Genomic DNA, 144,179 nt, shown 5'->3' with positions numbered 1-144,179 from the left:
TAATGTACCCTTGGGTTGTTTCCACCTTTTGGCTACTGTGAATAACGCTGATGGATGTACAATTTGTAATAATGACAGATGTACAAATAAATATTCAACTTTTTGCTTCCACTTCTTTCTAGAAATGAAATTCCTAGATCATATCATAGTTTATGTTTATTCTTTGATGAATAACTATACAGATTTCCACAGCAGCTGTACTATTTTACATTCCCACCAACGATTCAAAAGCATTCCAATTTCTCTACATCTTTGCCAACACTTGTCATTTTGTGGTTTGTTTTTAATAGCCATCCTAATTGGTATGAATTGCTTAATCTTATATTTGTTTTGAACAAGAGGAAGAATGCTGTGCCAGAGCTAGATTAAGGGGTGGTCTTCGAGGGAAACTAAAACATTGGGGGAATAAATTAAAAAGATGACACCACATAACCTAATTTCTTCATGCCCCTACTTAATGTAAAACAGACCAGTTGTAAATTGGCTAGCATCTTGAGTTAAGAGCAGGGGAAGTGGCACTAAATTTCTCTGCTGAAATTGGGCAAGACATAGGCTACACATAAAGCTACAACACCAACTTTAGGACTCTCAATACTCAGTGTGACATTGGTTGAAGTCAATAGCTGCAGTTAATTAAAATTATGAAACCAAATAATATATTATATAAAACTATTTACTGGAAATTTATTGTAATTTATTGTATACACTAAATTTTAAAACTTTCACTACCCTTTGGTGGAAGTTTTCTGGTTTTCACACACACACACAAACTGCACAGATCCAGAGCTACAGAAATATAGAAAAAAATTACATACATGAAAGCCAGAGAAAATAAGTTTTAGACATGAATGGGATTTGAAAATGACTTTATAACTGAGACCACAGAAGACATTATGTCAGAGTTCAGAAAGATGGCACACTTAAACTGGTAGAGCTTAATAGATGGGGTGTCTACAAAGTTGTGAGCAGGGTCCAGCAGAGCCAACAAGGGGATGGTGCCTTTCAGTGAGCCCTCAGCATTCCTAGACCTACAAGGGCAATGGAAGAGAGTAGTTTCCAGGGAGAGATGAAGCCGATCCAGCAGCAATCCAGCAGGGAGGGACCTAGGAAAATATACACCCCAAATCTTTCCTCTTGGCCTCCCATCACCAGCTGATATTTCCAATTGTCTGAATCTATTGGGAAGCCAGAGGACAAAGGAGCCCATGAATGCAGGCCAACAGCCTCGTGGAGCAAAGAGCAAGGTGAAGAGTGGTGTGTGGAAATGGAAGAGGAAATGTAGCATATCCAGCAGAGTAGCCTTTATCTTCAGAAACTGTGTGATTAACACCATCCAGTTATGAGTAACTGAAATACTGAGAAGAAATACTACTCAAGGGGCGCCTGGGTGGCTCAGTCAGTTAAGCGTCCGACTTCAGCCCGCGTCGGGCTCTGGGCTGATGGCTCAGAGCCTGGAGCCTGCTTCCGATTCTGTCTCCCTCTCTCTCTGCCCCTCCCCCATTCATGCTCTCTCTCTGTCTCAAAAATAAATAAAACGTTAACAAAAAAAAAAAAAAGAAATACTACTCAAAATATATATCTTAAAATATACATTTAAGGGACATATTTACATAAAGTGACTATATGTGAAATATGTTTTATATTCACTGACCTAATGAATCTTACATTTTAAACATAAAGAGATACATAACTTTAATTAAAATCAATTTTTCCTTCCTTCAGTAAACCAATGCAAAGCCAACCAATACTAAAAAAAGATATCATTTAGAAGGAGTGCCAATTATAATTCGGCCTCTAGTTCACATCTGCCAAAATCTAGTTCTGATTGGGACCTAAAATACCTGGATGGCCTTCCCAGTGTGCATTGTTTTGACACCTTTGATGGGGTGAGGTGAATATTTCTCTTTTTTTTAATTTCTTTTTTTACATTTATTTATTTTTGAGAGACAGCGAGAGACAGAGTACAAGTCGGGGAGGGACAGAGATAGAAGGAGACACAGAATCCAAAGCAGGCTCCAGGCTCTGAGCTGTCAGCACAGAGCCCAATGCGGGGCTCGAACTCATGAACTGTGAGATCATGACCTGAGCTGAAGTCGGACGCTTAACCGACTGAGCCACCCAGGCGCCCCTTGAATATTTCTTATAAATGTTTGTGATCAGTAATTCCATTTTGATTGATAGGCCACAAAGATTTTTAAATTATTAATAATTATTAAATTATTTAGTATATTTTCATCTTAGACAAATTTTCATCTCTAGGCATTTGATTAGGGTCTTTTTTTATATCCTGTATGTTCTACTTAACATTTTAAACACATGGAATATAAATACTTAAGTGCTTAATGTGTTTGTTGGCTACTTCTAACATCTGTGTCAAGTCTGGTTTGGTTTTATATTGATTATTCACCTCAAACTGTGTTATATATTAAAAAATGTATGTCACTACTTCTCTGCATGCTGATAATTTTTAGTTGGATGCCAGCAATTGTGAATTTTACCTTGGTGGGTGTTGAACATTCTTATATTCCTATAAGTATTCCTGAGTTTTTTCTGGGATGTGACTCATTTACTTGGAAACAGTTCTACCCATTCAGACCTTGCTTTTCCTCTTCATTAAGGAAGACCAGAACAGCTTTCAATTTAGCTCCAGTTTTGTCCCCTAGTGAGGAAACTGCTATCTCATCTTGATCAGTGCCACTGTTATCTCATCTTGATCAGAGGTGGAAGTCCTTGCTACTGTTAAACACTCATTTAAAGCAGTTTTATTTTTGGTTTAAAAGTTTGTCAAAAAAATAATTATCAGGGTGACTGGGTGGCTCAACTGGTTAAGCATCTGACTCTTGATTTTGGCTCAGGTCATGATCTCAGTTTGTGACATTGAGCCCCGTGTCAGGCTCTGTGCTGACAACATGGAGCCTGCTTGGGATTCTGTCTCCCTTTCTCTCTCCACCCCTCTCCAATGCACTCTCACTCTCTCTCAAAATAAATAAATTAATTTAAAAAAATTATTTAAAAAAACTATCAACAGTCTTTCAAGTTTCATATATTCAAAATATAATACAATTAATTTTCCCACTTATATTTAAAAATACAGAAAACAAGTACCAGTAACCATTATTATTTAATTTCATTTTTATATAAATATCAAATGTGACTTGATAAGTACAAGAAAATTATGCTTACCCATTCCCAATATTTTTAAATGTTCATTAAATTGTATTTCTAAACCCAGTGGAAAAAATAAGGGCGATGTGTCAGAATTTTGAAACTGGTGTCTCTGGGTCCTGGGAACCCAGTGGAAATAATAAGGGCGATGTGTCAGAATTCTGAAACTGGTGTCTCCGGGTCCTGGTGTTTTGAGCACAACCTTCACCATAGCAATGCCACTTTCATTTATCTCACAGGTAAGATACTATTGGTTTTGGATGCCTGCTTCCACCACAAGTAAAAATTAGAACTCTCATAGTCTCTTTCAAGACTGTTAGAGTTGCTTGCTACAACTGTAAGCAAAGAACAGCTTCAAAACAATGTCAGTTCACCAGCAATTGAAACATCCCATGTATCTTCTCTTCCCTAAGATTCCAGTGTGTTCTTGGACTTAGAAAATTCATATGTGTTCTGTCCCTGGTAAATGCCAGATGTGTTTAATGATAATATGATATTCAAGAATAAAAGATGTTTATGCAAACACTGGTTCTTACTGATACTTAACTACCTGTTCTTTGCAGTAAACATAGGATGTGCTGTATGGATATCAGAACTGCGTCTATAACCAAAATGCTACAAGAGTTTCCTCCTCACTGGAACAAACCAGGCACTCTGGACACATGACATATGTTCTGCTTCCACACTCCATCTGTCCCCCCTACTCCCAGAGCCTCTCCAAGGACTTCCCAGTCTCCAGAGATCTGAGCTGGCACATCCCCTCTCCCTGCTGAATGGGCTCATGCCTCTGTTTGTCCCCTTCCTATCCTCCTCTTCCCTCCCTTCAATACTATTGTCAAATAAAGGATTTTCAAAACCCTAGCCCAATACCTCACTCACCAACCTCTCCACAGTGTATTACCCACTACTGGAGTCAATTACTGTCCATGAGCAGTTAATCCCTCCAGAAGGTTTCAGTTTTCCATGATATGTGCAGATTTTCCCTTCAGAAAGGAGCTCACCCGAATTCCACCCCACATTGGAAATAAATTCAGAAGAATGCAAGGGAGACCAGAACTCCAGGGTTGGGGAAGCACTGCTTTTTGCAACCCAGTTCATCAAAACAGGTCTCTTAAGGACAGAAGTCAGTCAGTGCTCAGTGATATCTGCTGCACTATGCTTTTTTTCAAATAACACAGAGAACATTTTTTTAACTAATTTCTTGTATCTGAACTCTCTGGCTTTTATATTACCTGGCATTTCCAGGCTCTAGTGACTTTAGTCAATAAATTATTAGTCTCTGTAGAGTATCATATATCCATTCTATTTTTTTACAGTAGGGCATTTTTTTGCAGTCATCAGAATTAATATTCTTCTTCCCTAATCTAGTCATGATAACAATTCCAATTTTAAATCGATCCTATCTGGCTTCTATTTGCCATGTTCACTGTTAACGTCTCATTAAACTTTTCACAAAAGATGCAAGAGCCTCCCATGTGTCTTGGTTTTCACGGACATTTATGGCATGGCACACACCTCACCCCAGCTGGACTCGCCTCCCAGTTGATAAATGGTTCATGAGTGGAGCCAAGATGGTTTCCAGTCAGCCTGGCCTCAGAGTTTCCACGCCCACATCCTACCTCTGTAGTAGATACGCTGCCCTTGCTGTTTCTGCATATGCAATTGGTATCTGCTAACTAAACTGAAAGGAGATACAAAAGTTTCTGTCATAAAGTAATATGCAGAATTAGACAATATGCAGAAATTTATCAAAGCAATAGGTAGAAATGTGTAACATGTATAACATGCTGGTTTTTTAGGATGCTAGAAAATAATGCTTTAATAAGGAAGGGTAGTGGGTAACTTCGAGAATATTTCTATTTTTTTAATGTTTTATTTATTTATTTTGAGAAAGAGAGAGAGAGAGAGAGAGAGAGAGAGAGAGAGAGAGAGTTTGAGTAGGAAAGGGGCAGAGAGAGTGGGAGAGAGATAGAATCCCAAGCAGGCTCTGCACTGCCAGCACAGAGCCTGACATGGGGCTGGATGCCATGGACTGTGAGATCACGACCTGAGCCAAGATCAAGATTTGGATGCTTAACTAACTGAGCCACCCAGGTGCTCTGAGAATATTTCTATTATGATGATGTATAAACTCAAGACACTTTCTGGAAAAAATATGAAAAGGTACCTTAATGAATATTGAGCTTTTTACTATGTGCTTTTCTGAAACTGTGATTCATCTATAAAGCATTATTCTGTGAATATAAATTTTTATCCTCAGCATATATGAAGACTCTTCAAATGTACCCAACTCTGCTCAAATTGTTTAAATGTAGTTTTTTAATATGCAAGTAGCTCTGCCTAAATGATTTCTATGTGATAAATGTTTCAGATCTCAAAAAGCCATTAGTAAAAATAACTTGTTGACATTGTGATTGATACTAACAGTCTCTTCCATAAATAATTAAATTATATTATTAAAGCTAAAACCACATATCTGATTGTTATGGGTTATATTGGTAAAACTGCCCATAGTGCCTAGAATACAATAGGTGGCCTGTAACTTCAGCACAGCCCCTCCAGACCACAGACAGATAGTGTGACCACAGAGTGGCTGGGGGCCATGTGGACACTCTCCGACCTCCACAGTTGATATTTGGCTCTGATTCTGATCCATCCCCTTAGCTCCTCCATTCCCACAGCAGCTCTTTCTCTGTCACCAGCCACTGGTATTACCAGGATGCCCTTCTTAAGTCTACAGTATATTGGAGTCAATGCATGTTTCTGATACAAATAGGCTTTAAGAAAGAGTAACATAATTAATTCAGATTATCTAGGGCAGTGATGGCCCTTTGGGGCCACTCTTTTCCCATTTCATATTATTTTAGCTCAGCACAGAGGAACCCCACTCCACAGCCCTGTAGGACCAAGGGAGTTCTCCCTCCATCCCTCTCATCCACTCCCTCACTGCAGGCTGGCCTGCCCCTCCCCTTTCCTTACCTGCCTCATGTCTTCCCAAAGAAATCACACTATTCGTTGTGCCCCAGACCTGAATTGTAACATCATCAATGAAGAATTTCCAACAGAAACATTCATTTGCCATCATATAAAATGGTGTGACCATTTCTGGATGTTTTCCCACAGTGCTGACTGCCATCTTGGGTTTCTAGTCTTTATTCAAGGGCGCCTTCTAACAGAGTAATAGGTGAGTAGATCAGGAAGACCTTTGAGAACACATTAGGACACAATCAGCCCTTCACAAAAAAAAAAAGACTCAGGACCTCTTTGCTTGACTGAAAAATAATTATGGATTTTTAAAAATTCTCCTAAGTTTCAGAATCCTCATTATATGGATGCATATTTCACAAATTCTCTTGGTTGGAAAGTTTTTGGTTATAAAAATAAGTACCCAGGATATTTTAAATCATCTTTTTAATGATATATTAACTTTTTCCCCCACACCAAAATGAGGTAGGAATCTACTCTTCCTGAAAATTAAAATGTAAAAGAATGATATTGTCATATTAATAAAAATCCCATTGATACGCCCTCAGACATTCCCACAGCATTTTTTGGTATCCAGGTCCAATTTAGATGTATTTGTGCAATGTGACCTGAGACAAGATTGAACTGGCACCAGACATTTATGAATGGTTTAAAGTCTCAAAGTTTATTCCTAAGACTTTCTGTTCAAAAAAATACAAGCATCCACTAATCCCACCTGTTGGGCAGAGCTGACACACCTCTGCTCTGGTAGGAAACTTTCTTCATTTCTGTGAAATTTCATAAATGGGAAGTTTTAAGTCTAGGAGATTCCTTAATAAAGAGAAAGTATTCTATATTGCCTACTGCCATCATCAAATCTGAGCTCATCAGAGAAATCCAATCATCAGTATTCTATGGACTAACCTGACTTTTAAAACCTCAATATGAATAGAAACAGAGTTTCAGACTGAATGTCCTTTCACATTTGGTCTTTTTTGAAAAGTAACCACTGACACCACCACCTTGTTTCTGAATTTACTCCCAAACAGAGCCCCAAATGAAGTTAGGAGTCACAGAAACAGTTGAAGGATTTTCAGCTATCTTTTGTTTCACAGATGTGTAAACTGAGGTTCAGGGAAACAAGGCTCTGGTGCCAGTCACCCAGGACGTGGGTTGTGGGACTCTCAGCCCAGGCCTCCTACAGTGGTGAGGTCCTTTTCCAATCATGTAAGAGTAACAGGGAGAGTTGAGAGATTCAAAGTGCTTTTTCTAGCTTGTTACCCAAAACTTTGATTAATCTAAATAATAGTACTAAAGTCTGGTACACAAAGGCTTTCACTTCAGTTATTTTAGAAATCAAAATAAATGGTAGGAGTATTAAAAGGAAGATCCAGACTAAGAGGTATTTTTCAGCTCTGTTATAAAGGCAAGATCTGAGCATTTGAGATTCTAGATTCCCAGTCAATCTACTTTCTTCTGCGTGGCATTAGGAAATAACATTTCCCAATGACATTTCATCTGACGATTACAAGCCCTCCTCTCCCAGGTTTCTCAACTACAAATTATAGTATAAATCCTCTGTGGTATAAGAGAGCTGAACTAAAGACTACTCCATTAAACCTGTTCCCATTAATTTCTGGTCTGCCTCAACTCCATGTGTGAGTAACAACAAAAAGAAAGTCCAGGAGGTTGAAAGAGAGATACAGCTAAACAGTCACATTATTTGGCTTTCCTTTATTGTCATGGTTTATGGAAAATGTAGCTGTCTTAAATCTTCTATGTGCCTCTTTTTACAACTAAAGTGTTCCTTCACTTAATAGTCCACTTTCCTATGCTGCCTGGTTCTTTATTCTTTGTCTCCTTTTACGACAACATACCCCAGAGGAGAATGGTCAAGAATGTCCTAGAGGAAAATGGTCAAGAATTCCCTAGAGTTGAAGTGAGATCAGCCACAAGCCATTCTGAATCCTCCATCACAGGCTCAAGAAAGAGAAGAGAAACTACCCGAAAAGATGGAAGGAGGAGGGAGTGTAAGAAGCTCTTATGTATATTTGGTGTGATGGGTCCAATGGGTGGCACCTTCTGACTTTCTCAAGGCAGATGACAGAGTCTAAGTGGTGCCCATCTAGTAGGCTGAGCAAAGCATCAAGGCAGTAGCTGTACTGTAAGCTTTCTGAAGCAGTAGCTGTGCTAAGACAAGCTTGTAGCAGTCTCATGGCTCCTAATGGTCCGATGATTTGGCAGTTAGGGTCCAAATTCTAGCCAGTGGCTGGGCAAAGAAGACACTTCCAGTCCAGGAGTGAGAACCAACCAGATATAAGGCAGAATCAGACTTGGGCCTGGGCCTTAGAAAATCCCAGGGACACCATTCAGATTATATTCTATGCATCTGAGCTCACACCAGCCACACTCAACCTGATGAAGAATAAAAGACCAAGAAGCTGGACAAGAAGAGAAGCCCATGACATGGTCTGATTTCTGTTTGAAAATATCACTCTGTTTAGAGTATAAAGAATGTAGCTATTAGGAATCTTTGTAAGAGACCCAAAGATAGCTTAGAGAGCATTGGTTAGTTCATGTTGCTGAAAAGTTCAGAAGAAGAAAGGGCTTTAGGCATGGATTTTTCTCCATTTCTCTGAGATTCTGATAGCTCTGCTTCCTACTGTGGTAGCTTCATCCTTGGGCTGGCTGTGCAAGCTGGCCACCAGTCTGCATGCTATCTCATGCTATCTCCTCCACATCTGGGAGGAAAGAACAGGATGCCTTCATCAACTATTTGACAAATGCCCTAAGTTTTATACTAATTGGACCATTTTGAACCAGTCTTTTGGCCAGATAGATGTCAGGGGCTGATTGGATTTGTCCTAGATGGTCCAAACATGAAAAGAGGTGGCTAGATTATTTTTTTTGAATGTTTATTTATTTTTGAGAGAGAGAGACAGCAAGCAGGGGAGGGGCAGAGAGAGAGGGACACAGAGGATCTGAAGTGGGGTCTGTGCTGACAGTAGAGATCCCAACGTGGGGGCTTGAACTCATAAGCTCTGAGATCATAACCTGAGCTGAAGTCTGACACTGAACCCACTGAGCCACCCAGATGCCTGGAAGTGAATAGATTCTGAAGATAGAGTCAAGAGGACTTATAGCTAGATTAGGATGGGGGGGGGGTCGTGCAGTAAATGTTTAAGTATGAAAAACAGGTTAGAAGGCACTGAGTGTCTCCAACTTCTGCTCCTAGTTTGTATCCAGGCAAAGATGATCAGAAGAGTTGGATCCTGAATGAATTCATTACAGTTGCATGTGCCAGGCTTTGTGTTAGGACTTACATATATTGCCTCATTAATTCAAAGATAAGTATTATCCCCATTCTCAAAATGAAGAAATCCAGGTTATGTGGGCTGGAGATTTGGAGTGAAGGAGACTACAATTTTTGAAAGGCCACTATGTGGCCTTCACACCTGCTTCACACCTTCTGTGTTACATAATGGTCATAACAATGCTAAGATTGTCACATGAATAAGAAAAATGAGACTCTGAAGTGTTCAGTACTGTGGACATGGTCATATACCAAATTAGGGGAAGAGTCAGGACTCTAGGCCTGGTTTTTGTTGTCTGGATTCCTAGTCTTTCCACCACACCATGATGTCTTTCTGGGCAGGGATGCCCACCACAGACTCAGGTGGGAAAATGCTAAGCTGAGCTTTGACAGATGGAGAGAGAGAGAGGAAGAAGGTGCCTCTCAGAAGCCATCAGCACAATCTTCTTTCCTGACTTTAAAGAAAGGTCCCAAGACTTTATTGAGAGATCTTCCCATTCCCACAAATATACTATCATCCTTCATTACCCCACCACTCTGTTCTGCTCACCCCGACTCTCCACAGCAGTCTCTGCTTGAATATGGACACCCTTGATAACCATAATCTCCATGCCTGCACATGGTCATGTACGTATGGGAGGGGGGAATGTAAAAGTATTAATAATATATGTTGTAGCTTTTCCATATACATTCCTTCTCCCAATGGATCTTTCAGCAATTCTGAGAGATAAACAGAGTGATCTTTTTATTCTTTCTCTGCTTATGAATAAACTAATCAGAGAGGTGAAGGGACTGATCCAATACTATTTGGTGCCAAAAATGATACATATTTTCTAAATGCAGGTAAATGTATGCTACTAGGGAGACTTCCATGCAAACAAAGAAATTGGGTTATTTTTATTTTTTCCATCCTCTAACAACAGCGGAATGGGTTAGGTAGTTGTTTCATGAGCAATATTATAGAGAAGGATGAGCATATAAGTGGCATTATAATTATCATAAAAACCCTCTAAAGATCCCCAGCTTTCCCATCTGCAGATGACACTGGAGAAGGCAGCACTTGGAGGTGGATGGCTCTGAATGCTAATGTAGTTATTGTTTTCTCCCGTGTACATCCCAGGACCCACTGCCCTGTGTGGAGGTGCTGGGGAGGCTGTGTGAGCCACACACTCCCGCTGTCTTTCAAGGGCAGATTTAAGGTCATGTTATTCTCCACAGGGCTGGCACTGCTCTCTTCTCACCCTGCAGGGCCCCACACTGTCATCTGTCAAGAGCATCCTCCAAATTTCAATGCAGATGAAATTCACCCAGACCATGTGTGACAGCAATTTGAAAATAGAAATATGCATGGAACAAATTTGAGTTCATTCGGGGAAAAGGCACTTATGGAGCACCTACCATCTTCTACACAAGATGCTGAAAGATGATTGATTTAAGGCCACAGATAATGATGCACTTAAAATAAAATTTAATATCCCCAAAAGACAGTATGTGTATATGTGTGTGCGTGCGTGCGTGTGTGTATATATATATTTATGTGTGTGTGTGTGTGTGTGTATTTCAAAATGTGTTAAATGGAAAAATTTCCATCAGTGTGCTTCCCTTATTTACACTATTAGAAAATAATGTCTCCAAAGCAGGATCCATCTTTGCTATATTCTCTTTATCTTTTCTTGGCACCCAGTGCAGTAAAACCAAATAAATGCTATTCACTGATTCAATACAAGTCAGTCTGTTCAAATGAAAGGAGAATTGATTTGGATGGATGCCTATGCCTCTCTATTTCCTGCCTTCTTCCCCCCACCCCCCAAAAAAATGTAGTGACCAAGAGTGACCAAAAGATGATATCATGCAGGAAAACTGAATGAAATTTAAAATACTTCTTTATCCCCATATTTGACTATTTATTCACACAAATCATAATTAGCACGTGGTGACGTGCCATTTTATTCCAAATGTGCTCACAGTATAATGTTTTCTGCAAAGTGCTTTATATGTACAACTTGTAAAAAATTTCTTTTCAAATCTATTGTGCTTCAGAAATTACTTACTGGGAATTTTACCTGATATTTTTGAAAAGAATAAATTATCAACAAATTATAAATGATTACTTCTCCAGTGAAATAACTGAGTTTTTTTTTTCCTTGACTATATGGGTAGGAGACCTGTCCTGTATGTTAGATGAAATCTCTTCACATTGTGACTGGCATTTATGCCTAAAAGCCCAGTTCTCTAAAATATCCTCTAATAAAATGGACCTTAGCCACATGTTCTTAATTCACTTTACAACATTTTAAAAACTTAACAGTAGACAAATCCAGAATATAGAACATTCTCTAAGACTCTTAAAAAGTCAATGATGTAAAACATGAACAAAAGAAGACAGTGGACTGTTCTAGATTAAAAGAGGTAAAAGGGACACAGACAAATGCAATTCATGAAGTATTATTAGATACAAGACTTGGGGGGGGGGGAGGCCATACAATAAGACATTTTGGAAACAATTGGGAAATGTAAGTGTATTTTCCACAATAGGGTATTATTATTAATTTTCTTAGGTGGAAAAACATGTGTGTTCATTATATTAGACTTTCAACTTTTTTATAGATTTTAAAAACTTCAAAATAAAAAAAAAAATGAAGAGAGAGAGATTCCAGGAGGGAGTATATGTGAAAAAGGAGGTGCTCCACCCAGTGTCTGGGTCTCTACCAGGAGCACCGGAACAGGGTTTACCCAGGTATTAAATGTCCATATACTGCAAACAGGAAAAGTGTTGATGTCAAGCTTTGCTACCGCTTACCTTTCATTATTGGCAACACCACTGAATATTTCACAGGCCAAAAATGTTCATTCATTCATTTACCCACTCAACAAGCATGTACTATATATCCCCATGTTGCCTGCTCGAGATACAAGAATGAACAAGGAGCCAGTGTCTGACTGTGGGCTGCTCGGAAAGATCTGTGTGTTGAGTGACCATAGAATTTACCCACAGTTGGGGCGCCTGGGTGGGCCAGTCGGTTAAGCGTCCGACTTCGGCTCAGGTCATGATCTCATAGTTCGTGAGTTCAAGCCCTGCGTCAGGCTCTGTGCTGACAGCTCAGAGCCTGGATCCTGCTTCAGATTCTGTGTCTCTCTCTCTCTCTCTGCCACTCCCCAACTCGTGCTTGCCCCTGTCTCTCAAGGGTGAATAAACATTAAAAAAAAATTTTTTTTTGAAGAATTTACTCAGTGAATTCTGTAAATTCTATAATTTTTTTTAAAAAACTTTGTTACATTTACTATCTGAATGCTTTGAAAATGAAATAAACAGAACAGCTATTTGGAGTATATACTCATGTGTTTCATCATTTGCTTCGGTACCTCTGTCTTAATATGTCACTAGTATTTCCCTGAAGAATGTATTTTTTATTTATTTTTTTTAAGTTTCTGTATTTTTTGAGAGAGAGAGAGAGAGAGCAAGCAGGGGAGGTACACAGAAAGAGGGACAGAGGAGCTGAAGCAGGCTCCTTAGTGACAGGAGGGTGCCCAATGTGGGGCTCGAACTCATGAACTACGAGATCATGACCTGAGCTGAGGTTGGATACTTCACCAACTGAGCCACCCATGCACCCCAAGAATGTATTTTTATTTATTTATTTTCACTGTTTATTTGTTTTTGAGAAACAGAGAGAGAGAGACAGAACGTGAGTGGGGGAAGGGCAGAGAGAGAGGGAGACAGAATCTGAAGTAGGCTCCAGGCTCTGAGCTGTCAGCACAGAACCTGATGTGGGGTTCAAACTCAAGAACCACAAGATCATGACCTGAGCCAAAGTCGTATGCTTGACTGACTGAGCCACCCAGGTGCCCCTCTTTTACTTATTTTTATTTTTTCAATGTTTATTTAAGAATGTATTTTTAATATGATATTATTCTTAGCTTATTCATCAATTGTAATCTTTAGAATTTTACTTTGGTTGTTAACACATTTGAAATTGTTGACACCTGAAACTGACACATGTTTATAATTTTCTCTAATAAAATACTCTCTCCATAAGTCCTGAGGTATACCTGGTAAATTCAGAGCTAATCATAGAGAATATTCCCAATTCCTATTTTTCTGCTCAAAATACACAAATAGTTTACTCCAAATATTGTAACAGGTACTGATTTTGCCTCCATTCAGAGTACATCCCAGGGTTCCTGGATGGCTCAGTTGGTTAAGCATCTAACTCTTGATATCACTTCAGGTCATGATCTCATGGTTCATGAGTTCAAGCCCTACATCAGGCTCCGCACTGACAGCATAGAGCCTGCTTGTGATTCTCTCTCTCCCTCTCTCTGCCCCTCCCCCTCTTGCATGTACGCTCTCTCTCTCAAGATAATAAACATATTTTTAAAAAGAGTACATTTCATTGATAATTTCTGCAAGAGAAAAAACTTGTCAAAAAAGTTTCTATTTATTATTCTTTTGAATATTTTGCCAAATATACAAACATTGCAAAATCTAAGCTTTCTCAGTATCTTTCAGTTCCATTTGATGATATAAATTTATCCAATTAAAAATAGGCATTCCATCCATATATTCTTTCCTTAAGTCAAAATATTAAAAGCTGAACTATAAATTTCAAAATTTTGCACCTGTACATACTATTTGAGTTCTCTATAGTTTCTTCAGTTCCTCTGTGGTTTAGTAGAATTGAATTTCAATGCCTTCCATGTTATAGATTTTTTAAATGAACTTTCTCTTTTAGAATAATTTTAGATTTATAGAAAATTGCAAAAGTAGTGAAGTAGCTCCTATATACCCTTCACCCAATTTCCCCTATCACTAACATCTTGCATAACTATAGTGTATATTTTGTCATAACTAAGAAATTACATCGGCCCGTTACTGTCTTAGTTTGGACTGCTGTTAACATGTGAACACAGACTGGGTACCTTAACATCAAACATTAATTTCTCATAGTTCTGGAGGCTACAAGTCTGATTTCAGGGTGCCAGTATAATTGGGTTCTGGTGAGAACTCACTTCCCTTTGTATCCTCACATGGCAGAAAGAGCTGGCTAGTCTTCTGGCCTCTTCTAATAAGGACACTAATCCCATTCATAAGGGCTCTGCTCTCATAACCTGATTACTACCCAAAGTCTCACCTCCAAATGCCATCATGTTGTAGTTAGGGTTTCAACATATGGACTTTGGGGAAACAAACATTTATTCCATAACAACATGAAATAAACTCCATCTTTTATTCAGATTTCATTAGTTTTTCCCTAATGCCCTTTCTCTGTCCAGGATCTCATCTAGATTACTACATTACATTTAATCGTTATATCTCCTTAGTTGTTGCTGGTCTATAAGTGTCTCAGTCTATCTTTGGTTTTGATGACCTTGACCATTTTGAGTAGTCACAAGATATTTCATAAAACGTTCCTCAGTTTGGGTTCACTGATGTTTTTCTTATGATTACACTGGGATTATGGGTTTTAGGGAAGAATATCAAAGACAATGTCTTTTTCAACACATATATCAGAGGGCATGTGATATCAACATGACTTATCACTACTGGTGTTAATACTGATCACTTGCTTAAGGTGGTGTTTACCAGATTTCTCTGCTATAAAGTTACTAATTTTTTTTTCCTTTCCATATATTATTCTTTGGATATGAGTCACTAGATGCAGTCCACAGTCAAGGAGGACAGAATTGGGGGCACATGTCTGGCTCAGTCAGTAGATTACGCAGCTCTTGATCTCAAGATTGTGAGTTGAAGCCCCATGTTAGGCATAGAGATTACTTAAAAAAAAAAAAAAGAGGATGGAATCAAGCTCTATTTCCTAGGAAGGAGCCTGGTATTTACATACATTATTTGGAATTCCTCTGTAAGAAATATTTTGTCTCTTTTTCTCCATTTGTTTATGCTCAAAAAAAAAATAGGTGTGCATATAAAATCAGCTATAAATCTGTATCATCAAACTACTTGTGAATATAGTATCCAAAAAGTCAGCTTTAGAACCATTTATTGAGCTGCAGTTATTCAAAAGAAAGCCTGCATCCAGTTCACAGATTTTTGCTTCTAAATAAGATTCTCCAAAAAATCAGTATATAGACAAATATATAGAAAATATACACTTTTAGTGTAAATAAGACTTTTAAGAAGCATGACTATAAAAGCAAAAAGATAGGTCATTAGCTTGAGGGGATCAAAGCAAAGTTTTAAGTTGTGGTTTAAAAACAGGAAATGAGGGGTGCCTGGGTGGCTCAGTAGGTTAAACAGCTGATTCTTGATTTTGGCTCAGGTCATGATCTCACGATTTATGAGTGTGAGCCCTGAGTCAGGCTCTACGCTGACAGTGTGGAACCTGCTTGGTATTCTGTCTCTCCCTCTCTGTCTGCCCCTCCCCCACTCACATTCTCTCTCTTTTTTTTTCTCTCTCTCTCTCAAAATAAATAAGTAAACTTAAAAAAATAAAAATATGAAATGGGAAACAACATTTAAATTTTGATTAGAAACAGTAAATAGAGGGATGCCTGAGTAGCTCAGTCAGCTAAGTGTCCAACTCTTGATTTTGGCTCAGGTCATGATCTCACAGTCATGATCAAGCCCCAAATCAGGCTCTGCACTGACAGCATGAAGCCTGCTTGAGATTCTCTCTCTCCCTTTCAATCTGCCCCTCCCTCACATGCACACACTCTCTCTCTTTTTCTCTTTTTTTTAATCAACATTAAAGAAAAAAAGGATCTTAATCCAGTCCCCATGAAAATAGAAGAACTTGAGGCCCAGGGCATGTGGAAGGATGAGGCATAGGGAAGGGAAAGGAAGAAATTCCATTATGATAGGAAGTAAAAAAGGTCAGCAGCAAGTAGTTATATTGACTGGAGCAGGAAGTTGAAGGAGTTACTTCCTGATCTTTTTTATTTTCTCTGTAAATCAGGAGATAGTTTTAGGGAAAAGTTTAAAAAGCTACCAAGGAGAATAGGAGAGCCAACTAAGGGTGTGAAAAAAGACCACCAGGCAGTGTGAGAGCCCAAGTGAAGAGAAAAGCCATTGTTCTGTGTAATGGACATAATCAGTGTATTCTGCTTATCTCAGGAAGCTCTCAACCTGTAAACATGGAGGATGTAGAGAACTGGGTTGATCCAGGCATGGGGTTCCTCCAGGTAGGTCCTATATTAGTTAAAAGTTAAGCTGGGGTACCTGGATGGCTCAGTCGGTTAAGCCTCCGAATTCAGCTCAGGTCATGATCTCGTGGTCTGTGAGTTCAAGCCCCATGTCGAGCTCTGTGCTGACCGCTCAGAGCCTGGAGCCTGTTTCGGATTCTGTGTCTCCCTCTCTCTCTGACCCTCCCCCATTCATGCTCTGTCTCTCTCTGTCTCAAAAATAAATAAATGTTAAAAAAAAAATTTTTTTAAAGTTAAGCAGCTATGACAAAAAGACCTCAACTCACAGTGGCTTAAATAAAATAGAAGTTTATTTCTCTCTCACTTCATAGTCACAAGATGAAAAGTCCAAGTTGACCAGAAGACTTGGATCCAGGAATTTATTCATGGACCTGATTTTCTACATCACACCCCCATCTGTGTAGTCAAAGTTGGTTAGCTGGTTCATCTGTGTTCTACCTCATGGGGAAGAGAGAAGGGGAAGTCTAGAGCAAGGTATTTTCTTTTTCTTTTTTCTTTTTTTTAATTTTTTTTTAACATTTATTCATTATTGAGAGACAGAGAGAGAGACAGATCGTGAGCATTGGAGGGGCAGAAAGAGGAGGAGACACAGAATCTGAAGCAGGCTCCAGGCCCTGAGCTGTCAGCACAGAGCCTGAAGCAGGGCTGGAACTCACAAACTGTGAGATCATGACCTAAGCTGAAGTCAGATGCTTAACTGACTGAGCCACCCAAGCGCCCCAAGGTATTTTCTTTTTAAAAGAGAGGTAGAATTGAAGAAATCACTTGCAATCATGTTCATTGGTGACAACTTAGTCCTATAGTCACCCCAAGCTAAGGATGCTGGAAAATATAGAAAGGATAGGAATTGGCATGGGGGTGGTGGTGTGGATCTGCAACCTTCAGGGGTATCAAAAAGGACAATGGCTAATGGAGGGAAGGGTTGCTTGCTGGACCCTGGTGCCTGGATTGGATCAAGGAGTAATGAGAAGAACTCAAGAGACTGTGATCTGGATAGAACACAGCCTTTGTAGTAACAGTGAAACGGAGACAGTAGGTGTTTGTGATCAGAGAGTAGTTTCACATTTCAGAGGTGGAGAAGTTCAGGGTTATAACTTGTTCTGGGATATGGCCCAGAAAGTGTGTGACTAATGTGGCATGGAGGTAAGATGACCCTAGGACACTGCAGAAATGTTCATTTTTCACCTTTCCAGGGGGGTCACCTAACTATGGGCCTATCCTAATAATGTCATAAACTAGAGTAAGAAACTTATTAAGATGTTCACTACAGCCTTGTTTTCAATTAGCAAAGTTTACCCTAACCCATTAGATTGACTGGACACCTCTTAGAGGTCCTAAACTTTGAATGGATAAAACAGAAGTTAGGGGTAGCACATTGGTGCGTACCCTGACCTATTAGGTTGGCACTTAGTTGGCACTGCCACCACGTGCCCAGTTGTGAGAACTACACCTGGTGTTAGAATCATCCGTGAGGTATTTGTCTTTCCAAGACCCAGCGTTCAAGTTGTGGAGGTCCACCAACTCTCTAGGGAAATTCTTGTGTGACAGCTTTCCAGTGAAATGAGAAATATGTCAACCCATCAAGTGAGAATTGCATTAAAGGGGTAGCCTGATACAGGATCTATTCCAGCACGTTTACAATTTTCTGTTTGACAATTTGGGAAAAGGCTATTTTCAGAAAACTTGTACACGTGCGAAAAAACTCTAAAATATTGAAAAACAGAAAAAGTAACAATGCTGATACCGTCTTTTAGACAGAGCTGCATCTTCAGATGCTCGCAGATTTCTCAGTGCGGATGGGCACTGCAAGATGGCAGACGACATGGGTATTCACAAGTGTCATGGACACAGCCTGCTCGTCCACCTTTCACCTTCTCCTGTAGAATGAAGCTATTTGTACTCAACACATAAGGACACTGTGTACCTTTGAAGTGGCCATTTGGAAGACAAAGATGAAGCAAGTCAGAACTGAGAAGCACACAGTAAACCAGTGGACCCTCTCCAATCTCTCCTTGATTTAACTGTGGCTTTTGGAAGAACTAGGGCACAAGTGGAGACAGGAAGCTAAATAACTACCTTCATTTATTCAACAGATTCAACAATTAATTATTGAGGACAAGTAAGTGTTTGCTGAGTTCTGAATGATGGAGATAATCAACAAAAGAGGACCAAGTCCCCGTCCTCGCAGAGTTTATATTCCAGTGGGCTGAGCTAGGTATTATTACCCCTGTGTCACAGATAAAGAAGCTGAGGCTCAGAAATACTGTAGAGCAAGTAACTGACATAATGAGGTTTTAGGCACATGTCTGTTCTACAATAAAACCTGTGCTTGTATCGCTATGCTACAAGCAAATACCTCTGATCCATTTGTAAATCCCACAAATTCTACCATAATGGTCCTTACAGAGGCTTTCTGATACACACAGTATCCTTGATGCCTAAAATATCTCTTTAAACCTTATGAGAGTCAGACTTACCTAAGGGTCTCCACATTCCTCTGTGACTGTCTTTTTATTATACTATTCATAGCATTATATTGAAACTCATCTATGTATGTGTCTGTCCCCTCACTGGATTATGAGCTCTTAAGTGCAGGAACTATGTCATATTTATCTTTATGCCCAACAATAAGCTCAGGCACTGGCAAGAGCGGGAACCAGTGGTAGAGAATTTACAAAGACTAGCATCTTTGAAGTGCCCATTGACTAGTACCCTCTGCCCCCCTCACCCCCATTACTAACCCTGACAGATTTCTTTTATTAATTCTTGTTGACCTGAACTTGTTTGATTTAGTCTGCAAAAAAGAGGGAGTGTAGTTGTTAAAGGAAATAGAGCCAGACTAAGAAGCTCAACCTTGCAGGTAGATATATTTTGTTATTTCCATAAGTACAATACCTCCAAATAGACTTAAAGACAAACCCCTCAACTACCACTTGATAAAGTATGCTCTTATATTTAATCTATATTAATAATAAGTTATATTTAACATTTGCTTACCTTGTAGAGTGGGTAAGGCAAGTTTATTCTATTTTATCCATGATGAAGTTGAAACTCAGAAACACTAAATGACTTTCCACACAGCATAAAATTTATAAAATGAGTCCTTAGACTTGATCCCAATTCATACTTAGACTCATACCCAGATCTGTCTTCCTTACCACGTTGTCCCTCTAATTTTTTAAAAATTATATTTAGTAAGACTGGTATGAAATGTTCCTCTAAATTTTAATGTCAATTCTGCTATAAACATGTTTTGTAATCCGGAATTTGTCAAATACCTCATGTCTCTTTTACTGTTTGGTGTAGTTATTTTGCTCGGTACACAAGGATACCTTATATCTTTGAAACAAAGAGAGATGAAATTTGCCAGAATTGAGAAACAAATAGTAAGCCAGTGAATTCTCCTCAATTTCCGCTTTGGATTTCTGTGACTCTTTACTAAAACTGGGATAAGTTAAATCACTTTCTGAGTATCTGTGTTAGTAAAATGAAGAGTATTTATAAATTATTAAAACAATTTGAAAATATAAATGCAATAAATATAAAATGGTGAGCTTTTAAACATTTCATAATTTCTCCTAAAAATGAACTCAGTATAGATTACAGCAATGGAATTAAGAATTGGATCTTTCTAGGACACCTGGGTAGTTCAGTCGGTTAAGCATCTGACTTTGGCTCAGGTCATGATTTCACAGTTCATGAGTTTGAGCCTTGCATCAGACTCTGTACTTTCAGCTCAGAGCCTAGAGCCTGCTTTGGATTCTGTGTCTTCCTCTCTCTCTGCCCCTCCCCTACTCGCAATCTGTCTCTCTTTCAAAAATAAATAAACATTAAAAAAATTTTTAAAGAATTGGATCTTTTTAAGAATAAAATCATTAACCAAAGACTGCAGAGGTTATCACTCAATGGAGCACATGCAAAATAATCACTCCAATTTTCTACCCAAAGCTGGATGAAGTAGGGTTGCTCCTGCTGGGAATGGACTTACTAAGGTAGATCCCTTTGCCAAAGATCCTTTTGTATATCTGGACTCCTAACTTTTCCAATGAGCACGTGTCTGCTAGTAGATTTATATATAACCAGTTGTAAATCTGCACGTTTATAACTCATAAGCAGTAACATACAACCAAACGGCCATCTTGCATACATTTGTACTGTGGGATGACAAGATTTTTCTACCTGCTTCTCTGCTCATTTTCCAAAACCAAACTCAAACCACCACTGCTGAGCCACTTTGCAGAGCCCTCCCACACAGTTAGTCATACTTCTTCTGTGCTCTCAGAGAATGTGTGTGTGAGTGTTTGTGTGTGTGCATTTGTGTGTATGTGTGTTCATGAAGCTCATGTGATGGGGTTATGAAATGGTAAAACCTTAGAATTTTAAGCTACCGCCCCCAAGGAATATACTAATGATGCTCTACAGGAAGTACCATGGTATCCACATTTCTTCTCTGTTTCTAGTTTACATACACCTAATCTTGAAGGCTAACACTACCATCCCTTCCCCACAGGATAAGTAGGACACGTAGGTAGCTGTCCCAGACACTCACCACACTGCCATTAGACACTATTAATGATCACACTAGAACAAAGGCATTGACTGGAATTGTCCCAAGCAAACTGAAATATATAGGAAGTTGAGTAGTAAGTAGTATGTACTTCTTAGAGCATTTTGGAAGTCAATTATCCCCATAAACTCTGGACTCGAAGTGAAACTTGAACAAATGAATTAGCTGAGACTGAAAATGAGGTCCTGGCATTTCTATCTCAGGCCAGGAAGGCTGGAGACCTGGCAGAGGGTTATTGAACCTGATGCAACAGGAGAAATATCAACTGGATTAGACCAGGGTCAGTTTGCTTTAAACTTGCTGGTCAGAGTTTTTCACAATTTCTTGAGGATAGAGTTGTATATTAACATCTACCCCCCTCTTTCTATATTGTATGTGGTTTATCTTGTACAGCTATGTTTAGGGTAACTCATTAGTAGACAGTATGTGGTTATCATTCCAAAGATTAAAGGCAGTGATTCACAGTGAGTCTTTGTGGTTGTCCTTTTGAAACTCAAATTAAAGCACCTCTTATGTTTTTTCAAATGACAAAAGTGTGGCTGAGTATTCTCTACCTCACTAACCAGTCAAAATTCTGATCCCTAAAATGAGCAAACTCATTACAGTAGACCTCTTTCAAGAATACCGAATTCACACGTTTTACTTCTGTGTGGAAATGCATATCATACCTCCATCTCACGCTGTTCTGTAATTATTGTTTATTTTTCAATAAGATTACAAATATCTACCTTCATTGGCAGGGATGATATCTTATTCATCTCCGTACCCCCAGTGCCTAGAATAATTACTGGTGTGTAGTAGATGGGTTGGTTTGATGGGTTGGCTTGTTAGGTGAATTGCTGTTTGGCTGCTTGGTTGATTTTCTAGTTAGTTGCTTGGCTGGTTGGTTGATTTCCAACTAGTTGGTTAGCTGGTCAGTTGGCTAATTAGCTAATTAGTTGGTTGGTTGACTCGTTGGCTGGTCAGCTACATAGCAGATGAGTGGGTTGGTTGTGTGGGTGAATGGCAGGTTAGTTGATGTGTAGCTACCTAACTGGTTGTTTGATCAATTTTTGCAATTTTCTATTCAAAAGTTTATATTGACACAACTTTATTATGCCACAAAATCCCAAGAAAAGCAAATTAAGGTTAAGTCACTAATTATAATCCCCTTAAGCAGCAAATTATAATCACTTCAAGATGTGAAATCCCCATTTTATCATTAGCCTATCCCTAAGAGTATTTCCCAGGAATTTCCAGCTGCACACAAGATATGATTGAGAGATTATTGAACAGAATATGGTCAAGTTCATCACTTGTCTTTCTACCCTTATAGACTAAGTTCTTCAAGTCTCTGATCATTTTATCATTGGATATGGGTGTCTTTAAGCATGCCCTTAAAAAGTACCACTTAAATGTTTAAAGAAGAATAATGAAGCTTTACTAACACACGTCAGTTTATATAACACCTTACTATAGACCAACCAGCCATGGGCAAATATAGTAAAGAAAGAAGTTCACCTTAGAGAAGGAAAAGGCATAAAAGGTCAACTGACTTTTTACTTTGTTTTAAAACATTCTAGGTCATAGTGATTTATGGTTTCTAAAATAGCATACTTGAAAATCTATGACCATTCTTCAAAAAGTTGGAATAAAATAAAGTATAAATCATTGCATGTACCTCATTGCCAATGGTAAGTTTTGAACATAAGCACTCGTGAGTGTTTGAAATGAATACTTATGCCAAAGCCTCTTAAAAAATACAAACAGATATTGACAATGGCACATAGTTACTGAAATAAATACAAAGGGAGTTGTTACTTACATGTTTCCTGAAACCCTGTGTTTTCTTTGGTGCTTGGCATTGTGGCTAGGCTTGAAAAAGAGCTCTCCTATACATGCTCCACAAGTCTCAAAAATGAGAAGAAACAGGGATTAACCAGTATTTCAGGTAACTCATTCTCATTTTTGACTCAAACATAGCTTTAATAGTAACTTTAATAGTAAATATTAGATATATGGTTTGGGGGGAAAAACACAAATGGAAGTAATTAAAATTGATCAGTTTAACTCATTGGTCATTTATTTAAAAACAAATGTTCTTATACTGATTATAAAATCATTCTGAAATATGGCTGGCAACAGCAGTGGAAAATAGCTTTTAATCATTTAGAAATTTGGAGCCATACAAGTCATTGATGTGAAATTCAGCAGCCATGACAAGGTAAATGGGAACTTACTAATAAGCAAAATTTTAGAGACTCTAATTGATTGGTAAGGCTTGAAGATCATTAACAATTGTTCTAAGAGTTCATTTCAGGTTTCTTAATAGCAAGTTTAGGATTTATATAGATTACCCTTAATAATTTAAAAAATTTTTGAAGTGTATATTCTAAAGGATATTTTTATGATACAAAGGTACAGAAATGAAATGAGTTTGGGGAGTGATCATTACTGCAGTCCTTCTCAGAGTCTTTAATATGTCAATGTGCATTATGACTCTTAAAAAGGGAGTGAGGAGTTATATAGCACACATTGTGTCCCAAGCCCTTCTGACCACTACATCAGTTACCTATTGCCGCAGTAATTCTGGATGGCAAACCATCCCAAATTCAGTAGGTTAAAACAATCATTTACTCTCACAGATCTACAGTTTGGCCAAAACAGCTCTGCTTCAAGCTACACATCTGTGGATCTGGGTGCTCCACACTTCTCTCACCCACCTCGGCCTAGCGGGTTAGCCAGAACATGTTCTCGGGCCATATCTCTTAAGTTCCAGTCTGAAAACTGTTACACTGTCTCTAATCCAAAATCAACTGGACAAAGCAGGTAACATGGCCAGGCCAAAAGTAAACGGGTGATGAAATCTGTTCTCTCCATGATGAGGCATTAAGATGAAGTGGATCCAGAGAGGGGTAAAAGACCTGGGACCAATAACTCAATCTATCACAACCATAAAACCCTTTATTTATAGATCATGTAATGGCATTAGTTTTGTACGGAACACACTTCCAGAAACATCGCCATATGTCATTGGTGTTTATGCAATGGTCATGTTAGTAGGCACAAAATTACATAAAATGGTAACATCCGGAGGTGCAGCAGTCTGGGAGTTTTAAAACATCAGAATCTACACGAGCATCCACTACTAGATTCTTAGCAAAGGAAGAGTCTTCCTGTCAATGGGACTTTAAGATCCTTCTTACTGTCATAGCTCACTAAGAATTCAACCTCTAGGGGTGCCTGGGTGGCTCAATCAGTTGAGCATCCGACTTTGGGTCATGATCTCATGGTTCGTGAGTTTGAGTCTTGCATAGGGTTTGCTGCTGTCAGCACAGAGCCCACTTCATATCCTCTGTCCCCCTCTCTCTCTCTGCCCCTCCCCTGCTCATGCTCTATCTTTCTCTCAAAAATGAATAAACATTAAAAAAAAAAAAAAAAGAGGATTCAACCTCTGGAGTGAATGCGAGCACAGTGAGTTCAGTTTGGGAAGACAGCACTTCTCCCTAGCCTCAGCCAGAATACCATTAAGTTTCTTGGAGGGAGGCAGATCCTTCTCTGGGAGTGAATGATGAGAACTCAGCTCTCAGAGCCTGTGCTTTGTGACCCAGTATATGATCTATCTTGGAGAATGTTCCATGTGCACTCGAGAAGAAAGTAGATTCTGTTGCTTTGGGATGCAGAGTTCTAAATATATCTGTCAAGTCCATCTGATCCAATGTATCATTCAGGGCCCTTGTTTCTTTATTGACTGTGTGTCTAGATGATCTATCCATTTCTGTAAGTGGGGTGTTAAAGTCCCCTGCAATGACCACATTCTTATCAATAAGGTTGCTTATGTTTATGAGTAATTGTTTTATATATCTGGGGGCTCGGGTATTTGGCGCATAGACATTTATAATAGTTAGCTCTTCCTGGTGGATAGACCCTGTGATTATTATATAATGCCCTTCTTCATCTCTTGTTACAGCCTTTAATTTAAAGTCTAGTTTGTCTGATATAAGTATGGCTACTCCAGCTTTCTTTTGGCTTCCAGGAGCATGATAAATAGTTCTCCATCCCCTCACTCTCAATCTAAAGGTGTCCTCAGATCTAAAATGAGTCTCTTGTAGACAGCAAATAGATGGGTCTTGTTTTTTTATCCATTCTGATACCCTATGTCTTTTGGTTGGCGCATTTAATCCATTTACATTCAGTGTTATTATAGAAAGATATGGGTTTAGAGTCATTGTGATGTCTGTATGTTTTATGTTTGTAGTGATGTCTCTGGTACTTTGTCTCACAGGATCCCCCTTAGGATCTCTTGTAGGGCTGGTTTCGTGGTGACAAATTCCTTCAGTTTTTGTTTGTTTGGGAAGACCTTTATCTCTCCTTCTATTCTAAATGACAGACTTGCTGGATAAAGGATTCTCGGCTGCATATTTTTTTCTGTTTAGCACACTGTAGATATCGTGCCAAGCCTTTCTGGCCTGCCAAGTTTCAAAGGAGAGATCAGTCACGAGTCTTATAGGTCTCCCTTTATATGTGAGGGCACGTTTATCCCTTGCTGCTTTCAGAATTTTCTCTTTATCCTTGTATTTTGCCAGTTTCACTATGATATGTCGTGCCGAAGATCGATTCAAGTTACGTCTGAAGGGAGTTCTCTGTGCCTCTTGGATTTCAATGCCTTTTTCCTTCCCCAGTTCAGGGAAGTTCTCAGCTATAATTTGTTCAAGTACCCCTTCAGCAACTTTCCCTCTCTCTTCCTCCTCTGGGATACCAATTATGCGTATATTATTTTTTTTAGTGTATCACTTAGTTCTCTAATTTTCCCCTCATACTCCTGGATTTTTTTATCTCTCTTTCTTTCAGCTTCCTCTTTCTCCATAACTTTATCTTCTAGTTCACCTATTCTCTCCTCTGCCTCTTCAAGCCGAGCCATCGTGGTTTCCATTTTGTTTTGCATTTCGTTTAAAGCGTTTTTCAACTCCTCGTGACTGTTCCTTAGTCCCTCGATCTTTATGGCAAGAGATTCTCTGCTGTCCTGTATACTGTTTTCAAGCCCAGCGATTAATTTTATGACTATTATTCTAAATTCACTTTCTGTTATATTATTTAAATCCTTTTTGATCAGTTCATTAGCTGTTGTTATTTCCTGGAGATTCTTCTGAGGGGAATTCTTCCGTTTGGTCATTTTGGAGAGTCCCTGGCATGGTGAGGACCTGCAGGGCACTTCCCCTGTGCTGTGGTGTATAACTGGAGTTAGTGGGCGGGGCCGCAGTCCGACCCGATGTCTGCCCCCAGCCCACTGCTGGGGCCACAGTCAGACTGGTGTGTGCCTTCTCTTCCCCTCTCCTAGGGGCAGGATTCACTGTGGGGTGGCGTGTCCCGTCTGGGCTACTTGCACACTGCCAGGCTTGTGTTGCTGGGGATCTGGCGTATTAGCTGGGGTGGGTAGGCAAGGTGCACGGGGGGTGGAGGGGCAGGCTTAGCCCGCTTCTCCTTAGGTGATCCACTCCAGGAGGAGCCCTGTGGCAGCGGGAGGGAGTCAGATCCGCTGCCGGAGGTTTGGCTCCGCAGAAGCACAGAGTTGGGTGTTTGCGCGGAGCGAGCAAGTTCCCTGGCAGGAACTGGTTCCCTTTGGGATTTTGGCTGGGGGATGGGCGGGGGAGATGGCGCTGGCGCCTTTGTTCCCCGCCAAGCTGAGCTCTGCCGTCTGGGGGCTCAGCAGCTCTCCCTCCCTTTGTCCTCCAGCCTTCCCGCTTTCCGAGCAGAGCTGTTAACTTATGACCTCCCAGACGCTAAGTCGCGCTTGCTGTCGGAACACAGTGTGTCCGGCCCCTCCGCTTTTGCCAGCCAGACTCGGGGGCTCTGCTTGGCCGGCGAGCCGCCCCTCCGCCCCGGCTCCCTCCCGCCAGTCCGTGGAGCGCGCACCGCCTCGCCGCCCTTCCTACCCTCTTCCGTGGGCCTCTCGTCTGCGCTTGACTCCTGAGACTCCCTTCTGCTAATCCTCTGGCGGTTTTCTGGGTTCTTTAGGCAGGTGTAGGTGGAATCTAAGTGATCGGCCGGACGCGCTGTGAGCCCCGCGTCCTCCTACGCCGCCATCTTCCGGAACCCTTCAGAGCCTGTGCTTTGAATAAGTGTAGAGCCAAAGACCAAGCTGACAGCAAGTGGATTATAGAGAGAAGTGACATCCCAGTCCCGGCCAGGGTCCTCAGAAGAAAGCCATGGCAGGTCGGTACAGAGACATCCCTGAACATTCCCTTAATGAGGAAGAATAGACACCAGGATGCACTGCATGCCCTTGCCACATCTGTGCACGTATGTGGACCACAACAGACCTCGTTCACATCAGCGGTATGGTCAGTCATCTCATTAATTCCTTTTGCTTTTATAAGATCAGAATCAATGAACCCTACCAAAAATTCTTGAACGAGATGAAAGTTTATCTGATAAGCACAGTCAGAAATCTGTGTCCAGTGTGAGACAAAACCAGGACAGCACAAGCTTCCCCCCACACACCAGGAACATGGAAGTAGCTTGTCCAGTTTCCAGCTGAGAGAAAAGGGCACAGATGTTTCAGAGATTGGGCTTTAACTCTGAATTCTAGCTCCCCTGGTGCTCCCTAAAGCAGGTGACATCTTCGAAAGAACTCACGATTTACGGTAAGAACTGGATGGGATTCTGTTCCTGGATTATGCCTCCACCCCACTGCCTGTCGTTTATCCCCACTCTGACCTCAGCTTTGTATCATTGAAATTGGATTAAAATCATCCTATACATCTTCCAAAGTTGTTATAAGCATGTGATGACACTTTTTAAAGTATATATAAAAGTGCCACCACAATAGGAGAGGAGGCAACATATCCTCCCTCGATGTCTATGAAAACTGTCAAACACAGACAAGGATGCAATTCGATCTCATCTGGTGACATTTTCCTGAATAGTGATCTCTAGCACAGGCCTTTCCACTACCTATGCCTAGGTGACACACAATGCAACATGCTGGGGTTAGGAACACAAAAACTGGTTTCTTCGCTTTTACAATACGGCAACAACAAAAAGATTTATTCAGCCCTCCTGTAGCGTATACACAAGTAGATAGGATTTGACTGTTGTCATCATTCTCAGTCACTGGAACAAAGGATTGAAGTGGCAAAACTTATTACTGCAGAGAGCCCTGCCTTCTTTAAATGGATGCTTCCAAGGTAAGAACGGCAAGACAAGCTCCCCCTTGAGTTTACTTGGAAAAGACTCAAAGCCTGGTCTGGGATAATAATGTTGCACAGGGAAAAAAGCTTCAAGAATTTAATGTGGAGAACACATAAGGTGTATGAACTCAGTAGACTGTGTTGTTATATTAACAGAGAAATAGTAAAGGCTTTGAGACAAGGGCATTGCAGTGGAAGTTTCCATAACAGGTAAGAATCAGACTAAGAGACAGGTGGGGTGGGATTTTTTTCCCTCTTCCCTCAAAGGTGCTGTGATAAAATCTCAGGTATCACATTTGCTAATAATCACACACCCTTCTAGGATCTTGGCTGCGAAGTCTCCCGCTCTGCACTCTCTTTAAGTTCTCTTTAAATTTCATTTCCCATACTCATCCTCTCGGCTTTTCTGCAAAAGATTTTAGAGCACATACTCATTTAGAGGCAGTATCTTTTTGCATAAATACTAAGGCAACTTCCAGTTCTAAACTTTATGATCAATGACTCCATACTTGCTTTTAAAAATGCTGGTCTGTTGGGGCGCCTGGGTGGCGCAGTCGGTTAAGCGTCCGACTTCAGCCAGGTCACGATCTCGCGGTCCGTGAGTTCCAGCCCCGCGTCAGGCTCTGTCTGGGCTGATGGCTCGGAGCCTGGAGCCTGTTTCCGATTCTGCGTCTCCCTCTCTCTCTGCCCCTCCCCCGTTCATGCTCTGTCTCTCTCTGTCCCAAAAATAAATAAAAAAAAAAACGTTGAAAAAAAATTTAAAAATGCTGGTCTGTTGAATTTTTTAATCTTTCAAGGTTTCTTAATTTTTCTAATATGTAAATACATGACATTCACCATGGCACACTCACCACTCAGGTTATAGAAGGAAGGGGGATTCAGAAAGGTGCTGTAATCACTATTAATTATCATTGGGACTATTTATTCAACACTTACTACCTGCCAGGCATGGTTTAAGTACTTTGCATATGCCATCCCAGCATGCCTAGGAGGGAGGTACTTACAACCCTCATTCTACCCAAGGCGCAACTGAGGATTGACGACATTAACAAATCTGCCCAAGGTCATATGCCTAATAGTAAATGATAAGGCTGGGACAGAATCAGGGCTCTCTCTTCATGACCCTGTGTGACTCTCTTGGGGAAGAAGTGATCCAGGTCCAGCTGTATAAATGTCACCTTATTTGCTAAGTAGCAACTGGTCAGATTTGATCAATAGGAAAGCATGATGTTCCTGGTTACTATCAAGCAGCTTTGTTGGGTTGGGTTTACAGTTTGGGGGATACCAGAGAGATTTAATCAGGCTAAGCGAAAGTTCCTGAAAAGAAACTAGCTCCTTGGTGATATTGTAGGTTTCTTCTCCCTCCTTCCCTCTGAATCTTTGGGACATCAATAAACATTTGTTGAAATACAAAGTCAGAATTCTATTCTTTCAGTCCTTAGCTGAAAACACCTACAAATGTTCACAGGAACCTATGTGATTACCAGTCACTAGAAACAACAACAGCTCGGTGAAGAGCAGAGGCGTTTTAACATTGTATTCGTTAGGGCCTCCCAAGCTCCTATAAGCTCTCAAGGCACACCAAAGGTGCTCAGTAAAGGTGCTGATTGAATAAAATAGCATTAAGTGGTAAAGTAAACCCCCGTTTGGGGCTGCAGCTGTTTTTCTCCTGACACGCCCTTTGGCAGTAGAGGTGGGTTTGGCTCCAGACCTGTCTTAGACCGCGCTCCCTCCCACTCCTCCCCACCTTCCCCCAGCTGGACCGCTGGCTGCTGGCGGCTTTGCATCAAGGACTTGTCTGCGAGGTCTCCAGTCCCGCACAGAAGGGCGCTCGGGCCGCTTGACGCCTTGTCACTCCATGGGGAGGACAGTGAGCACTCAGGTGACGTTTCAGCTGGCCGGAGCTCGAAGGCACAGGTGCCGAAAGTGGGAGCGCCCAGGGTGCATCCTTCTGCGTTGGGGGTGGGGGGTGGGGGGCGGTCCCTGCCGGCTCCACCCACCCGCTGCTCCTCCCAAGGGGAGGGTTCAACTACAGGTGTCGGATCTCTGTGAGCATCTTCTCTCCGCGGAAGGTACAGAGTGTGCTTCTACGGAGGCATCTGCGGGACAGAGGGGGCGGGCGGCGCCTAGTTTCATACTCGGTAAAGAAAATGGAAACAAAAATGGGAAAAGAAATGCAGTATGGCTTTCAGGGAAGCGTCAGACTCAGCTCAGAGGGATGGAGCGCAAGGAACTCGTGCACCTGCCTTTCCGGTAGTAAAAAGGATGGAATAGAGTGGCGACGGTGAGGAATTGATCACTGGGTTGTTTTCCTAACCAGGAGTTCAGGCATGCCTTTTCTGAACTAGAAAAGCCAAGTACAATTCCACACCCTTGGTAGATCTCCCTCTCTGCCTCTGTGTCCATGTTCACTCGCCCCTTTGGGCAGCCTTCTGTGAAGTCCCCGCCCCACTTGGTTAACTTTATATTACTCATTGGTCACATGAGGCATGCAGGGTCATCTGAACTCCTCTGATGGCCTCCGAGTTATCAGGGAACTGGGGTGAGAGGGAAGGAGGTAGCGTGGACTTTTGCACATCAGCCTGGGGCTTCTTAGAGCCGTTGAGAAATTCTTTCTGAAAGTTCTTTCTTTAGCAATTGAGAGAGCTATGTGCTTTCTTATGCTTCTTAATACGGTTTTGCCCCAAAGTCTGGTATCTTCATGTGTAGTGGAATCTTATTAAATGCCCCTGAAACTACTAGTAAAGAATCTGACATAAACATGAAATTGTTTTCACTTGAGGTATGCACAGAACTTTCACTGAATTTAGCTCAGCATAGATTTGGGGGTGGGGTGTTTTCTACCTAAATATGTTTGTTAGTATAATATAGTGGGTAGAGATGTGGGGAGGGGGGCGCTGACTGGCTGGTTATGACTGGGTTGGGTTGGTAACCCATTATTTGTATTTCATTTGGATCATGACATCTGTTTAAATGTCACAATTGAAACGGCCTTTTGCAGAGCAGACATGCCCTCATCTATTGTCTCATGCCATGACAAGATAATTACAAAGGCAATATTGTTTGACTCTTAGCCTGGCACTGGTTGTTAAACTGCCCAGAGCAATCTCATTCCAAGAAAAGAGTTTTTCTAGCCTAGGGAATAAAGTACCATCGACACACAGGCCACCTAATGTTTCTGGAATGTTAATGTAGGTTGTTAAACAAAGATCAAGTTGGGAAGGTAAACCACCAGGCAGTTTAAAGAGAAGCCAGGAATAGTCCTGTGGGTCCAAGAGGCTATGACAGAACCGATTTCATTTTTAGTATCAGCTCAGCTTTTCCCAAACACCAGAAATGGATTTGGGGAGAAGGTCTACTGCAGTATAGTGCTGAGTGCAGGCTCAATCAAGAAGTGAGCCTATAGCACTTAACACAAGTGATGAGCTAAATGCATAAGGTGCAGCAATCGTCCTTTCAGACACCCCAAACTCCCCAGCCTACTATGTTAGTCATAGGGTAGGATACAAGGCTTTCCCTAGACAGGACTTTTGGAAGCACATTAGATCTCATGGATGGGGCAGAGGCCCTAGGTGCCTTGGGAAGGACGGCATCCACGGCACCCACTCCACAAAGGACAGAAGATGGAAAATGGTCCTGTGCCCTGAAGACACCCTACCTTTCACCATGACAGCCTCTCCAGCACTGTAACACTCCCTTCTGCAGCCCACAGGGAAGGAACCAGAGGCTGTCACTTATCTTCTGTCTCATACGTACTCACCCCCAAAACTCTGCACACTTATTTTTAACATTCTGATCCTCAGAAGTGAAATGATATACATATAGGTGGGGAAAACTGAGGAAAGCTGGAGATGGTGAAAGATCACGATGGGGCAGGGTGGGAAGCCTTCTTAGTACTTCAGGGGAGGAAAAAAGAAAAGAACTTTTGTCAAGAGCCAACTTTGTGTTAAACAATGTCTGGATGCTTCACTTCATTAAATCTTCACAAGAACTGTGTAAGATAGAGAGTATCCCTGTTTCACCAATGGGGAAACCATCATTGGGAAAAAAGAGGTTTGGAGAGGGTGGTGACTAGTGAGAGTTACACAGGTAGGAAGTGATAGGACTAGACTGGGCCCTAATCTGCCCGATTCCTCCAGAAAGGTGAGCATGCGAGGGCTGGTGAGAAAAACCCAAGTGGCTCTGTTCTCCTGGCCTATCCATCTCCCAGCTTTCTCCAAGAGGAAGAGTTATGCCCCAGGGACATGTATGGACACAGGGTCTCTCACAGAGGTAGTGGACCCCAGAAGCTGCTCTACTCACCTCCCTTCCCCCGTCCTTTATCTCCATCACTGTGCTCATTCCTCTTGCCCCAAACTGTCAAATGCATTGGCACATACCCTCTCTCTCCCTGTTGTACCACGTTCTCACCCCGTGAGAGGTTTCTTCTTTCTGTCCCACACCAAAATATGGGGATGTCATAAAGATCCCTATAATAAAGCAGGAGATGTACATTTAAGGGCCCAAACTAGGCACAGCTTCAAGATCTGCAGAATCCAGGGCCTGGCATTTCCAAGCAGCTGGATCCCTGGATGGGGATGGGAAGGGGGAGGGAATGATGAGTGGGAATGCTGAATTGGGGGTCAGAATTGGGGGACCCTTCACCTTAGGAAAGGGCAGTAGGAAAAGCAAAAGGAGACAGAGAAGAAGGGAGAGAATGATTCTTATCCAGGGAAAATTGTATGATTGTAGAGAAGCTTTTAGAAACTAGATTTGACTGTGTAAAATTAGTTAGTGCTGACAAAAAATTCACGCTGGCAAAATGACAGTCATTTTAAAATTTCCTGGGGCGCCTGGGTGGCTCAGTCGGTTAAGCGTCCAACTTCAGCTCAGGTCACGATCTCACGTTCCATGAGTTCGAGCCCCGCGTTGGGCTCTGGGCTGATGGCTCAGAGCCTGGAGCCTGCTTCTGGTTCTGTGTCTCCCTCTCTCTCTGCCCCTCCCCCGTTCATGCTCTGTCTCTCTCTGTCCCAAAAATAAATGAAAAAAAAAAAATTTAAAATTTCTTATGACTTACAGCTAATTACCATGCAGCACAGTAACAATTGTGTATTGCGTTAAGTACACATCAAAGTAACTTTGGTACATTTTATTTAATTAAAATAATAAAATTCTTAACTCTCTCTATACTCAAGTATTTTTTATGTTTTCATTTAAATTCCAGTTAGTTAACACACAGTGTAATATTAGTGAAGGGTGTAGAGTACAGTGATTCAACAATTGTGTATATTACTCAGTGCTCATCAAGACAAGTGTGCTCTTCATCCCCATCATGTATCTCCCCCATCCCCCACCAACCTCCCCTCTGGGAAGCATCAGTTTGTTTTCCGGAGTTCAGAGTCTGTTCCTTGGTTCACCCTCTCTTTCCCCCCCACCCTTTGCTCATTTGTTTTGTTTCTTAAATTCCACATGAGCAAAACCATATGGTATTTGTCTTTCTCTGACTGACTTATTTCACTTAGCATAATATGCTGTAGTTCCATCCATATCATGGCAAATGGCAAGATTTCATTCTTTGTTATGGCTGAGCAATATTCTATTGTATACATATACACCACTTCTTCCTTATTCATTCATCTATTGATGGGCAGTTGGACTGTTTGCATAATTTAGCTATTGTAGATAATGCTTCTATAAACATCGGGCTACTTTTATCCCTTTGAATTAGTATTTTTGTATTCCTTGGGTATATAGCTAGAAGTGTGACTGCTGGATGGTAGGGTAGTTCTATTTTTAACTTTTGAGGAAACTCCATACTGTTGTCCAGAGTGGCTATGCCAGTCTGCATTCCTAGTAACGGAGGGAGAGTTCACCAATATCTGTTGTCTATTGCGTTTTTGATTTTAGGCATTCTGACAGGTATAAGGTCATATCTCATTGTAGCTTTCATTTGCATTTCCCTGGTGATGAGTGATGTTGAGCATTTTTTATGTGTCTGCCAGCCATCTGTATATCTTACTTGGAAAAACATCTATTCACCTCTTCTGCCCACTTTTTAATTGGATTATTCATTTTTTGAGTGTTGAGTTTTATAAGTTCTTTATATATTTTGGATATTAACCCTTTATCAGATATGTCATTTGCAAATATCATCTCCCATTCATAGGTTGCTTTTTAGTATTATTGATTCTTTATTTTTTATTTTGATGAAGTCCCAATAGTTTATTTTTGCTTTTGTTTCTCTTGCCTCAGAAGACATATCTAGAAAGAAGTTTCTATGGCCAATGTCAAAGAAGTTACTGCCTGTGTGCTCTTCTAGGATTTTTATGGCTTCATGTATCACACTTAGGTCTTTAATCTATTTTGAATTTATTTTTGTGTATGGTGTAATCAAGTGGCCCGGTTTCATTATTTTGCATGTTGCTGTCCAGTTTTCCCAACACCATTTGTTGAAGAGACTGTCTTTTCCCACTGGATATTCCTTCCTGTTTTGTCAAAGGTTAATTGACCATGTAGTTGTGGGTTCATTTCTGGGCTTTCTATTTGGTTCCTTTGATCTGTGTCCATCTTTGTGCCAGTACCATACTGTTTTGATTGTTACAGCTTTGTAATATAACTTGAAGTCTGGTATTGTGATGTTTCCAACTTTGCTTTTCTATTTCAAGTTTGCTTTGGCTATTCAGGGTTTTTTGTGGTTCTAGACAAATTTTAGGATTATTTGTTCTAGTTCTGTGAAAAATGCTGGTGATCTATATATTCAAGTCTAAGAGAATTGCTCACGAATGCAAATATTTGGCATGATCATCCATTACAATAAATTTACACATACGATAGTGTGTTTATTTTGTGACTCTAACATTCTGAGAGACCTAGATGGAAATCATGCTTCCTAAGAAGTTTTATCCTTAGGGATTTATATAAAGCATGTAAAACACTGGCAAAGCTTTTGCCACACTGAACTCTAGTCACATACATTTAGCAGCTCATTGCCACAATTTTAAAGCATGTAATGTGAGTACTATTGGGTTGCAAAGCCATCAAATACAGGAAGTCTCATCAACTAGTTCCCACTTTGTCCTAAATGTACCTGATGTCCCAAGCCTTCTAAAAAAGTTGAGCTACTCATTTTACAATCCTCTGATCACTCAAGTTCATTAAGATGGTAGTTTGGGGTTTTTTAAGCCTATGAACTTGCAAATAAACTGGCATAAAAATGCCTTTTAATCTTAAAATTTTTTTAAATAAATTCATGTACTGAAGCTCTTTTTAAAGTCCAGGTGAATATTTTCCTCCAACAAAATTATTCATAAATTTAAAAGAAAGGCTGCACTCTTTGGTGGAGATTATTTCATAGAACACATATGAAAACATCTTTTCAAATAGAAAATGGCATAAAATTATTTACTACTAAAGTATTTAATTGTATAAATTTTACCTAAAATATTTTATATTTTCAAAATCTAGAAGGGAATTTATAGTTTGTTCTTTATATAGAGCTTCTATATGAGATATGTGTAATTTTCTCAAAGTGTTTCTTGATTCTTTTCAAGCAGCAATGATCATGATAAGCTATTAACCCAATGTCCCAGAGGCTCTTGGGAGCAGTTTGGGCTCCTAACAAGAAGGGAACATTTCAGGGGAAGTGTGTCTATTGTTCACCATCTTTTCAGTAGAGGTCAAAGACCAGCCACCCAGCTTTGGAAGCCGACAGAAATAGGATTAATTTTTGGCCCTACCACTCATTATCAGGGTGAACTGAGTAATGTCCTTGTCCTCTTAGTGTCAGTAGTCCCATTTGCAAAATGAAGGTAATAGTAGTATCTACCATGAATGTGACTATAAGAATTAAGTGAGATAATATAGTAAGGAGCTAAGTACAATATATGGCACATTATACATATTCTATACATTTGCTTATTATTATAATTGGCACTTTACTTCTCTGTGTTCGTTTTCATGAAAATCTAGGCAGTAATTTTAAATTTGGGGTGTATTTCTGTACATACGATATTGGACCCTCTTCAGCCATTGGAAATGCTTGTTTTTAACATGTACCTTATATTTACTTTTTCTCACTGGAGTCACAGGTGTGTTTGTAAATATGACTACACATGCGTGTATTTGTAAATATCCATTTAGATCATGCAGACACTAAGCTTGGTCTCTTCAGTGACTCATAAATACCTTGATAATTTCACATTAGGGGTGCCTAGGTGGCCCAGTTGGTTGAGTATCCAACTCTTGATTTCGGCTCAGGTCGTGATCTCACCATTCATCAGTTTGAGCCCCATGTCAGCTTTTGTGCTGACAGCACAGAGCCTGCTTGGGATTCTCTGTCTCCCTCTCTCTCTTCCCCTCCCCCACATGCTCTCTCTCTCTTTCTCTCTCTCTCTCTCTCTCTCTCTCTCTCTCTTTCTCTCTCTCTGTCTCCCTCCCTCCCTCCCAAGATAAATAAACATTAACAAAAAGAATTTCACATTAGTCATGGGTAAATATTTATTATGGCCATTCTTGGAGACAAATCAGTATGTCATTCATTATATAAAAAAATTATACAATTATAGACCTAATAATAGGAACTTGTGCCCCAATCAGCTGTTGCAAGCAAAAAAAAACCCCAAAAAAACATGAAGTTGTATGTCTTCACCCAGCCCATCCTGATCCTCACTGGTACTTGAGAGTCAAAAATGAGAGGCAGACAGGTCAAAGGGAAAAGGGAAAGTCTTTCTAGTGTTTCTACCTATGACAAATGCTGTTGGTTGATTATGCTCTTCTTGCATTGGGTTTGCATGGCTGTGTGCTTCTGGTGAGTTTATGTCCATCCCTAGACCCAGGGTGGACAGGAGGAAATCTAGATTATTTTAGACCAATCACTGTAATTGGACTCCTCTTACTATGTATGAGTTTATCAATGAGCAAATGGCACATTTCCAGCCATTGATACTTGTGGGGAAGTCTGCAGGAGAGGTTGCTTGGAAAGGACTGCACATTCACCAACATGTCCACAAAAAAGACATGGTTTCTTTTCTGGTCTTTATGGTTATGTGAGGATATGGTGTTTGGAGATGCTGCCTCCTTCTTGTATCCCTGAAGGGACCAGCCTTGGAGAAAAACTCACCTGATGAGGGGGCTGCAGGGGAGAAAGATGGAAAGGACCTAGGACCTGATGTCAAATGAGATAAAAAAGTTTAAATACTTGGCTAGAGTCTGTAGCTGCCTTTGTTCAAGGAATGTAGATTACCTCTAATGATTTTTAACCTATTTTAATGCCTTTAAAAATATTAACCCTCTCTAGGCTTATTAATCTCTTGTTTGATTTGATTTTACTTTATTATTGGCTTGTGAATATCTTATCAAAAAAATATATATATATAATCATGTGTACCCACATATAATTTTTTAATAATTTTTATTTTTACATGTTTTATGCCAGTGAAGTGAATTTTAATCTTTCATATATCTATTTCTATTTTATCATGTTTCTTTTTTATCTTTTTATATTTTTGCTTACTTTTCCCATGTACTATGTTGATCTCTTTTGCTTTCAGTATAGTTTATCCTTTATTTTTTTATTGTGTGCTTATTTTTGAGAGAGACAGAGTGTGAGCACGGGAGGAGCAGAGAAAGAGGGAGAAACAGAATCTGAAGAAGGCTCCAGGCTCCTAGTTGCCAGCACAGAGCCCGATGTGGGGATCGAACTCAGGAACCACAAGATCATGACCTGAGCTGAAGTTGGACGCTTAACCAATTGAGCCACCCAAGCACCCCTGTTTATCTTTTAAATATATATGTGTTTCTCTTTTTCAAAGAAGCGGGATGTAGTAGGAAAAAAAAACCACAAAAATTTGTGTCAAACTTTGGTTTAAATACTAGCCCTGCCATCTACTTTTTGTAGGGCTCTTGGCAAATTCCTCACCTACAGCAAAGGAATGGCAGGAGGACCAGAACGTGTTAAACTGTAGAACCAATCCTAAAGTTGAGTATAAGGATTAGAATGGCACACCGTATGGCCTGAAAATTTTTAATTGCACACCTATCAAAAATTGGGAGAGGAAGGGGGAGAGAAAATGGGAGGTTTCACGTGTGATACATGTGAGTCAAAGGGTAATATACTCAAGTGGACAAAACAAGAATCCAAAGTATAAAAACACTAAAACGTACAAAGCTAAAAACTAAGAGTATAATATGTGGACCAAAACGGAGTAAAGAGGAGAGGCCAGATACTTAAAGGCAAAGGGAAGGGAGAGTGTGAAGAGACAAAGATGAAGCCGTTTGTGGAAGGCTCCGGGAACTGCACAAACACTGTGTGAGGAACAGGTGCACACGCTGAGGCAGAAAAGAGAAGCACATGTGTGTCATGTAGCCACACTGAGGCGGTAAGTCTCTGGCCTGCGGTCAGCGTGGAGGCACTGAAGGGTATTTAAGCAAAGCCTATCATCTGTTTAGTACTGGCTGCAGAGGGAGCGAGACAAGAAGCAGGGAGATCAGTTATGAAGCTATTACAGTGACATAGACGAAAGTAGCATCAATCGAGGTAGTAGCAATGAAGCTAGAAAAACATGGTTGGATCTGGGTAAAGGAAGAGAATGGAGAGAATCTGCTGTCTGATTAAAGAGCAGGTGAGAATGAAGGCAAAGAGAAGGCCAGCTGTGCAGCTCGGCCAAATGGGGAGAATTGGTGCCATCCTTGACATAGGGGACACAGGAGCAGGAGCAGTACATGCACGATGGTAAGTTTAGTTCTTAATATATATTACTTATTTGAGGTGCCTGGGTGAAATCCAAGAGTGATATTCTGGAATAAGGACAGAAGTGTAAAACTGAAAGAGGCAGTGCATGATCCAAGGCCAGACGGTTTGGTCAGCTCCTAACTCTGCACTTACCTGTAAAACAGGATTAATAATCATTCTACCTCCTAGTCTTACTGTGATGATTAAATGACTTCATGCAAATGAAATCCTTAAAGTGCATATAACAAGAACTCAGTACATATCATCTTCATCAACACCATGATTATCATTTGGGCAGCAATACAGACACAAACACACACAGTCACTGACATCAGGAAGAGATAAGACCTTGCAGGGGATGAGGAGGACTAAGAGGCAGTGGCTTAGGACCCAACATTAGGGAGTGTCAACACTTCAAGGACTGGCAAGCAAAGAGAAACCAGCAAAGGAGACTGAGCAGGACATTCAGCCAGTAAAAAGAGAACTAAGTGATATTAAGAAAGTCAAGAGCAAAAATTGTTTTAAGGAGGAACTATGCAATGATGCTAGCTATTGCCTGGAACTCAACTAAAATAAGAATTCACTGTATTTAGCCAACCATCAGATTATGTAAGCCTGACAAGCATGGTTTCATTGGAGTGATGACGCAAAAGCTAGAATGAGGATCTCAAATTCTCTTTTTGGAACAACTAGGAGAAGGCTTGCTTCTAGAAGTACAGAGTAGCAGACACAGCTGTGTAATAAAAGAGGAGAGGGTCCTAATTACAGGAAGGATGGGTGCCATGCATATTCTGCTGGCTCAGATGGTGCTTTGAGACATAATTCTCTACTCATGACATCCTCTATGAACAACATCTAAGCATGAGCACCCAGAAGCGAGAGAAATCCTTTTACCAAGCAGGGTTGCTAACATCTACATAATGCTACATACACCTTGAGAAGGACCACTGTCACCACAAAGCACCTTTTGAGATGTAACATTTGTAATATGCATTGGTACTGTTACATTTCTAGACAGCCATCCTGAGTACAGTTGAAGAAAGGTGAGTTGGGGTGAGTCAGAAACTAAGACTTAGGAGGCAGCCTTGACATGGACTATGAAAGATGGAGGAGGGATTCTGCTGAGGTGGCTCAGAGGAAGCTGCCCTAACTGAAGGAAGCAGTGGGGCTATGAGAAAGAGAACCCAAAGAAGGCCCATCTGAATAGAACACAAAGATGGGCGGGGAGCTAGGGGTCTCAGGGGCCATGAAATTAAGAGTCCAGAATATGAAAATAGATGCAAGGTATATGGGAAGTGGTCAGGAGGAATAAGGGTTGGAGAGAGAAACTGTTAATTCAGTAAAGAGTGGATGTTGAACATATGCCATGTGTTTACAGTAACTTACAGTTTGGGGGGAGGGACATGTGAACACAGCACTAAAAATCATGAGCACGTACAAAACCTGACAGCATGGAGGCAGGTGAGACTCCCAGCACTGGAAAAAAATCAGAGGATAGTTCTCCAAGAAGGTGAGCCGTTCCTAAAAAGAAGAGTCCTCCACATCATCCAGGAGGAAAAGGTACATTCATGCAGAGAGAACATGAGCAAAGGCATAGGTAGAGAATTAATAGTAACAACAGCAAGAACCAGCACTTGTTTCATGGTTACTGTCTGCCAGGTGCTTCATCTGTACCATGTCATTTTCTCAAAACAATCTGATAAGATGGGCTGTATTATTCTCATTGAACAGGTAGGAATCTAAAATTAAAAGGAGTTAAGTAATTTGCCCATGTTCTCACTCCTGGCAGGGCAGAACCTGGATTCAGTCCCAGCATCCCCAGTCTTATACCCCCAGCCACTGGCCAGGTCCCCATCGAGGACAAGGATTTTTCCAGAGGCCAGACCACAGTTTTGCGGAAAACCACTCCAGTCACAGGCTAACACCCAGCATTAAAACATCTTTTCTTTATGGCCACCCTCTTCTTTGTTCTTGAAACTCTTACCTCTGCAGGGGAGTGTTTAGCAGAAAAATACCAATCAATTTCATCTCAACTCTAGTAAATAAAACAACTATCAAACCTCCTAAATGTCATTCCCCAGCAATTTCCTAGATACACAGAAGAAGGAATTACAGAAGATGGTGATGGGGCAGGAGATGCTTATTTAATTGACTAGTCCCTTTTTGCCCTCTGAAATCTTAAAGCAACACAGTGTACTTGTGTAGGGGCAAGTGTGACTGAGTAAGAGAGGAGGCAGTGATGGTGACAGCAAAAGGAAGGCAGAACCCCAAAGTTTGAAGAAAAGAGGAGGCCACTATAACAACAGATATCTTCACATCACTGGAAATGCAGCAGATTAAGAACGTGTTACGGAAATATATTAAAGAAACTAATAGTTGTCAATTTCATTTTCTGCACAAATACTTTAAAGACTTGGGCATAGAGCAGTGAGAAGAATTAAATTATAGCTAATATTCATGAGCACTTACTCTACATCTGGCATGGGGCTTTAAATGCATTATTTCACTCAATCCTCAAAACAACCCTTATGAGGTAGGTACTATTATTATTCCCCAACTTACAGATGAAAATTCTAAGGCATAGAAAAGTAAAATGACCTGCCCAAGGTCACAGATAGTGTCAGAGTCAGGTTCAGTTTCAGGCATTCAGGCTCCAGAACTTTTAATAGTGACACAAGACTCTAAATCCTCTTATCCTTTGTGAAATTATTTTAATAGGTCAGTGGCTTCAGGCTTCCAAAATGTTTCCTAGGCTGTGACTGGGTTCATATCAGGAATTCTTTCCCATAAACACCCCTTATCAGGGGGCACCATTCAACTCACTCTAGAGAGAGAAGGGTCCAAGTCTTAAAAAGCGGGGATGAAAATCAAGTGTGTGCTAAACAACAACAACAACAACAAACACTATGTTCATATGAATCTACTTAAATAATGCTAGCAGATTTTTAGCAACAAGCAACTTTTTTTTTCTTTCCAGGATGAGGGCTCAGGTGCCTGAGATGGGGAGGTTAGGTGCTCATGGTTATTATTTTATTGTTAAATAAAATATCTTTGTTTTCTGCCTTCAATATAGAATAATGAGTGATAGATATATGAACTGCTACCTTTTTATTTGGACCACAGCTTAGGGAAGTCTGTACTTTTGAAATTAAAAATAATAACAATAATAAAAATAAACAAGCAGATGAAGCATTACCTTTGACGACCAAGTAAGGATCAGCAGTTAGGAAGACCCTTGTTTTTACTGTAGTAGATTTCCGATTGTCAGACTAAAATGTCTCTTCTTCTATGAGCACTTGACCTATTTGAAAGAAGTGTAAATTTTTTTTAACATATGAAATTTATTGTCAAATTGGTTTCCATACAACACCCAGTGCTCATCCCAAAAGATGCCCTCTTCAATGCCCATCACCTACCCTCCCTTCCCTCCCACCCCCCATCAACCCTCAGTTTGTTCTCAGTTTTTAAGAGTCTCTTATGCTTTGGCTCTCTCCCACTCTGACCTTTTTTTTTTTTCCCTTCCCCTCCCCCATGGGTTCCTGTTAAGTTTCTCAGGATCCACATAAGAGTGAAAACTTATGGTATCTGTCTTTCTCTGTATGGCTTATTTCACTTAGCATAACACTCTACAGTTCCATCCAAGTTGCTACAAAGGGCCGTATTTCATTCTTTCTCATTTCCACGTAGTACTCCACAATGTACAATATTGTGGTATATAAACCACAATGAAAGAAGTGTAAATTATCTAAGGGTTTCTTTTGTTAAATTCACAACCCCATCTTGACATCTACTCAAATACGTAATAACTTTTTATCCTAAAACCTAAAGCAGAAATGAATACTAAATATTTCATGCATCCCTTCTGGGATTGTACCATCTGAATGAACATATCTTTTCTTTGATGTTTTGGAAATTAGTGTTATGTGAGCATTACCTATATGTGGAACACTGAATACTGACACAATAAAGAATTCTTCTACATTGTCATTTCTGCTACACACCTCACTCCCAATTTTTAGGACAAGCCAGGGTTTGATTCAACCCTGAAAGTCCCAATATAGATGATGTTTTATTGGTGCTAATAGATAGTCCTTAGAAAGATTATATCAGAAAGTTCTCTTTCTCTCCCTCTCTCCCTCTCCCTCTCTTCTGTTTTCCTCATCCAGTTCCTCTCTCTCTCTCTCTCTCTCTCTCTCTCTCACACACACACACACACACACACACACACACACACACACACACAACTTCCACACAAAAGCAGCTTCAATCTCAGCCTGACCTGGCCTGGCCTGGCCTGGCCTGGCAACCAGATACTCCCAGGCAAGGTTATCTCTACTTAGCATGAGACCAGTCCATATTCAATGAAGTATATTGACCTTCCTTTGGTCCATCTCACTCATGCCCTTAGGAAAAGCTGTGGTTCTGAGGAAAAGTCACATATCTAGAAGCTACTATTGAACAAAGATCCCTAGTTAGTTGAGTAAAGCTGGCTAGTATGCTTTTACAATGCTTACTTTCTCATCTTATAGATAAACTACAAAACAAACTATTACAAAATAATACAACTGTAAAACCATAATCAGTATATAAATTGAAGTGATCAAATTAAACAAAAATCTTATACCAAACATGAGTCACTATGTTCATATGAGGCTACTTAAATAACGCTAGCAGATTTTCAGGAACAAACAACACTCTTCTCCAAATAAAAGCTTGTAATTATCTGGGCAAAGTGTCAAGCCATAAAAAAATGATTTTTTTTTTCTTTTCAACTTAACATCTTTGCCACGAAGAAACATACATTTTTCAGAAATGTTCTTCTTTAACCCTATTTAAGATTATGCCTCATGTAACTCTTAAAAATAATATGAAGTGGATCAGAATACTATTAACCAAAGGGTACTAAATTGGAGATAATGTAAATGATTATTGTATAAATTATTACCAAGGATTTTTTTTTCTAGTCAGCCTTCTAAGGCAGAGCTCTGTACAGCAGAAATATGAGCCACCAACGCAAGCCACATATGTAACTTAAGTTTCTTGTAGCCACATTTAACAATCTTTTTATTTTTTAGAGAAACAGAGCACACAAGTACACACACAGGAAGTAAGGGGGGGGGGGAGAGAGCAAGAGTGAGAGAGCAAGAGGGCGAGAGAGCGAGACAGAGAATCTCAAGCAGTCTCCACGCTTAGCACAGAGCCAACATGGGGCTTGATCCCAGTGCACTGGGTTCACAAACTAAGCGGAAATCAAGAGTCTGATGCTCAACTGACTGAGCCACCCAGGTGCCCCTCTAGTAGGCACATTTAAAAACTAAAAATAAACAGGTGAAATTAATTTTAATATATTTCATTTAACCCATTATATTAAAAATTATCATTCCCATGTATTTTCAATATAAACTTGTCATTGAGGAACTATTTTATATTTTTCACACTTTGTCTTAAAAATCCAGCGTGTTTTACACATACAGTGCATCTCCATCCAAACAAGCCATATTTCAAATGCTCAACAGTCACATTTGGCTGGTGACTATGATGGTTCTTGGGAAAGTTCAATTTCAATTAGCAATAATCGCGCCTCAGATAGACCTCATTGGCTACAATACTGCCACTGCACAAAGCTTGGGGAAAGTTCAATTTCGTCGGTAAACTGTGCTCCTATATTATGTGATAGGAAAAAAATCATGGGGGCGGGGAACAAAACAAAACAGGACTCCTGTCTTCAATGAGAACAAAATGCAGGAATTTTTTCAAGCTAAGGAACTTCCTGAAGGGGTACAAGGATACTAAACAAAATGTGCCTTTCTGCAATTTAGAGACTCTCTTCTTCCCATCTGTCAGAAAATGGACAAAATATGCCAATTTAATTAAAACAAAGTACTCTACTACCATCAGCCAGAAAACTGTTTTAATAAATATACAAACTTATGATGTCTACAAATAAATAAACCGCCCTCCCTTAGATGTGGCACCCTTAAGCTGTGCACAACCTGCACAATTGTACCAGGAGCCCTGCTGGTTCTCTTGGCCTAATTTTAGTCATGGCACCTTCTCGTCTCCACAGTCCTATCCCAGTCTACACTCCAACCAACATCAAAAGACCAGGACTCTCTAACACTGCTTTAGAAAGTCCACTGCCCTCTTACTCTGATTATAGTATCAGTTGTGAAGAAGGGTACTTGTCCCCCTTTGTATCTTCCCCATCCCACCCCCACCACGCTATCTTCTTCCTTCAGGGAAGGCCACTGGATGACCTATGCTTCTAATGAACCATCTTGAGCTCCCATAGCCTCTTCTAGATTCTAAAAGCTAGGCAAAACCAGAACATTTCCCCTCAACACAACCTGCTTTCAGAGAAAGTTCAGGTGGCGATCTTTAATTCTGCATCATACGTTAGGTACAATACTTTATTTTCTCAGGAGTTTTCACATTAGAAGCAATATTTTAACTATGGATTTGAAAGTCTGCATTCTCAGTTAAATTACTTTCAAGCATCATCAAGCAAGTAGGTGGAGGGTCATCTTCCTGAGGCTGCTGAAACGTTGCCTTTGGTTGTGGCTCATCAGACAGGCTGTCCCATTGCTCTTTCTTCCTTCACAAATCTCCATACCTTTGTCACATAACACTGGAATCTGCTGAAGTTGATTCTCAGAGTGTGTTTTTCCCTGCCCACTCAATTTTTGGCTCTAATTATTGAGTTCACCACATATTAGAAGTGTTTACATTCAGTTTATATTTATTTCCAGAAATAAACCTATGATATGGCCCAAGACTGAATGTTAGCATTATAAATTACACTCATCATCTAGTAAGCTTCATGGTGGCTCCATGGACTGGTTATAGCCTTGCTTTTAAGTGAGTCGTCTTCATTCAAAGCTGAGGGAATAGCATGGCATTTTGAGTTTCCAAGTCAATACTTTGTTGTATTTTTTTAAAATATAAAGATAAGTAGAAATGACTCATCCATTAGGCACAGAAGCCACAATGCCCAGGGCCCACAAAACTTTTAGAGGCCAATGAAAATGTTTTTATTTCTTATAAATTCAAAAGGGAAAAATAAATAGAATCCAAACTGGATTATATTTGTATTTATACCAATACAATTATAAGGTATAATTTTAAGTTTTTATGGAGGAAGGGGCTCATGAAAGCAAAACTAGGTCCCATGAAAGTATTGACAGAGCCCTACTCTGGCTGATCCCACACCACAACTCCTGCCAACAATGTCATAGATACTCTGTTCTTCCTAAGCAAAGAGTAAATTTCCTTCAAAATGTATTTCCAACAATTGTTTAAAAAAAAAGAAAAGAAAAGAAAACCTTCTCTGGCAAAATGATAAACTGGAGTTTTCCAAATAATCTAAAGAGTTTAAGAGTCTGGACTTTCTAACCTGTTTTGAAATCTGCAAAGAACATTCCCTTCCAGTTAATACAGTTCAAGGTCAAAGGAGATTGTGAACGTGCTAATTAAAATGTTAGATAATGCTTGAGCAGAGGAAGGCTAATTTTTATTCACACATTTGGAGAGTGATTCATGAATGAGTGGGATAACATGTCAGAATGCATCCCAGACCTTAATCACTTATCAAAAGTTAAGCATTTACTTACATCAAACCAAGTTCACTAAATGTAACTCCATAATAAAAGTGAAATTAAACTTAAAATCAGTAAGTCAGTTAATGATTAGCATCATGGTCTCTATAAGCCTAAGATCGCTTTTGATATGGAATATGTGAGTAGCTGACAAAGAAATGTGTGTGCCAAGGGGCCAGCAAGTGTATGAGGCGAGAACACTAGCAAAGAAAGCAAATCCCTTAAGTTAAAGGTAAAACAAATTTGAGCAGCAGGCCTTGGATCCCAGCCAGCACTCCTTACCTTGGCCAGGCTTGAGCAGTCCAGATGCAGAGACTGAAAGGTGCCGGTGCAAAAGAAGCTGCCAGAAAGTGAGCTGAGGTAGGACCCAGGAGCTTGAAGGCAGCTGGAGGTCAGGTAGGGGCATCAGTAAACATGAGGTAGGTGGGGAGTGCTGTCAAAGAGTTACAGGTGATGCTTCATGAAAGATGAAAGCCTTGGCTGGCTTGTAGCAGCCACACCTGGGGTAGTGTTTTGGAACAAAAGCATGAGTAGGTGCTGGTTTGAAGGACTGAGCTGTGGAGCAGCTGGGCTACACGAGCAGCACCTCCAGAAGCCAGCCTCCCACACGCCAGTCACCACCATTAGTGGCTGTATCTCCTAGAGCCCTGAGGCCAACCAGAGATGCCCCAAATCCGTGCACAGTTGGTGCCCACCAGATGATAAATGGTTTTTCCTTAGGCTGAAAAAAAAAAACATCAGACAGGGGTGCTGGGGTGGCTAAATTGGTTTAGCATCCAACTCTCAATTTCGTTTCAGGTCACGATCTCGTGGTTTTGTGGGTTCGAGCCTTGCATCAGGCGCTGTGCTGACGGTGCAGAGCCTGCTTCTGCTTGGGATTCTCTCTCTCTCCTTCTCTCTCTCTCTCTCTCTCTCTCTCTCTCTCTGTCCCCCCCCACCCCCACTCACACTAGGTCTCTAAGTAAATAAATAAACTTAAAAAAAAACTCCGACATAAAAAGTTGAGGCTTATGCAAAATCACATAGTTTCCTAAGGCTATAGATTCTGAACTGTGACACAGATGATATTTCATATGTGTTGTCATTTGAAGAGATAATTAAAGATTATGCAACCAAAACATGTAGGAGAAAAGTACTTGTTAGGCAATTAATAAAATATTATGTTATTTTCCTGGATTTTGTGTTTAGGGTATTTTTAGCTTTTTAACATTTGTAATGTGTCGTGTCTTTTCTCATTCTAAAGAAACATTTGCCCTGAAATTTGTATTTGTGACTTGTTTTTTTCTTAAAGAGCACCCCTCCCCACTGTATAAGCTAATGGACCCACAAATCTGCATCTGCTCCTGACTGTCAGACCACTAGATGTGAGATCCAATTCCTTCATCATTCCAATGAAGAGAAGCTTCTCTCTGGTTAGTTAGAAAAAGAATTCAGATGAAAGATTGTATGAATGTTTGAGATAAAAAGTGAAATGCCTTTGTATCATTCAACTTTGAACATAAAGTTCAGTTGTTTAGGCTACGTTGATTACAGTGTTCAGCTCTACTTATTCAAAGTAGATGAGAGGCAGCAATATAGGGGCGGGTATGTTTAAAACACACCCCCAGCCTATCTGACCATACTTTTTCATCATCATCACCAACTCATGGTATATTCTTCATTAGGATAAACTCTGTTAGTCCCTTCTCTCCAGCTTCCTTTGTCACTTAGAGATATATGGGAAGCTGACAAGTGAGAGTAATCCCTAGAAGGTTTTCTTTCTAGCTGTAAATGGTGACGAAGCCTGGTTTGCCATAGTTAGATCAGGTCATTGTAGCTGCTGTCTAGATAGTCAATAGATAGAGACAGAGTCATGGGAGTGATCCCCTTTCTTCTGCTTCTCTTTATGGTCTGAAGTGTTTTGAGCTAAAACTGGTACTATGTTTTGTTAAAGTAATTAAACAAGGAGGCCATTAGACCGAAGTGCCCCTAATGCTTTGGTACCCTATGTAAGCAAATGAAACCCTATGCTGAAGTCTATGCCCTTGAATCTGAGAAAAATAACACTTAAGAACAACCAGTCACAAACAGCCAACTAGGCTTTCCCAAATAGGACAAGTGTAAGCTAAGCCAATCAAATAATTTTCTTGTGTTGCTTCTGCACCTTCTCTATAAAAACTTTTCCCCTTGTCCCTGTCAATGGGGCACTCCCAACCACTTTCAGTTTGGTGTTACTTGATTTCAATCGATGTTCATTCAAACTCTTGAAAAAAATTTTAATGTGCCTCAGTTTACCTTTTAACAGTTTCTAAAGGTCCTCACTGTAGGTTAAAGATTAAGAAGTGGAGGGGCGCCTGGGTGGCTCCATCAGTTAAGGGTTTGACTTCGGCACAGGTCATGATCTCGCAGTCTGTGAGTTCGAGCCCCGCATCAGGCTCTGTGCTGACAGCTCAGAGCCTGAAGCCTGTTTCAGATCTGTGTCTCCCTCCCTCTCTGACCCTCCCCCACTAGCACTCTGTTTATCCCTCTCTCAAAAATAAATAAACATTAAAAATACATATATAGTGTATTTCTTACTCATCAGTGTGGGTGGTATGGAGCAGGGGTATAGCAGGTAAATGTAAGTGTTACTTTTTGTGCTTTATGGCTATTGAAACATCCTTATTAATTTTGCTAGGTATTAGCAGCAGGATTTTTCCCCATACAATTTTTTCTTGATATTTAACTTGAAAGTAGTCATGAGACAAGTAGCCATAAAGCTGGCTCATTAGAGCCACTTAATCCCATCAACATGATTATGTTCATTGAAAAATAGTTGAGGATTATTATGTTAGGATTTTTTTTTAAATAATCAAACTTGTGTGAAATATGGCTGCAATGTAAGTGAACTCATCATCTGTTCTTTTGATTTATTCTCTACATCATGCTCTTCTTTGCCATGTACGTTTTCTTATCACTTTTCAGACTTCTTAACACTCTTTTTCTTTAAAAAAAAAACATCTAATTTCCTTTATATTCATTCCTCCATTTGCTTGTCCTACCCATCATGAATAAATTGTGTATGTATGAAGATGTCAGTGTATATAGATGAACAATGTGAATCAGAATACATTAAACTGACACTGTCAGTCTTCTCTCAACACCAACCTCACAAGCATAAATTTCCTTTTTTTTTTTTTTTTCTTAAGAAGAAAATCTTCCTACAAAAAGATGTCTTCAACTATTTAGGACGAGTTTTCTGGAGTTATATTTCAAATAAGCGTGAAAACTTGCAATTTAGTAAATGAAAAATAGTTTTATGCCTAGAAATTTCAAGGGGGAAGTACTTTCATGTAATACCTGGGTGGATGGTTTCACTCCAGAGGTACCATGAGGGTTGATAGAGATAATGTAGATAGTTTTCTGCAAAGGAGTATTTATTAAGTTAATCTTATTTAACACTGGTTTTCTTTTTTTTAATTTTTATTTAAATTCCAGTTAGTTAACATAGAGTGCAATGTTAGTTTCATGTGCATAATTTAGTGATTCAACACTTACATATACAATACCCGGTGCTCATCACGACAAGTGCCCTACTGAATCCCCATTCCTATTTCACCCATCCCCTCACCCACCTCCCCTCTGGTAACCATCAGTTTATTCTCTATAGTTAGGAGTCAGCTTCTTGATTTGCCTCTCTTTTTTCCCCCTATGATTGTTTTGTTTATTAAATTCCATATACGAGTGAAATGCACCCCAATGTTATTAAAGCATTATCTACAATAGCCAAATTATGGAAAGAGCCCAAATGTCCACCAACTGATGAATGGATAAAGAACATGTGGTATACATGTAGAATAGAATATTAGAAAAAGAATGAAATCCTGCCATTTGCAACATGGATAGACCTAGAAAGTTTTATGCTAAGTGAAATAAGTCAGAGAAAGCACTGATTTTCATTATACCATTAGAGGGAGTTGTCCTGGATGAAATGGCGCTTAGATATAATGAAATGTTACCTAAGAATTGAGAGATTCTTGGGGCACCTGGGTGGCACAACCGGTTAAGCGTCTAACTCCAGCTTAGGTTATGGTCTCATGGTTTGTGGGTTCAAGCCCCATGTCAGGCTCTGTGTTGACAGCTTGGAGGCTGGAGCCTGCTTTAGATTCTGTGTCTCCCTCTCTCTCTGCCCCTCCCCTGTTCGCGCTCTGTCTCTCTCTGCCTTTCAAAAATGAATAAATGTTGAAAATTTTAAATAAATAAATAAACATTAAAAAAAGAAAAGAAAAGAATTGAGAGATTCTTTGTATGAAAGATTGTAAAAAAACTTTCTATGTAAATACTAACAATATTTAAAATATGAACATAATTTAAATAAATAATGCTTAAAATTTCTAATAGCTAATATTTATCAATGATCAGTGAATTAATATTTTGTTTCTGTATATTTAACTAACAAGCAGTGTCTACTAAGGTATAAGAATAAGAAATAAGAATGAGAAAGATAAGATTATGGTATTTTCTAAGCCTTATGAAGCACAAAATATTAACAGTAGCTTTTCATGTTTAGCTTTTTTCATGTTCATATACCTAGAGGGAAGGAAGGCAGCTACCTGCCACAGCTAACAAGACAAGGTAAAGGACAAGAAGGTTATTTTCATTGATATGAATTTATTATTCAATGGATGAATTTCTCAAATTGGAAATTAGGTGAATTAGTAAAGCAAGAAACTTCTTATAAATATTACCAAAGGATTCATAAAATTTCAATTGTATAGAATTTTTACAAATACACCCATTTGCCTTTACTTTAAATTGCAACATTTACAGGAGATGCTCAATAAAGGTTTTAATCGACCTCGGGAGAAAAACAGTAACTGCCAAGGTCACAGGGTTCTTACCTTGTCTAGTTTGTAACGACATGAACAAAGGTTTTAGATTCAAGTTTACAGTTTACTTTCAGGGTTCTTTCCACACATCGTATTCTTTTACAGATAACTCCTTTTCCCACTCTCTGAAGTTCCTATCTTCTTCAGAGAATTCAAGAGCCAGGAGTTGAATAAAGGAAAAGGTATAGGGAGATAGAAAGGTGGAGCTGAAGAGATTTGGGTTAAAACTTTAATAGCCTAGGAATTGTCGATCACAGGCGAGCCTTCTGACTTAGCAAAAATTTTTTTTGTTAAACGTTAAAAAAAAATAATATTTATCCTTATCAATTATACTCCCAATCTTAGACACAAGGTCATTAGCCTTAGAAACATACTTATTAGCATGACTGTTGACTAAAACTTAGGGAGTCATATACCTATAGATTATATTTGGAGAAGAGATATTTAAATACATAAATGATTTGGGAGGTAACAGATTTTGCTATACATAATTCATTGAAAAATGTTTACCTATGTCTTAAACTTAAATCATCATTTCCAAAAATGCATATACGTGCCCAAACCTATTATTCTGAATATGTAATCCATATTTTCCTTATTGACCTTGTGGAAATGCTTAAAAAGCAATTGTCATAAAAGTTCATTTTTACCTATTAAACACTATTTTTGTGTATCCCCCAAAATCTTTATTAGGCATTGGTTTTTCATGATCTAAATAACAGAATGAAAACTGAAATAAATTAGTCATCTTGGCTTTTTCAAATAGCCACATTTGTTGTTTTTAAAACAACACGAGGTGCCTGACTGTGAATATGTTTCTCTGTATGAGATTATTCAATGAGTTCAGCCAGTCATATATAACTGTTTTGCCTGAAAATGGCTCTTTTGCAAGATTTTTGCATATATTTTGACATCGAAATTTCAGCATAACAGAATCACAATCAAATTTAACATTTATATTAGCTGATTTTTAATGTTTGAAGTAACTGGATGAAAAATAAAAGAGAACAGAAGCAAAGTAGGAAAATTAAGCATAAGGTAAGAATTACTAAAGAAGAAAGAACAGAGATTTGGATAATTGTCTTCAAACCATATGATTAGATATTGGACTGCATTTTTAAAATTTTTACTGTTAATATAACTGGCAGAACCATACATAAAAGCCTCCCATCTTCTGACTTTTCCACTTATCACTCTTTTGCTTTTCTTTCTATTTTTACCATGATTAAATCTATCCCTAATAATATAGATTAGTTTTGCCTGTGTTTTTAAATTCCGTGTAAATGTAGTCATACTGTATGAAGTGTTGCTTTTGCCTAACCTTAAGTCATTAGATTCATCCACGTTACTCTGTGTACTTGTGATCTGTTCCCTCTAGTATTGTGAAGCATTTCATTGTATGACTATATCACAATTGGTTTATCCATCCCATTGTTACTGGGCATTTTGACTATTTTCAGCTTAAGACATTTAAAATAAACATTTCTGTGAACACTCAGGAGCACTCATCCTGGTACATATAAGCGTGTATCTCTAGGTATATCCCATCTTGGGGGAAGTTTGTGGGTCATGGGATAATATGTATTCTATTCAACTGTAATAAATAATGCCTCCCCGTGTTCCACAGTGGTATATCAATTTACACTCCCACCAGCAGGGGTTTTTTCTGGGCTCCAAATCCTCACCAACACTTGAAACTCTCAGACATCATCCCCTACTAGCTACGGTACTTTCCCTTCCTACATTGTCCCTTACTGAGCTAACTCTTATTCATCCTTTCAGATAGTCCAAGAATCATCTCAGGAAGTCTTATTGAATTCCATTCATAAATAATCAGAGTTGGTGTTCCCCATGCACTTTATTGCAGAGACGATGTATTTAACAACTTAAGTATTGCAGGGGTTCTAGCCAATACAAGTAGATACACAGACCAATAAGAACAGATACCAGCTGTAAACAACCAGTACCAGGGAATACTGAGTAAATATCAGCAATGTTCAAAGAATGCACCACAATAAGGCATGATAACATATGCATACTATCACAGTACACTGTTCTGTAATTTCCTATTTACATATCCCCTCTGGTAATCTGTGAGGCCATTATGGACAGGGAGTAGTAATATTCACCTGAAATCTTATGGTGCATCAATTCTTGTTGCAAAGAAGGCCCCAATAATTTTTTTTAAATTAAGTTAAAGAAAAGCTGTGTTCACGGAACTGCCTCAACAATTCATTAAATAAATCACGTCCTATTCCTTCACAGCTTTAACCACTGGAAATTCATGAACAATGAATTCACTTTATTCATCCTGTTGGAACACCTCTGCTGAACTTTTGAACAAATCCTGCAATAAAGAGATTGCTTATCAAACCCTCAGCATTGTGGATACAATTATCCTCCCTTCTATGATTGGGGTTATCTGTTCACTGGGGCTGGTTGGCAACATCCTCATTGTATTCACTATAATAAGGTAAGATCTTCTTATTCTTTTCCGTAATTTAGGCACATTCTATACTCCCTAAATGAATCTCTTTCCCTCTATAGGATTTTTCTTAATGAAATTGGTTTGGAAATATTTGGTTAAGATAATTAAACAGGATTCTACAGATATTTTCATCATGTATTAAGTAACATCTGAGTTGTAAAACTCAAAATGAAAAGACCTAAGCCAATGCTTCCTGCTGGGTTAGGGAATTTTCTCAATCTTAGCACCATATCAGATCACCTGAGGAGCTTTTAAAAATCTTAATACAGGGGTGCCTGAGTGCCTCAGTCAGTTAAGCATCTGACTCTTGGTTTCAGCTCAGATCATAATCTCCTGGTTCATGGGTTCAATCCCCATGTCGGGCTCCATGCTGACATCATGGAGCCTGCTTGGGATCCTCTCTCTCTGACCCTCCCCTGCTCATTCTCCCTCTCTTTCTCTCTCTCTCTCTCTCTCTCTCTCTCTCTCTCTCTCCCTCATTCCCTCCCTCTTTCAAAATAAATAACCTTAAAAAAAAAACTTAATACATAGTTTCATCCTAGACTAACTAATTCAGAATCTCTAGAGGTGGAGCCCAGGCATGGAATAAAACTTCAATGCAACCATTCTATTTTCTGGCAATAAGAGTTATCCTAACAAGTTGCCCTGGTCGGTTGATGAAAGAGACTCTTTTTCACTCATTTGAGCAAGAGAGATACTCTACCTGATCACCCAAAGATTCAGGCAGTCATAGATGGTAGGCTCTTCCCTTCAGTGTAGACTATCCCCATGTAGGCCAAACTGAGAGATATCTGCTCCCTAGTACCTCCTGCCTTTGCTTCTCATCTCCCACCTCCTTCAGGTAATTTCCTCGTTCCTCTCAAACCCAGGGCATAAGGTTCAGCCTGGAAAATAGGAATAGGTTACTTATTTCCTATGGGTTTTGACACAAGGATTCAGAGTTCGTGTACATGTGCCCCATCACTACTTGATATTTTTGCTATCCTGATTATTTTCACATTTAAGTTTTACTTCTTTTAATCAATATAAGATGTTAAATTTAATTATCCTGGTCTCCAATCATGCTTATAACCACCATAAAAAAAATTGTCCATGTTCCTATATAAGAAAACACTTTTGAGAGTAACACTTAATAATAGTGTTTTCAGCATATTAACATATAATTACACCAATCTTTTGTGTAGCATATTACACTTACAAAGCACAGTTGTAAACCCGCTTAATCCAAAATAGCAGTACAATTACTATACCCATTTAGGCAAAGAGACTTAGGAGAGAAAATAACTTGCCCAGCATCACACAGTTAGTGACAGTCCTGGCATTGAACTCAGATCCCAAGATCCAGAATTCCCATGAACTCAGATTCCAAATTCTAGGTTATTTTCTCCACATTAATAAAAACAAGCAGAGGAGCCTGGGTGGCTCAGTTAGTTGAGCATCTGACTCTTGATTTTGGCTCAGGCCATGTTCCCAGGGCCATGAATGGAGCGCCGTGTCGGGCTCCATGCTGAGTGTGGACCTGTTTAAGATTCTCTCTCTCTCTCCCTCTGCCCCTCACCCAACTCGGGTGCTGTAAATATATATATAAAAATAAAACCAAAAGGGGCTTCTGGGTGGCTCAGTCAGTTGAGCATCCAACTTCAGCTCAGGTCATGATCTCGAGGCTTGTGAGTTTGAGCCCCACTGGGCTCTGTGTTGACAGCTCAAAGCCTGGAGTCTGCTGTGGATTCTATCTTCCTCTCTCTCTGCCCCTCCTCTGCTCGCGCTCTCTCTTTCAAAAATGAATAAATATTAAAAAATAAATGAAAACATATAAACAAGTCACCAAAACTAGAAAGATGGTTGGATTTACTATGTACATAGAAGAATTTTCACAGAATCAATTAAGAGCAAAAGCAACCCAGAGGATGGTGATGCAGATGACTTTCACTATTCCGGAGAAAGTTCATAACTGGTCACATTCCCCAGGTGGCTTCTTATCAGCCAGCCCACTTGCAATTTTTTTTTTAATGATTGCCTTTTTTTTAAACTTTATTTACTTATTTTGAGAGAGAGAGCGAGAGAGAGAGTGCAAGGAGGGAAGGGACAGAGAGAGAGGGAGACAGAGAGAATCCCAAGCAGGTTCGGCACTGTTAGCAGTGTGGAGCCTGACACAGGGCTTGAACTCATGAACTGCAAGATCATGACCTGAGCCGAAATCAAGGGTCAGATGTTTACCAACGGAGCCACCCAGGCACCTCTCAAATTTTTATTGTCATTATCTCTGCAGTTAAGTGTAGCACATCAACGGTATTTACACCATCCATAATTGAAGATTTATTTGGTATATTAGAATTCTACTCTTAATGAATTCAAGCATTTCTTATTGTGTCCTGTAAAGCCATTTGTGAACATCAAGCATTTTAAAATAATTTTTTAAGTGCTGTAAGTAGTTCAACTCAATACATATTGCTAATACCTATTGCAAACCCAGCACTAAGTGTTATACAAATACCAAAGAAATGCGGTAGCATCTGACTCTAAAAAGTTCAAAGACTAGCAGAAAAGCTAAGATTTAAACACATAAAATAATTTGAAAAATAATACAAGACATTAAAAACAATCAAGTGAAAAAAAAAAAAAGATGCTTCAAATATTAAGTTCCAGGAAGGAAAACAGAAGTAATCAGATATTCTCCGGAAGCATCAAGGAAGCAATAGTGCCAAGTAGAGAGTTTATAGTCAGAAACGGGAATGTTTCTCGCTCTCCCCTGTTTGCCTGTTGCTCCTGCCCACTTCTCCTTCTATCTTCCCTCATACCCCTCAGGATCTTTACTGTCCTCTCCCGGAGATACATATAGGATGTCTCACATCCATAGAGCCCCACAGGTGAGAAATCAAGTTATCATGTGTTGGCCCTACAGAAATGGTTGCATTTTTTACAGGCAATTTTTATATGCAGAGACTCTTCAGTGTTAGATTTCAGGCCCTGTGACAAGCTGTTGAAGAGATATTTGGGGCTGGAAAAAATTCTTGGTTCCCCTCTAATTACACCAATAGACAATGGCCTGATCTTATCTACTTAGCTGGAGACAAAGCTGGAAAAAAGAATAAATGTGGAATGTGAACTCTTCTAAAAGTCAGTACTTGAACTATAATTCCTGGAAACAGATTCTCAACATAAAGCAAGTAATCATTTAACTGGAAAAAAAAAGAAAACCTGAGCCATCATACTGACCAATTTATTTGCAATGGTTGTGAAAAATCTGTTCTTTCTTCTTATCATTACCATTTTATAGATAATATGTGAGAAGATACGTTAATGGAGCTTTTAAGATGAATCTTTTAATCTTTCAAAAAAAATTTGGGAGCAACTTAATTTTAATTTTTATTACTAGGACTTTAATATTTTTCTTTGTAAATTGCTGTCCAAAAATGTATTAGTCTTTCAAAAATCATTTGAAAGTAAATTAATTTTAATTTTTTTTTTGGCTTGGAATTTATCTAACACTTTGTTTTTGGAAAATTGCTCTCCAAAAATTTTAAGGCAATTTGTATTAATATTTTCATCATGCCTTGCCATGATCTTTTATTTGTTACCTTCTTAACAGATGGGTGGCTTAATTAAAATATTAAGATTACACTAAAAATAAGGAGAAGTAGATACATTTAAAGAAGATTTAGTGACTTTTCCATTTATGATGAATATTTGTATCAGGAGAGGATGAACAGAACTGAAAGTCAGTAAGATCATTAGCGATACTAGGAAACAAGAAATGAACTAACTTCTGACTTTGCCAAAGGAAGACTAAAAACATATAAGAAAAAAAATAAGTTTAAGAAATATGGAGTTTCCAGAATAAGAGGTTCTATGTGGCCATTTTAAAGAGTAAGAAGCAAATTGTGCATTAGGAAGGTGACTATAAAGTAGTGAAGCCAGATCATTACCAGTTGGTCACACTTTAAATTCACAGCAGGTCAAAAGAAAGCCAGATTAGAAAATGTAGGAGGGAAACTGGGCCAATTATAACACAATCATTTCCCCCTTTTATTCTTCAGTGGGAGACTAGTGAACTCAATCCCATTACACAACTCTGCTCCACAGTCATAGTGGGCCCTGGGAAGCTACTTCCATAAAGGGGAGGATGTTCTTCTCCATCAGATCCCTACCCCCACCTCCTGAACACATCTTTCACCTGTCGACTGACAGTCTACTGGCAGAGACTCTCTAAGGGATGCCCTGTTTCCTCATAAATAAAAAGTCCTTGTTCTGTCATTCCCTGACACTGTCAAGTCAATGAATTCATACTAAATCATGAATTCTGAAACACCTTACTTTTAGCCCTCCCAGTGGTATCTACATTTTATACAGAGATTACAAGAGGGTCAGTACATTAACCTGAAGCAATATTAAGAATCTAATACTCTTTTTTTTAATTTTTATTTATTTTTGAGAGAGAGCAAGAGCACATGTACATGAGTGGGGAAGGGGCAGAGAGAGAAGGGGGACAGAGGATCCAAAGCAGGCTCTACACTGACAGCAGTGAGCCCAATGTAGGGTTCAAACTCACAAGAGATCATGACCTGAGCCAAAGTCTGACGCTCAACCCACTGAGCCACCCAGGTGCCCCAGGAACACAAATGATCTAATGGTGGAATACCAGTTGCTAAAACAGACAGGAAGATTAAAAAGTTAGAATAAGACCCCTTCATTTTTTCTACCCAGCTTAAATCATAACTACTGGTTCCCTCTGACCCAGCCCTCAGCTGTTCTCAGAGTGTCAGCCATATGTAAGTTCTTGTTGGAGTTAACCATACTCTTGCTGCACACATATCCTATATTTCAGATGCTATAGAACCTTTCAGCCACATCTGTTCACCCGACGTGGAAAGTTGTTGGAAGAGCCTCATTGCAATGGTCCAATGAGCCAAGAAAACTCTGGAATCTAAAGGGGTTGAATGTCTTTTCCTAGGACATAAGGAGGGCATAGAAATGAAAATGGAATTGCCAGTTAGGTTCTCTTTCAACTGTATCCCACTATGTATCTAGAGCAGCATTGGCAAGTATGTCATTCTACTCTCCCATTCCAAACTCTCCCATTCATACCAGTCATCTCTAATCTGTGCACAGATCTGTCCTGTAAGTAGTGACCATGCAAAGATTCAGAATTCTTCTCATCACAGTGCTTCACAAAATCACTACTAATACATTGGGGTTTTTCCATAAGTGGGATTTAATTCAACTAGAGTTAAATGTCAGACATCAACCCGAAGATACACAAAAGCAGGAAGCTTTGGGGATACCTGGGTGGCTCAGTCAGTTGAGCATCCAACTCTTGATTTTGGCTTAGGTCATGATCCCAGGGTCCTGGAATCAAGCCCTGAGTCAGGCTCTGCACTGACAGCATGGAACCTGCTTGGATTCTCTCTCTCTCTCTCTCTCTCTCTCTCTCTCTCTCTCTTTCTCTCTCTCTCTCTCTCTCTTTCTCTCTGCCCTTCCCCTGCTAGCTCTTAATCTCTCTCAAAATAAATAAACATTTAAAAATAAAATAAATAAAATTTTTAAAAATCAGGAAGCTTCTACCATGTCCTACCACCATCTCCCACCCTAACACCACCACCCCTCTCCCAGCCCTGAGCTGGATGGAGAAAAGAAAATAGGTAGTTTTATAGACCCCAGGAATCTAGACTGCCTCGTGGGAGCTGTAGCCATAAAGGGATCTGGGATAACGGAATTGAGGCTATAGGAGGAAGATGGGGCCATGGAAGATGTGCAGCCACTGCCAGAGACGCCAATAGCTTAAAAGGATAAGAAAATGCCTTGACCCCTCCTCTCCTCCCACCCTCCAATTTCCCTCCAACAGTGCTTCCTACTGGCCAAAACCAACCAAAAGCCAGTTGGCAAGGACACCTAGGAACAAAGCTGGAGAAGAGTGGGAAAAGGATTTGAAAGCAAGTTGATCAGCAAAGCAGCCTCCCGCATGTGTGGTGTTATGTGTTTTATTTAATCCATAGCATATGTTGTTATTTATGACCATAAAATGTAAACATGTTATTAACAGTCATATTACTGTTTAAACACAAATAATAGTTATACTACTATTATCCAGTAGATAATCATTGTAATCACTTGGCATGATTCCAGCATATTTCTAAACAAATGTTGAAATAAATTATTTAAATGTTAAATAAATGTATGCTATATACATAATTGGGACTTTTTTACTTAATCAGTATGTTTCCCTTTTGATTAAATATTCTCGCAAACTATGATTTGTAACAACTACATAATTTATTGTAAGGTACTGTGCAATACCATAATTTATTTTATCATTCTCCAAATTAGTGAGCATTAGATACGGCCATGTTAACCATATGGAAAACATGTTACCTAAAAGGATCACTAGTCTACATTTTTTATTTTAAATGTTTGAGTCATGACAGAAATTTAATGAAGTCTGGCAACAGAAAATCTGGAGATGAGTTAGACCTAAAAAAAAAGAATGTAAGTTGTATAGGTAGAAATTTTACAATTTCTCCTTAATTTTTTAAAAATTTCTATGCTGTCACTCTTACCACAGAAAGCAACGATAACTATAATGTGTTATTTTTATTGCCCTATCTATCATCTTTTGCCCAGATCATCATTTGCATCAGAATTCTCTTTTTCTATACAGAATATCACCTAGAAACACTTTATTTAATTCATTTTAATTGCCACTTAATGGCTTGCACTGTCCTCCACAATGGTACTACCATAATTCATTATCAGTTGATGATGGGTACCTGTCTAGAGAAGAGCAAGGGCTGTGAATCTAATTGCTGCAATTAGACCCTAAGCAACCACTTAGAGTTTATATCCTAATTCAAGTGGAAATAACATCTGTTTATAGGCTAAAATTTATGGGGGATTTTATGGTGTTTTGCTTTGTTTTTTGTTTTTTGTTTTTTTAATGTGGAACTCTTTCTACCTGACCTCTGGGAGCTATTCTCCTCCCCTGTCCCCTCCCCATCTCCCACTGTCTGTGGCCTGGTGAGGACAGAGGATGAGAGACCAAGGACAGTCACTTGGCTGATCTTTTGGTTGACATCATCTTTTCCTCAAATCTCTTCTCATTCTGGATCTTTCTGATATGAGTCACCAACCTGCTGGGGACAGGGAACCAACATGCTTTATAGTGTCATCAACCATGCCCCAAGTGCGGTTGCTGAGTAAGTATTCGATGGCAGTAACTTCCCACACAGTGTGTGCTTGCCAGGATCTGGAGAAAGCATCCTCTCTGATTTGTTGCACACAAGGATTTTATGGCTTAGAAATAAAGTTCACAGGATGTAGAATTTTCAGCTCATGGATAATAAAGACACACATTAGCTTCCAAACCACAGAGCAAAGCCGTGTATTCAGAGTGAACTAGCAATTGTGGCATAATCTTAGGGCTAATTTTTATGTGCTCTGTACAGTCTTATTTGTCCTCAGTTCAGATGCCACTTCTGCCAAGAAATCTGCTTTGACTGTCTCCAGGGGAGGGTGCAGGGGCCCCTTTTGTGTGCTCCTTGAGCTTGCTCTAGCTTTCTCTCACCACACTGCAGTGATCTTTATGTATACACATCTAGACTACAAGCTCCTTGATGTTAGAGTTTATAGATTATTTAGCTTTGCAGCCCCAGAGCACAATATGATGCCTGATACATAATTGGTGCTCAATAAAATCTTTGTTGAAGTAATGAATAGCATCTCCCAAATAAAGATGTTACCTTTTTATTACTGAATGTCCTAACACCTTGAAGATAGGGACCAAATGAATTTTTTCAATGTTTATTTTATTTATTTTGAGAGCAAGAGAATGCACACACATATGGGAGGGGCAGAGAGAGGGAGAGAGAATCCCAAGCAGGCTCTTGTGCCATCAGCTTGGAGTCCGATATGGGGCTCCATCTCATGAACTGTGAGATCATGACCTGAGCCAAAATCAAGAGTCAGAGCCTTAACTGACTGAGCCACCCAGGTGTCCCATGGAACCAACTAAATTTTAAATTTAAATTTCTGCCCTTAGAAAATTATTTTGCCTACAGAGAAGAGAGCCACATCTAGACAGCATCGAATGCACTCCCCCCAGCAGGGGTCATGAGATTATTCTCCATGCCCTCTAACAGTTTACTCTTCAGATTTCTTCTCCACACTGTCTGGATTTCATGATCTTAATTCATAGTCTTTGCTATTGGGTTAGATATTATTGGAATATTTCTAAGTAATGGTTGAAACTTTTTAACAATGATCTGTTAGTATATGACTTAAGCTTCAGTGGGGAAAAAAATGCATTGTATAATGCAAACCACTTATTTTGCCTGTTCAGCTGTTTTTGGTGGCAGGGGTAAGTAAGGAGTAAGCCTTTTGCCTGATGGAGCTTGGAACTGGTATAATTTGTTTCTATGTAGAAATTACCCCCCAAAACTTAGTGGTTTGAAACAATCAACATTTATTATCCCACACAGTTTCAAGCGTCAAGAATCCAGAAGCAGCTTAGCTGGGTGGCTCTGGCTCAGGGTTTCTCATAAAGTTGTAGTTAGCTGTTCTCCAAGGCAACAGTCATCTTGGTGGGAGCTGAAGCATCTACTTCCAAAGTAGCCTACTCACATACCTGGAAGACTGATGCTGGTTGTAGGCAGGGGGCCTCAGTTCCTCTCCATGTGGATCTCTCCAGAGTTGCTTGAGTATCCTCCCAAGATGGTAGCTGGCTACCCCAGAGAAAGTGATCCAAGAGAGAGCAAGGAGAAAGCCTATAATGCCTGTATGCTCTTATGTCACACATTGTCATTTCCACCATATTCCATTTGTGAACAGTTGGTTACTAAGTTTAACCACACTCAAAAGGAGATAATTAGGCTCCATCTTTTGAAAGCAGTATCAAAGAATTTGTGGACATATCTTTAAGCCACCACAGAAAGTTATCAGGTATATAGTTCAAAATGTTTAAGTACACACAAGACTAGACATTCATACATGAATTTGTGTAGGTTTTCCTTTAATTTCTTTTAAAATTCACTTAGACAATTAAAAATTTGTAACAGGTGGCATAAATTGAACAAGGTGCATAATTTCAGTATCAATCCTCAGTTTCCCTGCTTTTCTTTCAGGTCCAGGAAAAAAACTATTCCTGACATTTATATCTGCAACCTGGCTGTGGCTGATCTGGTCCACATCATTGGAATGCCTTTTCTTATTCATCAGTGGGCACGGGGAGGAGAGTGGGTGTTTGGGGGGCCTCTCTGCACCATTATCACATCCCTGGATACTTGCAACCAGTTTGCCTGTGCTTCCATCATGACTGTAATGAGTGTGGACAGGTAAGTGATGAAACTCTGAAATGACTTAACATAATTCAGAAATGCTTGTGCTTTCCCATGTTTATCCCAGTTTAAGCAACATCTGCTGGTTTGTAACAGCAAAGTTCCTCTTACTTTGCTTATTTCATTGTAGGACTTCAGAATATTTTTTCCAACTTTCATAGAATTATATTTTTAATGGAAATTTTAAAACACTAAAATCTTTTTCCTATTCATTCTTTACTTCAGTATTATTTCTAATTCACTGCAAGATAAAAAATATCTTGAAATCATGAAATGTTAGAAACAAGAATGAGTGCCCCCCATCATTCTTGCCTTAAGGAAACTGAGGCCCCAAGAAGTGAGGGTATTTTCTGAAGGCACACAGGAAGTCAATGGCAGAACTGAGAACTGAAGTATGTCTCCTTACTCTCTGTCCAGGGCTATTTTTGGTATGTTCAATGTCTCACAGACTCTTGTTATCACCTGGCAGTTTGAAGGAATCTGGGAAATAAATTTGGGCTCCTGGATAGCTATGAAGAGACATTGCAGTACCAGGAAGACCATATTTTACATCTTTTACACCCATCATTATATGAGTTAACACAAATGCTGATATTTAATTAACATCATTAGAAATGCATTAGACTGTGACCTGGAATGTACCATAGCCGTATTCACCAACCATATAAGCTAATGTTATTCGAGGAGATGACAGTGATGGTGAGTACTTATGGAGCCAGGGAGTGGTGGAGCCCAGTTCCAAGCTGTCTCTAGAGATGGCAGATGGCTCATAACAACTTTATTATCTGACCTCTTCAGGAAGCAGGCAAGCTAGGATGTCCCTGCAATATCTAGATGCAAGGACCTCCAGACTAGGTCTTAGCAACATTCCCCAAATAGAAACAAGCCCTAAAGATACAGTAACATGCAAAACAGGAATGGTCTCAGAGAACAACTCACTTAAAATCTCCATCCACCTTCTTCCCATACCTACCCCAACCCAGCATACTTGACCCCCTCTTGCTCTGATCTACTTTTTCTTTCTCCTTTGTTTCCAATATATTATATAGTATAATTTGCTTTTTGTTTGGATGTGTGTGTGTACTGTTTATTGTTCAGTTTCCCCTACCCCTCAAATGTAAATTCCATGAAGTCAGGGTCTTTGATCACTAATAAATCCCAAGTGTCTATGTGACAGTGCCTGGCATATAGGTGCTCAAAAAATACTGACAAATGAATGACTGTCAGTCTTGAGTGCTATGTTAAATTTCCCTGGGTCCTTCCAGGACCTCTTCCTGAGCTCTGCCTCTTTTTCCACTCCATGTGTGTCTTTGGGGTGAGGATGTGATGATCAGTTTTTCAAATGAAAAAACAAAGGAATAGTGAGGTTCATAGAAATCATTCAGTGGATCATTATTCAGACATGAATAATGATGGTGATGTTTAATGCATTTTTTATATCCTACTGCATTTCTGCAAAAGAATTCTCAAAATATAGATTGTGCTTCTCAATTTATAATTAACAGCACATTTAAAAATCAATGTAGGGGGGCGCCTGGGTGGCTCAGTCGGTTGGGCGTCCGACTTCAGCTCAGGTCACGATCTCACGGTCCGTGAGTTCGAGCCCCGGTCGGGCTCTGGGCTGATGGCCCAGAGCATGGAGCCTGCTTCCGATTCTGTGTCTCCCTCTCTCTCTGCTCCTCCCCCATTCATGCTCTGTCTCTCTCTGTCTCAAAAATAAATAAACGTTAAAAAAAAAATTAAAAAAAAAATCAATGTAGGTCTGTTTGGTTCATCTGATGCCAGCCATTGCTGACAATGTCTTAGGTAAAGCCTGGTGAGCTTGGCCGCTGTTCCAACGCAGGGTGAGGGTGCAGCAGAGGACAGGCCCACTGAAAGAAAGCAATCTAAAGCACAGGTATTACCAGTCATAAGCACAGGTATTACCAATCATAATCCCATTCTCAGAGATAATAAAAGCCTATTCAGACCCTGTACCCTGAAGGCAGGAGAGTTTTTGGCTTTTTCTTTAAAGAAAGGAAATTGTACCTCTTCTGTAAACCTCTTACTGCAAATAAAGTGAATGGACGTGGTCTGCACTGGAACAGACCAACTATATACATTCCCTAATGTTCACCGGTTCTTTTCTGTGAGTGTATGTGTACATGTGCATGTGTGTCATATATATGAATGTCACTTTTTAATTTTTTCATCCTTTTTTTAATGTTTACTTAGAGAGTGAGAGAGAGAGAGAGCAAGTGGTGAGAGGCAGAGAGAGAGAGAGAGAAAGACAATCCCAAGCCGGCTCCACGCTCAGCACAGAGCCCAACATGGGGCTCAATTTCATGACCATGAGATCATGACCTAAGCCAAAACCAAGAGTTGACACTAAACTGACCGAGGCACCCAGGCACCCCTTAATGTCACTTTTTTAGTCTAATGGACACAGTATGCTAAAATTTTATTTTAGAATTAAGGCACTTGAATACTTACCCTTCTCTCTGTCCTCACTCTAGAGATTACATGGCCAGAGAGAAATTAAGAGTCTGTAAAACTGAACCTTTTCCTTCTTGGCATTTCTTATGGTTCCAACTGTACTAAATGCATAAAACTTCAACAAAATCTGAGATTTTGTAAAACAGAAATGGAGTTTTCTTTGCAAGGCCATAACCATGGCATTGGCCATGTCAGTGCCAAGAGTAAGCCTTATCACTTACACATTTAAGTCATTTTAAATGTTTATTTATTTTTTGAGAGAGAGAAAGCACATACATATGCACATGCAAGCAGGGAACATTTAAGCCATTCAAGTATTGCCAATTTAACAGATCAGAAATTTCAAATGCATTTGATAATTTCTCTCCTTCTTTCTCTGATTAATAATAACTACAGGTGTGTGGAATATTTCAATAGTAGGTTCCTACTTCCAAACAATACCCATATTTATTCTTCCAATCCATGAGCACAGAATTTTTTTCCATTTCTTTATATCTTCTTCAATTTCCTTCATAAACTTTCTATAGTTTTCAGCATACAGATCTTTTACATCTTTGGTTAGGTTTATTCCTAGGTATTTTATGATTCTTGGTGCAATTGTGAATGGGATCAGTTTCTTTATTTGTCTTTCTGTTGCTTCATTATTAGTGTATAAGAATGCAACTGATTTCTGTACATTAATTTTGTATCCTGTGACTGTGCTGAATTCATGTATCAATTCTAGCAGACTTTTGGTGGACTCTATCCGGTTTTCCATGTATAATATCATGTCATCTTCAAAAACTGAAAGCTTGACTTCATCTTTGCCAATTTTGATGACTTTGATTTCCTTTTGTTGTCTGATTGCTGATGCTAGAACTTCCAACACTCTGTGAAACAACAGCGGTGAGAGTGGACATCCCTGTCGTGTTCCTGATCTCAGGGAAAAAGCTCTGTTTTTCCCCATTGAGGATGATATTAGCTGTGGGCTTTTCATAAATGCCTTTTAGGATGTTTAAGTATGTTCCTTCTATCCCAACTTTCTTGAGGGTTTTTATTAAGAAAGAATGCTGAATTTTGTCAAATGCTTTTTCTGCATCGATTGACAGGATCATATGATTCTTATCTTTTCTTTTATCATTGTGATGTATCACATTGATTGATTTGTGAATATTGAACCATCCCTGCAGCCCAGGAATGAATCCCACTTGATCATGGTGAATAATTCTTTTTATATGGTGTTGAATTCGATTTGTTAGTATCTTATTGAGAATTTTTGCATCCATATTCATCAGGGATATTGTTAAAATGTCAATACTACCCAAAGCTATCTACACATTCAATGCAATCCCAATCAAAATTGCACCAACATTCTTCTCAAAGCTATAACAAGCAATCCTAAAATTTTTATGGAACCACAAAAGACCCCGAATAGCCACAGTAATATTGAAGAAGGAAGACCAAAGTGGGAGGCATCACAATCCCAGACGTTGCCTCTACTACAAAGTTGTAATCATCAAGACAGCATGGTACTGGCACAAAAACAGACACATAGACCAATGTAATAGAATAGAGACTCCAGAATTGGACCCACAAAAATATGGCCAACTAATCTTTGACAAAGCAGGAAAGAATATCCAATGGAAAAAAGACCAGCTCTTTAACAAATGGTGCTGGGAGAACTGGACAGCAACATGCAGATGAAACTAGACCACTTTCTTACACCATTCACAAAAATAAACTCAAAATGGATAAAGGACCTGAATGTGAGACAGGAAACCATCAAAACCCAAGAGGAGAAAGTAGGAAAAAACCTCTCTGACCTCAGCCACAGCAATTTCTCACTTGACACATCCCCAAAGGCAAGGGAATTAAAAGCAAAAATGAACTATTGGGACCTCATGAAGATAAAAAAAAAACTTCTGCACGGCAAAGGAAACAATCAACAAAATTAAAAGGCAACCAGTGGAATGGGAAAAGATATTTGCAAATGACATATCGGACAAAGGACTAGTACCCAAAATCTATAAAGAACTCACCAAACTCCACACTCGAAAAACAAATAATCCAGTGAAGAAATGGGCAGAAGACATGAATAGACACTTCTCTAAAGAAGACATCCAGATAGCCAAGAGGAACATGAAAAGATGCTCAGCATCACTCCTCATCGGGGAAATACAAATGAAAACTACACTGAGATACCACCTCATGCCAGTCAGAGTGGCTAAAATGAACAAATCAGGAGACTATAGATGCTGGAGAGGATGTGGAGAAACGGGAACACTCTTGCACTGTTGGTGGGAATGCAAACTGGTGCAGCCGCTCTGGATAACAGTGTGGAGGTTCCTCAAAAAATTAAAAATAGATCTACCCTATAACCCAGCAAAGCCCTGCTAGGAATTTACCCAAGGGTTACAGGAGTGCTGATGCATAGGGGCACCTCTACCCCAATGTTTATAGCAGCACTTTCAACAATAGCCAAATTATGGAAAGAGCCTAAAATGTCTGTCAACTGATGAATGGATAAAGAAATTGTGGTTTATATACACAGTGGAATACTACTTGGCAATGAGAAAGAATGAAATATGGCCTTTTGTAGCAACATGGATGGAAATGGAGAGTGTTATGCTAAGTGAAACAAATCATACAGAGAAAGAAAGATACCATATGTTTTCACTCTTATGTGGATCCTGAGAAACTTAACAGAAGACCATAGGGGAGTGAAAGGGGGAAAAAAAGTTACAGAGAGGGAGGGAGGCAAACCATAAGAGACTCTTAAAAACTGAGAATAAACTGAGAGTTGATGGAAGTTGGGAGGGAGGGAAAAGTGGGTGATGGGCATTGAGGAGGGCACCTGTTGGGATGAGCACTGGGTGTTTCATGGAAACCAATGTGACAGTAAATTTCATAAAAAAAAAAAAGAGAGGTACATTAAAAAATCAATACCAAAAAAATTTTGTAAACATCCAAAATATTAAATGTATAAACCTCCAGATGAAAGCTGCCTAAACTCTCATAGATGGCTACTTTTGTAAATATATTCTCTAGAACATCAAAAGTCAGTAAGTAGGAGCCAAACCCCCCATTCAACAAATATTTATTGAGTATGACCATAGGTCAGGAACTATGCTGGATACAAATGATACAAGAGCATTAAACTAATAGTCAAGGTTCCTGCTTTCCTGGGGCTTCCATTCCTGAGATGTAGACAGACATTAAGTGAAGAGTCACACAGCAAATGTGTGTTTCCACACAGTGATACATACTAGGAAAGAAAAGCAGAGTTCCCCCACCATCTGCATTTATAGTCATGGGCCCTTGTATAGAGTAAGTAGTCAAGGGAGGCTTCTCTGAGACACACAGACTATTTTTTTAAATAATATTTTAAGTTTATTTATTATTGAGAGAGAGAAAGAACACAAGCTGGGGAGAGGCAGAGAGAGAGGGAGACAAAATCTGAAGCAGGCTCCAGGCTCTGAGCTGTCAACACAGAGCCCGATGTGGGCTCAAACCCACAGACCCACAGACCATGAGACCACGAACTGAGCCGAAGACAGACACTCAACCGACTGAGCCACCCAGGCGCTCCAAGACACACAGACTATTAAATGGAGACTCAAAGGAAGAGCAAGAGGAAACAGAGGGAGATTCTTCCAGGCAAGTAAGACAGCATGCACCTGGCCTTGAAAGGGGAGAGAGCTTAAAGGAAGGCCATAGTGAGACTGGAACAAGCTGCAGCCTCAGTGACAGGCAGGGCCAGGTGAAGAAAGACTTGGCAAATAATGGTAAGAATTCTGAATTTTATCTGAAAGGAGATGGAAAACCAGTGAGGGGTTTTCAGGTGGGAGAAGGAGGGTGTTGGGGTGAAGATACAATCAGAGAAGATTCCCTAATCTATTGATGCCATGACTCCATTATCCTTTCATCCCAGACAAAATGATGGTTGGGCTGCTGTACAATCACTACCTCGTGATTGTACACGAGGGAGGGAGGGGTCCTTCTCTCCTCAGCCACAGGTAATGAAGGTGCAATGTGCAGGAGAGGAGCAGCTGGGGTACCCTGGGCCACAAACGTCTCCCTGAATGCCAAGGGGTCCCTTAACTAAGTGTCCCTTAAAAAGTTCTGCCTCTCATGCAAAATTGAAAGAACAGGGGACAAGCAATTTTTTTTTATTTTTAGAAATCTTAAGTAGCTCTACAAAAATTAAATAACCACTAGAACATGTTTTACATTTATTTGATGTGTATGGATACTGCCTTCCAACACCCCCACCTCCAGCAAAACTGTGCTTTCACAGATAACCTTCCTTCTGGGTCTAGGCTGTTTCTCGCCTTTTAGCTTTCAGTTGGCTCTGAAACATTCTTGGACTTGCTGGAGAACCAAATATATTTAATATGTCAGGACTTCAAGCTTCATTAATGATTATGCTTTTTTTCTGAATTAAAAATGGGGAGGAAAAAGAAAAGAAAGAAAACCTCATCCCCATGAAATTAGCCCATTTCCCCTCTTTGGCCTGCAGCCTAAATTCCTGGAAATCTGCATTGTCTGCACTAGTCATGTTGGTTTATCCTCACTGTGATTCCCATGGACTGCTTTCCAAGAGCCTGGGGCCCCCACTGGAAAGTCATCTGGGCAGAATGCCTGTCCCCATGGGCCAGAACCTCATCCTGCCTGGGGACTCTCCTACCAGCCAGTGCACTTGCCTCCTTCCTGCCTCCATGTCAGTAAATCCTACTGGGAAGAAGGCCCCTCTCCCCTGGAGGAAATCCCCGCTCAGAAGCAAAGTTTTCCAGAACCCAGCCTACATAGGAAGCACTTTTGTAAAGACAGTTTTCACAGGGCAGAATTTTACCATTATCAGTGTGTTCGGGGAAGTGACAGCTATTTCAGTGAGTGGTTTATTCAGACTTGCAGGGTCAAGAATTGTTTTCTCTACAGGTACCAGTCAGCTCTTAAAAAATAGAACTTTCTTTTACCCTGATAGAGGTGTGCTTCAGGGAAGATAATAATACTAATAATTTACTCTTGTCATGAACCTTTCATCCTGGCAGCTCAGCGTTTTATTGATTGTTCCCAAACCCTTCTTAACTGGCTTTGCAGGTACTTGGCTCTCGTCCAACCATTTCGACTTACAAGTTGGAGAACGAGGTACAAGACCATCCGCATCAATTTGGGCCTTTGGGCAGCTTCCTTTATTCTGGCATTGCCTGTCTGGGTCTACTCGAAGGTCATCAAATTTAAAGACGGCGTGGAGAGTTGTGCTTTTGATTTAACATCCCCTGACGATGTACTCCGGTAGGTTGTTAAAACTTAAGAAAAATAGAGTTGAATTAAGTTGTGAAGTGCTTCATCCTCCTTGTCAACACGTGGGCAGCTGCACACAGTGTCCTTGGGGATCCTCTAAGGGGCAGTCTCCCCGCTTCGCTTTCTGCTTTCCACAATCAAGTTGGTAGCCTGATTTTAAGGAGAGGGTAACCTTTAGAAAAAGATTTGGAGTTTAATTATGTAGCCTCAGTGGACACAAGTATATTTAAATATGGATTTTAAAGATCCATGGCAACCAGACACAGCAGGAATGCAAAAATCAAGGGAGGGGCAAAATTTCCAAAAGGGTCTAGGCATTACCAAGATTCCAACCTTAACAGTGTGCCACTGGAGTTTGGTTTAAGTTTTCCCTCCCTCCCAAAAGATATATTCAAGTCCTAATTCTTAGTACCTATGAATGTGACCTTATTTAGAAATAGGGTCTTTGCAGATATCATCAAGTTAAATGAGGTCATACTGGATTTGAGTGTGCCTTAAATCCAGTGATTGGTGTCCTCAGAAGGAGAGTGAGGTTTGAAGAGACACAGGAGAGAGCCTGTGAAGACAGAGGCAGGGATTGGAGTGATGTGTCTACAAGGGAAATAACACCAAGGATTGCCAGAAACTACCAGAGAGGCATGGCATAGATTCTTCCTCAGAGCCTCCAAAAAAAACCCAACCCTGCCAACATCTTAATTTCATACTTTTTTTTTTTGAGAAAGAGAGAGTTGGGGAGAAAGGAAAAAAGAGAATCCTAAGCAGGCTCTACGCTCAGCAGACCCCAACTTGAGGTTTGATCTCACAACCGTGAGATCATGCCATGAGCTAAAATGAAGAGTTGGACACTTAATTGACTGAGCCACCCAGGTGCCCCTTAACTTCTACCTCCACAACTGAGACAATAACTTTCTGTTGCTTTAAGCCACCCAGTCATTTGTTACAGCAGCTCTGGGTAACTAACAAGGCAGCCAATACAACTTATTTCTCACATTTTAATTTGAAAAGAAAAATTAAGTCAAAAATTTTTGTTCGAAATTTTGAATATATCCTTGGAGTCTATGACTAAAATTTTTTGACCGCCTACTACAGGCTACGTATTGTGCTAGGTGCTTTTCACATACATTATCTCCAGTCAATTTGGAAGATTCCTTTTTCCCATCTACCACTTGTCAAATAGGTGAGTCATTTCTGCGTCATGTAGTCACAGCCCAAGAGGGATGGAGGTAGAGGCCCTTGCAAGGCTACAAATCCAGTAACAAAAATCTCCAGAGGACCACAACATCAGTAGGAGTGATTGTTAATTCATTATTTTCTCCCACCGGCACTGGCAGCACTCACAGACAAAAACCATCTGCCAATCTAAAGGTGAAATGATATTTAATCACTGGTGGCTGACAGATTATTCATATGAACCCCGACCTGTCTAACAGAGCAGCACAACCTGAGATGTCTAGAGGACTCAGCCTGTGTCAAAGAAATAATAATGATTATTTTGCACCAGCAGCTGCATCTGCTGGTTTTGGTTGGTTATCATAAGGGCAATCCTGAGGTTCTAGCCTCTGTTGTTACTCCCCAGAATTAAGTTCTTATGGTGAACTGAGACTGAAACCAATGTGTGGCTTTCAGTGTCCCTCTGCTCCCAGGTGCTCTCCCTGCACCACCCTGTGCACACCTACCCAGTGTGGGCTGCCTTCTTTCACCAACACCAAGCTTCTTCCAGGCAGGAGGATACCTGGAATCCATGCAAAAATGGAACTGGCTTACCTGAGAATTTTCCCCAGGGGATCTCAAGGAAAAGACTGGCTCATTTCACAACAGGCCCTTTGAGAGGCCATGGGGTCTTGATTACAATGGTGGGCTGTGCAACTCAACTCTCTTGTGGATTCAAATCCCACCTCTCCTACTTACTAGCTGGATACCCTCAGGCAAGCCACTTAACCCCTCTGTCCCTTAGTTTGCTCTTCTATAACAGGAGAATACTAATGGCAATTGTAATCAGGCATTGAACAGATTCAATGGATTAAAATATGTCAAGTACTCAGATCAGCATATACTATATAATAAATGCTACTTGCTGTTCCGTACTGTTGTAGATAACACTAAAGATAATGGTAATAATATGTATTCTCACCTGTTTGTACTCAGTAGTGCTGGGCTTGGCTAGAGAACAGATGAGCACCATTGTTGGCAAATAATGAAGAGCAAGACTTCTCTACATAAAAGCAGCAAAGATCCTTAACTTTTCCCCCAAAGACTTTTATCCTGAGCCCTGAGAAATTAGAAAATCATGCCTCATAAACTGTAAAAGCCAGTTCCTGGCAATGTGAATGTAACAGCCATGTCTTCTCTCTCTCTCATTTTACAGGTATACACTTTATTTGACAATAACAACTTTTTTTTTCCCTCTGCCTTTGATTTTGGTATGCTATATTTTAATTTTATGCTATACTTGGGAGATGTACCAACAGAATAAGGATGCCAGATGGTAAGTATTTACTCTATTTTGTTTTATTTGTTGAAAGAACAATTCAGAGATCCTAAGACATCAACAACAGAAATTTAAACAACAATCACTTGAAACATACCACATTTAGACATACGGGCATTAATGTTTATATGAGGCATTTTCTGAAATATGTTCTGAAGCAGCTATTTGAGGACCTCCCAGTGATAAATCTTGCCATACTAATGTTATAGTTTCATAAAAATCTAAACAGAACTCAATAAAAAAAAAGAATATTTTTATATTTGTTATCAACGTTACTTAAATGTTTTGTTTGTACACTTTGAAGAGTTGTGTACATATGTAAATATCCTAGATGCCATGTATAACTTTCTAATTTTGTGCTTAATCTTTTAATTTGGAGGAAAAGAATCTCATTAATACTTGAATATTTAGGACGAGATTAATTAGGACTGAATAAAACCAAAGATTTACCTTAAGACAATAGACTTGGGAAGAAACTTTAAAAATAGTTGTCAGTAAAACTGTATGAATAAGTCTAAATTATTTTCTACTTGAAACTGTCTATATCAAGTTAAGTAAGTCAGTGAACACATAACATGTTGGATTTTAAGACAAACATTAAATTTTGTCTTTAGAATAGATTACTGTATTTTGGAAAGACAAGATCACTAGATCTCCCACACATCACCCCCTCTTAATCCCCTTTACCTATTTCACCCATCCCCCCACCCACATCCTCTCTGGCAACCAACAGTTTGTTCTCTATATTTAAAAGTCTTGGGGTTTTTTTTCCCCCTTTAAAAAAAAAAAAAAAAAACGTTTACTTGTTTGAGAGACAGAGAGAGAAAGAGGAAGTGAGATAGAGACAGAGAGAGAGGGAGAGAATCCCAAGCAGGCTCTTTCACTGTCAGCTTGGGGCCTGATATGGGGCTCACAAACTGTGAGATCACAAACTGTGATCATCACAAACTGTGAGATCATGACCTGGGGCCAAAACCAAAAGACAGATGCTTAACTGGCTGAGTGCCCTAGTATCCCAAAGATTTGGGACCACTGTGTTATCATTTTTATTTGTGTCCACATTTTTTTATTTCCTATTTGATTTCTTGATTGACCCACTCATTATTTAGTAGCATGTTATTTAACCTCCATGTATTTGAGCTCTTTCCAGGTTTTTTCTTATGGTTGATTTCTAGTTTCATAAGTATATGGTTAGAAAAAGATGTATGATATGACTTTGATCTTTTTGAAATTGTTGAAACTTGTTTTATGGCCTATTCTGGAGAATGTTCCATGTGCACTTGAAAAGAATGTGTTTTCCACTCTTTTAAAATGGAATGTTCTGAATATATCTTAGATCCATCTGGTCCAGTATGTCATTCAAAGCCACTATTTCCTTGTTGATTTTCTATCTGATCTACCCATTGATGTAAGTAGGGTGTTAAAGTCCCCTATCAGTGTATTCCAATCAATTACTTCCTTTATGTCTGTTAATAGTTGTTTTACGTATTTGGGTGCTTCGATGTTGGGTGCATAAATATTAACAATCGTTATATCTTATTGGATTGTTCCCTTTATGATTATGTAATGTCCTTGTTTGTGTCTAGTTACAGTCTTTGTTTTAAAGTCTATTTTGTCTGATATAAATAATGCTACCCCAGCTTTCTTTGTACTTTCATTTGCAAGGTAAATGTTTTTCCATCCCTTCACTTTCAATCTGCATGTGTCTGTAGAAATGAAATGAGTCTCTTCTATGCAACATATAGATGGGTGTTACTTATTTATCCATTCAGTCACCCTATCTTTGATTGGAGCATTTAGTCCACTTACATCCAAAGTAATTATTGATAGGTATGTACTTACTGTCATTTTCTAATTTTATGGTTGTTTTTGTACTTCTTTGTTCCTTTCTTCTCTTGCTCTCTTCTCTCATGGTTTGATGACTTTCTTTAATGATGTACTTGGATTCCTTTCTTTTTTAAATTTTGCACATCTATTACGGGTCTTTGATTTGTGGTTATCCTCAGTTTATATGTAACATCTTATGCATATAGCAGTCTATATTAAGTTGATGGTCACTTAAGTTTGAACCCATTCTAAAAGCACTAAATTTTTACTCCCACCTCCCCAGTATTTTAGGTATATGGTGTTATTATTTACATTCTTTTATTTTGTGAATCCCTGGGCTGATTTTTATAGATATACTTATTTTTTCTGCCTTTCTGCTTTCTACTTTTCTTATTCCTACTTTCAGTTTTTCCTTTACACTCAAAGAATCCCCTTTAATATTTCTTATGAGGTTGGTTTACAGGTGATGAATTTCTTTAACTTTTGTTTGAGATACTCTTTATCTCTCCTTCTACTCTGAATGATAGCCTCACTGGACAGAACATTCTTGGTTGCAGGGGCTTTTTCTTTCAGCACTTTGGATATATCATGCCACTCCTTTCTTGCCTGCAAGGTTTCTGCTAAAAAATCAACTGATAGCCTTATGGCACTTCCCTTATATGTAAATGTTTTCTTTTCTCTTGCTGCTTTTAAAATTCTCTCTTTATCACTGTTTTTGCCATTTTAATCATTATGTGTCTTGGTGTGGATCTCCTTGGGTTGATTTTGTTGGGAGCTCTCTGTGCCTCCTATATCTGGATGTCTGTTTCCTTCCTCAGATTAGAGAAATTTTCAGCTATTGTCTCTTAAATAAATTTTCTGCCCCCATTTCTCTCTCTTCTCTTTCTGGGATCCCTGTTAATACAAACGTTATTTGTATGCTTGACTGCATCGTTGAGTTCCCTTAATCTATTCTCATTTTTTATTATTCTTTTTCTCTCTCTCTCTCCTGTTAAGCTTGATTGCTTTCTATTATTCCATCTTCCCGATCACTGATCCATTATTCTGTTTCCTCTATTCTACTATTTTATACTCACTTTGGTAGTACAAATATCTTTATTCTGCTATTAATTCCCTCTACTGTTTTTTTTTAATTTCAGTAATTTCTCAAGTCCAGTGAGTATCTTTATAACCATTACTTTAAATTCTCTATCAGGCATATTGCTTATCTCCATTTCATTTGGCTCTCTTGCTGTGATTTTGTCCTGTTCTTTCATTTGAGATCTATTCCTCTGATTCTCATCTTGTCTAGCACTCTATGTCTATTTCTATGTGTTGGGGAAATCAGCTACATCTCCTGCTTTTGAAAGTGATGTCCTAATGAAGAAGGGGTTCTATAGTGCCCTGCAGTGCAATGTTCTCTGTTCATCAGAATCTGCTGCTTCACGGGTGTCTCCTATGTGTGTTGCATGTGCCCTACTATTATGGCTGAACTGCATTTGACTTCAGTCCAGTCATTTGCAATGGCTCTCTGTTGGTGGTGGGCAGAATTTGGGTCCTGTATTGTTAATGGATCAGTATGGGGCTATTGTGGGCTTGAGTTGGGTCAGACCACGCATCTGCCAGAGATGCAATAACATCAAACTACAGGGGACTCTCCCCGTGTTGTCTCCTGAGAAGCTTTCATTGGTGGTCAGGAACTATAGTCAGACCAGATGTCTGCCCCCAGTCCACTGCTGGAGCCACAGTGAAACTTCTGTGTGTGGTTATCTTCTTCTCTCTCCAGGACAGAGTCACTTTGTTTTTGTTTTTGTTTTATTTTTTAATGTTTTTTTTTTTTTTTTGAAGAGAGAAAGACAGAGTGTGAGGGGTCAAGGGACAGAGAAAGAAGGAGACACAGAATCCAAAGCTGGCTCCAGGCTTTAAGCTGTCAGCACAGAGCCTGATACTGGGCTAGAACTCACGAACCACAAGACCATGACCTGAACTGAAGTCAGACACTTAACTGACTGAGCCACTCGGGCACCCCAGACAGGAGTCATTTTGGAGTGATGCTGGCCACTGGCAGGGCTGCTTACACACTGCCAAGCTTGTGGCAGTGCTTTGGATGGGCTCCAGCCAAAGGCATATTGGAGGAGGCAGGTCTGCAGGAGAACGTGGGGGTGGGGTACACTTTTAGCAAGCTAGGTAGAGAGTGTTCATGCTGGTTCCCCAGGTGTCCATGCTCTTTTATTCTTGGATAAGTCTCCTAATGATTTCTGCCCCTCCAGCACATGTTCTGAGATTAATAAATAAATCACAGATATTTTTCAAACTGCTGCTTCTGTGCTGTATCTACGAGGGACTGTGGTTGTGCTGTCTCTTTAGGGGTGGGAACTCAGTTTCCTTCCGCCCTTTTACTCTCCCAGAGATGAGCCTGCTGATTTTTAAAGTTCCAGGTATTAGGCCTCACTGATTGTAAAAACTTGGGAAGTTAAGCCCTTCTGGTTTTAAATCCAAATGTGGAGATTCGTCTTCCCAGTTCAGATCCCCCCTGCCTAGGATGTCTAGTGTAGGCTCTGCTCTTCTGCCTTCTTCATGCTTGCAGCTTTCTGCCCTCCTGTGGACAGCCTTACATGTCAGTTTTGCTCCTGACCACACCTTTGCCCTTCCTACCATTTGTGATGTGGCCTCTTCTCTATGATTAACTTTGTAGAGTCTGTTCTGTCAGGTTTTGGGTCATTTTCTGGGTTATTTACAACTGATATGGGTGTTATCTAGTTGTATCTGTGAGATGAGGTGAGTTTAGGATTCTCCTAACCCACCATCTTCCCTGGAAGTCAAATAGGTGATCAATTTAACCATGAGTCAAAATCTGTGGCAAACTCTGGTGCCAAAGGTTTAGGTGTTTTATTGACCCATGACATTTTTTCCCACTTAGCTTCCTGAAATTCTCTGGAAATGTTGCATTCCCATTTAGAATGGAAAAGGGAAGCAGCCACAGTTATAGAAAAATAATTTAGCTTCTAAATGTATCACAGGCAGCTGAGCTGGGAAGACAGTTGAAATGGAATCACATGGAGTATTAAGACACTGACAGTTGGAGATGATGCTTGAGCCCTTTTAAGACCATTCTCCAAAACAGATCACTTTGTTCCCAGCACTTTCCTCAGAAATGCAAAGAGCATCTTATGAAACAAATCTCATACTGTCCAATTACCCCTCAAAATGCAAATAATTAGAGGAATGATGGTGCCTACTCAGATAAGCTGCAGAAGAATCATTATCTTACAAAGATTTTCAGTTGCCGTGCTTTTTTTTTAATCATTCCCTGGGCTTTTTCATCTGCTTCAACTACGTCCCTGGGACATTTCTATTAAATATCTAAATATAACATGATAAAACTTGGGAAGTTTCAAATTTTATCTGGAATAATTTTAAATTACTAGAAAAGTTCCATAAATAGTACAGAGTTCCTATACAGTCCTCACTTTGTTCCTCCATGAATATACTACCCTGCCATGATGCATTTGTCCAAGCAAAGAAAATGGCATTGGTACATTACTACTAACTAAACTCTACCCTTAATTGGATTTCTCCAGTTTTTTCATTAAAGCCTCTTTCTGGCCCAGGATTCAATGCAGAATACCACATTGCATTTAGTTGTCATGTCTCCCCAGTCTCCTCTAGTCTATGAGAGTTTCCTGCTCTTTCCTTGTTTTTCATGACCTCGAGGGTATTAAGGAGTACTGGTCAGGTATCCCATAGAATGTTCCCAATCTGGACTTGCCTGATATTGTATCACAATTAGACTGTAGTTATGTGCTTTGGGGAAAGATCAGTTCTTCTCATCACAACACATCAGGGGGCTCATGGTAACTGCATGACATCTCTGTTAATGAAAGCTCTAGGAAATCACTGCCCCATAATTTCTCTGGTTGTTTATGTTCTGTCTATCCTGATGCTTCCTTTGTAGTCATAATCCCGGTGTTCCAAAGCAACGAGTGATGAAGCTGACAAAGATGGTGCTGGTGCTGGTGGCAGTCTTCATCTTAAGTGCTGCCCCCTATCACGTGATACAACTGGTGAACTTACAGATGGAGCAGCCCACGCTGGCTTTCCATGTGGGTTATTATCTCTCCATCTGTTTCAGCTATGCCAGCAGCAGCATTAATCCTTTTCTCTACATCGTGCTGAGTGGAAATTTCCGGAAACGCCTGCCTCAAGTGCAAAGGAGAGTGACTGAGAAGGAAATCAACAATATAGAAAATACCTTGAAATCCAGCTTTTAGGAGAGCACACGTATCACCAAAAGTCTAGATAGGCTTGTCTATGTTATTGGTATTATTAGAAAGAGCAGGTGAAACAGTGTGCTTATGTGCATCCTTCCTGTGTATTTGTGACTCTCAGTAGCATGGAATGGAAGTGTAACCATTCAAATGCAATGAGTTTAATATGCTAACTTTAGTAAGATGTAAAATATTTGTTCACGTTGGGAGTATAGAAAGGGATAGTCTAAGATCCCTGAGCTCCATGGTTATGGGTGTTACTTCAGCATATTATAAACTAGTCACTGATAAAAGGGCCATGACTATTGACTGAAAATTCACCAAGGAATCTGGCCTTGCCATCCATACTTGGGCTTCACAGCAATAGTGCTCTTAAGATTCCTAAGAGGGAAAAACCTTATCAGGAAGTCTTAAATTTGGCCATTTTTTATCTACAAAATTTCATATGATTCAATCTAATGCCTTCAATAACCAGCTCCATCTGTTAGCATAACAGTTACCATGTATTGAACATATGCAATATGTAAGGTTACATGTAACAAACCCATGAGGTAAGTATCAACCCAATTTACTTAGGCTCAGAAAGGTTAAATGATAGGCTTGATGTTGAGCAGCTTCATAACAGCTGGGCTAAAATCCAGGTCTGCCTGTTTCTGTACTTTTAAAGCACACCTTGGCAACCTGTACTATCATACTGGAGAGTGTCAATTATTTGGGAGGGGGGAGGATTTGCTTTCTCCTACAGTGCCATAAGAAAAGAACTGATTAAGAAATTGGTTGATGGTTTAAGAATATTCTTTTGCATTTAGCTTTGTTCTCATGCTTATGAATTACAGAAAGCAGTACATGCGTTTTAATAATAGTATTCTTCAGGATGTGAGGCATACACTCAGATACATTCTCTTTAGGTTACAGTATGTTTGCTCAAGAGTACAAAAGTAATTAGCCCTTAAATGTGTACATGTTCATTATAGCTACCTTTTCTTCTTTGGGTTTGTATAAAACATGCATTTTGTGCAGAAAGAAAAGAAAGAAATGATTTTAAAGCCTGTATTCTCAACAAAGGTAAACACTGCTATTTTATTTGTGGATGAAATCTATAAACCCACCCACTTCATCTAAATTCATAGAATCACTTGCTTCATGAATGTCTTAAACTCACTTTTACTCAACCCTTTACATGAAAGAGTCACAGAGACCAACTTTTTTAACAATCTGATTTCCATTTTTATATATCAATTGTCAAGACATATGACTTTTAACCCAATGTATTTGGTTCTAGATCTTTTAGAGACCATTTTGAAACAAGGGAATATATAAACGCATATCTCGATGAAAGTTCACATAAACAACGTGATACATATAGGTCACATTGAGGCATTTTAGTTCTGTAACTGAGCTCTGCAGAGCTACACCCAGAGCCTAGGCGGTCCTTTACAACTTCAGAAAAAGCTGTATCGTGGCTACAATTCCAGGGGCCTTTGTTCTCACTTTCCTATGGTGCAACAGTCAGGGTTCAGTGAATAACCCTGACATCTGAAGACCCAAAACCATGGGTCATCAACAGATGTTGTCATTTGGTAATTGAAAAATAGTTGAAGAGTTTATCTCCATCATCTTTTTTATTACAAAATATATTATGATTTTAAAGACTAAAATTATTTTAAACCAACATACATTTTTCTAATAGCATTTCCAATAGATATCAAATAATTCAAATATGTAAATTGGTCAGTGATTTCTTTTAATTTACATTTATTAAGAGTTGTAAAGAACTTTAGCATTTAATCAAAGTACAAAATAAAAAGGATGACTATTAAATTCATTTTTGTGCTTTATATACTTTTTCTATGTATAAGTATACACACACACACACACACACACACACACACATGCAATTGTTTGACAGAGATTCTCTGTCATGTATTTTTTGCCCATGATATGTATACATGTTTATTTTCAATACAACATAATGATCAGTTTCCCAAATCTAATTAATACTGGGGTATTTGTTATTACTTACAATCATAACTGCATCCCTCCTCTATGCTTATTCAATTTTAGGTACCTCATTTAAATTTTGACCAATTAATATAAATCAGTGAATGCTTGAATATTAATTTACTTCTAGCCTACAGCTTGTATTTTTTTATATGAAATTTATTGTCAAATTGGTTTCCATACAACACCCAGTGCTCATCCCAATAGGTACATATTCCTAAGGATTTCATATTTCCTTAATATAGTTTCTCATGAACAAAGCATAAAGAGCTCAGAATTAGTAAAATGTACCCTAAATGTGGCTAATAATTAAAAGGCACCCATCATACCAGATTCTCAGAAATCTAGGCACCTGAAGTCTAGATATTACTGTTTTTCATGGGTTATGATGTCACAGGGGTCATGGAATCTGGACTTGAGAGATGCTTTAGAGATTATCAGATGTTACAGATGAGAAAAATAATCCCCAGAAAGACCAAGTTATTTTTAACACAGTCCAGTGTGTGTCCAGAGACCCAACCCCAATGGGCTGCTAGAAACCAGCCCTGAGTTCTTGCCACCAAATTTCCCTCCCTTGTGGGGACAGTAAAAAACTGCTAGTAAGAAAATTAAAGTTAACACTTAATGGCTATACCAAATTCCTGAGAGTTCAGTGAATAAATCAAAATCATATGTTTTAAAAGTTGTAGTTAGAAAAAAAAAATAGCTGATTCTTCATAATTTGCTTTGACTTCTTTGTCAGGATGGCAGAGATTAATTTTCCATTTATTTAACAGAGTTCTTTTTTTAAAATATTTTTGAGAGAGAGAGCGGGAGAGAGAGTGAGGAGGTGAGGGGGGAGGAGCAGAGAGAGAGGTAGACAGAGGATCTAAAGTGGGCTCTATGCTGACAGCAGGGAGCCCGATGTGGGGCTCTCGCACCCTGAGATCATGATCTGAGCCAAAGTCAGAAACTTAACCAACTGAGGCACCCAGTCATCCCTTTATTCACAGAGTTCTATGGAACAAGCCCAAAGCAAAATATAGAAATTAACAGTATTTTTTTTTACTATCCCCAGTTCTTTGTTGACACCTCTCTACACCAAAAATTTAGTTCATTGTACAGATAGCCTCCTCCTTTGCCTAAGGCTAGGAACAATCCTATAGCTATGAATCCTTTATGACTTCACCCCCATAGAGATAGTATTGTTTCATTTGCCCTTTCAGTAATTAGCTCAAATACAGCAATGTCCATCCAAAAACCTATGCTAAATTGGTATCTCGATTTTTGATGTTTGTATATTCATTATTTAACATACATTTACATAACAATATCTCCAAGACATTATTCTGGGCTCCACTAGGGGGAAAAAATAAAATGTAATGCCTAAAACATTACCCAGTCTCAAGAATTGAAAATCCATTGTCTCCTGTGTTTCCTATAGATCAATTCTACCTACTTGGGTGAACCAGAAAACAATCTCCAGTGATTTCTCAATTCTAAAGTACAATTGATGGTAAAATGCACAATGAATTTAGAGGCATCTGGATGGCTCAGTTGGTTAAGCATCTGACTTCAGCTCAGGTCATGATCTCATAGTTTGTGGGTTCAAGCCTCACCTCAGGCTCTGTGCTGACAGCTCAGAGCCTGGAGCCTGCTTCGGATTCTGTGTCTCTTTCTCTCTCCCCCTCCTCTGGTCATGCTGTCTCTCTCTTTCAAAATTAAACCTTTAAAAAATGCACAATTAATGTAATAACTTCCTTTGGGAACCAAAAATACAACATTAAATATTCATATTAATAGTAAGGCACATCCTAGTTATTAGTTTAAAAACTAACATGTGGGTAAAGTGCACATCACTGAATTGAGGAAAAAATACACTGACAACTCATCGTTGCATTTTCTTCTAAAATTAAATGTACCCATCTCTATCATTCAATGAAACAAGTCTCTACCAACTGACTTCCTCCCTACTAATAAATGCCTAAATCCAAATACATAAATGAATCATATAGAAGGATCAAAATTAACTAAATACCTCACAAAATGTTTTACTTTTTTTCACACACAGGATTGAGAAAAAAATATACAAATAATTTTGAAATAAATTGTACTGTTGCAGGATTTTTTTTACCTTAATACCTAGGATTTGTTGTATTCCCACTTCAAAGAATGAAGAGGTGGGCACAAAATAAAATGAGCAGCAGGCAACAGTTTATTAGAGTATACAATCAGAAAGGAAGAACAGGATAAGAGCTTTCTAAACTGAATAAAAGAGGATCTTTTTTCAGCTATATTAAAGTATAACTGACGAATAGGGATAGTATTTTTTAAGGTGTACAACTTGATGTTTTGATATATGTATACATTGTGAAATGATTACCACAATCAAGTTAATTAACATACTTTATTTATTTATTTATTTATTTATTTATTTATTTATTGGTGAGAACACTTAAGATCTACCCACTTAGAAAGCTTCAGGTATACAACACAGTATTGTTAATATAATCAGCATACTGTACATTAGATCTCCAGAACTTACTCACCTTGAAACTTTGTACTCTGACCAACATCTTCCCCATTCACCCTTCCTCCTGGCCCCTGGCAATCACCATGTCATTCATTGCTTCTATGCATTTGACTATTTTAAGTTCTACATAAATGAGACCATGCAGTATGTATCCTTCTGCGTCTGGCTTATTTCAGTTGGCACAACGTCCTCCAAGTTCATCTATGCTATCGCAAATGAAAGGATTTTCTTCTTTTTAAAGGCTGAATAGTGTGTGTGTGTGTGTGTGTGTGTGTGTGTGTGTGTGTGTGATCTGTGTGTATCACATTTTCTTTATCCATACATCTGTTGATGGACATTTAGGTTGTTTCTGTATTGACTATTGGGAATAATGCTGCAATAAACATGCAAGTGCATATATCTCTTCAAGATAGTATTTCATTTATTTTGGACATATACTCAGAAGTGAGATCACTGGGGCGCCTAGGTGACTCAGTTGGTTGAGTGTCCGACTTTGGCTCAGGTCATTATCTCACCATTCATGAGTTCAAGCCCCATGCCAGGTTCTGTACTGACAGCTCAGATCCCGGAGCCTGCCTGGGATTCTGTGTCCCTTCTCTCTCTACCCCTCCTCCACTCATGCTCTCTCTGTCTGTCTGTCTGTCTGTCTCTCTCTCTCTCTCAGAAACAAACATTAAAGAAAATTTTCTTAAAAGACGTGGGATCACTAAATCACATGCTAGCTCTATTTTTAATATTTTGAAGAACCACCATACCATTTTCCATAATGGCTACACTGATTTACATTCTCACAAAGGTTCTCTTTCTCCACATCCTTGCCAACGCTTATCTTTTGTCTCTGTGATAATAGGTATTCTAACAGATATGAAGTGGTATCTCATTGTGGTTTCAATTTGCATTTCCCTGATGACTGGTGAAGTTGAGCAGCTTTTTCCCCACCTGTTGTCCATTTGTGTATCTTCTTCAGAGAAATGTCTATTCAGATCCTTTGCCCCAATTTTAATTAGGTTATTTGTTTTCGTGCAATTGAGCTGTTTGAGTTCCTTATATATTTTAGATGTTAACCCCTCATAAGATTTATGGTTTGAAAATATTTCCTCCCATCCTATAAGATCTTTATTCCCTCCATTTATTGTTTCCCTTGCTGTGCAGGAGCTTTTTACTTTGATGCAATCCCACTTGTCTATTTTTGTTTTGGTTACCTGTGTATTTGGTGTCATATCCATGAAATCAATTCCAAGACCAAAGTCAAGAAGATTTATCCTTATGTTTTCCTCTTGTAGTTTTACATGTCAGATCTTACATTAAGCCCTTAATCCATACTAAGTTGATTTTGTACCAATTATCTCACTTTTTACATGGTGTGGGATGAGTCCAATTTCCTTCTGCATGTGGATATTCAGTTTTTCCAACACTATTAAAGAGACTATTGTTTCTTCATTGTGCGTTTGTGGCACCCTTGTCAAAGATCAGTTGGCCAAAAGTGCATGGATTTATTTCTGGACTTTCTATATCCCATTTCATTAGTTTGCATGTCTGTCTTATGCAAGTACTGCACTGTTTTAATTACTGTAGCTTTTTAAATATATTTTGAAATCAGGATGTATGATGCCTCCAGCTTTGTTCTTCTTGCTCAATGTTTCCTTGGCTATTTGGGGTCATTTGTATTTCCAGGTGAATTTTAGAGTTCTTTTTTCTATTTCTGAAAAGAATTCCATTGGGATTTTGATAGAGATTGCACTGAATGTATAGATCACTTTGGGTAGTATGGACATTTTAGCAATATTATTTCCAATCCATGTATGAAGGATATATTTCTATTTATCTGTGTTTTCTTTAATATCACTTATCCATATTTTATATTTTCAGTGCATAAGCCCTTTACCTCTTTGATTAAATGTATTCCTATTTTATTCCTTTAGTTGGTATTGCAAATGAGATCATTTTATTAATTTCCTTTTCAGATGGCTTATTCTTAGTGTATAGAAATGCCACTGATTTTTGTATGTTGATTTTATATCCTGCAACTCTATTAAATTTATTTATTAGTTGTAACAATTTTTTGCTTAGTCAGGGTTTTCTGCATATATATATATATATATATATATATATATATATAATCATGTCATCTGCAAATAGTGATTAATTTTCCTTCTTCCTTTCCAATTTGGTGTTTTTTTATTTCATTTTCTTGTCTAATTACTCTGGCTAGGACTTTAAGTAGTATGTTGAATAGAAGTGACAAGAGTGGGCATCCTTGCCTCTTACTAAATCTCAAAAGAAAAGCTTTTAGTTTTTCACCATTGAGTATGATGTTAGCTGACAGCCTTTCATATATGGGCTTCAGTGTGTTGCAGTAAGTTCCTTATAAACCTATTTTGTTTAGAGTTTTTATTTTGAATGGATGTTGAATATTATCAGATGCTTTTTCTGTATCTATTGAAATGATCCTGTGGTTTTTATCTTTCATTCTGTTAATTTAGTATATCACATCAATCAATTTATATGTGTTGAGCCATCCTTGAATCCCAGGGATAAATCCCATTTGATCATGGTACATGATCCTTTTAATGTGCTGTTAAATTCAGTTTGTTATAATTTTATTGAGGACTTTTGTATCTAATTTTATTAGAAATATTGGCCTGTACTTTTCTTATTGTATCTTTGGTATCTGAGGATACTGGCCTCATAAAATAAGTTTGGAAATATTCTCTCCTCTGCTGTTTTAAGGATGATTGATATTAATTCTTCTTTGAATGTTTGGTGGAATTCACCAGTAAAGCCATTTGGTTCTGGGCTTTTCCTTGTTAGGAATTTTTTGTTTGTTTGTTTTTTGTTTTGTTTATCGACACGGTCTCTTTACTCATCAATGGTCTGTTTAGGCTTTATATTTCTCTTGATTCAGTCTTGATAGGTTGCATGTTTCTAGCAATTTCTTTTAGGTTACCTAGTTTGTTCACATATGATTGTTCATGTTCATTGTTCTTATGATTCTTTGTATTTTTGTGATATCATTTGTAACGTCTCCTTGCATTTTTAAATTTTTTTTCATTTTTTATTTTAGAGAGAGAGAGAGAGAGCTTGAGCAGGAGAGAGGGGCAGAGGGAGGGAGAGAGAGAGAGAGAGAGAGAGAGAATCCCAAGCAGGCTCAGCATGGAGCCCAATGTGGGGCTTGATCCCACGACCTGAGATCATTACTTGGAATCATGACCTGAGCCGAAATCAAGAGGACACTCAACCAACTGAGCCCCCTAGGCACCTCTCCTCTTTCATTTCTAATTTTATTTGCCTTCTCTCTTTTTTAAAAAATGTGGATTCTGATTTAGCAGTTCTAGGTGCAGTCTGAGATTCTGCATATCTAATAAGTTCCCAGTTGAGCCAATATTGCTAGTGCACAGACCCCACTTTGAGCTGCAAGGAGTTATGTCCAATGGAAATGCAAAGGAGGAGACAGACAGGAGAAACTTTCCAAAAATAAAGTTGGTTATGCAGACTGAAAAAGAGGAATTGTTTTGAGATTTCTAGCCTATGGGAAATTTACCAGCTGAAATGATAACCCAGGAGGAGGACCAGCTGCAATCTGTATTCATTAAATAGAGTTTCTGCCTGTCTGTTCTTAAATCAATTTTAAAAATAAAAAAGGCTGAACCCATTCTTTTAGCAATTATGAAAATCAGGCTACCAGTAGTAGCTAACAGTGCTAACAGTAGTAGCTAACACATCAACTTATTTATTCAACTCTATTGTTTATTAGCAACCCACTGAAAACAATCATCTCTGGTTACTTAAATCAGGATTGATGTTGACATGGAAAGACATAACACAGACAGCAGGGACTAATTATTTCATTAAGAGTTCAGAGAAAGGGAAGGGGGGGGGGGGGAACTATAGGCTATAAAGTTAATCAACCTGTGTTTGCATCCCTAAATTTCTGCCTACCAGCTGTAATACTTTGAGCAAGTTCTTTAACTGTTCTAACCCTCAGTTCCCCATCTATAAACTGAGAATGATCATATCACCTAATTCACACTTTTTTGTGCGTGAGCCGTAAACAGCGCACTTAGAACACTAGTTTGTGTAAATATTTAGTACTTTTAGTACCATCATCGTCTTCATTATCATCATCACTTTTAAATACTCTAGAAATTGAAAAACACATGAACAATATTTTACAACCTCTCCTGTTGAGAAGTACAGTCTATTTCTCCATCCCTTTAAGCTAGGTTGATCTTGTGACTGCCTTTGACCAACAGACTAGCAGAAGTGACATTGTGTAAGTTCCAAAGTGTAGGCCCTCACGAGCACTTGCAGCATCTACTTGTGCCCTCTCGAACCCTGCAGTAAGACACCATGTTATAAAGCCAGTCTAGCCTACCAGAGGATGAGAAACTATGTGGAAGAGAACTGAGGCACTCCAGCTGGTAGCCAACACCAACTCCCAGGTGTGGCTGAGACCATCTTGGACCTTACAGTCCAGCTGACTGTCCAGCATTCAGTCACTTGAGTGACCCAGGTAAAAGCAACAGAGGAACCACCCAACCAACTGGGAATTGGGAAAAATTATAAATTGTTATTTAAGTCATAAGCTTTGGGGCAATTTGTTCCACAGCAATAGGTAACTGAAATAGCATCCATGAAGGTAAAAATTAATAAAATGGCCTTGGATGGGGCGCCTGGGTGACTCAGTCGGTTGAGTGTCCGACTTCAGCTCAGGTCATGATCTCGCGGTTCGTGAGTTCGAGCCCCACGTCGGGCTCTGTGCTGGCAGCTCAGAGCCTAGAGCCTGCTTCGGATTCTGTGTATCCTTCTCTCTCTGCCCATCCCCCACTTGTGTCTATCTCTCTCTGTCTCAAAAATAAATAAATAAATGTAAAAATAAATAAATAAATAAATAAATGAAATGGCCTTGGTGATTAAAAAAAGTTGTAAGCCTCTAAAGTATTACAATTATTATGAACCTTGATTCCTTCCTTTCTTCTTTTTATTCTATAAAGATTTATTGAGCATCTAGCATATTCCATATAGTATATTAAGTTTCAGTTATGGATTGATGAACAAAACATTTTCCTGCCCTTACAGAGTTTATAGTCTGGTTAGCATCACAAATGTGAACACAGAAATACATATATAATTATAAATTGTGATGAGTGCCTAGAGGAGACAATAACAGAGACAAACCTTAGTCCTACTGGACAGTTTTTTATCAGTGCTTAGATACAGAGATGCTGTGAAATAAATTCTTCCCCACTGATTTTATTCTAAAGGAAATGGCTGTTGCATCAAACTCAAAATGCTTAGACTATGAGGAAACTGTTGTTCCATCTCTTTTCTATTTAAAATAGTAGATATAAATAAACTATCTCCAGAGATGGAGAAACCAGATGGATTTGAAAATTCAAGCTCACACTGAATATAATTAACTTGGAAAGGGAGAGAATCTAATGACGCCTGAGATTATAGGTGCCCAGGAGACAGGCAAAGGGCTAACTTATTTTTAACACTACACTAGTCTCAGCAGTAAGGAAAATTCAAACTTGATTAAAGTCTCTGAGGAGGTGAAAAAGCAAATGAAGAGAGAAAAAAAATGTGGCTATTGGAGAGTAATTAACATTTTGACCCAGTTGCCAGCCTGAGTAGATGTTCACTGCTTATTAACAAAGCTGGGTTTCCTGGGTCATTGCAAATGAGAAGGTCTCATGAAAGCACTGTGGGTGTTGTTTACTATTTGTTTCTGAAGAATGTATACCTGAAAAGATAAGTAAGTTTGGGTAAAGCACTTCCTCAGCAGGAATGGAGGACTGCTTTCTGCACAGAGGAGGCCTTATTTGCATTCCCAAATGGAAGCTTCTGGGATAACTGGATCAGACAGATGACAAAATGACCCTTAACCCTGAAGGGCTTGATAATGGTCATGTCCCAGGTGACTGTGATTGAGACTTAAATATAGCCTGGTCTACAAAGCCCGTCACAATTGAACCCTAATGGTCATTCCCCTCTACTTACCTTAACATTTGGTCATATACATAGGGTATACATTCACTTATCCAGGCTTTTTTATGTGCCATTCCTGCTACCTAGAATACCCTTTGCTCTCCACCTGAGAAACTCTTGTTCTTCAGACCCAATGTAAATGTCATTTCTTTACACTCCTACTCCCAAAGTAAGCCAAATTAATAATTTCTTTGTTGGTACTTACATACTACTCTGTGGTGTCCTCTATTATATGTAGCATAACCAGTAATAGCATTTATGTACTTGTCTTACCCACTACGCTTGTAAGCTCCTCCAACCAGAACAAATCTAACTCATCTTAGTACTGGTGAAACTTCAGTAGCTATCACATAACAGGTGTCCAGGTAACAACTGAGTGAATAAATAAATCACAAAGGAAAGAAGATAAAGAATACTTTGAAGGGATGTTGGGGTGTCTGTGTGTATGTGTTGTGTATATATATATATATTTTTGAAGTTGCCATGCCCATATATGACTATGGGTATAAATATATGCATACACACATATATACACATATATTTATACCCACAGTCATATATGGGCATGGAAAGATATATATCTAAATGTTAACATATAGGAAGATTTCTCATATAAACCACGAAAAGACTTGTGATTGAGATACCTTACAAATCTCTTTAAACTTCTCCTTTTCATTTTTTTTTACTTTGAATGTAGCAATAAAGCACTGGCATATCACTTGTGTATTAAAATGCTTGCAGACATTTTGCCTTTACTTAGGTTTTAGCTAGGGTTTTCTAAAAGGCATCTGATTTGCACTTCTTAAGATTTAATGTGAATAAAGAAGATTATATATATATATATATATATATATATATATATATATATATATAAACTGAGGGTTGCTGACGGGGTGTTGGGTGGCAGGGATGGGCTAAATGGCCAATGGGCATTAAGGAGGGCACGTGTTGGGATGAGCACTGGGTGTTATATGTAAGTGGTGAATTACTAAATTCTATTCCTGAAAAAAAAATAAAGATTTAATGTGAAAAAATATAAATAAATGAGACAAAAAGATTTAATGTGGTTTCAAATGTCTTACTATGAATCTATGAGAACAATATTTGATAAATGTTGCAAGTGCTTAATGTAAAACTTGGACCTCTGTAAACTAATTTCTAAACTTCAAAAAATTGTAGTACATTTTAAGAATATTTGAAAGTTCAAAGAATAATACTCAATTCTATCTTCTTTTCAAATGAATCGAAATCCCATAAATGTTATCAAGCAAATAACTACAGGTTCTAAAGACATCTGGTTGTACCCAGTGTCTTTTCTACCTGAATAAGTTCATCCTTGCTTCCATAGAATTATTATAATTTTATGGGCATTTGAATATATTCTTGCTTTCAAGATATGTTTTTAAATAATGCTTATTTCTTCTCTGAATTTATAAAGAATATAAAAATGCTTAGTATAGAGAATTTGGGAAGCAAATATGTAATTTTTTAGAAGAAGATAAAAATCATCCCAAATTCAGCAGCCTGAGATAATTATTGCTAATATTTTATCATAATAATATTTTATTAGAAAAATAATATATATAGAAAATTTAGAAATAAAAAATAAAATGAAAATCACAGTATTTTATATATTGTGTTTTCCTAAGCATATACATTATTTTCACATATATTGGGCCATGGTATACATTTTTAAATGTTTTAAATGTAGATTACTCCCAGTTTTTTTGAGGTTATAACTAATACTGCAGTGGTGGACTTTGAATATAGGTATTTGTCTGAGTTTTTAACTACTTTTTCAGAACATTTTTATAGAAGAGAAAGAAATAGATCAAAGAGTACCCAGTTTTTAAAACTTGTAATATATGCTGCAAAAATACTTTCCAAAAAGCTACCACCGTAGAACTTCCTACCTGGAATGGATAAGAGTATCTGTTCCCCATCTCCTCAATAACCCTCGGCATTATTACTATTTGTCTCTGATAAATGACAGGCCAAAGTTGTTTCTCAATAATTTTGCATATTTCTTTGATTATGAGGTGAAGTTAGGCATTTTTCAAATCTTAACTGGTTATGTGTATTTCATTTACTGGGAATTAAGCCCCTCGAGGACAGGGGTGTTTTCCTGTACCAAAATCCTCCGTGTCTGCCATACTGTAATCACTTAATAACTGCTGTAGAAAGAATGGTATTTTCCCACACTCTTACCATTCATTACATTGGTTTTTAACCTTTGTTTTAATTTCCAAAAGCTAAAAAGTATACTAGATGCTTATTGCAATTATTTTCCCCCAATTTCTCATTTCCTTTTAATCTTGTTTATAGTGTTCTTTGATGAACAGTCTTTGATTTTTATATAGTCATCCACTGGCTTACTTTGTGATTTCTTCTATTGTTTTTACGGCTTTATGAACTCCTTTTCAATTCTGAGATGATTTTCAGTGTAAACATAGTTCTTGTTGGATGGGAGAGGGTATTTATTACTTCTGTTAAGGTATTTAATTTGCAGACAGAGATTCAGAGCCTCGTGAGAATGACTTGAGGAGTAATTGGTGTGTTCAGGCAGTCCCTAAGAAGTGAAAATGTGAGACTTTGGAAAGTATACATATTTCCTTACAAGTATTCTTACTCTGGGGTGAATCATCTGAGCCTATAAAATTCAGTGTGCACTTTTCTGGGTAGGGTCTGAACAGATCTGTGATTCCAAAGTGGTTCATAAGAATCATAAGATGTTCTTCAAAGAATTTTCACATTTGACACTATCCCCAACGTTTAAACTTAAGCAACTTTTCTTCAAATCCAGAGTTTGACATCCCACAAAAAGAAGAATAGACTGAAGAACAGCAACTGAAGTTTTTAAGTTGAAGAATAAATTTAGCACGAGCTTTTCTGAAGATGCCGTCATGCTGAACCCAAACCTAACTAATGATAATGTAAAACACTGGGTGCCAGCATTATATGGGAACCAGCCCATGTGTATGTCATTGAAAATTCAATGGACCCTATGGTCTAACATGCCAATCTTTTCACATAATTTAAAATCATAAAAATCTCCCAATTGGATAAGACCATATAAACATATGAGCCTTACAATCCTACCTCATCATATCTCCAAAATATCTCCAACAGCAGTCACCAAATTTATGATTACCAATTTCTAGGAATGGGAAGCTCTTTGCTTTTTTTAGACAGTTTATTGCAGAATTTCTCCCTCCAGGCCTTATTTCCTGAAGATCTAAGTTTTCCATTTATCTTCCTGAAACAATGGAGCACAGGTAACCAGGAACACAGGTTATCTGCAGGAAATCTGCTGAAACAACTTCTCAGCCTTCTTAAATGGATAAGCTGAGACATAATCAAAACAATATGTCACTGCTCTGTACAGATTTCTTGCTGAAAAAGTGTGAGATTTTGAATACAGAGTGTTCCTTAAAAATGAAGGCAGAATTTAAGTTATAAAAAGAATATAGTAAAGTATAAGCTATATTGGTGTTTAGACTTCCTAACTTGGGGAAACATATATGGTAGTTAGTTTTCTGTGTAGGCAAACATTAAAGTATAAGGTCGGTCTATTTCCACAAAACTGGCCAGTTATTTTGACAAAGCTAAGCAAATGAGCAGAGATATTGTAGATTTTGCCTTGGAGAAATTCCCAATGCCAACATGGGCAAATGTCTCTGGGGATTGCCCAACACCAGACTGTGACTTAGAAAAAAATCCTGCCATCTAGATTCCTATAACAATGTAAGGAGCATGTAGAACTGAATGTGCCATTATCTTTTAGTAAAAATGTGCATATGGATGCAAAAACACATATGAAATAACTTCAGCATCTTTAAATACTTATTTTCTTTTTTTTTTAATTTTTTTTTTAATGTTTATTTATTTTTGAGACAGAGAGAGACAGAGCATGAATGGGGGAGGGTCAGAGAGAGGGAGACACAGAATCCAAAACAGGCTCCAGGCTCTGAGCGGTCAGCACAGAGCCCGAAGCGGGGCTCGAACTCACGGACCGCGAGATCATGACCTGAGCTGAAGTCAGCCGCTTAACCGACTGAGCCACCCAGGCGCCCCAATACTTATTTTCTAAAAAAAAAAATTTTATTATTTACCAAAAAAAAGCACATAGACTAGATACTGGAATTAGCCTGTTAATTTCTACATCACTCAGGGCAATAAAGAAAGTTCAATCAGAAACCTATGGGGAAGGCAGTGCTCAATTAGGATGAACTCAAAGGTAACATGTTATGGACTTCCATCACCACATCTAGATCTCTAAAGAAAAGAATTCTGCTCTAGTTAAAACACTCTTTTGAGTCTTGTGCTCTGCTTTAAGTTATTTTTATGATGGGTTTTGGCATATAGCTTTTTTAATGCTTGTCTACTTATATAAAATACTACTAACAGTGCTTTTCAAGGTGCAGGTCACAACCAGAGAGCCATGAAACCAGGTTAGTGGCTCTCAACCAGCTGTTTTTTCTCTTTCCCCCCTTAATTGAGTTGTGTATTCATGTGTATGTTGCATGTCCACATACATGCACTAGTGTGTGATATAAAATATATTTCTTATTCTAGGTCAAAATAAAATATATTTGAAAGACATTCTTCTATAGATTAGAGAATAGAGATCAATAAATGATAGAGTGGTGAAATCTATTTTGGTGAAAATCTAGACATGATAATATTTTTCTTAAAAGTTGTTTCTACCATATGCTATTAAAGAGTTTTTTTTAATGGCTTCATCTTCACAACTCTCCTGCGTGGAAGAATTAGACTTAATTAAATGGTGCTGTCAACCTTACCTTAAAGGAATGGGTTTCTACAGATAGTAGCTGCCAATTTTTATTTGCCAAACCAAAGATCTTTCAAGAACGCAGAGTAAGATTTCTGAGTTGTGACTAAGAATGAAATAGCCATGGTAATTTTTTTAATGTTTATTTATTTTGAGAGAGAGAAAGAGAGTGCACGTGCATGCAAGGAGGCTAGGGGCAGAGAAAGTGGAAAGAGAACCCCAAGCAGGCTCCACACTGTCAGCACAGAGCCAGACATGGGGCTAGATCTCACGAACCATGAGACCATGACCTGAGCAGAAATCAACAGTCAGATGCTTAACTGACTAAGCCACCCAAGTGCCCCAATTATAATTTATTTCTGATGACAACAATTTAGATCAGGTGAAAGCACAGACACAGGAAGCATAAAATACCATGTATACAGCATGCTTCTTAACTTGCTTCTCTCAACAGCCAAGTCCCAATTATCTATAAATTGACTATCTACAGTGTGAATTGTTCATGTAAAATTCTCACAGATAAAACCAGGGCATGCATAGATATTCTCCATTGCCATGCTCCTCTTGCTTCTTTGGCTTAGACACAAGATGCCAAATGCTTGCCTAAACCACAGCTGGGAATCCAAGCTCCTAGATCACCATCCCAGATTTGCCTGATTGAGTCTCTGACATTAGCCAACCCCACTTCCCACCTTACCTCTGCCTGTCCACCTCCAGTAAAGAGATCTCTGCCAACCCTGCAAGCCCCCCTTCTTGATTATCTTCTTTGTTTATAACACTGCTTTTCAACAATAAATCCCAATCCATAATGGCCATGCATTCAATTTGGAGTCTCATGGTAAATTACAAATTTCATGGACTGTGAGACTCATCAACTACAATAAACTCCATCTTGTGTACTGGTCCAAATGCAGCTAGAATTTTTCATTACATTATTCAGGCACTCTGACAATTTTCAAGAGACTTAGTAAGGGGGAAAAAAGTTTCGTGATCATTTGACTGTATGGTGGTATGCTTAGAGAACAGAATTAAACACACTCAGCATGTTTCTACTTTTCCCTCAACTGCAAGAGATCTTCAAGGCTACAACCAACCCCACTAATGGCACACACACACACACACACACACAAAAAAGCTCTTAATTGGGAGTCATGATAATATGATAGTTCCTATTTTCTATAATGGTAGACCCTAAGTCCTGTTCCTCTACCACTAAAATGATGCAGAATAGAACTAAGTGTTCATAGATAGGCACTGTAGACACCCAATTGAAGCAAAAGTAAAGCCAAGCAAAAGTAGGGGGAAGACAGAAACATTATGAAGGACAAATACTGGAAGAATATTGGACTTAGAAGAGTTGATTAGAGATACTGAGCAAGATGGCGGAACAGCATGGAAGTTTTTTGTCTGTCTCGCATCCATGATATACAGCCAGACCAACACTAAACCATCCTGCACACCTAGAAAACTGATCTGAGGACTAACACAACAATCTGCACACCTGAACCACAGAATTCATCAGGTACGTGGTGCAGAGGTGAACTTGGGGAGCGAGAAGCCCAGCAGGGAGGGAGCCACTTTTGCCGGCGGAGACAGACGGAAACGGGGCCAGGTGGGGGGGTGTAAATACGGGAAAAGCACCCCTTCCCGAAAGTAGATGGAGAGAAAGTGGAATATTGGAAATAGCCACAGGGACTAAACTAAAAAGGGAGAAAGGAGAAAGGAGAGGGTTTAAATTCCATTAAGACTGTAAACAAGGGGAGCACAGAGTCTGCAACTCCATAGCTCTATACCTGGCAGTGCTCTGGTGGGAAGGGCAAATCACCAGGAGCAGAGTGGAGTCCAGGAGGTTCTCAGGCCATATGGGGAGAAGTGGCTCCACTGCTGGAAGGGCATTTGGTAGAGGCTGTGAGGCAACCTGGGCCCAGCAGACCCCAGAGAACAGCCACATTCACTGGTGCTGGAACAAGGTCGTTAAGGGTGAAGCCTGATGCCAGATGTGTGTTGTAATTTTCCATAATCCCTGAAATGCTGCTGCTACATTATCTTGCAAACTTTTTCTGGGGCGGGCTGGGACCTGGCTGCAGCATCAGGGCACCAGCAACAGCAGGGTCCCGCAAGCGTTCCTGAGTGCAGCTGGCATTCAGCCATTGCTCGGTAAGACTGTCCCACAGAGGGTTGGAACGGGTCAAAGCCGTAGTCCTTCAGAAGTAAGGGGCTGGGGAAAACAGTCACATCTGAGACAAAACTTGGGAGAGAGGTACTGCCTGGGGCCTGGTCACGGACAGTGAAAAAGCAGGGAGTGGACGAAAGCAGAAGACAGAGGACAGATGCACAATTGCAGAATGGGGAGAACAGAGTTCCGATACTAGACACTGGTAGCTGGGTGACACCATTTTCACCGCTCCCGCGCGTATACATACGCACCTACAAGCACCACAACAATCCACCTCAGTAGGCTAGTAGCACCATCTAGTGGAAAACGGAGCCGTAACACTAAGCCCCGCCCAACTGGGCCAACCTCACTCTTCAAGAACACAAGTCTCACCGCCTGCTTAGTTTATGGACTATAAAGCGCTTCATAGTCTGACTTCTAGGGGAAAACAAAGTAATTTCAGTCATATTTCAATCTGTTAGCAAGTCCATCTATTCAATTTTCTTTTTTTTTTCTCTTTTTCAGTTCTTTTCTTTTTCTTGAATACAGAAAAACTTCATTTTTATTTTGAATTTTTATTAAAAATATTTTCCTTTAATTTCTTACTATATTTTTCACGTTTATGTAATTTTTTTCAAATTCTATTTTACTTCCAACATTTTATTTCAGTCTACTACAGTGTATTCACTTTTTCAAATTTTCAAACTATTTCCTTTTTTTTCTTTTTTCTCTTTTTCGTTTCCTTTCTTTTTCATGAATACAGAAAGAGAAAAAATCCATTTTTATTTTTAATTTTTATTAAAAATATTTTTTAGTTTTTTTCTACTATATTCTTTACTTTTTTTTACTTTTTTATTATTTTCAAATTCTATTTCTTCCATAATTTCATTTTAGTCTACATCAGTGTATACATTTTTTCAAATTATAAAATGATTCCCTTTTTTTCCGCTTTTTTCTCTAATCTATCAAACCACTTTCTTTCTTTCTTTTTTTTTTTTTTAATTTTTTTTTTAACCTTTTTTTTTTTTTTTTTGGGACAGAGAGAGACAGAGCATGAACGGGGGAGGGGCAGAGAGAGAGGGAGACACAGAATCGGAAACAGGCTCCAGGCTCCGAGCCATCAGCCCAGAGCCTGACGCGGGGCTCGAACTCACGGACCGCGAGATCGTGACCTGGCTGAAGTCGGATGCTTAACCGACTGCGCCACCCAGGCACCCCTATCAAACCACTTTCAACACCCAGACCAAAACACACCTAGGATCTAGCATCATTTATTCGATTTTTTGTGTCTGTGTGTTTTTAATTTTTTAATTTTAATAGTTTTTTTAATTTTAATTTTTCTATCTCATTAATTCCTTTTCTTCCTTCAAAGTGACAAAACAAAGGAATTCACCCCAAAAGAAAGAGCATGAAGAAGCAACAGCCAGGGATTTAACCAACACAGATACAAGCAGGTGTCCAAACCAGAATTTAGAATCATGATAATAAGAATACTAGATGGAGTAAAAAATAGCCTAGAATCCCTTTCTGCGGAGTTAAAAGAAGTAAAAACTAGTCAGAATGAAATAAAAAATGCTATAACTGAGCTGCAATCCCAGATGGATGCCATGGCGGCAAGGATGGATGAGGCAGAACAGAGAATCTGCGATATAGAGGACAAACTTATGGAGATTAATGAAGCAGAAAAAAAGAGGGAGATTAAGGCAAAAAGCACAATTTAAGAATTAGAGAAATCAGTAACTCATTAAAAAGGAACAACATCAGAATCATAGGGGTCCCAGAAAAGGAAGAGAGAGAAATAGGGGTAGAAGGGTTATGTGAGCAAATCATAGCAGAAAACTTTCCTAACCTGGGGAAAGACACAGACATCAAAATTCAGGAAGCATAGAGGACGCCCATTAGATTCAACAAAAACCGACCATCAACAAGGCATATCATAGTCAAATTCACAAAATAGTCAGGCAAGGAGAGAATCATGAAAGCAGCAAGGGAAAAAAAGTCCCTAACCTACAAGGGAAGACAGATCAGTTTTGCAGCAGACCTATCCACAGAAACTTAGCGGCCAGAAAGGAGTGGCAGGACATATTCAATGTGCTGAATCAGAAAAATATGCAGCCAAGAATTCTTTATCCAGCAAGGCTGCCATTCAAAATAGAAGGAGAGATAAAAAGTTTCTCAAACAAAAATTAAATGAGTTTGTGACCACTAAACCAGCCCTGCAAGAAATTTTAAGGGGGACTCTCTGAGGGGAGAAAAGATGAAAATATAAATAAAAACAAACAAACAAACAAACACCAAAAGCAACAAAGATTAGAAAAGACCAGAGAGCTCCACCAGAAACTCCAACTTTACAAGCATCATAATGGCAATAAATTCATATCTTTCAGTACTCACTCTAAACATTAATGGACTCAATGCTCCAATCAAAAGACATAGGGTAATAGAATGGATAAGAAAACAAGATCCATCAACATGCTGTTTACAAGAGACCCACTTTAGACCTAAAGACACCTTCAGATTGAAAGTAAGGTAATGGAGAACCATCTATCATGCTAATGGTCAACAAAAGAAAGCCAGAGTAGCCATACTTATATCAGACAATCTAGACTTTAAAATAAAGACTGTATCAAGAGATGCAGAAGGGCATTATATCATAATCAAGGGGTCTATCCACAAAGAAGACCTAAAAATTGTAAACATTTATGTGCCAAATGTGGGAGAACCCAAATATATCAATCAATTAATCACAAACATAAAGAAACTCATCGATAGTAATACTATAATAGTAGGAGACTTCAACACCCCACTCACAGCAATGGAATGACCATCTAATCAAAAAATCAACAAGGAAACAATGGCTTTGAATGACACATTGGACCAGATGGACTTAACAGATATATTCAGAACATTTCATCCTAAAGCAGCAGAATATACATTCTTCTCCAGTGCACATGGAATGTTCTCCAGAATAGACCATATACTGGGACACAAGTCAGCCCTAAGTAAGTACAAAAAGATCGAGACCATATCGTGCATATTTTCAGACCACAACACTATGAAACTTGAAATCAACCACAAGAAAAAATTTGGAAAGGTAACAAATACTTGGAGACTGAAGAACATCCTACTAAAGAATGAATGGGCTAACCAAGCAGTTAAAGAGGAAATTAAAAAGTATATGGAAGTCAATGAAAATGATAGCACCACAACCCAAAACCTCTGGGATGCAGCAAAGGCGGTCATAAGAGGAAAGTATATAGCAATCCAGGCCTTCATAAAGAAGGAAGAAAGATCTCAGATATACAACCTAACCTTACACCTTAAGGAGCTGGAAAAAGAACAGCAAATAATACCCAAAAACAGCAGAAGACAGGAAATAATAAAGATTAGAGCAGAAATTAATGCTATTGAAGCAAAAAAAAAAAAAAAAAACCAGTAGAACAGATCAATGAAACCAGAAGCTGGTTCTTTGAAAGAATTAACAAAATTGATAAGCCGCTATCCAGTTTGATCAAAAAGAAAAAGGAAAGGACCCAAATAAATAAAATCAAGAATGAAAGAGGAGAGATCACAACCAACACAACCAAAATAAAAACAATAATAAGAAAATATTACGAGCAATTATATGCCAATAAAATGGGCAATCTGGAAGAAATGGACAAATTCCTACAAACATATACACTACCAAACTGAAACAGGAAGAAATAGAAAATTTGAACAGTCCCATAACCAGTAAGGAAATAGAATTAGTAATCAAAAATCTGCCAAAAAACAGGAGTCGAGGGCCAGAATGCTTTCCAGGGGAATTCTACAAAACATTGAAGAGTTAACACCTATTCTCTTGAAACTGTTCCAAAAAATAGAAATGGAAGGAAAACTTCCAAACTTTCTATGCAGCCAGCATTACCTTGATTCCAAAACCAGACAGAGACCCCACTAAAAAGGAGAACTACAGACCAATTTCCCTGATGAACATGGATGCAAAAATCCTCAACAAGATATTAGCCAACCAGATCCAACAATACACTAAAAAAATTATTCATCACGACCCAGTGGGATTTATACCTGGGATGCAGGGCTTGTTCAATATCCGCAAAACAATTAACGTGATTCAGCATATCAATAAAAGAAAGGACAAGAACCATATGATCCTCTCAATAGATGCAGAGAAAGCATTTGACAAAATACAACATCCTTTCTTGATAAAAACCCTCAAGAAAGTAGGGTTAGAAGGAGCATACCTCGGGATCATAAAAGCCATATATGAACGACCCAACGCTAATATCATCCTCAATGGGGAAAAACTGAGAGCTTTCCTCCCCTAAGGTCAGGAACAAGACAGGGATGACCACTCTCACCACTGTTATTCAACATAGTATTGGAAGTCTTAGCCTCTGCAATCAGACCACACAAAGAAATAAAAGGCATCCAAATCAGCCAGGAGGAGGTCAAACTTTCACTCTTCACAGGTGACATGATACTCTATATGGAAAACCCAAATGATTCCACCAAAAAACTGCTAGAACTGATTCATGAATTCAGCAAAGTTGCAGGATTTAAAATCAATGCACAGAAGTCGGTTGCATTCCTCTACACTAACAATGAAGTGACAGAAAGAGAAATCAAGGAATTGATCCCATTTACAGTTGCACAAAAAAACAGAAAATACCTAGGAAGAAATCTAACCAAAGAAGTGAAAAATCTATACACTGAAAACTATATAAAGCTTATGAAAGAAATTGAAGAAGTCACAAAAAATGGAAAAAGATTCCATGCTCCTGGATAGGAAGAACAAATGTTGTTAAAATGTCCATACTACCCAAAGCAATCTACATATTCAATGCAATGCCTATCAAAATAACACCAGCATTCTTCACAGAGCTAGAGCAAATAATCCTAAAATTGGTATGAAACCAGAAAAGACCACAAATAGCCAAAGCAATCTTGGAAAAGAAAACCAAAGCAGGAGGCATCAAAAACCCAGACTTCAAGCTATACTACAAGACTGTAATCATCAAGACAGTATGGTACTAGGACAAGAACAGACACTCAGATCAATGGAACAGAATAGAGAACCCAGAAATGGACCCACAAACATATGGCCAACTAATCTTTGATAATGCAGGAAAGAATATCCAATGGAATAAAGACAGTCTCTTCAGCAAGTGGTGCTGGGAAAACTGGACAGCGACATGCAGAAGAATGACGCTGGACCACTTTCTTACACCATACACAAAAATAAACTCAAAATGGACGAAAGACCTCAATGTAAGACAGGAAGCTATCAAAATCCTTGAGGAGTATTGGAACAGGAGAAAGCAGGCAAAAACCTCTTTGATCTTGGCCGCAGCAACTTCTTACTCAACACATCTCCAGAGGCAAGGGAAACAAAAGCAAAAATGAATTACTGGGACCTCATCAAAATAAAAAGCTTCTGCACAGCAAAGGAAACAATCAGCAAAACTAAAAGGCAACCAACAGAATGGGAGAAGATATTTGCAAATGACATATCAGATAAAGGGTTAGTATCCAAAATCTATAAAGAACTTATCAAACTCAACACCCAAAAAAACAAATAATCCAGTGAAGAAATGGCCAAAAGACATGAATACACACTTCTCCAAAGAAGACATCCAGATGGCCAGCCGACACATGAAAAAATACTCAACTTTACTCATCATCAGGGAAATGCAAATCAAAACCACAATGAGATACCACCTTACACCTATCAGAATGGCTAACATTAACAACTCAGGCAACAACAAATGTTGGCAAGGATGCAGAGAAAGAGGATCTCTTTTGCATTGTTGGTGGGAATGCAAGCTGGTGCAGCCACTCTGCAAAACAGTATGGAGTTTCCTCAAAAAACTAAAAATAGAACTACCCTACAACCCAGCAATTGCACTACTAGGCATTTATCCATGGGATACAGGTGTGCTGTTTAGAAGGGACACATGCACCCCCATGTGTATAGCAGCACTATCAACAATAGCCAAAGTATGGAAAGAGCCCACATGTCCACCGATGGATGAATGGATAAAGAAGATGTGGTATACATATACAATGGAGTATTATTCGGCAATCCAAAAGAATGAAATCTTGCCATTTGCAACTACGTGGATGGGACTGGAAGGTGTTATGCTAAGTGAAATTAGTCAGACAGAGAAAGACAAAAATCATATGACTTCACTCATATGAGGACTTTAAGAGACAAAACAGATGAACATAAGGGAAGGGAAACAAAAATAATATAAAAACAGGGAGGGGGACAAAACAAATGAGACTCATAAATATGGAGAACAAACTGAGGGTTACTGGAGGGGTTGTGGGAGGGGGGGATGGACTAAATGGGTAAGGGGCACTAAGGAATCTACTCCTGAAATCACTGTTGCACTATATGCTAACTATATGAAATCATATGTTGCAATATATGCTAACAATTTGGATGTAAATTGTTTTTTAAAAATTAAAATTAAATTCTCATTAAAAAAGAAGAAGAGTTGATTAGAAGTGACTGATTAAGTGATGGGTATAAAGAAAATATAAGTGACCTGTACTGCAAGCTAGTCCTTCTACCTTGGATAAATCTTTGGAAAAATATTAAGCTCTGGTGGTGATCTTGTCATACAAAGCAAATTATTTCCAAACCAGTACACAGTAATTCACTGGTAATAATAAAAATACATTTCAAATAACAAACAGGGTAGAATGATGAAGTGCTGAAATAGTCATTTTTAATTTAATTAATCACTCAGTTCTGTTAAACTTCTGGTCAATTTAGCAAAGGGGAACATAGACAAGTAGCTATTTGGCTTAATTAATTAAGCAAACCAGTTTAAATGGTTGATTCCTTCATTCTACATAGACACACCTCCCAGCCACCCCCCCAAAAATTAGAAAACAAGGATTCAGTTTCATAGCATTTGTTTTTGGTGCCAATGTACTAGATTCAATTCTACCATAGTGTGAGCAGGGATGTGTGGTGTCTGCCCATAATTCAGGACCAATCTATAGGATAAAACAGATAAAGGATAGTCCAGGACGGAAGGATTTCCATAGAAAAAGAGTGTTGGATGCAGAAGGGTGCAGGTGACAGAACTGCCCAGTCAGGTTTGTGGACTTCAAGGATGTGTTGGTCAGAGGATGTGTCAGAGTTCCTTCTTTCCTGAATAGCTGCAGCAGATAAACAACAAGGACTAATTCATAAACCAGTAAGTTATGCTTTGAATTATAAAGAGAAACTCCAAGGAAAGTTTAGACTTTTGGCATGTGAGAAGGCTTACATTTTGTGACTAAAGGAAATATAACCACCCCGTGCTGGAGAAAAGGAACATCGTGATTATAGTATCAAATAAATTAATTCCCCAAATTCTTGAGGTGGGCTTCAATGTCCTCGATTCAACAATTTTCTGTAAAACTTTATTCTCAGTCATCAGTGAGTCTACCACATTCATTACTTCTCATCTATAAGAAATACAGAGCCATCATTCCCCAGTCCATCTTCAGAGTATTCTTCTTCCCTCTCTGCACACATCTCACCTATGGATCTTTGGCTGCTCAATGAGAACATCTCACCTCTTTGTAACTCCTAATGTAGTAAGTGCCTCTGGAAGCAGCAGCAGCAGGGTTCCAATAGCAGCAGCTGCACTGGCAGTAGCAGGGGATGGCACCTGATGTCTGGGTAACATACTTTTTTCTGATTTGCTCCTCCAGCCTTCCAACAAGTTATCAACCAACTCCCTGCATTGATTACTCTCTGCTTGAAATACCTAGGGCTTTCTATTGTCCTGATGGAACCCCAACTAATACAGACCATATTTACCTTCATTGCTCATGTTTCTCCACTTATTCCTAACATTTTATCAATTTACAAATAAATATTATAAAATTAAATACTGTAAATACTTTATATATTTATACATACTTTACTTTTTACAAGTAAATAAACTTTAACCAAATAAATTATTCCTTAGTTTTATAACTCTCAGGTGACTATCATATTGCCCATTTATACATAAGAAGATTTAACAGATTGATCTGAAAGTCTGTTTTCATATTCTGACAATAGGATAACCAGGATAACCACTCCAGAAAATATGAACTTTATTTTTACCAGTCCAGTATCATTTAATGAACTAACAAAGGGACCAGCTGGCAGAGTATTGAAGAGTATTTGAAGATTAATTCTTCTGAATCAATTTAGAACGAAGTATGGCAAAAACAGACCATATAAGTGAACATTAAATGAAATATAGTATTAAATTATCTCTGAGACACAGGTGGGCCCTAAAACTATTGAAACCAAGTCTAAACGTGTTTTAAGTTGAGCATGAAATGTTCAGTTCGGTAAATATAATACCAAAAAAGAATTTTTTAAGCTTGATAAAATGGCAATACTCCATTATCCAAAGGCATCTTTTTACGTACCTTGGTTTAAAATAACTAGCAACTAACAGTATTGTTGCCTAAGCAATGAGATTTTGCTAAGAGTCTTGAGAACCAATTAATGCCTTTCTTTGAACTGTCAGATACATTTGAAAGCAATTAGTTAAGCATGGTTTCAGAATCCTCGTCTGATTCTCTGTAAGTGCCAGTTAGTTCTACTCAGTTTCAAGATATTGGGCTGCTGTCAAACCCCAAACCACCACTCTTCAAATATATTCTACTGGTCTCCAGAAAATGAAAGAATCTAAGAACTATAGCATTTAGAACTTCATCAGACCTCAAAAACCTTTTCAAGATATTACAAGAGTCATAAAAAGGTTTATCCAAAGATTTATCCACATTGATAAGATGAACAGTTAGGACAACAACCTGAGTCCCTACACAGGACATTTTGCCTTTAGTGCATGGAGAAAGAAAGATCTTGGGAATGTGTAACCATGTGCAGGAAACTCATGTTCTGCTTACAGTCAGTAAACCACACATTCGTTCACCCTTCCTAGGTCTTCAGAATCTGTTAGACTCCAACAGCAAATTCTAGGTTGTGGTTAAAAGTCAATCTGTAAGAAACTGTATTTTACTTGTATATTTGCTTTCAAGGAGAATGTATGCCTTCAGCTATTTGCTTATTTTTAAGAAAATTTTTGCAGAGCTTTTATCTGGGCTATCAAAGTTAAACCACAGATAATTCTACAGTAAATCAATAAATACCAAAGTTGGTGAGTAAAACCCAATATAGCTTACAACCTTAAATGAATACAATCTTATATAACAATGTTCTTATAAATGTTGTTTCTTATAACAAACATTCCAGTCCAAAGATTATATGCCAATAGAGAACCATTTAAATCTTTTTGTTGTTTCAAGAAAACTGTTTCCCCTGATAGGCAAAGAGTCTTAAAGAGAATTACAAGTTTATACTGATGGGATACAAATAAATACCAAATTTAAATTATTTAGTGACAGGTATTCAAACACTCACTAATATTGTTCTTATCTAACAATAAGTAATGGCCAGCTGCATGCCTGTCTTCCTAAAGCACATGTATCCAACCTGTGTCCACAGTGCCCATTTTTCCAAAATTCTTCATTTATAGCTATTAACTAAGGATAGTAATTTCTGCTCTAACATATGTTTTTGATAAGGCTGAGGCAAAGTATGCAAGCTTTATAATTTTATGTTTCCACAACCTTTCTTTTCATTTTCGCTCTTCTAGATCATCATTAGTACATGATATGGATATAGGAAGAAGGCTGTGGGAATAAACTCCTTCAGGTATCTCCCCACTCACCTGCTCCAAGAAAAGTCTATTATCTCACTGAAGTCAAGTTAATCCTCAAAACCTACATCACAGTCCCACTCACCCCTCTTGCCTATTTACTCGACTAAATCCTGTATTTCCCTCCAGGATGGATCAATGAAGTCTGTCCTTAACTCCTCAGTGATAAGTCCTTCCACTGACTTCTCCTGTCATGTATTGTCTTTACTGCTTTCATGGCTTTTGTATACCACTTTGAGTTGTTATTCATCATTCATACTCATATTCCTAGGCCCTTATTTTATACTTTGATACCCTGCATAATGCCTTACTCATAGTAGACAATTAATAAGTTACTTACCGATTTTGGCAGTCAGTTGGTTAAAAATAGGAGTTTTGGGATCAGACTGACTGTTGCAAACCCTAGCTCTGCCCTTAAGACTCACGGTTCTCAAAATGAAGATAACAAGACCTATCCTGATGGTTGCTGTAGAAAAAAGAGAGAGAGAGAAATACCAAAGTGGTATTTGCTAGAATAGTAGCTGACATATATTTAGTGCCCAACAGCAGTAGCTTTTGTAATGAATAAATGCCTGTGTGGCATTATTAATAATCATATTGTTATGAACAGTATTATCAGTCATTATTAATAATACATCCCTGATTTCACTGCCATCTCTTACACTCATCCCAAGTCAGCCCATCATTCAGCCTCTACCCTTCCCCAATTTTGTCTATTCCCACTATCCAATAATTACGTTGTTATCAAAACAAAATGTTGAACTTTTCAAGCCTGATTGGCTAGTATCTATATTTATGCACTTTATCTATGGAAGCTATAAAGCAAGTATTTTTAATATTTTTATTTACCATACTACATTTGTTTAATTTTCCCTTCCATTTATCATAAGCTTACTTTATTCTTCTGCAGCAAAGTAACATGTGATTATAGCTTGACAAATGTTCTATCTTTGATATGCCAAGTTGTAGTAGGGACATTTTTAATCTTGCTCTTAACACCTACATGACATTTCAGTAAGGCACAGAGAAAGCCATCGATTTTTCATGATGGAATTTTATTTTGCCTTCAAAAGTTGGCAGATTAAGTGATCTATTTCCAATGACCTTTATAAATGAAAAATAAAAATTAAACAACTTCTAGAATCTTTTTATCCAGAAAAAAGGCAATGAATGACAACTGAGGCATTCAAAAAATAACTTGGTCTATCACCAGAAGCCTCCATTTCCATGTCCCAAGCATGTATCCTATAGGGACAAAACAAATCTACTCATTGTGTTCCGAACATCTCAAACCAGTCCCTGTGACAGTGGAAACATCAGCAAACCCACTGGCTCACATGCATCATCTCACCATAGCCTTAATCACTCTCCTTGACTGTCTTCAAGGTATTCACAGCATCTATAACCCCGACCTTACCGCCATCTCTTAACACTTATCCCAAGTCAGCCCATCATTCAGCCTCTACCTAATCTGATAACTTTGTACTTGGTTATAAAGCACCAGGCTATGCATTGTATTTCAAAGCATCCCAATATTTCCCAATCAAAAGTATCACCTGGGTAGTAAATGAGATAGTAGATAGAGATAGATGATAGATAGATAGATAGATAGATAGATAGATAGATAAAGATAGATTCCCAGAACCTTTTCCTGAAGATTCTGGCTTAGAAGTTCTGAGGATAGCTCTGGGATTCTAGCTTTTAACCAGACCTCATAATCATATGTCTGATTTGATAACACCATGTTAGTTCCAAAACCCAAAACTCATAGACTATGGGCTATAGCCCACAAGGTGCTTTTCAAAAATTTGAACTGACTGTCTTTAAGTGAAACACACACTCACCAGTTTTCTATGAGTATTATTCCTTAGGGCCTTACCCCTTTAAGTCACTTGTCTGTCATCTGAAGGCATCTGAATTTGTGAATTCTGTTTTAGTGACTATCTATATTCATGTTTCCTCTTTCAAATAAAACTTTAATTCACTAAGAATAAGTAGAATATAACCATCAGAGAAATGCAAATCAAAACCACAGTAAGATATCACCTTACATCTGGGGTGCCTGGGTCGCTCATTCAGTTAAGTGTCCGACTTTGGCTCAGGTCATGATCTCAGTTTGTGAGTTTGAGCCCCGCATCGGGCTCTATGCTGACAGCCCAGAGCCTGGAGCCTGCTTCAGATTCTGTGTCTCCCTCTCTCTCTGCCCTTCCTCTCCTCACAGACTGTCTCTCTCTGTCACTCAAAAATAAATAAAAGTTTAAAAAAAATTTTAAAGAAAAGATATCACCTTACATCTGCCAGAATCACTAGTAGCAAAAAGACAAGACATAATACATGTTGGTGAGAAAATGAAGAAAAGGGAATCTTCACGCACTGTTGGTGGGGATGTACACTGGTGCAACCACTATGGAAAACAGTATGAAAGTTCCTCAAAAAAATTAAACATAAAAATAAAACACAATACGATCCTTGGGACACCTGGGTGGCTCAGTCAGTTGAGCATCCGATTTCAGCTCAGGTCATCTCACGGTTCATAAGTTCAAGCCCGACACTGAGCTCGTATTCTGTCAACACAGCACCCATTTCAGATCTTCTGTCCCTCTCTCTCTCTGCCCCTCTCCCACTTGCGCTCTCTCAAAAATAAATAAAACATTTTTTAAATGTTATACACAGGGGCACATGTACCCCAATGTTTATAGCAGCACTTTCAACAATAGCCAAATTATGGAAAGAGCCTAAATGTCCATCAACTGATGAATGGATAAAGAAGATGTGGTTTATATATACAATGGAATGTTACTTGGCAGTGAGAAAGAATGAAATCTTGCCATTTGCAGCAACATGCATGGAACTGGAGGGTATTATGCTAAATGAAATAAGTCAGAGAAAGACAGATGTCATATGTTTTCACTCAGATGTGGAACAGGAGAAACTTAACAGAAGACCATGGGGGAAGGAAAGGGAAAAAAATAGTTACAAACAGAGAGATAGGGAGGCAAACCATTAAAAAAACTCTTAAATACAGAGAACAAACTGAGGGTTGATGGGGGGTCGGGGAGAGGGAAAAATGGATGATGGGCATTGAGGAGGGCACTTGTTGGGATGAGCACTGGGTGCCATATGTAAGTGATGAATCATGGGAATCTACCCCCAAAACCAAGAGCACACTATATACACTGTATGTTAGCCAATTGGACAATAAATTATATTTTAAAAAAACTATACAATCCAGTAATGCCACTTGTGAGTATTTAGCCAAAACTCCAAAACCACTAATTCAAAAAGATATATGCTCCCCTATATTTACTGCAGCATTATTTACAATAGTGAAAATATGGAAGCACACTAAGTGTCCATCAACAGATGAATGGATTAAGAAGGTGTGAGATACACACACACACACACACACACACACACACACACACACACAGAGGAATATTACTCACTCAAAAAAAAGAATGAGATCCTATCATTTGGAACAACATGGGCCTAGAGAGTACTATGATAAGTGAAAAGGTTAGACAGAGAAAGACAAATACCATATGATTTCACTTATATACAGAATCTGAAACACAAAGCAAATAAATGGAAACAGACCCATAAATACAGAGAACAAACTGATGGTTCCCAGGGAAAGGGGCGGGAAGATGGGCAAAATGGGTGAAATGAAGTGGGAGGTATAGGTTTCCAGATATGGAATGAGTAAATCATGGGAATGAAAGGTTCAGCATAGGGAATATAGTCAATGGTATTGTAATAGCATTGAATGGTGACAGACGGTAGCTACACTTGCAGTAAGCATAGCATAATGTATAAAGTTTTCCAATCGCTATGTTGTACTCCCGAAAATAATGTGACATTGTGTGCCAACTGCACTTCAATTTAAAAAATAAATTTTAAAAAAACACTAAGAAGATTTTTCACATGATTTTAAGACCCATCTTTAGGTATTATTATTAATAGAAAGTCTATTATTCTGATCTACTTTCTCATTTAAGGTTTTAAACTCAACGTTATCCATTCAAGTTTCAAGGGCATTTTGTATATATGGTTATAATAAATTTGTCATCATGTGCTCTTAGTATAGGAGCAGTAGGGTTTTCATGTGTGTTTTACATTTTATGCTATTTAAAAATTAGGGATAAAAAAGATTAAGTAGAACAGGTAAAATAGTCTTCTCATTTTGCAATATATTTAGTATTCAAGGAGGGTTTTTTTTTTTTTGCTTTGTTTTGATTTATTTTGTTGTTTTTTAAAGAGTGGCCCTCTCTAACGTATTCACTGACATTCTCTTAAACACCGAAGAAGCAAGCTGACAGGCACAGGATTCTGACTTCACCTTGACTCAGGGTTAGAGCAAGCTGAGCTTATCTCTGCAGTATCAAATCCCTCTGGCTTGAACTATGAGACATTGTTCTCTGAAGCAAAGATGACATAGCAGGTATGCTGAAGCAGTTAGCATCCTGCTGAGACAACGTCCCCTCTGCACTCACTTGGAGTATTTACTCTGGAAAAAAGTGCCATCTACTATTCTCTATGCTAGTGGAGAGACTGGGTAATCCCTTACCTCATAAAGCTCAGAGGATTGACCCCAGTGTTACACACAGCCATTTCTCCAACGAGAGAGAGGATCAGGCTCACTTTTTTTTTACTCACCTTAACAATACTATTTTATAGGATTCAGAAGAGAATAACAAAAAGAAAAGAAAAAAAGAAGGAGGAGGAGGGAAAATGTGCTCTAGGAAGAATATATTGGGGTTAGAATATATATTCCCTTTCACCTTGAGAGATTTTAGTTAATTAGGGAAAATTTGCCAGTTGAGAGTAAATGGCTTCTATTGACAGTCACAATTTCTCCTCTTCCAGAACTCTCCAAGAGAAATACCAAGAGCTGGGTTCTGAATGTTTCAGGCTTGTCTCTACCCAAAATAGCCGAAGAATGGAAAAAAATGTGTCCTGAGTACATTCAACAAATATGTCTTGAGCACTTATTGTGTGACAAGGACAGTTCTAAGCACTAGGATCCAAAGATAAATAAGTCACTGCCCTCAAAAATAGACCAGTAAAAATTAATCAATCTGGCTACCATATTGGAAATAAATGCAAGGTGATTTGGGGCACAGAAGATGAATTCTACCTCTATCTAAGGGTGAGAGCAGAAAAGTCATTAGCAAAAACTGAAAACAACTGAGACCACTTGGGTTCATCTTGATAGCAAGTAAAAGCTCACATAAAATAGGGCAAGGCATGTCAGGCAGAGGGCAATTCATGCACATGGAATTTTTAGAACATATTTTATGTCAGATTTACTACAATATGGACCAGCAGGGGCTTGCGGGCCACGAGGGATAGAGGGAACTCAAGACTGGTGCTGGACTAACAGGAAGATGTTGGGTGATATAAGGCTCATTGAGTAGGCCATCACCCTCAACAAGATAGCCTGTCCCACAAACACATCTGATTGGCAACAGAAATGTACATTCAAGCATTTGTCCAAGACTTGAAAGATTTCATGATGGTCAGTAATAGCCACAAAGATCACCAGAAATATGACATCTAGAGCAAGAAGTCCCATCTGAAACCAAAAATGGTAACCTAAGTATTGAAAATGAAAGCAAACTTCCAGAAAAATGTGGTTAACACAGCATGCATTTTTATAGTCTCTCTCCTCTGCACTTGCATCAAAAAGTCAGTAAAAGGGGGAGAAAGTAGAATCCACAAGGGCAAAGAGAATCAAAGAGAGAACCTAAGTGCTTACAGAGAGAGATGACTAAAAGAAGCAAACCCAACAAAACACGGGAAAGTCCAAGTACTGAGGATAGTGGGGTGAAGCATGAAACTGAATAAAAGAGGGAATGCACATCTTTCTACTAAATAATTACATATTTCTCTACCCTCTTTGTCACCTTTGCAGCAAGAGAAGATCTCTCACCCATTCCTACTCACTCTTGCAGTCAAATGCTGACAATCAGGCACATTTTTCTTAGGAAATTAGACAATTGTTTTCTGGAGATATTGGGTCCATATTAGTCAGGAAAGGGTAGGCCTTGCTGCAATAATTAATGAATCCTTTAAATAGTGTATGTCTTATGGGGCGCCCGGGGTGGCTCAGTCAGAGAAGTGTCTGAATCAGGACAAGTGTTTGGCTCAGGTCTGATATCACCATTTGTGAATTTGAGCCCCGCATCGGGCTCTGAGCTGACAGCTCAGAGCCTGGAGCCTGCTTCAGATTCTGTGTCTCCCTCTGTCTCTGACCCTCCCCCACTCGCACTCTGTGTCTCTTTCTCTCAAAAATAAATAAACATTAAAAATATATATACAGTGTATTTCTTACTTATCAGTATGAAGCATGTCAAGTTGTCTTTCCCTCTATTGTGTCTAAACATCCAGATCATGTGACATCCAAGGGCCACAATAAAGATTTCTGCCCACACTTTCCTCTCACTCATTATGCCTCCTGGATGACACTAGTGTTTCTTCATGTGGCTTTACATGCCATGGCATGCCCCCTCCTCTTGGAAATTATGAGTGACCAACTATGTTTTCAATGGTAATCATCTCCTGCTCTGTTAGAACTCACCATACCTTAATAAAAACAAAATCATAGGTACACTTTAAAGCAATGTCCAAGAATATCTTCCAACATGGAAAACAAAGACAATGTGAATAAACAAAAAAAGGGGTGACCAAAAGGAAATATAGAGGGTACAAGGAAAAGAAAACAACTTTTTAAATACTTACAAACACTATCCTCAGATAAAAGTGAAAATATTACATCTTTTACACAAGAATAGACCATTAAAATAAAAACATACCAGCAAATAAGAAATATCTCTTAGAAATTAAAATAATGATGTTCCAGCTAAAATTCAAAAGAGGTGTTGAATGAAAAAAGTCAAAAATCTCTAAGAAAGAGATTTTTAATGGAAAATGGAAAAAAATAAGAGTCCAAGGATCAATCTAGGAGATCCAATAAAAAAAAAGGGGAAGTAAATATCAAGAGTTACCAAACATTTCTCAAAACTGAAGTATATGAGTTTCCCAACTGAAAGGGCCTGCAAACGCCCAGTACAATACATGAATAAAGACCTACACCAGACATATCATCTTGAATTTTCACTGTGTCAGAGATCAAGAAAAAATCCCAACAGATTCCAAACTGGAGAGAAAAAAAATATGAGAAATCATTTTGGTATTTTTGTATTCCTCATTTCCCAGGAAGATTCTGAAGAATCTACTTTACCAAAATTGACAAGGTAAATCAAGAAAAAATAAGAGATAGGAGCCAAAAGGAAAAAACACTCAATGAAGGAGAAAGGCAAAGGAAATCCCCAGACAGTGGTAAAGACAGTACCTGGACAATGATACTGCAGTAGGCTTTAGACTATTTCAGTCTGGATAATGGAAGAGTCCAGGAAGGAGGTCTCTAGAAAAATAAATAAATAAATAATAATGGATGGATTACGAGATGTACTTGAACACATGGAAAATAATAGTACCAGGCATTATGTAATTTCTATTTCCAATTATGATGTGTAAAGAGCTTAGAAGTCATCACTCCCACCCTTACAACAAGGAAAAAGCTGAAATCTTAAAAATCAATTACTTTTCTTAGATCAGAGAATCGAAGTCACAAAATAAACCACCACTCCCAAAACTGAACAGAGAAGTGAATACAGAAAATACAGATTAGCTTACTGAAGGCAGGAGCCACTGGTGCCAGGAGCCATTTGAACACTTAAATGGTAACTTTAATGAATTTCTGGAAGCTAAAAGAAGACTAGCTTGAGAGTTTTAAATTATTAGGGACCCAATGTTGGAAGGAGTCACACTTCCATAGGTTTTACCTCCACGAGTTTCACCAGGTTTCCATGGTGAAGAGCAAAGAAAAATCCCGTGTTTGGCCAGGAGTGGAAAAGTAAGCATTCTGAAATAAACCCAGAGCATTCTTCACAACAAAGGCCTACCTTGCAGGGAAAAGATTTCATCAGAGCTTTATCAGAGTTGGATAAGGGAAATTACCCAACTCTAGCCCCCTCTAGGCTTTCTGTCTCATCATCTAAGGCAGAGGAAGGTAGAGGAAGGTGAAAAATACCATGTTAGTCATATCCCAGAGGCACAGGCCCACTAAAAACCTGAGACCTAATCATAGAAATACAGAATGCTGGGGCACCTGGGTGGCTCAGTCAGCTGAGCATCCAACTCTTGATTTCAGCTTAGGTAATGATCTCATGGGCATGAGACTGAGCCCACACTGGGCTTCACACTAAGTGTGGAGCTTGCTTGGTTTTATTTCTCTCTCTGCCCCTCCCCCATGCTCTTGTGCTCTCTCTCACGCTCTCTCTCTCTCTCTCTCAAAAAAATAAAAATAAAAATAAACGAAATATAGAATGCTTCCCCTCCTCCTATATCTTACCACCACATCAATCAGTCTTCTTTTTTGTTTTAAACGTTTTATTTATCTTGAGAGAGAGAAAGCACAAGTGGAGCAAGGGAGGGGCAGAGAGAGAGGGAGCAGAGAATCCCAAGCAGGCTCTGCATTGTCAGAGCAGAGCCCCATATTGGGGAGGGAGGCGGGGGGTGTGAGATCATAACTAGGGCAAAATCAAGAGTTGGTTCCTCAACCAACTGAGCCACCCAGGCACACCAAGCTTCTTTATAATAACCATGGATAATAGCAGAAGGAAATGCAAAGGCTCAGTATTTAAGAAGGATTCTCTAAGGAAAACCAAAGGGAAGAAAGAGACAAAAATTAGGACACTAGAGAAAACGAAAGCTTCTATTACTTACAGCTAAAGCAAACAATAAACATGGCCTAACTTCTAGCCAGATAGACACTAAAGGCCTTTCACTAAAGGCCTCTCTCAGCTCCTATCATCCAATATATCATGTCCAGTTTTCAATAACACACACAAAAAAAATGCAAGTCATGGTAAAATGCAAAAAAATATTGTAAGGCATGTTTGAAAATACAAGAAAAAAACATAATCTGAAGAGACAAACATCGAAACCAGACTCAGATATGTCAGAGATTTTGGCATTATCAGACCAGCAGTTTAAAACAACTATGATTGGTGTGCCTGAGTGGCTCAGTCAATTGAGCGTCCCACTCTTGATTTCAGCTCAGGTCACGATCTCATGGCAGGGCATGGGCCCTACTTAAGATTCTCTCTCTCTCTCCCTCTTGCTCACTCGCTCACTCTCAAAATAAAAAAACAAAATGCCAAGAGAAATAATGGTATAACACAAGAACACACAGCTATTTTAAGCAGAGAGCTAGAAACTCTAAGAACAAATCAAAGGAAAAGCTAGAAATCCACCGTAACAGAAATAAAAGATGCCTTTGCTGGACTCATTGGTACAGACACAGACAAGGAAAGAATCAGTGATCTTGAATCTATGTCAATAGAAACCTCCCAAACTGAAATGCAAGGACAAAAGGGATGGAAAAAGGGGAAACTGAATATCCAAGAATTGTGGGACAACTATAGGAAAGTATAACATATGCATAATGGGAACACCAGAAACAGTAGAAACAGAAGAAGAAGCAGAAGAAATATTGAAGTAACAATGGCTAAGAATTTTCCAAAATTAAAAGCAGATACCAAATCACAGATCCAGGAAGCCCAGAGATTACCATACAGGATAGATATCCATAAAATCGATGCCTAGGCATACAATATTCAAACTGCACATAATCAAAAGCGAAGAGAAAATCTCAAAAGAATCCATAGGAGAAAAACACCTTAACTTTATAGAAACCAGGATAAGAATTACACAGGACTTCTTGTCAAAAAATATGCAAGTAAGAAGAGAGTGAAGTGAAATATTTAAAATGTTTGTTGGGAACTGAGAACAAACTGAGGGTTGATGGGGGGTGGGAGGGAGGGGAAGGGAGGTGATGGGCATTGAAGAGGGCATCTTTTGGGATGAGCACTGGGTGTTGTATGGAAACTAATTTGACAATAAACGTCATATAATATTAAAAAAAGAAAGAAAATACACACAGAAGTATTTAGGAGTAAAAGGGCATCCTGTCTACAACTTCAAAAATTTTTTACAAATGTATAGCAAAGTGGATAGATAGGTATAAAGCAAACGTAATAAATGTTAACATTTGGCAGTTTGAGGTAATGAGAGCGGTTCAGATTTCTTTGTATTATTATTACAGCTTTTCTGTAAGTTTGATATATTATCAAAATTAAAAAAAATTAAAACCCTTAAAATGTTTGTTGGGGAAAAAAAACAAAATTCTGCATCAAGAAAAATTATCCTTCAGAAAGGAAGGAGAAATAGACTCCTTTACATAAATAAAACTGAAGGAATTTATTGCCAGTTGACCTGTCTTGAAAAAAGAATCTTGAAAGTTCTTCAGAGAAAAGAAAAGTGATATAGTTTAGAAAATCAGATTTACATAAATAAAGGAAAAGTGCCAAAGAAGGAGTAAGTGAAGGAAAAATAAATTTTTATTTTTCTTATTCCTTCCTAATTTCATAAATACTTGTTCAGAGGCACCTGGGTGGCTCAGTCCATTAAGTGTCCGACTTTAGCTCAGGTCATGATCTCACAGTTTATGAGTTGGAGCCCCATGTTGGGCTCTGTACTAACAGTGCAGAGCCTACTTGGGATTCCCTCTCTCTCTTCCTCTCTCTGCCCCTCCCCAACTCATGCGTGCATACACACGCACGCACTCTCTCTCTTAAATAAAAATAAAAAATAAACTTTAAAAAAAAGTTGTTCAGGGGCGCCTGGGTGGCTCAGTCGGTTAAGCGGCTGACTTCGGCTCAGGTCATGATCTCGTGGTTCGTGAGTTCAAGCCCCGCGTCGGGCTCTGTGCTGACCGCTCAGAGCCTGGAGCCTGTTTCAGATTCTGTGTCTCCCTCTCTCTGACCCTCCCCCGTTCATGCTCTGTCTCTCTTTGTCTCAAAAATAAATAAACGTTAAAAAAAAATTTTTTTTAAATAATAAAAAAAAATTTAAAAAGTTGTTCAAAGTAATAACAAGAACTGTATTTGAATGATTAGAGTTTATGGATAAACGAGATGAATGAAGCAGTGTTATACATCATGGGATGAAGAAATTGGGAATATTCTGTTATAAAGTACATGCACTACACATGAACAGTCTGGAGTTATTTGAAAGTCAACCTAAAGTTACTGAAAATGTATAATCCAAACTGTAGGGCAACCACTAAAACAGTAGGGGTATTTTTCTTTTTTTTAGAGAAAGAGTGTGCATGAGCAAGGGAGAAAGATGAAGGGGGAGAAAGAAAAGATGCTCAACCAACTGAGCCACCCAGGTGCCCCTAAAAGAATAGTTTTCAAGGAGTATAATTGATAGGCTAAAAGGGGAGAAAAAAGAATCATATAAAATCATCAGCTAAAAGCAGAGAAGGCAGAGAAATAGAGGAAGGTGTTCCCAAAAAGAAAACAAAGAACAAGTATAAAAATTGCAAAACAGTTACATATATACTAGAATACTTGGGGGGAAATCATCAATATAGTCAAATAAAACTTCAAAGACCACCCAAAAAATAAAACATGAGGCAGAGTGACATCAGCAAGATGGTAGAATAGGAAGCCCTGGACTCTTCTTTATCTGATTGGACACACCAGTTCAACAATATATGGGTGAATTTCTTTTGTGAAAAAGCCAGAAACTGGTTATGAGTTACTACATCCTGTACAAGTATAAAACCAGCCACAATGAAATTGGTAGAAAAACTAGAGATGTCCTCTTGCCATAATAACCACTCCCAGCATAGCACATGATCAGAAGTCCAACTCCCAGTTTCTCCCTGAAGAGGGAAAAGGTTGGACCATACAGCCAACATCCCAACTTTTCTGGGTACTGCCCAAGGGACTGGCTTCTATTTTGCCTATCTCGGAGCACTGATGGGACCTAGCATATGCTAGACCCAGGTGACTGCACATACAAAAGCACCAGTTTGAACTAGCATGTAAGCACTCACCATAGTTCCTACCCTCCAGCTCAGTGCAGCACAAGTAGGCAGGAGGAAAGAAAAACTGCTTCCTGCTTCTCCACTGGAAAGGAATGAGTTGTATCACACTAACATTCCCAATTTTCTAAGGATCACCTGTCTCAGAGCACTTATGGGACTAAGCATACTCTAGATTCCAGGAGGCCACTAAGAAAAAGATGGTAGTTTGTACCAAGACAAAGAGATTTTTGAAATGGCCAAAAGAAAAACAACTTCCCATACACAAAGGAACCTACATAAGACTCTCAGAGGACTTTTCAGCAGAAGTCTTTCAGTCCAGAAGGGAGTAGGATGATATTCAAAGTACTGGAAAAAAAAAAAACAAACAAAACCTGCTAACCAAGATTATACCTAGCAAAACTGCCCTTCAAAAAATGAAAGGGAGATAAAGACTTTCTCAGGTAAACAACAGTTAAGGAAATTAATCACCAGTACATCCACCTACAAAAAAATGTTAAAGGGAGTTTTTCAACTTGAAGTAAAGGGACATTAAACAGCAAGACAATAGCATTGCAAAATATAAAACTCGTTGATAAAGGACATGTAGACAAATACAGAATACCATACTGCAGTAACAGTGGCGGGTAAATAAATTACTTATAACTCTAGTATAAAATTAGAAGGCAAAAGTATTAAAAACATCTGTATTTTAAAATGTGTAAATGAACACATAATGTAAATAGATCTAAATTGTGATGTCAATAACATAAAGTGTAGGAGGGAGAAGTAAAAGTGGAGAGTTATTATATACAAATGAAGTTACATTTTTATCAGATTAAAATAGACTGCTGTATCTATAAGATATTTTATGTAAAGTCCATGGTAACCACAAAGAAAATATTTGTAGAGTTACACAAAAAGAGAGAGAAAGGAATCAAATTATAGCAATACCAAAAATGAGAGAAACACAAAGGAAGGCAGTAAAAAAGGAAAAGAAAGAAAGAACTACAAGTCAAATGGAAAACAATTAACAAAATGGCAAGCATAAATCCTTCAATGTCAATAATTATTTTAAATGTAAGTGGATTAAACTCCACAATCAAAACACACAGAGTGATGGTCACCAGAGAGGAGGTGGATGGAGGATGGGGGGGAATAGGTGATGGGGATTAAGGAGTGCACTTGTGATGAGCACTAAGTGATATATGAAACTGTTAACTCACTATACTGTGCACTAATAGAACTAATAGAACACTGTATGTTAACTAACTGGAATTAAAATTAAAACTTCAAGAAAAGACGCAGAGTGGCTATATAGATATTTTTTTAAAAAACAAGGTCTAACTATATATTTTCTATGAGACTGGCTTTAGATTTAAGGACACATGCAGGTTAAAAGTGAAGGATAGAAAAATATACTCCAGGCAAATGGTAACAAAAAAGACAGCAGGGGTGAATACACTTACATCTGACAAAATAAATATTTTAAGTCAAAAACTGTTACAAAAGACAAAGAAGAACAATATATAATTATAAAAGAGTCAATTCACCAGGAAGATACAGCAATTATAAATATATATGCACTCAACTTCAGAGCACCTAAATGTTTGAAGCAAACATTGACAGAACTGAAGGGAGAAATAAACAGCAATATAATAATAGTAGGAGACTTCAATATCCCACTTTCAATAATGGATAGAACAACTGAACAGAAAATCAACAAAGAAACCGCAGACTTGAGCAACACTATAGAACAAATGGACACAACAGACTTTCCACAGAACATTCTACAGAACATCATTATGACCTGAGCCAAAATCAAGAGTTGGACGCTTAACTGACTCAGCCATCTAGGTGTCCCCCAAGAATCTTTTCCAGCAGCAATGGAATGATACTTGAAATCAATAACAGAAAAAAATGAAAAATTCACCAATACATGAGAATTAAGCAACATGCTTTTGGTCAACCCAATAGGTCAAAGAAAAAATCGAAAGGTAAAATGGAAAATATCTTGATGCAGGGGCACCTGGGTGGCTCAGTCAGTTAAGCATCCAATTCTTGATTTCAGCTCAGGTCATAATCTTGCAGTTCATGAGTTCCATGCTAACGGCACAGAGCCTGCTTGGGATTCTCTCTCTCCCTTTCTCTCAGCCCCTCCCCAGCTCGCTCTTTCTCTCTTAAAATAAATAAACATTTTTAAAACCATAAAATATATTTGGACTCCTGGATGGCTCAATCAGTTGTCTCTGACTCTTGATTTCAGCTCAGGTTATGATCTCATGGTTCATGGGTTTGAGCCAGCATCAGGCTCTGAGCTGCCAGCACAGAGACCACTTTGGATTCTCTCTCTGTCCCTTCCTCACACTGTCTCTCAAAATAAATAAACTGTTTTAAAATATCTTACTTTATACTCAATATTCCACATCTTTACTTTAAAAAAAAGAAGAAGAAGAAAATACCTTGATACAAATGAAAACAAAAACACAGCATACCAAATTAATGAAATGTAGCAAGAGAAGTACTAACAGGGAAGTTCATTGTGACATATGCCCTAATTTAAAAAAAAGAAAGACCTCAAATAAATGACCTAACTTCATACCTCAAGGAACTAGAAAAAAGATATAATTTCAAAGATAGCAGAAGAAAGAAGTTAATAAAATTACAACAGAAACAAATTAAATAAAGAATAGAAAATAGAAAAAATCAATGAATCCAAGAGTTGTTTTTGTGCAAATATCAACAAAATTGACTAAGAAAAAAATAGAGAAGACTCAAATAAACAAAATAAAAAATGACAGGGGAGACATTACAACTGATATCACAAGAGAAAAAAGGATGATGAGACTACTATGAACAATTATATACCAACCAAATAACCTAGAAGAAAAGCATAAATTCCTAGAAACATAAAATCTCCCAAGACTGAGTCATGAAGAAATAGAAAGTCTGAACAGACCAATTACTAGTAAGGAGATTGAATCAGTCAAAAAAAAAAAAAGAAAGAAAGAAAAAGAAAGAAAGAAAGAAAGAAAGAAAGAAAGAAAGAAAGAAAGAAAAAGAAAAAAAAAACCAACAAAGTAAATCCCAGAATCAGTTGGCTTCACTGGTAAATTCTACAAAGCACTTACAGAATTAATACCAATCCCTCTCAAACTCTTCCAAAAATTGAAGAGGAGAAAATACTTCCAAACTCATTTCATGAGGTCAGCATTAACCTGATACCAAAGCCACATAGACACAATACAAAAACTACAGGTCAGTAACCATGATTAAGATAGATGCAAAAGTCCTCAACAAGTACTAACGAGACAAACTCAAAAGCACATTAAAAGGATCATACACAACGACCAAGTGGGATTTATCCCTGGGATGCAAAGATTAATCAACTATGAAAATCAACTGACATAAAACTCCACATTAACAGAATAAAGGTAAAATCGCATGATCATCTCCATGGATTCAGAAAAAGCAACTGATAAATTTAACACTCTTTCATGATTAAAAACTCTCAACAAACGAGGAACACAAGCAAATTATCTCAACATAATAAAGGCCATATTTGACAAGCCTGCAACTAACATCTTACTCAATGGTGAAAATGTGAGAGCTTTTCATTTTTCTCAGATCAGGAACAAGGCAAAGATGACCACTCTCCCCACTTTTATTTATTTTTTAATTCCAGTATAATTAAAATACAGTGTTAGTTTTAGTTTTAGGTGTACAAATAGTGATTCACCTAAATATGTGTGTGTGTGTGTGTGTATGTGTGTGTGTGTGTAATAACTCACCAATTCTATACATTACTCAGTGCTCAACATGGTAAGTGTATTCTCTTTTGTTTTTTCTTTCTAGAGAGAGACAGCGAGTGGGGGTTGGGGCAGAGAGAGAGGGAGAAAGAATCCCAAGCTGGCTCCACATTATCAACACTGAGCCCAATGGCAGGGCTCGATCTCACTAACCATGAGATCATGACCTGAGCCAAAATCAGGAGTTGGAGGTTTAATCAACTGACTTACCCAGGACTCCATAGTAAACCTCTTCACCCATTTCAGCCACACACCCCGACCCACCTCCCTTCTGGTAACCATCTCTTAGTTCTCTATAGTTAAGAGTCTATTTTTTTGTCTCTTTTTTCATTGTTTATTTTGCTTCCTAAATTCCACATATGAGTGAAACCATATGGTATTTGTCTTTCTGTTACTTATTTCACTTAGCATTATACCCTCTAGATCCATCCATGTTGCTGCAAATGGCAAGATTTCATTCTTTCTTATGACTGCGTAATATCCCACTATGTGGAATCTTCTTTATCCATTCATCTATCCATGGACACTTGGGTTATTTCCATATTTTGGTTATTGTAAATAATGCTGCAATAAACATAGGGATGCATATATCTTTTCAAATTAGTATTTTTTGCATTCTTTGGGTAAATACCCAGCGGTGGAATTACTGGGTCATATAGTAACTCTATTTTTAATTTTTTGAGGAACATCCATACTGTTTTCCTCAGTGGCTGCACAAGCTTGCACTCCTACCAGGAGTGCATAAGGGTTTTTTCCTCCACATCCTCACCAACACTTGCTTCTGTTTTTGGTTTTAGCCATTCTGACAGGTGTGAGGTGATAGCTCATTGTGGTTTTGATTTGCATTTCTGTGCTAATGATGATGTTGAGCATCTTTTCATGTCTGTTGACATGTGCATGTCTGTTGTCTGTGCATGTGCATGTGCGTGTCTGTTGACCATCTGCATGTCTTCTTTGGAAAAATATCTGTTCATGTGTTCTGCCCATTTTTAAATTGAATTATTTTTTGGTGTCCAGCTGTATAAATTCTTTATATATTTTGGATACTACCCTTTATCAGATATGTCACTTGCAAATATCTTCTCCCATTCAGGAGGTTGTCTTTTTGTTTTGTTGAGTCTCCTTTGCTATGCAGAAGCTTCTTATTTTGATTTTGTCCCAATAGTGTATTTTTGCTTTTGTTTCCCTTACCTTAGAAGATATGTCTAGGAAAATGTTGCTATAGCCAGTGTCAGAGAAATTACTTCCTGTGTTCTCTTATAGGATTTTTATGGTTTGGAGTCTCACATTTAGGTCCTTAATCCATTTTGAGTTTATTTTTGTGCATGGTGTGAGAAAGTGGTTCAGTTTCATTCTTTTACATATAGCTTTCCAGTTTGTTGAAGAGAATGTATTTTTCCCATTGCATGTTCTTGCCTCTATTGTCAAAGATTAATTGACCATATTTATAATCATGGGCTTATTTCTGGGCCCTCTATTCTGTTCCATTGATCTATGCATCTACTTTTGTGCCAGTACCATACTGTTTTGATTACTACAGCTCTGTAGTATATCTTGAAATCTGGGATTGTGATACATCCAGTGTTCTTCTTTTTCCAAAATGGCTTTGGCTATTCAGGGTCTCTTGTGGTTCCATACAAATTTTAGGGTTGTTTGTTCTAGTTCTGTGAAAAATGGTGTTGGTATTTTGATAGGGATTGCATTAAATCTGTAGATTGCTTTGGGTAGTATAGACATTTTAACAACATTTGTTCTCCCAATCCATGAGTATGAAATATCTTTCATTTGTTTGTGTTATCTTAACTTTCTTTCATCAGTGTTTTATAGTTTTCAGAGTACAGATCTTTCACCTCCTTGGTTAAGTTTATTGCTAGACATTTTATTACTTTTGGTGCAGTTGTAAATGTGATTGTCACCTGAATTTCTCTTTCTAGCTACTTCATTATTAATTTCTAGAAATGCATATTGATTTTTTTATCCTGAAAACTTACTGAATTCATTTATCAGTTCTAGTAATTTTTTGAATGGAGTCTTCAGATTTTTCTAAATAGATCATGTCATCTGCTAGTGAAATGAAAAATAGTGAACATTCTGCTTCTTTTCAGTTTGTATGTCTTTTATTTCTTCTTCTTGTCTGATTGCTGTGACTAGGACTTCCAGTACTGTGTTGAATAAAAGTGGTGAGAGTGGACATCCTTGCCTTGTTTCTGATCTTAGGGGAAAAGTTCTCAGTTTTTCATGATTGGGTATATTAGCTGTGGGTTTTTTATATATGACCTTTATTATGTTGAAGGATGCTCCCTCTGAACCTACTTTATTGAGGTTTTTATCATTAATTGATGTTGTACTTTGCCAAATGCTTTTCTTTCTTGCATCTATTGAAATGATTTAACATTACTCTTGTTGTGATGTATCATGTTGATTGATTTGCAAATGTTGAACCACCCTGCATCCCAGGAATAATCCCACTTGGTCATGGTAAATGGTTTTTTCAATATACTGTTGGATTCAGTTTGGTAATATTTTGTTGAGTATTTTTGCATCTATGTTCCTCAGAGATATTGGTCTATAGTTCTGGGGTTTTTGTTTGGTTGGTTGGTTGGTTTGGTTTGGTTTTTTGTAGTGTTTTAACCTGGTTTTGGTATCAGGGTAATTCTGGCCTCATAGAATGAATTTGGAAGCTTTATTTCCTCTTTTATTTTTTTGAATAGTTGGAAAGAATGGGTATTAACACTTTCTAAATGTTTACTAGAATCCACCTGTGAAGTCTTCTGGTCCCGGACTTTTGTTTGTTGGGAGTTTTTTTACTACTGATTCAGTTTCACTGCTGGTAATCATTCTGTTCAAATTTTTTATTTCTTCCTGATTAAGTTTTGGGAGGTTATATGTTTTTAGGAATTTATTCATTTCATCTAGTTTGTCCAATTTGTTAGTATATAGTTTTCTATAATCTCTTATAATCCTTTGTATTTCTATAGTACTGGTTGTTATTTCTCCTCTTTTGTTTCTGATTTTGTTTATCTGAGTTTTCTTTCTCTCTCTCTCTCTCTCTCTCCCCCTCTCTCCCCCGCCCCCTCTCTCTCTTTCTCTCTTTTTCTCTTTCTTATGGTTCTGGCTAGAGGCTTATCAATTTTTCTGATCTTTTCAAATAACCAGCTCCTGGTTTCATTGATCTCTTTTATTGTTTTTTTCTATTTCGTTTATTCTACTGGTTTGGGGTTTTGCTTGTTCTTCTTTTTCTTGCTTTATTAGATACAAAGCTAGGTTGTTTGAGATTTTTCTTGCTGTATAATTCTTTCATAGAACAGCTTTTTCTGCATCCCAAAGATTTTGAACCATTGTGTTATCATTTTTATTTGTCTTTATGTATTTTTTTATTGCCCCTTGATTTCTTGGTTGGCCCATTCAATGTTTAGTAATGTTATTTAACCTCCACATATTTGTTTTCTTTCCAGATTTTTTCTTGTGAATCATACCTAGTTTCAAATAGTTGTTGTCAGAAAAAAACTGCATGATATGATATCAATCTTTATGAATGTGTTGAGACTTGATTTGTGGGCCAATATGTGATATATTCTGGAGAATGTTTCATGTGCACTTGAAAAAGAAATGTGTATTCCACTGCTTTTGGATGGAATGTTCTGAATATATCTGTTAGATTCATCTGATCCAATATGTCACTCAAAGCCACTGTTTCTGTGTTGATTCTCTTTATGCACGATCTATCCGTTGGTGTAAATGGGGTATTAGAGTCCCCTACAATTATTGTATTACCATAAATTTTTTCTTTATGTCTGTTAATAGTTGCTTTATGTAATTTAGGTGCTCTCACGTTGGGTGTGTAAATATTTATAATTGTTATATCTTCTTGTTGGATTGTTCCTTTTATGATTATGTAGTGTCCTTGTTTGTCTTCTTTCAGTCTTGACTTTAAAGTCTATTTTGTCTGCTATGAGTATCATTTTCCCAGATTTCTTTTCATTCCATTTGCATAAGTACTTTTCCATCCTTTCACTTTCAATTTGCATGTGTCTTTAGGTCGAAAATGAGTCTCTTATAGGCAGCATATAGATGGTAATAACCCAGTTTCTTAAATGGACTAAGAAGTTGAACAGACATGTCTCTAGAGAAAACATACAGATGACCAACATATGTAAGAAAAGATGTTTATTGTCACTAATGATCAGGTAAAATGCAAATCAACATTTCGGATCCCTTCCCTGACTTATAAGCAGAGCTCAACTGTTATCTTTTTTGTTTTCATTCCATATAAGACTGTATTTGAATAAAGGGCTTGATTGCTGCTGGAAGGGCTAATGTTGAAATCCTGTATCTGCCAGTTTCTGAATGAGTGAACTTGAGCTATTCCCTTCACTTTCCTTTAACTGCCTCTCCTGGATGCAGTGAGACATGTCAAGCACCTAACACAATGCCCAATCCACAGTTGGTGCCCTATGAATGTTGATTCCCCACTTTTCTTATCTCCCTATAAAATCCTAAAGGCATCTTAAAGGGGGTCCTTGATGATATGACACCATAATGCCAAAGGAAAAGACTTTTGCTTTTCTTGCTAAAAGGGACAGCAGTCATCTGGCACCATTCCTCACTTCTTTTTGCCTTCACACACAGACAGGTGGAGTGGCATCTACATTGCAAACACGAAAGAAAGGCCAAAAAAAAATACAAAAATGGTGCCAACCCCATATCTCCATTCTGCTGAATCAGTGGCACTGGATGCTGTATCAATTAGAGTGCCAGTAGGAAACAGGTGGCACACTCAGAAAGTAGCTAAGCAGAGTTTAATAAAGGAGCTTCTTAAAATGGTGTGGACAGGACTGAGATCCAAAAGGAATAATGAGAGCCCAGGACCCAGAAACACTGAAAAGTCATCACAATCCAAGGCTTGAAGGGGAAACAGAAAAAGGTGTTATCAAAGCAGGCCTGAACCAGAAGAGAGAGGAGAGGCGCTGGCCCACAGGAGCTGTGTTATTACATAAAAGATCCAAGCTTCAATCCAACTTGGCTCAGCAGGGAGGAAAAGAAATATCCCAACTTCTCTGTCCTGCTTGCTTGATATTTCCAACTGTTGCCATCCATCAGCCAAACTCAACCTGAAGTCCAAGGGCAAAAGAACACAGATGTGTTGAGAAGTCAGATCTGGTGTATTAATTAAGAATATGCAAGTTATGACCTGCTGAATGAGTGGGCACAAGCCACTCACACAGGGTTGGCAGGTAGCTTCCTCAGCATCCAAATACACTCACACAAAGGAGGTAAAGTCACAAGATTTATTACTTGCAAGTTCCGGAAACAGGGCAGGGGAGGGTGGGGGCATAAGAAGCATGGGGAGAGCAGGAAACAGAGAGCAGGGTGGCAGGTGCTTATTACTTACAAGGAGGTTGGGACAAAGGTCACTAAATTTTGAGGGGGCTCAACTCTAAGTGGTTATTTTAAAAGGCATCCCAGGTAAAGCAAAGCAGGAACTTGGGATTGGAAGGATAAGCTCAGGTCCTTATCTAAACGTCCAAACTCTGGGTGTAAGCACAGTTGTAATGCTGTAAAATGCCTAGGCAGCAACTCACTATAGCTGCTTTCTCATCACACTAGGTGACACAGTCCTCAGAGATCAGCCTTACCAAGGTACAAAGAAGGGCAGAGAAAGGTACAAAATGGGCAGAGCCAACTATCTCCAAACATTTTATCATACAACACAAATAAATTCTTATTTCTTAAAACCAACATTAGGTTTCCAAACACACCCTAATTAATAAATCCATCAGAGACAGGCCAATTAAGGGTCTTTGCTTGGTAGAGGGTAGCCTGAATTGAGGCTGGTATGGAGTTCTGCTAGGGTATGGTAGATAGGAATGGAAATGGAGAGAAAAATTCTCAAAGACAAAAATCTTTATTGTCAGATGGAATATTAGAAATAGGGGCAGACTTTAGCATAGTCTCACAAAGATACTCACATTTAGGGTACTCTGTTTTTTTCTGCTGAAATTAACGTGGCAAGCAAAGGTCAGATGCATTTATAAGTAGAGATTTGGAAGAGAGATCTCCAGAAACTGACCCCATGACCTCTGGACTCCAATATTACCTCATCTGGGAGGCCATAAGAGTCTGAAGATTTCACAAAGAAAGGGAGCTGCTAGGTCAGCTGTGGTCCCTTGGACCAGGTCCCCTAAAAACAGCTTTAGGTCTTCAGGTTAAAGGTGTCAATATTAATTTATACTGATCTAGGTCACATAGTAGCTCAGCTGCAGAAATCAGACCCAGGACCCCCATAGGATCATTAAAGGTAAGGATATATGTTCAGAAGCTTTTAAATAAGGTTTCTAGGATGTGGATGACATGGAAATTGAACCATATGAATAACAATGGTTTCTGCACCTGTCACTAGCTAAATTGTTTGGGAGTATATGTTGGGATTTATTTTTTTTTGAAATGATAAACAAAATTTTTATTTATTTTTTTTCAATATATGAAATTTATTATCAAAGTGGTTTCCATACAACACCCAGTGCTCATCCCAAAAGGTGCCCTCCTCAATACCCATCACCCACCCTTCCCTCCCTCCCACCCCCCATCCACCCTCAGTTTGTTCTCAGTTTTTAAGAGTCTCTTATGCTTTGGCTCTCTCCCACTCTAACCTCTTTTTTTTTCCTTCCCCTCCCCCATGGGTTTCTGTTAAGTTTCTCAGGATCCACATAAGAGTGAAACCATATGGTATCTGTCTTTCTCTGTATGGCTTATTTCACTTAGCATCACACTCTCCAGTTCCATCCACGTTGCTACAAAGGGCCATATTTCATTCTTTCTCATTGCCACATAGTACTCCATTGTGTATATAAACCACAATTTCTTTATCCATTCATCAGTTGATGGACATTTAGGTTCTTTCCATAATTTGGCTATTGTTGAAAATGCTGCTATAAACATTGGGGTACAAGTGCCCCTATGCATCAGTACTCCTGTATTCCTTGGGTAAATTCCTAGCAGTGCTATTGCTGGGTCATAGGGTAGGTCTATTTTTAATTTTTTGAGGAAGCTCCACACTGTTTTCCACAGCAGCTGCACCAGTTTGCATTCCCACCAACAGTGCAAGAGGGTTCCCGTTTCTCCACATCCTCGCCAGCATCTATAGTCTCCTGATTTGTTCATTTTGGCCACTCTGACTGGCGTGAGGTGATATCTGAGTGTGGTTTTGATTTGTATTTCCCTGATGAGGAGCAATGTTGAGCATCTTTTCACGTGCCTGTTGGCCATCTGGATGTCTTCTTTAGAGAAGTGTCTATTCATGTTTTCTGCCCATTTCTTCATTGGGTTATTTGTTTTTGGGTGTGGAGTTTGGTGAGCTCTTTATAGATTTTGGATACTAGCCCTTTGTCCGATATGTCATTTGCAAATATCTTTTCCCATTCCATTGGTTGCCTTTTAGTTTTGTTGGTTGTTTCCTTTGCTGTGCAGAAGCTTTTTATCTTCATAAGGTCCCAGTAATCCTATGTTGGGATTTAAAGGCCAAGTAAAATAACACTTCTTTGTCAAGTCTGGAACTGACTGAGAAATAAGAGCCAAGAGACAGATATATGGAGATTAACATGTCAGTTTTACTTTTGGTAAAGCTGATTGCAGAAGAGGGCTTTAAGTCAATGGTCTTCATGGGCATCCTGAATCAACTTCAGAAATATTCTTCCTGCTCCACCATTAGCTGGTTTCCAACCATAGACCATCCCTTTAAAAGCAAAACCTGCCTAGTAAACTTTCCACATTCCTAGGAAAAGCCCAAATATACCCTCTATGCAGGTCAGTAGTTTTGAGAGAGCTCAGGAGGTTTGAGGGAAATGATTTCCATTTCTTGCCTTAGGCTCACCAATCAGATAAGTCACTCACTCTGCCTCAGATAGGTGAGGAAGCAGTAGTGGAAGCTCCTTTTGGCAATGGAGTTTAAGTGGCTACCCTTCTGTTGACTGTTATGGCAGGGATGGGTGTGGTGGGGGAAGTCATTTTCCCTACAATATGGAAAAGTTTAAAGTCAGATCCTCACAGGGCTTCATGGTGAATTTTGTTCTCAACACAATCAGGGGGAGTTCACTTTACCAAGAATTAACACAAGCAAATAGACAGGAAGGAAACTATGCTTATATCAATGCATTAGTCTGTGTCATAAATGGGTAACTGACTTAGAGAACACTAGAAGTGGAGGCAAAGGGAAATGTACTTATGATATAAAAGGCTTCCTAGACAACCATAGTCCACTGGGACAGGGGGAACATGTATCCACAGGGGGAACATTTGAGAAGTGAATGGAGGAACCACAAGTAACACCAAATATATTCATGTCCCCTGCCATCCCCACCCCAGAATGACACCAACCAGAAGTTAACTGGTGGGCTTTTTCTCAGGGGTTGCCTGCCCTTTGACTTCTCCTCACTACTGTTGTCAGGGGACAGTGGGCTTGTGTGAGTGCCTGATAAGGGTGAAAGTCTTGGCATGTGCTTGGAAAGATGTCTGTTCCTTCTGTGGGTGTAAGCTTTGTGCTAAGAGTTAGCCGAAAATCTAGACAAAGCAAGAAAATTAATAAGTGAACAACGCTAACAAAGTCCTTATCAGAAAGCTAATTTTAAAAGCTTGGATGATTTCTTATTGATGACATGTTTCTATACTTCTACTCACCTACTTAACTATCAGCCCCCAGGAGGAATTAAACTGTGGTGGAAAATGAATGGGCTACAGGAGATTGTTCTCCATGGATAATGCCGGTCAGGGCCTACCACTGTTCTGTTTACTGTTAAGGCCAGTGGACTGCCCATAGAAGTGTCCCATGGAGGAATTCATTAGCCCAGGACCCGGGCCAATGTGAAACTAGACTCGGCTCACAAAGTTGTAGTCTGTCTTTTCTGATATCATTCTACCACCAATAACTTGCTTTACCCCCCAGCCCCAAGGAGGTTCTCATCTTTCCCCAGTAAGGGATCCTGGGTTGCACATATAAGCCCATTTTTCTGCTTCCCTAGCACCAGGTAATTTTGAGCATGTTTCCAGCTGGATCTGGGCTTTCCATCAGCCCGGGTCAGGACTTAGGTCTTAAGGGTCTAATTCTCAGTCTTTGCAGAGATTTCTGGAACATAGGAAGAACTGAGTTGTCACCAGCTCTTTCAGCTTGTCCAAGGTTAACATTCTTGGTTGAAACATTTCTTTCAAAAAATAATCAATTTTTACATTGCAACTGTTAATATGGAGATCAGAAATAGTCTTTGCCACTTTTATTGCAGTGATTTCCATGGGTTCTCATGGCCTAGAACACAAACAAAATCACACCTTCCATAGGGTTTCCAACTTTTTATTTTGTTAAATAAGAATAACTTTTAAAATGACTGCCATTTGCCTGTCACTGTATTTTGTGAAAGAAAGGATACTTAATCAGAATCAAATAATGAGGGATATTCCTTTAAACTGACTAAATTTAGCCTTATGGGGAAGAAGCAATATTATCTATCATTGCTAAATTTTACTGAAAGCCAATGAAAACTTTGTTATAGTCTGGTTTTTGTGAACCACTGCTCTTCGACATTAGGTTAAAAATACACAGATAGTATAGAATACAAATGACTACTTACACATAGGAGGAAGCAGAACTAATAATATACATTTTTATTCAGACAAGTTATTTACAAAACCTAGACTCACATCAAAATACTTACAACGCACCAGTGGGAGGAAAGCTGCTTCGTAAGGAAGACAAAATTATAAATTTTTTTACAAAGAGAAATTATACAACAGTACAAACTCAAATAAAAGCTAAAAACCAATTCTAATGCTACACATCAAAATGAACAGCTTGCATAAAATTCAAAGGGCACAGTTAGCAATAAATTTTCTTCATTATAAAGCCAATGTTTTTCCAGCTGGTAGAAGCAGATTTTGGCTAACAAAATTTTCAATAAATTAAAGTAAAGAAGCTGAAAATGAATGGAGAAACAATGCTAGCAAGGTCCTTTTCAGAAAGCATGTTTTGAGAACCTATACAATTTGATGTTTATTTATCTTAATAAATATATTCCGCTCTGACACCCCTCCCAATTCTTCCCCTCTCTCCGACAGCAAACACCCATCCATCATCTCCTAAAAGAAATTTATCCATAGTGGAGGATAAGTCACAGTTGTATCATTAAGACTATGGCCTCATCCCTAGAATATCAGCACTGCAAAACAATACAACAGTGACTGGTTCAAAATGGTTCTGGAAGTCCCTTTTAGGTACTGAAAGATGGAGATTTTTACTTTAAACTCAGAAGCAAATTATTCAGAATTAATGTTTCTGTGCACATACATTTAGTTAATAAGTATTGATAGGTATCGTGGGGCATTCAAAAACGAACAAGACATAGTCTCAGCCCTCCAAGAACTCAAATGTAGCAGTTAAATGATACACAGTCCTCCTTGGAGGCCATTAGAGTAGGCCCAGCACTGGGCTACCACACAGGCAGATCAGACCTGTACATAGGACAACAAAGAAGGGCCACTAATAAAATAATTTCTTTAAATTTCATCTTTCATTGTATCTAGTTTTACTTTCAGAAAATCTAGAAAGAGTTTATTTTAATTTCAATTCTTTTCCAGCAGGATGATAAACAATGGAAGGCAGTAACTGTACCTTGCACAGGACATCTGTATTATAAATCAGTCCTTCATGTGTAATTTCTCACTGATGTTACTTGCTGTCATGCCACATTCAGTTATGAACCATCATATTCACAATCATTGATAAGTCAAAAAGACACTTTGGCTTCAACTTTGGAATATCACCATGTGATTCTTATATAATCATCTTTTAAAAAGAGACACTTTATTTCTTTACTATCCCAAGACAGGACAGAGAGAAGGGAAAACCTTTAAATGTTCCATAAACAGCAGCTTCTCTCCTTCTTTCAGCAGTTAGCCTCCTGGCTGTGGATGTGAAGTTGATGGAGCTGTATGCAGATCCTGCTGTTGGGGCCCATGCCAGGACCAAGACAAGATCTCTAGAAGTGAGCCAAGCAAGGCATCACTGTTTTCAAAGCTCCCCCAGGTGATTCTAAAGTGCAACCACTGTTAAGAACCCATCTTATTGATGGTTCCTCTACCATCAATTGTAGATATTAATGGTTCCTCTACCCCACACATCCCTTCTGTCAAGTTCACTCTGATCTGACAATAGGTTGTTTTGACTTTGCCTAGTATATTCTCTCAAATCCATAAACTTCAGTGCCAACATTTTTAAGGTTAAGAATTATCACACAAATATTTTGTTGTTCTATTATTCATGTAATATATTTATAGTGGATGTAATGTTTTCATGGGGTAATAATAATGAGAAAGTATCCAGACTTTTTACAGTTCACATGCAATGTAATTTGTCTTAATAGAACTTTTCACTTTAAGTGGCACTTCCCTAAAATGAAATCTCAGCCAACCGCACTTTTATTTCATTCCTCCCACCAACTGCTGTGTGTAGCCCAGTGCTAAGACTACAACTGATAAGTTGGTATTGAACGGATGATACTCTTAAATCATTTTTCAAGTTAAAAAATTAAAATTAGGGTATGAAACTCATTGTACCCAAAGTGATTCTCTTATTTTCCCACAACTGCTTAAAACTAGATTCTTCAACTTCCTTTATTTTTTATTTCTTACCCTTTATTCGTTCACTCACTCAGCAAGCTAAGAGGAATGTTCTAGATGCCTGTGAGCTAGCTAACAAAATGGAAAGATGGAGAAACAGCTATCCCCACTCTCCCTGTCTTATCCACATGGCCTGATTAAACTGAACACAGCACCAACCTTTAAAGAAGAGAAGGATAGAGACCTTCATATTTGCAGTGAATAAAGAATGAGATGACACTAACATGTGTGCCTCCCTTTTTTTACCCCACCCAGGAAATGGACAGCTGGTCAAGGATATGGTATTAGTCACTCCTCTAAAACCTTGCTTCCTTTCTCCCCTCACCCAACCCAGGATCCAAGGGAGCATCAAAGGTATGGAAGACCCACTTAGGTCTTCTAGCATCACTCAAGCAAAAAGGGTATACCCAACACCACAGTGCTATCTCATGGCTTAGGGGTCTATCCTTGTGGGACACTTCTTCCCTGGTATTTCTCAGAAGCACAATCTCTCCCCATTAGTCTACCTCTTCTAGACTGTTACAGCAAAGAAGAGAGATTATTTTTTCATTGTATTTTTTTCCCTAACATCTGCTTATTGAAAGCAGAAGGGGCGCCTGGGTGACTCAGTCAGTTGAGCATCCGACTCTTGATTTTGGCTCAGGTCATGATCCCAGAGTCATGGGATCAAGCCCCGCATCAGGCTCTGCACTGAATGGGGAGTCTGCTTAAGACTCTGTCCCTCTCCCTCTGTCCCCCACTCTCTCTCTAAAATTAAATAAATTTTAGAAAATCATTTTAAAAGCAGAAGACTATTGTCTCAACTGTCTTACATCGTTAGCAAACAAAAATTACTAATATTAAAATTTAAAACATTTAATTATAACATAAATACTAAAAATTAAAACTAAAAGACAAAGCTTAGTGACACTAAAAAAAATACAATAGCTTAGTACTGAAAACTAAAACATTCTTGTTGCCAGGTCTTGGGATTAATTGCTTCATTACTGTAGCACAAAACAGTTTGGCACTTGTTTTATTTTCTTGCCCCTCAAGCTAAGATAATTGCAGTCGGAAACTGAGAAATCTTTTATCCAGATAGATGCTAGACATACACAGACATCAGAGAACAGGACAGACAAAGCTCTCTCCTCATGGAGTCTGGAAACCAAGAGTTCCTAATCTTTCCTCCTTTCTTATTCCTCATATCACTCAGGGTTGATCTTCCTGAGCCTGCCACCCAGATCCACTCCCCTTCATCCTCTCCCATTGCCTCAGTTTAGGCATCATCATCCCTAGGCTGCACTGTGGTAGTGACATTTGCTAAATGCTAACTGTTCTAATCATGAGCCTGAATGATCATCATCTGACTACCTTTTTCCTTATAAAAGACATACATCGAGGGTTTTGTTTGGGTACAGGGAGTACCATAGGACTAAAAAGTGAAGAAGGATAATAAATGAGTTAATGTACTTTAGTAGAAAAATGGCTTATTAAATGATTTCTTTATTGTTGAAGCCTTTGCTCTATAGTCAATCTGCAAATCTAGAATACAGAGTGAAAGACATAGAGAAACAGTATGTTCCAATGGGAAATACAAATAATTCAAAGTTCAGAATCTAGTCAAATGCCATGCACACATTGATGTTTCAGCGTACAATACTACCTTGCTCAAGAAAACTCAAACTAGACGCTTCTGATTTTTTAATAAATTTTGTATGATTTTGAATTAAAAACTGTTAGAAGTATTAGTTCAAAACAGAAAAATATAACCAAAATATTTTTACCCTACTTTTCAAGAAATAAATTTTTCCTCATATCCCAAAGCCCACATTTATCAATAGGGATGAAATTCTTCAAAGGAAGGATAATTCAACAGTACTTGAAGTTCTAGCTAATGCATTAAGACAGGAAAAGAAAACAAAAGGTACACAGATTGGGAAAGAAAAACTAAAATTACCTTTGTACACAGATGACATGATGGTCTATGTAGGATAGCCCATAAACTCAAAAAGAAAGTCTCCTAGAACTAATGAGCCATTATAGCAAGTTTGCAGGATACAAGGTTAATATACAAAAGTCAACTGCTTTCCTATACACCAGCACTGAACAATTCTAACTTAAAATTGAAAACAGAACACCATTTACATTAGCACCAAAAAAAGAAATGAAAAACTTAAATATAAATCTAACAAAAATATGTGTGGGATCTGTATGAGGAAAGCTAAAACATTCTGATAAATGAAATAAATAAAAGATGAGGAGAGATATTCCATGTTTGCTGATTGGAAGTCTCCGTGAATATTAAGATGCCGGTTCTTCCCAACTTGATCCATAGATTCATGCAATCCCAATCAAAATCCCAGCAAGTTATGTTGTGGATGTGAACAAACTGATTCTAAAGTTTATATGGAAAGTAAAAGACTCAAAAGCACCAACACATACTTAAGAAAAAGAACTATGTTGGAGGTACTACCCAACTTCAAAACTTACTATCCAGCTGCCATAATCAAGCCAACATGGGACTGGCAAAACAACAGACAAACAGACTGATGGAACAAAATAGAGAATCCAGAAATAGACGCATACAGTCAACTAGTATCTGACAAAGGAGGAAATTCAGTTCAAAAAAGAAAGAACAGTCTTTCAACAAATGATGCTGCAACAATTATACTCCCATATGTAGAAAGACAAATCTAGACACAGATGTTATACCTTTCACAAAAAAAAATAACTCAAAAGTGATCACAGGTCTAAATGTAAAATGCAGATTATAAAACTTCTTGAAGATAACATAGGAGACAATCTAGGTTGGGTTTGGGTTGATGTTGGGTTTGGCAATGAGCTTTTGGGCACAGCACCAAAAGCATGATTTATTTTAAAAAATGGTAATAAATTGAACTTGATTAAAATTAAAAACTTCTTCTCTGTGAAAGACACTATTAAAAGAGTAAAATTCAAGCCATAACTGAAAGACAATATTTACAAAACATACCTCATAAAGAACCTGTGCCAAAAAAAATTATAAATAAATGCCTTGTATCTAAAATACACAAAAAACTCATAAAAACTCAGTAATAAGAAGACAAACGACCTTAATTTTAAAACAGACAAAATCTGAAGAGACATGTCCCAAAGAAATAAATAGATAGCAAATAAGTATATTGAAAGGTGCTCAACCTCACATGTTATTAGGGAATTGCAAATTAAAAGAACCATACTCTACTACATGATATACTGTAATAATATACTACACCTATTAGAATAGCTAAAATCCAAAAATGTCACAAATATCAAATTCTGGTGAGGCTGTGGGACAAGGGGAATTCTTAATCATTGCTGGTGGGGATGTGAAGTGGTACAGCCATTTTGAAAGACAGTTGGCAATTTTTTACAAAGCTAAACATAATTTTATTATACAATTCAGCACTACTCCTAAGTGTTTACTCAACTGAGCTGAAAACTTACGTCCAAATAAAAACCTGCACACACAAATCTTTATAGTAGCATTATTCATAATCACAACAGATTGGAAGGCACCACGCATGTCTTTCAATAGGTGCATGTATAAACAAACTGTGGTACAACAATACAATAAAACACGATTCAACAATAAGAAAAAAATCTTTTGATGTTTATTTATTTTTGAGAGAGAGGGGGAGGCACAGAATCCAAAGCAGGCTCCAGGCTCTGAGCTGTCAGCACAGAGCCCCACGTGGCTCGAACTCACAAACAGTGAGATCATGACCTGAGCTGAAGTCAGTTGCCCAACTGACTGAGCCACCCTGACGCCCCTAAAGCTGTTTTTAAAATTATTAACACTTACTAATTTTTTAAAAGGTTCTTTTAAGGCTTTATTCAATTCTGTGTGAAATAACTTTCTCATCTGTGTGCTAAAGCCTCCATTGGAACTGGTCACTGAATTTATGCCTCTGTATCAGTGAAGAAAGCAGTTTATGGCACAGTATACTGAACCAAAGAGGGTTTGGCTGGGGGATGGGAGCGTGAATGTTCTGAGGGAATGTGAACATCAGGAAGAGAGATGAGACACAAGAAAAGTAGACAGCTAAGCATCTCAAAACTGTCCTGGGGCCACAGACATGAAAGTTCTCTATTTTTAAATGTATTAAAATAATTAATAAAATATAAGATAATATACGAAAAATCATTCTGAAAGAGCAAATAGTCTCTCTCTTGTGTAAGTGGCCAGAAGAAACTCGTTTGCCAGCTACTTACTGAGTACCTGAGGCCTGTTCACTTTCTCCTCTCCTCTCTCCATCCTGATTCAGTGGGAGTCCTCTGTGCTATCCCTGATACTATCACCCGGTGGCCGCCTTTTTTTTTGCAACTGCCAGTTTTGCAACCTTGCAACAATAAAGTGAAACATAAAAAACCTCTAGGGTTACAGTTATTCTACTTAGCAATAAACCCTGAGCCAGTTAAGTCAGGAAAATTCAACAAATACGTCTTAAGACACTATTTGCAAACATTTTCCCTGCTATGGAAGATACAAAGGCATGTATAGCACAACTTGTGACCTCAGATTTAGCATTAAATGAAAGAGATGAGTTGACCTCAAAGAAGTCTTTGGTGTTATAAACCTAAGGAACTACAGAAATTAACTTTATTAATGGAAACAAGAAGACTTTAAACAGGACTCATTTTTGGAGGAAGGTATTTTGAGTGTCCTGGGTTTCAACTTTAGTGAAGGGGTTGGGCTAGAACTATAGATGTGGGAATTTTTTCAGATACCTTATTTTCCCCTCCAAATCTACCCTCCACCTTTTTTCATCTTGCCATCTGTTCTAGGAGCCCAACATGCGCAGATGAACAAGGATCACGGTACCCTTTGGCTTCACCTTGGGTTCCGTTGGCAGGAGACTAGAAGGGGTAAGAAACTGATGTCGGAGTGTATATTCCCTGAGATCCTTCCCTGTGAGGATCCCTCAGACTGGCCATGCCCTTCCCAGAAGGTCACCACTACTCCAACTATTCCCTTCTCTCTTTCTGGATTCCAGTAACCTCTGTTACTGTTCCCGCCTCTGTTTCTTCAGACTTGAGAGATTACAGGGGCAATTCTACTAGCCCCATATTCCTCCACTACCCCTTGAAGTCCCCCTAGACTTCACTCACACCTTTATAATAAGTTCTTTCATAAGTAAACTCTCCCAGAATTATCCTAATTGGAGTATGCCTTTGGTTTTCTCTTGGGACTCTGACAGAATCAAGAGTCGCTGAATAAATAATACCTGCGCCCGAAATAGGAGAATGCAAAACAGAATCACCAGGGAAAACATCACTTCGGAATCCTTTATAACTCAAGAGGAAAAAGAAGCCACAACAAAGGAAACCAACTGTGAGAGAGACTTAGAAAAGGATAGGTCAAAGGGTGTGTAGACTTAGGCCAATCTCCATCCTGGCCCACTCACTGAAAGAGACGTGATAACATTCATAAGAAGGTGAGTATAGATGAAGACAGCTATTTTGAGACTTGATGCCTGAGTCTACATCTTTCCAAGTCATACGTCCTCTAATTTCTCTTACAGAGTGCTTGAGCAGAGACTTAGTAGCTGAGTCTGCCCCTCCCATCATCAGCCACCAGCCACTGCCAGTCACCACCCACCCACCAGGCACACCAGTCAGCCACCCTCGGTCTTGCCATCCTACTCTTCTATAGTGACTCCGCTGATGGATTGAAGGGCTTATTCCCCAGCTGCTGAGAGTCCTGACAGCTGAAAATCCTCAGCCGACAGCCCTCTGTGGAATTTTCTCTGCAATCATTATTACTGAAAATTGCTAGACCAGTTAGAGAATGCTTCAGTGTTCTATGTGATGGTTCTGTCTATGAATTTACTTTTTAGTCTAACTGCATGGGATTTGGTGAGTAGAAGTTGATGCCCCAAATTTGCATTAGAACACAGATTTTCCAGTTGCTGCTAAGTCATACAATAGGAATCAGGGCTTTCATTGCTTTAAGTTGTTAACTAGAAGTGTAAAATGATTCACTTCCAGAATATCTGACCTCAATCTATGTCTTCATAAGAGAAGCATTTCTACTTCTAATACCAGATAATTTCTGCACCTGCCAAAGACCAAGTATCCCTAAAAAGTCTCCCTAGTATTTTAGGATAAACACTGTTCTAACGATAATACATGTAAAAATGTTGACTTATCTGACATTGATATGTCACTGAATGATATGAGACAAAAAGTAATCAGAAGTTTTAAAAGTCTTTAATTTATATATTTATCCTTAAATAACTCATGCGTGATTTAACCTGAAACTCATAACCATTTATTAAGTATCCACTCTGAGTCAGGGAGCATCTAGGCATTTTATATTCATCCATGCATTCACTTAAAAATAGTTATTACTCCTGGGGCGCCTGGATGGCTCAGTTGGATAAGCGTCTGACTTCAGCTCAGGTCATGATCTCACGGTTTGTGGGTTCGAGCCCCACACCGGGCTCTGGGCTGACAGCTCAGAACCTGGATCCTGCTTCTGATTCTGTGCATCCCTCTCGCTCTCTGCCCCTCCCCCACCCGTGCTCACTCTCGCTCTCTCTCTCTCAAAAATAAATAAACACTAAAAACAATTTTTTAATAGTTATTACTTCTTAATCCTCATTTAAAAAAACTTTTGGGTTATTAACTTTCCACTGTTTATTTTTTTGTACTTTCAGTAAATATTTATTGACCACCTACTCTGTGTAAGGCTCTGTGCTAGGAACTGTGTTGCATAAGGTGAATAAAACACACACAATCCCCGTACATCTGGAGCTTATTTGTGAAAGTGACCAACAGTATTAAATATCACACAGTTAAGTGTATAGCTGTGATAAGTGATATGAAGGAAAAGTATATCTTGCTGAGAGATGAAGAAAATAAGGGACGGAGAGATTGAGCAATGTTCTGGCATCCTGCCCCCCTCCGTTAGTGCATGATCTGCTTCATCGCAGTATGGTTGTAGCTGGGCTTTCCCAAGCAGCCCTGCCCTCACCAGCAGCAGCCTGCTGCCCTTCTGTGGGAGGACACCTACCCACCATTGCTCTGCACACACCAGGACCCAAGCAGCTAGTTTATCAGCCTTACTTCTGAAGCATGATTAAATTGGAGAAAGTGTCACCTAACTCTCAGGGCAACATACTGGCCCTGGGACAATAATCTGCCACACTCGTTTGGAGTTTATCTTAGAACAGCCCTGCCATACTGAAAATCCCAGAAGCACATTAGATTAACCCTTTAAAAGGAGTCTTCACTTTATGGCTTACATTACATCTGTCCGTGACCATGAACTTATTCATCTTTGCAGCCCCACGTAGAGGCACTTATCTAAATAAATCTCTGTTGAAAGAGAAAAAGAAAAGAAAGAAAGAGGAAGTGCCAAATATGCAAATATTCTCACAATTATAGGTAAATAAGGGAAAAAAGATACTATACCAACAGGGAGGGTAACTTTCAGGAAAAAAAAATCAGCAAAAATCGAATAATATCAATATTTCTATTCTGAAATAGTTATAAGCTAATTAGAATATAATTAATGTGCAGTAGAAAGCATAAATGCTAACTATAAATACACAGAGATATTCCTCCATTGTACATCAACATCTTTGTAACTGATGGGTGAAATTAATGAGGTTGACTTTGTAAATGCTCCAACATTCCTCAAAAATAAAACCTAGCTTTCCCCATTTTCAGCTTTGCCAGGTAAGTTACATATCTTATTTAATATGAATGTTTAGTCTAGAAACTATCTCTTCCACAGCAAGTTGCCTAGTCTGACCATGACACTGAACAGATAAGACCAACATTCAGAGCATGTGTGTTCTAATGGGCACCTGTTACAAAGCATTCTGCCACATCCCAGACCTGGCAAACTGAGAATCAGGCAAATCATGACTTCTGGGAGCATGATAACATACAAGGCATATCATTAGAATGCTATAGGGTATGTTACACTTGTCCCCAATACATAAAAATATTATTAAATCATAATGAATTCCACCAAGAACAGAAAAAATATCAGCACTTCCTCCGAGTGACCCAGGTTCGTGATTTGTTCATATGAACATTTCCCAATGTATAAACTTGGGAATAGTAACTTAGGGTGACCGTAAAGACTTAAAAATGAAGACTATAAACAATTAGCAAGATTTTCTATTACTTTTATAGAATTTCTTGATAGTTTCCTGGTGAGGAAGAGTAGAGTAATAATCATTAAATTATTTTGACCCACATCCATTTGAAACTAGAGGTTATAAATCTGTGTCAGGCTGTGAAGACTTTGCCATCTGTTCTAATCACTCATGGAAGAATAAAAAATGCAATCATAATATTGGTACTTTAATGAATATTTAGTTTAATAGGAAAGAAAAATGGAATCTTGGTTTATGAAATTTTCTTCTAATAAATTACCATTTGAATTGTGGTACCAACATTATAACTTGTCATAATTTCCTGACATTTGTTTGAAGCTTTACTTGTAAATTAGGTTTTGATTTAGTAGGCAGCAGAAAAATTAGGCTTCAGAATTAAAATAAACAAATAACAACTACAACAAAAAATTCCCATTACATGCTGTATGATCATCTTAAATGCTCCAAGTATTGATGTGATCAGGGTGGGAACTCAACCCAACGGTGACTCAACCCAGAAGGCCGGTGCTCCACAGAAACTGACTCCAATATGAAGATGACACCTCTGGGTAGAAAACGAAATCTCTTTCTCCCCACTGCCAAGGAAATCCTTCCTTCCTTAGTTTCTCTCTGGAAAACGTAGTGTTGAGATGGATTCTGAAGGCTCATCTCAGCTTGGAGGGTGAGGGTCATAACTGTCACTGTCTCCCTTGGTCATGAAATGCTAGCAATGTGATAAATCAGAGTTCTGCCCGTTATGCCATTTCTGGTCTTTTTCCAGAGGAGCTCTTCTGTCCTTGGACGACTTAACCCTCAGAGATAACACTCTCTTGTCTTAGCTGCTAAGAATCACTGGTGAAAAAAAAAATAAATCATCATTCCTTTGGTCCCTACTCTTGAAGTTTACTTTGGTGTTCATAGAGGAAAAGAAAAAAAATCTCCCATTAAATGTTATAAGGTTAAAAAGTGGGATAAAATCTAGTTGTATCTCCTAATTAGGAAAAATGTCATGAAAGCCGAGGAACTCCATCAACTGTCTGAAGTACAGAAAGAGGAGAAATATGCATGATATCCACAGTTATCTTAATCTTCATAATTCTTCAAAGAAGTTATTAGCCTCACTTTACAGCTTACAAAACAGAAGCTCAGAGATATTAAATAAATTCTTTAATGTCTCAAACCTAAAGTATGTGTCTAGGTCTATTAGTGGCCAAATTACAGACAGCTGGGTGAGTCACACACAAGATTTGGGAAATATTTTTGGCAATATGATAGCCCATGGAAGCCGGGTTATACCACACTAGTGCAGTAATACAAGTTTTAATGGTACTCCCTTTACTTCCCCCAAGGAACTAAATGCTTTCTCCTTAGATCTTTTCACATTCTTCTGTTCACTCTTCACCTGGCTAATTCCTTCTGGCCCTCAATGACTCAGCTTCAACAGCATTTCCTCCAGAAAGTCATTCCCAAGTTTCCAAAAATGCACCCTGTAGAATCCAGTAGTTATCTCTGTCACCGTTTTGATAATTGCCTTTTCTCGAGTCTTCACTATATTCCTCAAGGACATGTTCAAGCCTTCTTTGCCCTTGTATCTTCAGTGCCTAATGCAATGCCTAGCCCATAATAAGCACTCACTATTTGTTGCAGGCAATTAAGAAAGGAGGTAACATGTTTTAATCTCAGTATCTGTGCAAAATATTGCCAACCCAAAAAATAAAGTAGCTAATGATTCCTGAAAACTGGAATGGAGTTAATAATCTAATGAGAATTAGTTAAAAATTTAGAGAGTGCCCCAAGCTTCTTTTCAGTATATAGGACCTTTGGGGTCATGAAGTTACTTAAAAGAAGGCCAAGTATTAGT

At 38.6% G+C, this 144,179-nt stretch overlaps 1 protein-coding gene and 1 non-coding gene across 2 annotated transcripts; one reads left to right on the top strand and one right to left on the bottom strand.

Annotated features, from left to right (window-relative positions):
• Nucleotides 1-44,535: 44,535 nt before the first annotated feature.
• On the bottom strand, nt 44,536-44,673 carry LOC125939248 (U4 spliceosomal RNA). The gene has a single exon (XR_007462992.1). It is a non-coding gene; the product is annotated as a U4 spliceosomal RNA (small nuclear RNA).
• A 9,107-nt stretch (nt 44,674-53,780) lies between these two features.
• On the top strand, nt 53,781-79,870 carry MCHR2 (melanin concentrating hormone receptor 2). The gene is made up of 5 exons (XM_049654056.1): nt 53,781-53,962; nt 63,091-63,300; nt 70,858-71,052; nt 73,427-73,546; nt 79,311-79,870. The coding sequence occupies exons 1-5, from the start codon at nt 53,781-53,783 to the stop codon at nt 79,624-79,626; spliced, it is 1,023 nt and encodes a 340-aa protein (XP_049510013.1). The 3' UTR covers nt 79,627-79,870.
• The last annotated feature ends 64,309 nt before the right edge of the window (nt 79,871-144,179 follow it).

The sequence above is a fragment of the Panthera uncia genome (genome assembly GCF_023721935.1).
Source record: "Panthera uncia isolate 11264 chromosome B2 unlocalized genomic scaffold, Puncia_PCG_1.0 HiC_scaffold_24, whole genome shotgun sequence".
NCBI classification, from domain to species: Eukaryota; Metazoa; Chordata; class Mammalia; order Carnivora; family Felidae; genus Panthera; species Panthera uncia.
The sequence above is the reverse complement of the archived record's forward strand: the minus strand, read 5'-3'. Positions and strand labels throughout refer to the sequence as shown.

Bases quoted from the DNA above. Each gene is read 5' to 3' on its own strand.
- MCHR2 (XM_049654056.1), top strand. From the start codon at position 53,781: ATGAATTCACTTTATTCATCCTGTTGGAACACCTCTGCTGAACTTTTG. The intron at 63,301-70,857 runs GTAAGTGATGAA...CTGGCTTTGCAG, and splicing joins ACTGTAATGAGTGTGGACAG to GTACTTGGCTCTCGTCCAAC. The intron at 71,053-73,426 runs GTAGGTTGTTAA...CTCATTTTACAG, and splicing joins TCCCCTGACGATGTACTCCG to GTATACACTTTATTTGACAA.